This window comes from Drosophila virilis, chromosome 3 (assembly GCF_030788295.1).
Source record: "Drosophila virilis strain 15010-1051.87 chromosome 3, Dvir_AGI_RSII-ME, whole genome shotgun sequence".
In the NCBI taxonomy this organism is placed as follows: domain Eukaryota; kingdom Metazoa; phylum Arthropoda; class Insecta; order Diptera; family Drosophilidae; genus Drosophila; species Drosophila virilis.
The window spans coordinates 17891371-18020478 of NC_091545.1; the positions used below are offsets into that span (position 1 = coordinate 17891371).

The window sequence follows — 129108 nt, forward strand, 5'->3', positions numbered from 1 at the left end:
ATAGAAATGGCAATCATTTCGTTTAGAACTGACATCGAATAGCTAATAGCGGAAATGAAACTTCGAATACATAGAAATCCGATTTAATTGCGTGTAATTGACATTCGCTTAAAAACATCAAACGAATAAACCGCACAACGGATGCTATTATTTTTTCATCTATGTTCTGTTTCGCTTAACAGCTTTAGTGCTAAACCTAAGGAATAGAAAATTGTTTTCAGGCAACCTCTTTTCGCATCAATCTATTAAGTTGCTTACAGATAAATACTTAATGACTTGGTTGAGTTAATTTGTCTCTGAAACCGGAACTACACATTCGGAGAAATATTAAGTTGAATGCAATTTTAATTTTTGAATAGAATAGATACATAATAAATTGGCCTAGACTGCCACATAATCAAGGCAGGGTTTGCTTAATCTAAATTGTTGAATGTTGGCTTAACTGCATCTGTAACAACATTTTGTTGTCTTTCTAAAACATCTTAGCCGTTCTCATCAATTGGTCGGCCTCTGTTTGTCAAGCAAACAAATTAGCTGGCAAATTTCAATACTATTAAGGCCTGTACGCTCTAAAAACATACACCACAACAACAACAACAAATATCTGGTATCAAATTGTTACCGCTGGCAGACAAAGTCAATTTACCTGAACTTTTCACTAATATCCTGTTGGCACATTGGCAAAACTATTTCGACGTTATATCGAAAATGTTGTGATTTTTAATTGCTTTTGCTGGGGGCGCTTGAGTCTTAATTATAATTTGAATTGCTTTTACGAGTGCCGCAAAACTACGGCAATTATTTTGATTGGATTGCTCTGGGCCTTAACATTTCTCTACGTTGCCGGCGATGTTAAGGCTTTATGTTAATGTATTTTTTGGGGGCTGTTAAAAACTACGAAATCGTATACGTAATAAATTTTCGAAAATTACTTTTTATGCTCATTAATTAGAAATACAATTTCCGGAGGCGAACAACAGCAGCAGCAGCGGCGATAGCAGCAGGATATGAACAATGCTCTGGGGCTCCGACTGACACCTGAACAACAAGACTCAGTTACATCCGGTCAGAAGGACGACCAGCTGGGCTAACTGATGAGATTAATTAAGGCAAGGCAAACAAAAGGATTTTAGTTTCATGAATACACACTAGGCATTTTTGTTGTTATTGCCATTATAGTTGTAGCTGCTGTTGCTGCTGTTGTTGCTGCTGTTGCTGCTGTTGCTGTTGTAACCTGTCAGGCAGCAATACGTATGCCTGCTGGCATTTTTATTGACAAGGACACATTAATTACTCAATGACATTGTAATCAAATGTAAGCATTGCCTGCAAGCGCTTCATGATTGTTGTTGTTATTATCCAGTTTGTTCTTGTATCTGCTGTTGCTGTGCGTGTCCGCAAGTTAAAGTTCAACTTTGGTCTGTAAATCTTTGTCGCTGTCAATGTTGCGTATACACCACCATCACTCAAGTAATGTGAGGCGCTTGCTTACCTACACACACACACACACACACAGCTTTTACAACGAACATTCTATGTTCACCCGTTGCTAGTGTATGTCTGTGTGCGTAGCGTGTTTTATTAATTACGTAATTATGTAGCAAATTAAATGTGCGTTGTGTAAGCTAAGTATCTCTTGTGCTATATGGAGCAGAATGTATAGAGCTGAAAGGGTTTTGAGCTACTACGAGTGCTTGCCCCGTTCGTGTTTAAATGGGTTAGCTTGTTTAAAAGTGGAATATGAAGTGACACAGCTGATAAAGGAATTGTGTGAGGGCTTTACATGCCCTGCTGGACACTCAAGAACTGGTCTTTGACATGAAAGTAATGTTATGAATAGAGCAAAATAAATGAAAAAAAGACGTTTAATAGAAAGGAGATATAGAGTAAGCGGGTCATAAAGCACAATAATCTTGAGGAAGTAAACCAATTTTATTGTAATTTTATTAAAATTTTAATACAAAAATGTAGATATAATGTCTTGCCTGACAAGTTTCGTTTCCCTAGCTTCGGCATTGTGGCTTAGAGATTATAGTTTCCAACTTTAATATCGTCCACAAAAAAGTGAATGCATACATATAGACAGGCAGATGAATGGGCGTGCACATAACCCACATATCATGTTTAAACAAGGCTTAAAGTCTTAGCAATCAGCCAGTCGTTCCTATAATCAATTAGACATGGGTCGACAAAATAAGTAACAAATTGGACGCCAACACGAGGAGAAATCTGAGCTATCGCAGTTGCGACACCAGCTCTCAAACTTTGTTAACTCTCCAGTCAGTCACACCTGAAGTTGAGACGACAAACCGCAGAATTCAGAACTCCGACCTAGGACGAGACTCGCCTGCCGCAGGCATACGACCATAAAAGTTTCTCTTGGCGTTTCCGCTGCGCCGTGTGCCATATTTGTCTAGTGTTCCGCTGCCGTCATGCCACAGCTGTGGCAAGAACCAGAGCTGCTTCACCTGGAGCTTGTGCGTCAAGGGTCGCTCGCTTGGTCTCGTATTACGCTGTGGCACGCATTTAAAATCCAAATTAAATATTTCCGCATGAAACTCAAATCTTACAACTGATTTAATAAACCACCGTCGGATGGGTGATGCAGGTTCTGGTAAATGACTGCGGGGAAAGTCAAAAAGGCAGCTCACGTAAATTGCGAAAATAGGTGTGCGAGTGTGTGTGTGGGTATCTGTGTAATTGTTATGCCAGGAGACACACGTTTTGCGGCGTTGGCTGACGCTGTGTCTACAACATCACATTCGCAAAGCGTTGAAAATTTTAACATTAAACAAAAAACCCAGCTACATCGCTGGGGTAATTGTGTTGTTATTTGCTTGCATCCAGAAGAGTCCCTCGCTTCATCCGAAACTTGCTCCTAGACAAAAAACTCATTTGGCCGTCCGGAGCGGGTGCCAACAGTTACCAGCCGTGTGTATGCTGCCTGGGTTTTCCTGTTTTATGAATGAATTCAGCTGCTCGCATTCAAATTTAAATTCTCATTCGCATTGGCTTTTGCAACTTCACCTGCCTGCCTGCCTGACTGACTGAGTGAGTGCTCAAAATGGGAAATGACAATGAGGCGAATGCCGCAGAAACGAAGATGAAAACTTTGTCCTTTAGTTTAGCTTGGTGCCAGTCGCTCACTCCAACATTCGCTTATCCCTTGCCTCATTGCCTATAGTTACAACTTGTTCATGCAACGACAAGTTGCACGTCCCGGGCAGGGCAAAGTGAAAATCATTTGCACGGTAAAACGTTTTTCGGTAAACTTGACTTGACTTAGATTGTGGAATATAAAATAAAATTACCAACAAATTGAAAATTGCATCCTGCGTGAACTGGCATGGGTTCGTCCCAACTAACCTCTACCCACTTCTCACTCTCCGTTGGTTCACGAAAAACTTTTCTATTTTATATTCAAGGATTATGCTATGAATATAAAATCTTGCAAAATTACACACATACACATGTAGAAAGTAACTATTAGTTGTGGTCGTGATGTTCAAGCGGACATGGCAGGGGTTATGAATCTATCTGTTTGTATCTGTGCGTTTGTGGCTGTGTAAGATTGCGACTTCTGTGCACTGCAAGAAATGACAGCTTAAATTACATGCTTTCACCTAGAAGTGTTACGAAGATGGATCCTATCCTAACAATTTCTTGCGAGAACTTCATACTGATGTCCTAATCATATTAATCATATCAATTCTGTACACTTAGTATATGGCCCTAAGGACTGAATGGATTCACAAAATAAGTTATATCCATTAAAAAACTACCATTTTATTTATATTTTTGCATATATTATCTTAAAGCGAGAGGCAACCATTTAAAAGTAAGACGATTATTACAAGTAAGATTCAATATTACAATAGAACGAGATAAATTTATATTTGAAAAGTGAATTCATGTAACTTCACGCACGAAATACCATCTTCAATTTTATTTAAAAATAACTTGCAAGTGTGTAAACACGCTGAGTACTCGAAAACGTCAAAAATGTTTATAAAAACGACGGAACTTGTTAGCTTTATGTCGTACTTTAAAGTATCCTGCAAACTGAACCCGTTCTAAACGCTCACATAAATACTCAGTGCCCTAGAGCTAGGTAAGCTCAGTGTAGCATCTCAAATTCGCTGCAATTTAAGCAACTTACTTGCAGTTTTTGTCGCTGCATCCGTTGGCGAAGCGAGGTGGAAGAACTTGAAGCAACAGCAGAGGCAGCAGCAGCAGCTGGTGATGCTGCCGCAAGCGCAATCATAAGCCAACACCTAAGCACGTCAACAACACTGGCAGTCCCCAGGTGGCCGTGCCATCCGCTCTGCTCTCGGTTGCCCTCATCAACGGCGTCTGCTGTTGCTGCTCCTAACGCTATTTAGTGTGAGAGCAAGCGAAACTTTTTGCAGCTACTACAAGTAAAACTAAAATTTGCCAGATCATTGCTTCCGCTACGTGTAAGGATTCACTAAGACTGGAGCCGAGGCTAAGGCTGCAGTTGCTTGGCACAGATTCACAGATTTCATAGCCATAGCTGCTGTGCTGCATACATAAGCAATTTCTGTTTTTGGCCAACTGCAATGCAATGTTATAGTGCATATTGTACGGCAACAGCATCCCATGTTGTGATTGTCACCAGTAAAAAACTTCTGCACAACTTTCTAGCCAAGCTTGTGTTTTGTTTAGCTGATGTTGGCCCTGGGCCTTTAAGCCATACGTTAAGGCACAACTTTAGCCAAATTAAATGTTAATTAAATTTTTAACAGGGCATGCCTAGGCAGCTTGCCTTTTTGCTGAAAAACTGTTAGTAGACGCTTATTATACCATGTACCCGTACATACATGTTAATGATGGAAGCTCCAAACATTGTCTGTGTCGCTATGTCTGCGTACCCTGCCTCTGGCTGGCTACTGTAAATATATTTTGGATATATTTATAAAAATTTTGAAACATTTTTGGAATGCCACAAATACTTTGAAGAATGGCCGTGTTAGAGCTTTTTAATGTTGAATACAGGGTATCTTACAGTCACCATTGCCGACGCAGCACTTTAATTTGTTTTATACTGCTGCTACTCGCTTTGAAAATAAAGTTAAATATAATTTCTGCACGGATTGCCACTTTACAGCTGGCAAATGCGAAATCAGAGAATGCAGCTTATAGCTTCGGCTCGAATACAGACTGCTTGCTACTTGAGCGTAAATTGCATAGCTTCAGCACAAGAGTTGGAGTCAGACTCAGAGTTGGAGTCCGAGTGCGGAACACACAAAGCCGCGCAGTCAGGCGACTTAAGTGTGGGCTGAGGGTAGCAGCAAAAGCCAAGCCAGTCAGGCAAGTAAGCAGCAGCAGCGGAACCTAGTGGCCAGCTACAGCTGCAGCACAGATACAGCTTCAGTATCAGGTCCAGTTTCAGCTATTGAGGCACTATAAAACAGCAATGAATGGTTAATCAAGCACCCGGCTTGAACAGCTTTCGGCTTCATTTTGCTGTTGCACTCATTCGTGTGTAAAGGGGGCAGTTACTCCCTTTTAACTGCTTCAAAATTTGTATATATACGCATATTAACAAAACGCATATTACAAATTAGCCGAGTGCAGAAAGGTGCGGCTTGGTAATGGACAGGCTTAGCTTTAAAGGAGCTTATAATTAGTACACGAGTTCATATTGGGATTATTGAAGCAGGAAATGGAGAGCATATAACTAGCTGTGTGCGTGTTTAATGAATGGTTACACTTGGCCCGATAAGTTCGATAAATTTGCTGTATCACATTGCATTGTGAATAGTGCGAGCCAAATTAGCAATATAATTGTAATTGTAATTAATTGTAATTTGAAGTTTCCTCAAGAGCTTTTATATAACTCTCTTCATATTATATATTAAGCTCTGTTTCCCAATAATTATATATTGTTTGCCTGCCTGGTGTTCACGACCGGAAATTAACTAAATTGTTTGTCCATTACAAAATTTGTTTTACAGATGTGTTTGTTTTCTATGTGAAAAAGTAGAGTTCTTTTTGTATTTATAATTAGCTTGGGATTATTTTAAAAACGTATTGCATAAATTAATGCACAAACAATTATTTAATAATATATTGCTGAAAGCTACTTACTTTCATATATGCATGCAAAAAAAACCTGCATAATGAGAATCCTTACAATTCTTTTTAACAGCCGTCCAGCTGGTGCCCGTAATCTCGACAGTTTAACTATCTGTAAAAAAAAAGATAATATTAAAAGCAAACTAAAAATATATCTCAGTTTTTATTGGCTGCCAAGCTTAAAAACGTGGAATTTCTATTAAATATCTGGCGCTCACACCGTATACGTAATATCAGATTACGGCGCCGGCTTAAAGGCAAACAAACAAAAGTAAAACAAAAACAAAAAAAAAATAAAACAAAATAACAAAACAACAAAGGTAAATAGCAAAAAAAAGAAAGAGTGCAGCACACAAAAACGCGCGCATAAAATAAAATGGAAATTACACGGAGAGAAAGCGAGAAAGAGAGAGAGAGAGGGGCCGACAGAGACGGAGAGAGGAAGGGAGTTGGCATAAGGAGCGGGCTTGGTGAATCGGCGTAGCCGGCTGGGTATGTAGGTGCTTACGCTTTTTTAATTACCTCGTTTAAGCCAACGGGGCCTTGAGCTTCTATGTGCGACCATTGTATGTTTGTATTCGTGAGCTTTACCGTATTTGTATTTACGTGCGCAAGTATGTGTGTGTGTGTGTGTGTGCGCGTTTGTGTTTGTGCGCGCTTTTATCAACTCGTTTCGCCGTGTTTTACTCACTCGCAGACGTTGCCATAAGTTTTAATTAAAATTACTTTGCTCGCTGCTGGCTGACGGCTGCTGTTGGCTGCTCCTCCCGTTGTAGCTCCTCTTGTTGTTGCTGTTGTTGTTGTTGCTGTTCGTATGGATGCTGGTTGAGTGTTTTGCCGTGTGCTTTTTGTTATTTGCTGTTTGGCCGCTCACACTCGCCAGCTGCCCCTGTGCACATATGTATGTGTGATTGTGAGTGTTTTTTGCGGTTTTTGCTGCTGCTGTTGGTGTTGGTGTGCCGGCAGTTTGGTTGCGGACCGCGTCTCTGACATTGCCCCAGCAAATGACAATGGCGGTCGCGGCCGCATTCGCGTCGCAGTCAATGGCCGTTGGCTTTGCACTGTGGCTGCTGTTGTTATTGCTGTTGCATGCTTTTAGGCCGACCGGATATTAAAAGCTCGGAAAGTTGCAAAATATTTACCAGTTATAAAACAAAAACGCACTGAAAATGTCTAAATAGAAAAAATGTTCATAAAACAACAATACTTTTAAAATCATTTAAGTCATAGCTTTAACCTTAAATAAAAAATGTTTGCGGGTCGGTTGACTGTTCAAATCAATGGGACTTGAATCGTCAACCTACTTTTCAGATTTATGAGCTACGGTTGAGGTTTGTACTAAGACTTTCACATTCTTTCCAATTTAAATAGGAAGCATAACTATTTTTATTCCTGACAAATTTTCCCTAATAATATTGAGTAGCAGATATCTTACAATGCTTTAAATTAAATAATGATTTGATATATATAACATGTTTAAAGGAAATTTATTTTAAATACATAAATTGCACATATTGAGGCTGTAACGCTGCAACCCAGTGTTAAACTGGGCGTGACAATTCAATGCCAGTTAGCATCAAAGCGCAGCTTTATGGGCTTTACCCGCTGCTGACGTCGTCATCATTCAAAGAATCAGCGAACTGTAAAGCGGCGCGCCCAAACGAGCGGCTCTAAACGCGCATTTCAACGCATGGCTTGGCTTGGCTCGGCTTGGCGCGACGCGATGCGATGTGGTTCCTCAACGCAGTCGATGCTGGGGAGGACCTTTGGTGCTGGCACAGGCGGTGGTCCTGGAGTATATTTGCCACATGCTGATAAGCAGACATAATAATAAAAAATGTATGAGCTGCCTCGCAAGCGGCAGTCATAATAAAATGTGCAAAATAAAATGAAATGGCGAATAACCACAGAGTAGGGGCAGCAGCACGAACAGGACCAGGATGGCGGCAGCGGATGTGCGCCAAAAGCAGCAGCGGAAACGTTGCACAATTTTGCGGCGACACAGCAACGCGGGAAGGGATAGAGAAAACGAGAAATAGCGATGACAAAGGGTGCTGGATGCGAGGGAACGCGACATAATGAAGTCAAAAGTTGGCCAAAGAGTTCTGAACGTTTTGCTAATGAGAGCTTTGAAAGGCGACAGTGATTATCAGGGCCGGGCTTAAAGTTGAGTCGCCCAAAACAAAATCACAGTTTTAAATCCACTTTCAACGTAATTTCGTACATTTTCGACTACGCATGTGCTTGGCTAAACCCACTCAAAAAACCCTAATAATAATGTTTGGCGTGCCACCAAAACTGAGCGAAAAATATTAATTTTGAAGTTGGTGCTGCTGATATTTTTCGACCCAGGCGACACATTTATGATCCTACATAAATTTCTGAGAGTGTGCTAGAACAGCAAGTGGCGAGGTCTGCGTTTGATTGATACTTGTTGGGGGCAGCGACGTCGGCAGCGCCGCCGAAATGTGCAGAGCAGGCGTTGAGGATGACATTGACGACGACGACGCTTTTGTTTGTTTACGCTGTCAGTGTTATCGTTCTTGTTGCGGTTGTTGTTGCTGTTGTCATAAGCAACACAATTTAATAATAGATTCATTACCCACACATACATAATATTAGCAACTCCCCTCGCGCACACGCACACTCATGTGCGTGCACCCCACTGATACTCAGCCACATATGCTCCTAGGGCATAGCCTGCCACTATGGCTAGCAAAATATCTCTGAATTTCCCATACGAGATTGAAGGGAAGCCACAGCTTTATGTGTATCATTATGCGAACAGAAAATAAGTGTCTCTATAAAGAATATAATAAATTGAATATATTTTCATCAGCAATAACAGCAAACAAACTCATCAACAGCAGCAACAACAACAACAATATCAATGAAAACATCATGTTAACAAAATGGCTGAGAATGCCGCCAGAAAATGGTGGCAATAAAACTAATAGAGATTGGCGAAGGGTCCCACAATGGGGCGACAAGTGATATGTTGTTGTTAACAAAAAGATAGGGAGACTTGTAGAAATGAATTCCAATAAGCGAGAGTAAGAAAAAACAGCTTTTCAATAGATACAGTTAAGGCGAAACTAAACGTCTATCTATAGATACACATGGGGATATGCACTGAATGTTGATAATGATACATTATATATATATATATTGATATAAAATATTCGTTGCGGTTCTGAAATTGTACAACATTTTAAACATTTATTTGGTTAAGATTTGACGGCAAAGTTCTTTACTTTGCTCTGGCTTATCCTCTACAATTTTTATATTGTACAGATGCTGTTTCCGGTTAAAAATCTGAGATGGACGGATATGGGTTTTACTGTGGTTTTGTGGGTCCTTCGATATGCGTAGCATTTTGAGATAATTGTCAGAATTCCTCGCTTTCTAGTTGCCTTCCAGCGCAAACGAAATGCCCCGAAGGGGTAAGCTGTTTTCTTTTTTTGAATCTTACTTAGTTTCTCGGCTTATTGAGGGCTGGCACTCAAATCTTGCTCATATAATATAACTATTGCAGATTTCAATCAAAATTTATTATTCGTAAGGAAATACTACATATATTTATGCGTACTTACTTATGTATAATAAGCCCCAATTTCCTTTGCGTCTAAGCCAAATGTCGCACTGCTAACTATCATGTCCTATCATATATTTCTCATATCTGAAACTATCAGCAACTGAGCGCAAACGAAACGAGGCGATGAAGCGCCGACATTTTGGAAGTTTATTTGGCAGCCGGATGAAGAGTAGATGTGAAAACCGCCAAGATGTGCCAGCATTTTAACGCCATCAGGCGGCTGCTCCGGCTGCTCTTGTTTATCTGTTGTTACTGAAGCTTATTATCTTGCACAGCCAGGCAGACCCAACACCATGAAACCCTATCTAGAGCAGAAGCCTTTTCCATAAGCAGACGCGTCTCTTGCGACTGCCCAGAAGTTTCAATAAAGTTCGCCCTTTTCTTGGCATAAAAATTTCATCTGAACTTGCTTTGATAATTTATTTATTTTTATTTTCCCATAGTTTTTGTGTGTGCTTTTTGTTTTTTTTTTTTTTTTCTGTTGTTGTATTCTTGCTTTCTTTTGGAATGGTTCTAATCAATTCCAAGTCATTAAGCACACGCATGAGAGCTGTCAGTGTGTAAGTGCGTTTGTGTAAGTGTGCGGCAATTTTGTTTGAGTTAAAGCTATGGGGCTTTAAGCGCGTTGCTGGCCATAAATCAGAGGCGTGACGGCGCACAAAGGGCAGCTGACAAAGCTCAAAAGCTGTGCGGGTAATTATGACTAATTAACGTGCCGAATAACCGCCTCCTCAACCAATAGCACCTCTCTCCTGTAGCCTTGAGTGCCCATCGATACGAGAAGCTGCGCGTTTGCGAGTTGCCTTAATAAAATCATAAAATTTGCCTCGAGCCAACATTAAAGGCTTTTGGCCAGCCATAAAAACGTCGTCGTTCGCAATCCCAATGCCATTTTGATATGCCCCACACGCGCCGCAGCTGATAAACTGAACAGCATCGGGCATTTATGGTCTCACATGGTCGCTGGGACTCGATACGTAATGTAAGTGGCGTAAATTGTGGTCAAGAGGATGCCAGCCATACGTGGCACAGAAACAATGCTACATAGCGCCAACCGAAATTTTTTCAAATATGTGTATGTGTGGCTGATCAATGTCCTACAGTTGCAAGCAATTTTACGATTTTTTATGAGCGCGTGTGTGAGCGTGCCTGCGAGTGTAAAATATGACAGTTCACGTCTGCGTATTATATAAAATGTAATTTCAGTTAACAGAAAAATTATAAACTGCGCCAGGACACTTTTGCACTTTCCACTTTTTCGCTTGTAATGCTGGTGCTTTATATTTGGACTGCTGCCTTAAACTTATTTTCAGACTTGAAGTATATGTACTACTACGTTCCTTAACATTATTTACTATCTAGGTGGCCGGAATACGCAATTCTGCACGCTCCTTTTGTTCACCGCAAATGTTCATAAATAAGTTGATTAGTTTTTTATGTGGTTAGCGCTGAGAGACATTTTGAGTGGCAGCCCAGGGGCTGGACGCCACGGCAGGATGCAGCATCAGGACAGTAATTGAAAATGGTACTTAATGCGTGATTATTATATTCTCTGAAGCCTGCAAATAACATGACATGGCGAAAAGCAACACTTCATTCTTTATTATCTATCCGCACTTATTGTCCGTGTATATATGCTGTGTGTGTGCGAATAAAAAGTGCGTGTTAAGCGGCTTTTGTACTGATCAAAATGCTTGGACGCAAATATGGCCAGCTCAGATTACTTGGCAAAACATATAAATCTCTGAAATGATTTTTAAAATACTCTGCTTGACATACAAATTTTTAAGCGTTTCGTATACAAAGCCTGAAAGCTTTAAGTGTTACAAGAAAAAACATAAATATGCTAGAGTTTTTTTGAAGATTTTTTACAGAAGAGATCTTGCTCCCAAACTTAAATCGAACAAAACCAGTGACTGAAAAGTAAGGAATGCTTGGTTTAAAACACTTTTAGGCTTTCGTTGACGATTTATTTGTACAACCCGACTGCAAACTAATCTTTTTTTTACGCATTACTCTATTCTTATTAAGGTTTTAAAAATGGTTATTGAGCTCTATATACCGGAAAACATTGCTACTGTTAGCATGTTAGCAAGCAAAGAATTGATTTGACATGGAAATATAACATAAATTAAGTTGTTCGTTTCCCAGAAAAACCATTTACCATAGTTTTGGAAGTTTGAATGACACCCAAGAGAGAGCCAGAGAGTATCTCCTTGCCGACAATTCTCTATTTAATCACATTTTTGGCAACTTTAATTATATGATACTGACATTTATGGTTTCCACTAGTGAGGCATCGTTTTAAAAAATTTTCAATCATTTAATGTGGAATTTTACCCAGCTACAAATGCTTTTCACATAATTTGTTGAGTGCGCTGAGGCGTGCAGCGGCATCAACACAGCCTCACACACATCCAGCTGCGATGCCTCACCTAGGCTATTTGTATGCTGTCATGTTTGCAGCGCATCGTACCTAACAGCTCTGGGGTTGTGCGGGGTTGCACTTGTCTGCATGTTGTGCCAAACAGCAACCCTACCACGCACTTGCACTCTCACTTTAATTTCTGTGCCAGTCAGCGCGACCCATGTGCCCCCCAAACAATGTCACTTGCCTTTGTGAACTCACGTGTTACATGCAAATGCGCTTCCTGCCCAGAACAGAAGATTTACAACTCACAACTCGACGTTGTTGCTGCTGCTGCTGCTGCTGGGTTTCTTTGTCTTTGGGTCCTAGCACATGTGGGGGAGGTTAAGGGTGAGCGCAAATAAATATTGTAATGATGTATATGATTTCTTTTATGGCAGGCTACACAAAAGAAGTTGCTGCCTATCAGTTTATTGAAATCTCTTTAGCGAAACGACAACTCGGCTCAAGTGCCGACCCACTTGAGCGCAATTTGAAAAAATATGCAACATTTTTAAGGCATACAATTTTAATGAAGTAACAACCTGGCAAAAAGTCATTAAAAACATGCAAAATACATGTGGCATGCGAAAATCAATAAACAATCAACAATGTATAAAAAAAATGTAAATTGTTGGGCTGAGCGGCAGCCTCAAGGCTGCAATTATATGAATGCAGCTCTCAATGTTGTCAAAGGAGTTGCCTAGGTTTAAAAACGTATAAATAAGAACGCTCTAGTCGGGAGTTCCTGACTAGAATTTACCCTGTGACATAGCTAGATCGACTCAGTTCGTCATCTCAATGAAAAATGTAAATACTTTATAGGGTCGAAGATACTTTCTTTTGATTATTGCATACAATTGCTCGAAATCAGTATACCCCTCTTATACAATTTTAATGGGTTCATGTGAAATGCGTTGACGATTGCATTTTTGAAGTGCACAACCACATGAAGGGCCCATGGTGGTTGTGGTATTCGCGTGCAATTTTAAAGAGTCTGCGATATGCGCGAACAATCTCGTATACGCTTACAGGGACACACATACACACATACCTGGCGTTGACGTGCGAAGAAGCATGTATACCAATTAAATGCAACGGACAACGCCCAAAAAAGTATGCTACAAAAAATGGTAACTGCTGTCAATGACAGCGCAAATAAATGCAACAAAGCGACCGAAAAGCACGCAAAAATGAAAATCGATAGTGCTGCGTATGCGACACACACACACTTACACAGACACACGCATATATACATGTATGCATATTACACATGTACTATGTATACAGAGTTGTACATAGTGTTCCATATAGGCGTTCTGGTCAGCTGCTGCTCGCCATGCAGTGTGGGCATTTGTCATAACAGCAGCAATAATCAGAACGACAAGCCTACAACAGCAACAACAACAGCAACGGCAACGCTAGTAAAAGAGGTGCAGCAACAACAACAACAATAACAACAAAAACAACAGCACGGCATAAGCACGGGAAACGGAAACGGACTGTGCAGGCCCATCCATGTTGACGTCAGTCACACAGCGTGCAAATGTTGACCTACATACAAAACGCCGAGCAAACAGGCGCATAAATGCTACGCCAAACGACAACAGCAACAAACACAACAACAGCAATAAAAACAACAGCACTAATACTAACAGCAACAGCAACAGCTACGCAGAGTGTAGATAAGTCCTCTTTTTGTCCAGATGCCAACGCATTGTTAGAAATATGACGGACATAGTCATAGCTATACCTATAGCTATCGTCCCTGCCGTTATTGTTTTTAATACTAACCAGCATCATAATAGTTATGTAGATTTATAGAATTGGGTTGGCAGTTTTCAAGCTTCAGGCTGCAGACAGCAGCCTTGGTGTCCACTAGCCAGCGGTAGATGTGCCATTAAAGCAGGGCAGGGAAAAAACGTTTTTAAATATAGATTTTATAAAGGTATATCGTTAATAATTATCTTTTCATATTGCATATTAATATTGAGTAGTATTCTTAAAATGCTAAATAATTAAGTTCATGAATTAATATTCAATTCCCGACTAATCGTTTCCAAATCCATTTGCTTGTTTAATTGAAGAAAATAATTTCTCCTCGTATACATTTACTATCACATATTTATATATATTTCAACAGAGAGTGTAATCAAGATCCCTATGAAATTGATATAATGCTTGTGTATCTGTACATTTCAATCATAAATTATTTAATTTTACTTCATACAAAGTCTAGCATAATACAATATTATTATGTGGCTTTGCGATTACTTTACATTTACTACGTTGTACCTCCAAATAACTTCCATTACGTAGGGTCCTGGACTCTGTGACATGTGAATGCGAACATTTGTTTGGTAACGGCCAATGGGATGAAATGTTGGAATTATTTTCGGATCAGCCATATTCTTAAGGAAGTAAACCTTTGGCTGGATGGGGCAGCCATTGATGGTATTATTCACAATAATTGCGTTAAAGACCTGAGCAAACACTTTATTCATTATTGGATTACTGATAAACTGACAGCCGTCTAAGTTTTTAAGCCTGTACATAATTCGATGAGACGCCACAGCACGCAAAACTATGCTAATAGAAAAAGAAGGCGCCGGCTTTACCACCCGAAAAGTGTAGAGGGTTTCTACGTCGGGCGATTTGTGGAAGTACTCTACAATATCGTGATCACAGTTGGTTTGCAGTGATTCGAACAACACCTTCACTTTGCCACGCCCGAAGCTCTATTAAAAAATGTTACATATGGGTAAGCAGATATTTGGCTATGGTACTAAGTAGGCAAAACAGAAGCGAGAATCCTTTTTTAAATGCTTACGTACCTCATCTTTGGATTCAACTAAAAGTATAGGTAAGGTGCTGAGTAGGTATAGCCAAATCAGGAACATTCTTATAAATGCTTACTACCAACTGTCGATTGTTGGATGGGAATGAATATAATTTCTTATGATTATTTTGAGTACACTACATTTGTATCCGAAAATGGATCGAAATAAATTATATTATAAAGTCATTTAGATATAATTTCTATGTGTTGTTAATCGCTTTTTTGCAATGGCTCATTAACCACGAATAAATTGGCAAAGAAGAAAACATATAAAACTCGCATATTCATATTGAGTAACCAAGTATTCTTAAAACGCCAATTAATTTTCAAATAAATCCTTTTTTCAATATTATTTTATTATATAACATTTTCCAAATTATTACTTAAAAAATACTATTTTATACTTCCAGAGAATCTCCATAACAAAAGGTGCTGAACTTTGTGACATCTGAACTCGCATGCTAAGTTGATAATAGCCAGCGGGATGAATGCTCGGCACTATCATGGCTTCTGTCAAATTTTTTAGAAAGTAAACCTTTGGCTCGATCGGGCACTTGAAGAAGGTGTTGTTTACAAGTAAAGCGCGGTAAGTCCGAGAAAGCACTTTGTTCATTAGCTGGTTTTTCAAAAACTCACAGCCATCCAAGTTTTTGATCTTGTACATTATTCTCTGGGACTTCACATTGCGCATGATAATGGTGATTGTGAATGATGGAGCTGTTTTAACAACTCGAAAAGTATATAGTATATCTTGATTGGGCACTTGTCGGAAATATTCCACAAAATCATGATCACAGGAAGTCTGCACAGATACCAAAATTAATTTCCGCTTGCCTTGCACAGCTACCTATTCAATAATGATAGGTTAAAGAACAACGAAACTCTGCACTTAAGGCGTCCTTACTCTTTCCTTCGACTCAACTGCGAGTGCCAGTAACATCCACAAAAAATAAGCCAAAAGTGGACACATGCTAAACTGTAAACTGCTTTTCTTTAAGTAGCTGACAATACTACAGTACAATATACAAAATACAAAATATTGTGCCCAACCATCCAACCAAATGAATGTTACAAATATTTATAAAGTCATAAAGAGATAAGCAGTTGTAGGACCATTAGTTGCTAATGCTTTGAATAAAGCTTTTTAATTAGCTTGCATAAATAATATAATAATATTTTGAATCTAAGAGCAATTTCAAAACTATTCAGCAATTAACGTTATTTAACATCAATTACCAAGCTTCGAGCCGAGCAACAACAACTTACACGATCAATTAAAAAGTTATTAATATTAAATGCGAATGATCTATCCATATATAGTAAGACAGAATGAGTTCAAACCAATATTTATACTCATTTTGTCGCTGGCCGTTTGGCCATCGAGTCAAGCTTTCGTCTTAGTTTGCCAGCTCGTTGGGTCTCCCTGTTTTTGGCACGGGCGAATGTCCCAAAGTGCCAACGCAATGTAGTGCCACCTGACAATGTCTAATGATGATGGAGTAAGTGCAGCAGCCACTACATAATCATGACCATAACGTTACAGCAGACGCAGTGCCTATTGATGCTGTTGTTGTCGTTGTTGTTGTTGGTGCTGGTTTTAGTGCTGTTGATGTTGGCTACGTGCAGACACGCAGCCATCCGACCAACCAGACAACCAACCACCTAGCAAACAAACAAGCTAACGCTGCCGAAGCCAACGAGTGTTGCAGTGGTAAGTGAGCTGTTGTGGGGGCGCGGGGGCGTGGCATTGGCGGTTGTTATCGCACACAGGGAAACTCAATGAGTCAATGACTTTCTGGTGTCGTTCGTTGATGCGCGACGCGGCTTCGTTGTCATTAGTAACAACACCGACACGCACTCACTGACAGGCACACATACAAGCAACCAGATAGATACACACACGCTCTCACACATGTATATACACGTTCATTTGTTGGCCGGGCTGCTGTTGTATGTTGGTTGCTGTGGGAAATGTGAGCGGGTCCGACAATAAATTTGGCAAACAAACACGTTTTGGCTTATGTTTTATTGTTGTTGTTGCCGTTGCGGCTGATGTTTTGTTGCTTGTCCTTGGCGTACCCAATGTGTGTCAACGGCAGGCAATGCTGTTGTTGCGGCTTTCCTTTTTTTTTCTCATTCTGATTGTGATGCGAACTCTTATTCTGAAGCTTTTTACGCATTCACGCGCCCAAATTGGCCAGCAGAATATAAAGAATACAAAAACAAAATTATATGCCGCATGCTTTTAGGCTAAGTAATTATCTTTTTTTTTTTTTGGCACCCAGCAACATTTGGCAACCATTTGCTATGGTTTTTCCTACACACTACACATAATTTCCCTTGATGCTCATTAGCCGCGTCCCGTACCAAAGCAGGCAATATTTATGCGCGACCGCAGTGCTTAAAGTGTGAAATTGTTTGCCTAATGTCAAGTAAATTATGCAAATAAATTATGAGATCATAAATATGTCCGCACAGGTTTCAAATTAAGCACAGATTTATTTAATATTCTAGGCTTTTGGGCCGACCCTGCAAATTATTATGCTTCTTAGAGCTCCATAAATTCAAGTTAATTCTGTGTCTCAGCCCAAACAGTATGAATGTTGAGAATTGGCTTAACTCAGAACTTTTGGAATTTTTCGTAAACACGAAGGGTTATGTGCAAATATGTGGCATCAAACAGCAGCACAACAATTAAATCATTTCAAACGCTCACCCATGGAAGACGGCATTTGCCCAATGCCCCTAGCGGCCTGGTTGACCACCTAGTGTAAACATACACCCAGTGAGCACAGCTGTTTGGCCACCCCCACCTCAAACTGGACCTCTGTTCCGCTTCGTATTCGTGCCTAACCACAGACAACATTGTGCGGGGCGCATGCGCCGAGCTTGCAGTGCTGCCAACTGCACTGCAAAGCGGAAACACCAAAGCGGTGGCAAACGCCGAGCGGTCTTCAAGTCAGTTGCTTTTCGAGGCTCGTAGGATACGCACGGCTCTGGCTCTGGCTCTGGCGGTTGATAAAATGCGGCAGCTGAGTGTGTAGTGAATACTGTAAGTGAGTGCTGTGCTGTGCTTTGAGTGCGAGCGGTTCGAGTGCGAGTTCAAGTGGCGGTGGCTTTACAAGTGTGGTGAATAGGCGCCACCAAAGAGCACACTAAAGAGAGTACAGAACCAGAGAATCGCAGAGTAGAGCTTGACAGGCTCGTTTGCGGAACAGGCATCGCAGTCAATTCGAATCCTTGCACGCGTGCAGTTGCCTGGACAGAAGTGTTGAGTGAGGTTGTGTGAGCGCGCGCCTTTGTGCTCGGAGTGTGCCGGCTGTCGCTAACTTAAACAAATTAACAAATGATCAGCATTTAATAGTGTTAGAAATTCCTTTTAAAATGGTGCCAAGCAACAACAATTAAAAGCAAGTTTCTATAATGTAAATTCGCTAGAAGAGTGCTACACAATTCGAATCAAAATTGCTCAACAAATTGTTGTGTGAACCAAGAAGCAATTTTCGCCAAGCCAAAAATATCAAAACAAAACACACGAAAAACAAACAAACAAAAAGTAAAGTCAAAATCAAAACAGGAAACCGGAAAGCATGTGGATTAGTAGCCGCCTTTTTGTGATTTGTTTGCTGCTCAGGTTCGGTAGGTGCAACTCCATCTCTCTCTCACTTTTCTCTCTTACTCTTAACAAACTCTTAAGCCTTGCTACCATCCCTACTTAGCCGAATCGCTAGGCACGCGCCGCAAAGTATGCTTAGATTTTAACTTGGCATTCTTGTGTGTGCTTGAACGTGTGCAAGAATGTATTTTGGTATGCCCATCAACAGCTGACGGCATGTTTTCCTTTTTATGCTCTCGAAAACTTATTATTCTAAAAGGCGCTTAGGCTCAAAGGGATTTTTGAAGATTTAACGCGAATTACGAATTATAGGAAAGCAAACTCTTCGATTAAATTGGTGTACCCTAATTTATTTATTTCAGCTAAATATGTACAAATTATGTGTGGCCAAAATATATTCTATACTCTGTTTATAATATATATAATTTTTGGTCCGGTTAAGCCTTAAGGTTAAGCTTTAATTTTTGGTCCGCATAGCTTCATAGTTTCAAGCACACGAATTACAACAATTTTTGCAACATGAGGCAAAGATGTAAGACAAGCACGCACATAAATCTTAATAGCATATATGAATACAAGCGATTTCAGAGAGGTGTTAGCATAATTTATGGCTGAGTATTTTGCACTACGCACTGAGTGCAAATGATTTAGCCACGTTATGATATAGGCAAGCCCATAAAATGACGGTCGTAACAACAAGAACTAAACCAGCAAACGCGCAAAATGCGTATACATAATAAGAAATTGCCTTATGATAAAAATCCAGGCGTCAATTTATACCACAACATTTTGGTGTGTGGCGGGCTGTGTGTGCATAGCGGACTAATGAAATGTGTCAGAAACAGAGTCAGAGCACTCGATCGAACCACAGCAGACCCATCAAACTGTTAACACAAGCACATACACTTTATGGCAAGAGGCTTTTGGAAATTTGATATTTTCCAATTTTCATTGCCTAGCTGGGTGTTTTCATTTTATGATGGCTACGGCAATAACAACTGACGCACATATTTATTCCAGGAAAAATTACTAAAATGCCATACAGATATTTTATATTCCATGAATACATATACATAGTAGGATTTCGCACTCTAGCTGAGGTTGAACCAAATGAAAAATATGCAAATGAAATTGTTGTTCAATGTCTAAGGGGCGCTCACATTTTTTACGTTGTTATTTCATTTTCATGCGGATAAAAATAAACATAAAATATAATGCGCTGCATAAAATCAGCACCAAGAACAACAAAAATTCGATTAAGCCCAACACAATCCAACCCAATTTAACCCAAAAAGTGCTTCACCCTTAACGTGGAAACAACGAAATTATGAATTATTTGTGTTGGGCTCAAAATGGGCTGTTGCACACTTAGATTGATTGTACTTTAAATCTTTTGTGACAAAAGCTTTAAATTGGTAGGATTAATGATGCTCCTAGGCAGGGGCCAGTAAGCTGGCTATAAAATTGAAAAGAAAAATGATCCTAAAATAATTGTATATAAACTGTTTTCGGCTTATATAGGCTAGCAAGTGCCCTTTCTATGAAAGTAAATCACAATCAAAATTAACACATCTTTATTTATTGAATAAACAAATATCTAAAGATCGTATTTACTACGTTTTCTCTCCAATTGGTATTTTGGTTAAAGATATTATGATAAAATAGGTTTGGTGCTTTTGGCATATTTCTGGCATATTTCATAAATTTAATAGATCAGCTTCTGTTTTTGGTAAATCAAAAATATCTTTTTGTGAACGCATAGTAGCTTCGTCAATATTTGTATTTGGCAATATTTGTACTTTTATTGTTACTTATTATTCCACGAGAAACAATTTGCGCAATATTTTCACATTTCGTTGCCGTTTAGGCTTTGCTTCACCGAGGTTGGCTTGTGTGCACTCTGGCTTTAAATGGGCTTAGGGCCATGTTTAAGCTTTCGAGTTGCTCCAATATAAAAAATGAATTTACAATTATTACTGTTGCCGTTGTTATTATTGTTGTTGCTCAGTGCGCGTTGGTCTGTAAACGTTTTAAGTTCTTTCAACCTTTTGCGGCAACAATATTTACTTGGAAATACACATTTCTACAATTGTGTGGGCGCGAGCTTGTATGTTGTTGACGTTTCGTTTGCTTGTTTTAGAGCATAAAAATTGAATTTCCTGTCTTTTAGGTTGATTGCGCAAAAGGCAAGGCCCATTATTTCCGGTGCGTAGCCATTACCAAGTGGCAGCATCTGATCTAAGTATTTCCGATGCCTTGAAAGTCACTTAAAGTATTTGTAGTTCAGCTTTAATGCGATTTGGAAACTAAAAGTGTGTACGTTTTCTTGTTGTCAGCTCATGCGAAAACCTCAGAAGGCAGCACTATTTCAACCGGCTCTTACGGTTATATACATTATGCCTGCAGCATTATAAATACAGAGCTGCGAGCTTGCGAGGGCAGACAGTCCGACGAACAGACTCACTCATTCGCACTCGCTCAAAGGAAAAAAATAATTTCAAAAAGTGCCAAAAGGGCATAATCCACAAAAAAAAAAAAAATGGTCTGAGACGCCTCGCAAAACAACCCCTCAAGTCGCAACGTTATCGCCAAGTTGATGAGAAATACACATTCCAAATGAAAGCCAGTGGAAATGTGCGATGAAAAAAACGAGCGGAAATGCGAAGAAAAGCGCTGTGGAATTGAGGTGGAGAAGCCAACAGCCGTGCTGTGCTGTTGCAGCTGTGGGAGTGCAACGAACTGGCATCCAGTTTTACATTTTGCTAAATGGCAACAGCTTTAAAATTTGTTAATATAAAACCCATTTTTGATCTAGGTGCTTGCAAATTAGTAGTCAACATTGGATACCAGCCTACGTAAACACTTTTTTTATAAATTTAATGAAGAGGTCTTTGCAAAGTTTTCTTCTCTAATAATATAAAATGGATGGAGCTATCCTGTAGCGGGAATTCTGAACGTAAGCTGATTCTTTATGTGCCATACACAAGCCCAAAAGTCTAAAAATCTTTCATGGCTTAGGCATGAAATCCGCATAACCCCAAATGTAGCACAACTGACTGAAACTAATCGCGTGAGAGTTGAGTTCGTCGCATTAGCCGCAGGAATAAGGTGCGCAAATAGGAAGATGTTAATGTTGGAAAAGTCGAAGAAATAGAAGAAGAAGAAGACGTACTGGCTTCGGGATAAAACATATATACAACAGGAACAACAGAACACACGCACAGCAGCGCTCGCAGCGCAGACTCTTTGTTTTTACAGGAAAGAATAAAAAAACCTACAAGTGGATGTATACACACATACACACTCCCGCTCACATGTGAGTGTGCTTTGCGGCACATGCTCGTAAAACATACCCTTTCTATCCGAAAAAAAATATACCGAGTGCCAAGCGTACTCAAGACATACTTGCAATAATTTTATGGCCTGACAGAGGCCTCGTCCCGCTCGGCCCAAGCAGCGGGAGCCATGAAATCAGCGGGGAAAGCGAAATGAAACGAACACGGCCAGAGACCGGAGACCATAGACGAGCAGAAAAATGAATCCAGAAAGAAGTTACATAAAAATCCATGATGCCAAGCATAAAACAAAAAGCGCCTGGACAGGCACAACAACAACAACAGGAGCAACAAGAACAAAAATATACAAAAGCAAAAAGAACAAAAACAACTCTAATTGCAGACACAATGACTTGGCGGTACGGCGCAGCCGAGCGAGCAGAGAAGGCAGGGCGGAGTAAGAGGCTCCTAGTACCAGGCTTGAACGAGTTGCAAGGATTTGCACAGCGCCGCAGGGAGAGCTGCTTGGATGGCACTGACAGCCGAGGCGTATTCATGTGGAATTTGAAGCGAAATGTCAATTTTAGATATACATAGCAACATATATATGTCTATATACAAAAATATACGAGTATGCATGTATATTAAAAAAAAAGTACACTCAAGCCATAGACAAAAATGTTATTCTAATTTAAGATAAGGCAAAATCTGTTTGCAAAGCGGGACGAAAGTAAGAAAGCCTATTGAAATGGACTTAAATGAAAAGCTTGGGAGATGAAATACACAAAAATTTAAGTACCCATTAAAGGAGTACAGTTCAATGCAGTTAAATGGAGCTTTGAGTAACCAAATAAAAATATGCATATTTAAATGGAATTCCATATTTGCTTATGCCAACAATTTAATTACCCTTTAAGATATTTGTGTTTAATTTCCCTTGTTGAATGCATTTTTGAGATTTATTTCGATTATTAAAGTGTGCTTCGTTTGAGCAAGCTCAGCCATGCAAATAAATGGCTCTATTTATTACACTAAGATAATAATTTATATGTATTGAAAACAATTTAATATATGCAGCTTATATATTTGTTTTCTTATTGACTTTCCAGATGCAACGATTAGCGAACCCTTTGAAACACATCTGCGTGGTCCCGGCTTTGTCATGGAACCTCCGGGTCGCGTTGAGTTCTCCAATTCATCCGGCGGCTGGCTGGATTGCTCCGCCTCGGGCAGTCCACAGCCAACGATCGATTGGGTGCATGCGGATGGCACGGCGGTTACGGAGATTCATGGCGTGCGTCGTGTCCTCCGTAATGGCACACTCGTGCTGATGCCCTTCGCCGCGGCTGCCTATCATCAGGATATACATAATACGATATATCGCTGCATTGCCAGCAATTCCGTAGGCCGCATTGTGTCGCGTGATGTGCAAGTGCGGGCGGGTAAGTTTTTGGGGCCAGCCAAATAGTCAGCCGAAATGCACAATATATATTTGTATATTTTTGTATTTTTACATTTCTTGTATTTTTTTTTCTTTTTGTGGCAGTCGTGGCACAGGCCTACAAAGTGGATGTGGAGGTATTATCCGCTTCGCGCGGCTGCACTGCCATTTTGCGTTGTGTGGTGCCCACGTTTGTCAAGGAATTGGTACGAGTGGTCTCGTGGGTTCATGAACCCGCTATCTACATCTACCCCTCGCTGCAAGGCGGTAAGTAATGGTGGCAAAAGGGCATGGGGTGTGCATACTTGCAACGTCTATCTGGCTCACTGTCTACATGTCTGCTGCTGACGTGGCAGCGGCAGGAGCTTCAGCTGAAGTTGCAGCCTCGGCCCTCGTCTGCATCCTTGTCCCTGTAGCGGCTTACCAAGCCAACAAAGTGCATTGTTTGTTTTCAGTATTTGCCTCACATATTTGCCTGCTTAACTGTCGTTGCTTTGGCCATATATTAGTACGTGTGTGTGTGTGTGTGTGTGTGTGCGTGCACATGTGTGTGAGTGTGTATGTAAGTATGCGTGTGTGTTTTGCCCTGTGCTTTGATGCATAATTAACATTGTCCTTTGGCAATTTGAGAAGAGCTTTTAACTTTCCTTAACCCTGCCCCAACGAAGGTGCAACTTTGAGCAATGATAAGCAGTTAAGCCTTTGGCAGGCGCTTAGGGATGCATCTTTTCAAAGTGAATTGTATCTTACAGTTTCTTTTATATACATAAAATACATAAACTTTATGATAGGCATATTAATTCTAGACTGCTTTTTAAAAGCTTTTTATTTTCCACATTTTAAAGTTTCTTTAAATTATTAATCAAATTGCATTTTTCTTTTCTTAGGGTATATTTCCTTATTATTCCAAATAAAGACTTAGTTTGTACAGACTTGTAATTTTCTTGATAGATGATATGTGACCGAAATTTCGTAACGCAAATACGATAAATGTAGGAAACTGTTTACGTTGTTTGGGGCAACACTGTCTTAATGAAGAGTATTTACTTTCTTCTTTTTCAGATGGTAAATTCCATTTACTGCCCACTGGCGAGCTGCTCATTCACAATCTGCAAGAGAGCGATGAGTCTCAATCCTTCCGTTGTCGCAGCATGCATCGGCTAACCCGTCAGGTTGTTGTCAGCTCGCCCACACGATTGCGTATTAATTGTGAGTGAACCAAGCACAGTAACAGATTTCTTAGACAGAGACACAAGTACACATGCATACATGCACACAGATACACAACGACAGAGAACTAACTCAAAGACTAACCAATGTCAATCTCTACTCATACAGCGCATCGCGGCATTATATCGCCGAGCGTTGTGGAGCACACATCTCATGTGCAGGTATCGCAGGATGAGGGCGCGGTGCTGTTATGCGTGGCACAGGGTTGCCCTTCGCCTGAATATAGGTAGGTACCATGCAGGGCATAAAATCGATGGCACTGCCAGCCAGCTAGACACATTACTGGCGAAACTTTTGACGTTGACAGCATTGCTTTTGTGTGATGCCGTGGTGTGAGTTAATTGGAACGTATATAGATTCACACCTACAGAAAGACACACACTCAAGCACACACACAAACACATGCATTAAATATGTAAGCGTTTAGCGCTGTCAACCACATAAATAGAGCCGGCGTTGGAACATGGCCAGTGATTGTGTAAAATGTGTCGAGAGAGTTGCCAACTACAGAACGTTAATTAAAATATGAAGTTAGTGCGTTGCCTACCTTAAAGTTAAACTATCAACTCGACGCTCTGCGGTAGCTAACGGTGAGCTTGCGTAATTTGTGTGCGTGTGTTGAATTAAAGACAATGGGACAGATATAGATGTACGTAGTTGTTCAGGAGCCAGGGAGGCTGTCTGGCGGTAGGTGTAGCACACATGTGCACACATAATTACGCTTTGATAAGCAGACAAGTAATAAAAAACTTTTGCAGCTCGGCAGCGGTGAGCCGAGAGCGGAAGCGGGGGCAAATTTCCGAGATACAATGCCAGACTGTAAACGCGAAACAAAAGAATCTATGTGGGAAGCCAAACCACAGGCGGATAGATGGATAGATTGCTGAGTAGCAAATAAAACACAAAAAAAAGAGATAGAAAATAAAACTGTAGCCATTTCATAATTAATAAAGCCGGGAGACTGGCGGGTAGACAGCGACGGAGACATTGGCAAATGAGCCAACCATTGGGATTAATGCAACATTAAACAAAGCGAGAGTAGATAAAACAATCCAGAATAGGGAGCGGGGTAGGTGTGTACAACCGGCATTGTTCAGAAATGAAATACGAAGGACCTGAACTTGTATTTGTTGTGAATAAAATGCATTTAAAACATTTAAATGGTGGGCAGTATCCAATATGTTTTGCTTGAAATATTGAATTTTTGAATGAATAAGTACTAATAGAAAAGTGAGAATATCTTAAAGTGCACACTCTTTAAGTGTTTAGTTGTTAACGATAAAAATGCAAATACTTATGAAAAATATGTATCTGTGCTATTTTGTGTACTCTTTGCAGCTGGTATACTCAAAATGGTGCCGGCCCGCTGCCCGTTCTAAGCGGTCCACGGGTGCGACTCCTGGGCCCCATACTGGCCATTGAGGCCGTGACAGGCGAAGATTCGGGCGTTTACAAGTGTACAGCCAGCAATGTGGGTGGCGAGGCCAGTGCCGAATTGCGGCTCACGGTGGCCACGCCCATTCAAGTGGAAATCTCGCCGAATGTGCTCAGTGTGCATATGGGGGGCACGGCCGAGTTTCGCTGCCTGGTGACCAGCAATGGCAGCCCCGTTGGCATGCAGAATATACTCTGGTACAAGGACGGACGGCAGCTACCTTCATCCGGTCGCATCGAGGATACGCTGGTGGTGCCCCGCGTGAGTCGTGAGAATCGCGGCATGTACCAGTGTGTGGTGCGACGGCCCGAGGGCGATACATTTCAGGCCACTGCTGAGCTCCAGCTGGGCGGTAAGTAGCAGTGACCAAAAAAACGAGGAGCTGCCAAGTAATTGCAGCTAAAATATTTATATGAATATCCGCAACCACATTGGTCTTACAGATGCTCCACCAGTGCTGCTCTATAGCTTCATTGAGCAGACGCTGCAGCCGGGACCAGCTGTAAGTCTCAAATGCTCTGCAGCCGGCAATCCAACGCCGCAAATTTCATGGACATTGGACGGATTTCCGCTGCCATCAAACGGAAGGTAATTGAACTTGTTGAAAACGGGCTCTGCAAGCGCACTGGGCGGCGGGGCCGCTGCGGAGTATGCTCGGCTATTGCCAACTCTGCGGGTGGCTTTGCAAAAAAATAAAAATGCGACGGAAGCTGCATTTATTGCGCTCGTTGTGTATATTTTTTCTCTTTACATCTTTTTTTTTTAGCATTTGGCTTTTAAAACATCGCACGTATAGAAAGTGGCTGCCGACTGCCGACTGCCATGCCTACCGAGTGGGCGGCTCGGCGCCGGCTTCAGCGTTCATTCACTCTGTGGAGGGGCGCAGCCACAGGCACAGTCTAAAGACTTGGTGTAGCCCACTCTTGTGTCTGGCCAAGGTTTTGACTTTGCCTTTCTATTTGTTAATTAAGGCTTGGCAAGTGTGTTGTTTGCCTAACGCATTTAATTACATTTTTAGTTTGGCCAAGAGCCAAATGCGGCAACTGCCATCTGGCGACTGCTTATTAAATTCTCAGTGGCTCTTTAATGACATTGACATTTGCATTTAACAGTCAAGCTGTGCAATAGTTCGCTTGTTTGGCACAAACAAATAAAATGCAACAGCACATCAATTGATTGGGGGCCTCTGCTACAACCTCTAACCCCTAACCTGCCACTCCCGTTCGAACCACGCAGTCGCAATCCTGTTGGTGAGGGGTCTGGCTTTGATGATGCTGCTTTGACATTGTCGTTGGCATTTCATTTGAGTTCTACTACTGATTTTTCAACTTCTTGCAGTCTGCACTTCATTTGCAGTTTGTTGGCAGCTGCCACTAATTGTTTGAGTTACGTCTGTAATGATTTGCAAGTCAAAGTTGGTCTGTTGACCGTCGACTGTTGACTTCTGTTGTTGATTAAAAAAAAGATCTACTTCTTTTTATTAGCATTGACTTTGGCTGTCATTTGGCTTGCTCTTTTTGCAGACCAATAAAAAATCATAGCAGCGTTTTAGCTACCAACTGCACTTTATTGTTGCCCAGTGTTGCAGCTGCTGTATTTTAATTAAAACTTATGGCACATGCTGACCTGAGGGCCACCATGAAATGACTCATTTCAAAATTGCAATTTATGAAAGACTTACAAGATATAATATAGTCGTTTTATGTCGTAAATCATGTCTCGGAGAATTTCTGTACATGTGCATAACTTGTTTTAGACGTAACATCAAATGACTTTTAATTAAGGCGCGTTTTCATTGTTGTTTTATGAATTAGAAACTTATCAATATTTGATAAAAATGTTTGAATAAAAATGCGTATTTAACGTTGCTGTCTCCTTTACTTGAACCGTACATTTTGTCAGCAGCATATGCCACACTTTGGCTTACTATGCATAAAGTGCAGATAAAATAAATTGAAAAAAAAATTATATATGTAAAACGCTTGAGACTGTCAACGGAAAGTTTATCACGACTTTGTCATGAATTTGCTTTATTAAAGTGTTCAGCTCTTTTTTCCTTGTCCCTCATTTGAATACGTCCAGCTTGTGTAGAGTTTGGCTGACCACAAGGCACAAATTGATTACAAGTATTTTCGAGTGGCCAGTGCAGAAATTTGTTCAAAAACTTGCAGATACTTGGTCCTGTTGCCCGTGGCTTTAATTTAAAAGTTATTTAAGCAACACAATTTTGTCAAATAATGCCATTAGGCATTATACTGCAGTGAAGCGGAGTGTTTGAGGGGCTGGCAACCTAATTTGTAAGTGCTCGGCAGTACTGCATACATTCCGTTGCTAACATTGCTTGTTGTAATTGCCGAGTTTTAAGTGGTTTACAGTATTCGGTTTAAAGGTATATCAACTTGGTAACTGTATTTATTTAATACACACGCAGACAGCCACACAGACAGCCAGGCAAACAGACTGACAGACAGAGAGATTGGCACGAGTAGAGCAGACAGGCAGGCAGGCAGGCAGGCAGGCAGGCAGCCAGGCAGTCAATGACGGGGCTCAGCGAGGAGCCGGAGCTGAAGTAGACGCCTTGGGGCGGAAATTAAATGATTGCGCGCACGAGGTAACGTAACACTCAAACGCTCATTTTACGCCATTTGGAAAAGTTTGTCTGCGGCATGTGGCATGTGGCAACATCGAAGGCGGTGCCGCTTGCTCAGGGTGCCTGCTTGTGGCATGTGTGCGCATGATGCGCTTGTCTACAGCTGCAGGCATTCTTGAAGAAGTGTGTGTAATTTTGGCTTGAATAATTCAGCGTTAAGTGCGGCCCAAATAGAAAGTTGTACGAATTAATTTAATAAGCAAAGGATTTGTCTGCCACTTGCAAGGGTCACTAAAGTTAGTGCAGTTGTTTTGTGTTGCACAATATTAAAAGCATTAACTATTCCCTGTCACAACGTGCTATTAACCAAAAATAGATGAAGGATTTCCTGATTACATTATCGTGAATCTAATTGCCTTAAATATTTAATTGGCTTTATTTGTGATCTACAAAAGTATATAAAAAGTCAGTCTTATTAGCTGTAATCCATTATACTCTTAGCACGTTACGCCAAGTGGAAGCTCTGTTTATACAAATTGAAATTCATAATTTTGTAAGTTTGCAGACAAAGTTTTTCTGTTCGCACTGAATTTTAAGTTGCAGCTGCAACAATTTTTTTCCGTCCAAATCAAGCCACCTACCTACACAAGAAAAAACACACACTCAGACTTACACAGCAATCAACTAAAACAGCATACAAAAGCCGCGCCAAACTATTAGGTTTATTTTGTTGCAAGCAAAGCGCTTTATGCCACAGCCTGTCCTGCCCCTTGGCCCGACATATAGAATCCCCTATACCTTACACAAACAAGCACACACACGCTTTCGCTTAAAGTTTTGTAATGGCGCTTAAGCTGCCACTCTATGGTGGGATGATGCCGGGTAGCGCTCGTCCTGCCATGTGCGGATATGTGCAACTTTGTTGCAATTTTGTCGTGGCATTGTTTCAATGCGCTCAAGTGTTGCAGTTAGCAGCCATGTCCATGGCTGAGCATATAAGTGTATGTGTAAATATGAATGTGTGTGCGTCTGAGTTTTGAGCAGCTTCATTTTCGTTTAACTACAGTTGTTGGTTTTAACAAGCGTCGCGCGACTTGTGGGCCACTTCATAAAGTGCCAACCGCCAGCCGCCAAGTTTTTTGGTTGACTTTGCCACTTTCTGGGGAAATCAGCGTCCAGGAAAGTGCATTTACGAGCAGTGGGCCAATGTGAATGCACAAGCCCTGCCAAGGCAGCTGCAAAAGTTAATTAAAATTGTAATTACTTTTCCTGCTGTAACTCTAATGCCAATTGAAATGTAGCTAGCGCCTCGCCCACAAACTAATGAGCCGCTTGCCGAGATGCTCCGTTTAACAATGAGACGCCACAAAGCCGCTTGTGTGCTGTAAGGATGGGTATCACATGTATGTGCATGTGGCAGCTCTGCCTGTCTGTGTGCCACATGGCGTATTCGTAACACGGTTTGCTGTAATTAATGTCTTTGCCAATAAGACGCTAAGCAGACGGCATGCAAACAAACAGACTTAATGCCAGCTTGAGTGCTCATAAAATCCTTTTTTCATTATTTGCAATAGCAGCGTAACGGCCGCATTAAGTTGAGCTCGTATCTGATGGCATTTTCGCTGTTGTTGCTGCTCCTACTGCTACTTATGGGCGTGGCACATGACATTGAAAACGGGGTTGAAACTATGCTAAGCTTGGCAGCTTGACAGAACGACAATCTGACATGTGGACAGCCTTCATTACAGCTAAATAATACAATGTTACGTATACGCCGTGTTGTGTCGAAAACAAATGAAGCCCACAGCCAAAGGATTTGGGTCAGCCTGCCTGCATATGAGATGCGCCTTGTTGAGTGTGTACAAATATGTGTTCGTGTACATGCTCTCGTACACTTACTAACATGCATGTAGTTGCTCGTTAATGCCCCTGGCCTGAGCGCTTAAAAATGCAAAAAATAAAAACAAATCTAAAATGCATATCGCATTGCGCATACCACGCGCGGGCCACGCAAATGCTTTTGGTATTAATGTATGTGTTTTATGGTATTTTTCTGTCTTCTTTTCCACAGATTTATGATCGGACAATACATCACCGTGCATGGAGATGTAATTAGTCATGTTAACATAAGCCATGTCATGGTCGAGGATGGCGGTGAATATTCCTGCATAGCTGAGAATCGTGCGGGTCGTGTGGAGCATGCGGCTCGCTTGAATATTTATGGTATGTGCTACATTCACAAAACACAAACGGCCCCACCATATGCATGTGTTTGTCTGTGTATGTAAACAGCTACTTTACACATGCACTTAAATGTTTTTCAGTTCTGTGAGCTTTTGTTTTGTTGTTTTTTTTTTTTTTTTGTAAGTCTCTGTTTTTGGTGATTTTCTGTTGCCTACTTTTGCTCGATTTCGTTTCACAACACTTTCGCCATGTTTCTACCTCTTCGTTCCGTTCTCCTACCTTGTCTATCTTTGTCTCTGACTGCAGTTTACTTTGCAGCTCTAAAGTGTTGTTCAAGGCACATACACTTACACAAGCACACACATACTCGAGTGCGGTGCTCGCTGAGGGCCTCGTCTACCTTGTTTTTGTAAAAAATCAAATATTTTTGTGTCGCCGAGCAAACAAAATGGCGTTGCCAAGCAGAGGGAAACACAAGCAAAATAAAAGCCGTAGCAAAAAAAGTGCGGCATATATGTTTGCGCTTAAAGTTAAACAAAAAAGAATAAGTTTTTTTCGCCATGCCGAACACTAGATACCCTTGCAAGCACTTTGCAAATTTTCGATATGCCGGTGCTTAAATAAGATTTAATTTCGAACAATTTTTTCCAATAGAACTTATACAGAAAAGGAAAGGTACGGGTAAAATTAAGCTTACGAAATTGCTAAGCTCGCAGATAAAAATAAAAAATCTGCTATCATTTTGGAACCTATATGGTTTTTGTATAACTAACTATATTAAATAATTATTTTTTCATTTGCCAAATATTATATATAAGCATAATACTTTTTTGCACAATTAGCAAAACAGTATTACACATAAATACCGAGATTTCATTAATGAACATTCAATTATCCTATGCAAACACAATCTTAATCTGCATGGTTACGAAAATGAGACAAGCCAGAAACGCTGTTAAAGCTTAAGCAATGCAAATATCTCACAGCAACGTTTATCTTGTTGGAACCCACGCTTTGTCGCTGATTGCGCGACTTGGTAATGGTGGTGATTACAAAAATCTCGCCCTTACCAGACACAGACAGCGACACCAAAGCGCACTCGTATGACATGCTCGAAAATTATGCATACTCCGCAGAAATCTACAAGCACAACCCGCAGCCACAGCACAACAACTACAACAACAACGGTGGCTGTATAAGTTGTTGTTGCTGGCAGGCGGCATTTGCTGCATTGTTTCCTTCCGCATTTTGGAGGGGCACAACGAAAAGTGTTTCGGCGGCATCGCACAGAGTCTGTCCCTGGCTGCCAGGATATGCATATTACATTGTACGCTGCTTCCTGCCTTTCCTTTTCGCTTCCTGCTTCAACCTTTTTGTTTGTTGTTATATTTGCTGTTTGCCTTACATTTTAGCTGCATTATTAAATGAGCAACGTGTGCACAAATCTGTTAAGCACTTAAATTTGTCAACCGTTTTCTCCCTAGGTTTGCCCTACATACGCCTCATACCGAAGGTGACCGCTGTCTCGGGTGAGACATTGAATCTGAAATGTCCGGTGGCCGGTTATCCCATCGAGGAGATACACTGGGAGCGCGGCGGACGCGAGCTGCCCGATGATATACGCCAGCGTGTGCAGCCAGATGGCTCGCTGACCATCAGTCCGGTGCAGAAGCACACAGACTCGGGTGTCTACACGTGCTGGGCCCGTAACAAACAGGGTCACAGCGCCCGTCGCAGTGGCGAGGTGACGGTCATAGGTTAGTATATATTTATGAACTACCAATTGTCGGCCATTTGGCCTGTTTTCTTCACAGCGACAGCAACGATGGCAAGGGACACAACAAAATAAAAAAAAAAGGACGCCAAGTGAAAATTAAATTTTAATTATTTACAGCAAACTAAGTACATAGGATGATGGCTTAGGTTTTGATTTTGCCTTTATACTTATTTTTCGAGTTCCCTGCCTTTGCTTATACCCTAATTAAATATGCGCAATAATCCAAGCTTAAAAGTTTTAAATTTAAACAAACGAGCCAAAGTGTGAAGGAGTACGAGTCAGCGACCAATCCAGCGACCCTTTCTTTGCTTTTTGTTGTTATTTTTTTTGTTTTAATTAACGAGTTCGCGTGCTAATGAAGCGCGACGTTAATTAAATGTTCATAATTTGTAACCCTTTTTGAATTTTTGCCCTTGCGATGCAGAGAAGTGGGCCAAACTTTTTGTAATTTCACCGATTGCTGGCTCAGCGCAGGGTGCTTTTCCCACTTTTTACTTACGTTTGCCTTGACAAAACCACTTTCAGTGCCACCGCGTCTAAGTCCCTTTCAAACATCCATACTGCAACTAAATATGGGCGACCGCGCCTCGCTGACCTGCTCCGTGGTCAAGGGCGACTTGCCGTTGACCATCAATTGGCGCAAAGACGGCCGCCCCATCGATCCCACACAGCATATGTCCGTCAAGCAGGTGGATCAGTATAATAGCATTCTGGTCATTGACAATCTGGGCAGCGATCACACGGGTAACTATTCGTGTGTGGTGCGCAACTCGGCGGCGGAGGTGGAAAACTCACAGGCGCTTTTGGTCAATGGTAAAGAAACGAGTTTCCGAATACACGTTTACACAAACATATACAATATACTTATTTAAATAATGATCTTTAGTTAAAAGTAGAATGCGTTTTTTCGTATGCACTTTGTTTAATGTTATCAACAACATCACAAAAAATCGACAAAAGAAATTTCACTTGTCCTGCAATAATCTTTATTCACCTGTAAATTATGTTAACAAAACGGCATTTAGTTATTCAATATTGTTATTTAACATATCGTTTATCTTTTTAAACCACTTTCACTTCAACTTTTGGAATGTTTGTACAACTAAGTAAAGTACTATTTCGTAGAGTTTAACAATCCTTTAACAAAACTGCGAAGGTTTAGTTGTACATATGTATATGTATATGTATGTATGTATGTATGTATATAATAAGTGAGATCTAGATTAATTCAATTAGGAAACCGCAAACAGCAGCTCAGCGTGGGATCGACATCGTGAACTTCGACGAAAACAACGACATCAGTCAAAGGGTGTGTGGGTGTTTGCAGTGACATTTCTTAACGTTTCTGGTTGCTCTTTCCTTCTTGCAGTACCGCCGATCATAGAACCGTTCGCCTTTCAGGATGGCCTGGCCGAGGGTATGCGCACTCGCACTGTTTGTGGTGTCTCCCGCGGTGATGCGCCATTGAAGCTGATCTGGCTTAAAGATGGCGAGCCGCTGCCCGAGCTGCTGGGTGCCAATGTCACCATGCTAGATCAGTATAGCTCGCTGCTGAGCATTCCCTCGCTGTCGGCCACGCATTCCGGCGAATATACGTGCGTGGCTAAGAATCCGGCAGCTGAGATCAAGTATACCGCTCTGTTGCAGGTCAAAGGTAGCGTACTAGGTTACAACCCATAACACAAACAACACCAAACTATACACATATACCAACACACTTGCCGCATTTAACACACATAACAGGAACTTAATTAACTCAAATTTTCACGATTGCCCCTAAATAATAATAATTTTTGCTTTCTCGCTGATGTATTCAAGAAAAGCGCTTCTTAATGGTTTTGAGTTTTTCATTTTATTCATTTTATTTCTAAGAAATAAACTTTTTGATGCTTGTAATGTGTCCTACAAGCTAAAACGTAACTGAACGTTGCCTAACTCTTGCTTTTAGCAAATGGTGCTTTGTTTTTGACGCTTTCACTCTACCAAAACAAAAAAAAATTAATATAAAAACAAAACCCCCTACTAAAACGAATGTCAGGAATTGCCCTGCTTTAAACACCCATGAAATTATTTATACGAATCCTTATACCCTTAAGACGCTTTGGCACGCTGTGGGTTTTTTTGACAACAGTTTCACCAGGTAACCTCATAAACTGCACTGCTTCTTATTCGCTTCGTAAACAAAACTGCAAAATTATCATATAAATTTAAGTATTTACACACATAATAACAAGAAAATTAACTACGAAATTATATTTTGATAAGTTGCTTATATAATTTCTGCCGCTTTTTATGAATAACTATAGAGTTTATATACAACGGCCTGTCGTTGTTGAAATGCGCTTTTCAAAAGAAGAATGTTGCTCTTTTAAGAAATCATTTATTTAAATGCTGTTTAATTTCTTTGAGAAAAGAGGTTTATCCTTATCATTTGCACAAGAGCTCGTATTATACACATACATTGGAAAAGCGCACATAATTCACAATAAGCGATAATTTTTATTTATAAGAAATGCTCAAACATGATTAAGAAAACAAAGCTGGCTTAAGATTAATTTGCTTATTCGCTTACCTTTTTTTTTTACCATCTCTATCGTTGTGTATAGAATACAATGCATAAATATTTTTGTTCCCATTTTTGTTATATCCTTTTTTTTTGACATGCAGCTTCAAAACTTAGCGCACAACGGCTGCTGTTTGCCGATCCCCACAAGAAACTTAATATCTCGTAAAAAACTTGAATGGCTAAGCCTTAGCTATAAATGTGCTGTGCTTAATTAACAAAAATCTAAACTAACTGAAAAATGCAGAGACAGCTATAAATCCACAGAAGATGCGCTGCTTATGCTTCAAATTGGTTTTGGGCTCTGTTTAACTGCTTACACGCTGCTATGCTCGGTGTGTGTGTGTGTGTGTTTGTGTGTGACGGGCATTTTCTCTACCCATGCTTGTGTGTGTGTGTGTGTGTGTGCGAGGACCTTTTTTATGCTGCTAACAAAATGCAAAAGCATATTTTTTGCAGAACCAAAATGTACAATGAAACCAAATTACAAACAATATATAAATTTAAAGCTTCGCAGTATTTGCTAATGTAGTTGAGAATGAATGTTCCATAGGAATGACATGTTGTGGCAGCAGCAGAGTATTTTGCACGTTCCATTTATTTGCTTTTGTTTTTTGCATGTTAGCGTACATAAATTGCCTCCTTTTTTTATGCCAGCTGCCATCTGCCAACTGCATGCGCATAGTGCTAGTAAAATGTATTTTAAGTTTGTTTATTTATGATTTGCTTGCTCTCTGATCTGTTCTTAAGCGCAGCTGGTTTCTGAAACTGTTTTCACCCCGATTTCGCCAAGCTTAAATAAACATTTAAGCACCTATAATCTATCCGGAAAGGAAACATTCTCTTGTCGCGCATGGCGAAAAGTAGGTGAAAACTAATTCAGGAACACGCGTGTGCATTGATTTGATTTATTTTTAATGTCCAATCACCCAGGCTGCTGTTGTGTGCAAAGATTTTTCCAACTAGTCGCTATTAACCAACGCGCTGCCGTATTTCCAAAACCCGCTTTATGTGCAACACAAGAGTACCAATCCATACAAAACCACAAAATGCTTTTTAATTAATGCTGTTAATTTTCTTTATTGTGAACATTTAATTTGTTTTTTTTTTTTTTTTAATTTCACAATTATGGCCTGACAAGCAAAAGGCTGGCTATTAAATGCGATTCAAATAAGCAATTATTGGCCTTATACATAATTGAAATGAAATTGTGCGCAGCGATGCTTTTTTGCTTGGGGCGTGGCACATGCTTTTGAAACCTAATTATTGAAAGCCTATTTGGTTTTTGTTTTGTGCAATATACATTTTTTTATTTCCATCTGCGTGCTTTATTATTCAACACATATAATCGTGCATATAAAAGATTTCTGTATTTTATGTTGCAATATAATTTTAATGCAAATATTTTCCAATACGTTTTTGGCATGCCTTTGTCATATAATTTACGCGCCAACGAGAGGCAATTTTTTTGTAATTTTGTTGTACAACAAACAGCGAAACAGCGAGCCGCAGAGCGTGGGCAAAAATCAAATAACAAAGAGAACAACTATAATAATAAAAACTAATTTAAATATGACTAAAAAATCCTTGCACAACAACCAACCTCATAAATGAGTTTTACTCACGGATCTTATGAAAGTTTAAACATCCGTTATAAAAGCATCGACTTTTTAAATTAATTCCATTTTGATTAAGTTGCATAAAATCTTTTTGTTACATTTATAAGCAAAATATGAAAAGCCCAACTGTACATTAGTTGAAACGTTTTCTATACGCTACAAAAATCTTTCTTTTACTCTCAACCGATTTAAATAGTCACAAAAGTTTATTTTGCCGTTTTTACTTTGCCAAATATCTTCACTTTCCTCTCTGTCTGTCTCTATCTCTCTCTCTCTCTCTTTCTTTCTAAATGATATCCTTTCTGTATATCCTAGAGATTTTAATTTTAATCCTCTTTAATAGCTCTGCGCAAATTGACCATTTTTAATATCATTCATACGTCCTGTAGTGCCGCCACGTTGGATTGTCGAGCCCGCCGATGCAAATGTGGAACGCAATCGTCACATCATGTTGCATTGTCAGGCACAGGGCGTGCCGACGCCCAGCATTGTGTGGAAAAAGGCGACAGGTCAGAAATTAATATATAGCCTGATTTATGGTTAAAAGCGTATTTTAAATCAACAAATTATTTTCTCTTAATTTTTTAACAGGCAGCAAATCTGGCGAGTATGAAGAAGTTCGGGAACGTCCCTTCACCAAGCTGCTAGGGAATGGCTCGATGCTGCTGCAGCATGTTAAGGAGGATCGCGAGGGATTCTATTTGTGCCAGGCGAACAACGGCATTGGCACGGGTATTGGAAAGGTCATACAGCTGAAAGTTAATTGTGAGTACCACAAGGCGATGCGTCGTGTAATTGTTAACTACATTTTTTGTTATGTTTTGCAGCCTCACCTTACTTCTCCTCCACCTCACGCTCGGTTACCGTCAAAAAGGGCGACACGGCGCTGCTGCAGTGCGCTGTCAGCGGCGACAAGCCGATCAACATTGTGTGGATGCGGTCGGGCAAGAATACACTGAATCCATCTACCAATTACAAGTGAGTGCAGTGAGCCAATGCCAATGAATTGACTTGTCAATCTTTATCCCTCCAAACAGAATATCGGTCAAGCAGGAGGCCACTCCAGATGGCGTTTCAGCAGAGCTGCAGATACGCACTGTGGATGCCACAGATAGTGGTCCGTATTTTTGCCGTGCCAGCAACCTCTATGGGAATGATCAGCAGCTGGTCCAGTTGCAAGTGCAGGAGCCACCACAGCCACCTAGCGTTTTGGAGGCGGCCATGATAAGCAGCCGCTCTGTGAACCTCAAATGGCAGCCCAAGGCGGTCAGTTCGGGCGATGTGTCTAAGTACATAGTGGAGTACCGCGAGGCAGATCGTAAGTTTAATGACAACGGGTTGTAATGAATGCTTAATTGACCCAATTTATTTTTAGCTGTACTCTTCATCGACCAGTGGCAGCATGTGGAAGTCAAAGATCCGCCCAGCTTTAATGCATTAATTGAAAATCTGAAGCCAGCGACGCGGTATGCTTTCAGGGTCATAGCTGAGGGCAATGCAGGTCGCAGTGCACCAAGTCAGGAGCTGATTGTACGCACAGAGCCACAACGTCCCGCTGGGCCGCCTTTGAATCTCTCTGCACGTCCGCTCTCCTCCACGGAGCTGTTGATTAGCTGGGTAGCTCCACTGCCGGAGCTACGGCATGGCGATATACAAGGCTATAATGTGGGTTATAAGCTGGCCAGCTCGGGCAATACTGCCTACAACTTTACCTCCGTTTCGGGTGATGGTGAAGGCGGAAACGGGGAGTTGCTGCTCAGTGGACTTTCCAAATTTGCGCGTTATAATATTGTGGTGCAGGCCTTCAATCAGGTTGGCCCAGGTCCGCTATCAGAGCCAACTGCAGCGCAGACCATGGAAGACGGTAAGTCAACAGAATTCTGATCTCTTGAGCTCCGTTTAATCAATTTTGTTTCTACAGTTCCTAGCCGTGCGCCAGAGGATGTTCGCTGTGCCGCCTTGACGTCCCAATCGCTTCAAGTTTCTTGGCAGCCGCCACCAATTTATCATACGAATGGACTGCTGCAGGGTTACAAGCTTATCTTTGAGCCCATCATTGATGACATAGTGCCCAACAAGGATGAGGTTGAGTCGCGAAAGACCACTGCATTGACAACTGTGCTTACTGGACTGCGCAAGTATACTAATTACAGCATTCAGGTATTGGCACACACACGCATGGGTGATGGCGCCCTCTCCAAGCCACTATTTTGCCACACCGAGGAGGATGTGCCTGAGGCACCGTCTGATATTAAAGTGGTTGTCAGTTCACCGCAGTCGCTTTATGTGTCATGGCTGCCTCCGAACGAGCCGAACGGTGTCATTACTAAGTACAGCCTCTACACCCGCGTTGTCAATGGCCGCGAGGAGCTCAACAACGAGAAACGCAGTCTGCCCTCACAGCAGGCCTACTACGAGGCGAAGAATCTGCATCCCCACATGGAGTATCAGTTCTGGGTGACAGCATCAACACGCGTGGGTGAGGGTAAGAGCTCACGCGTTGCCTCACAGATTACAACCAATCGGGTGCCGGCCAGAATTATATCTTTCGGAGGTTCTATGGTGCGTCCCTGGCGCTCTACAGTAACCCTGCCCTGTACTGCTGTGGGCAAGCCCAAGCGTGAGTGGTTCAAATCGGACGTGGCACTGCGTCAAGGCGGCCTGCACAACTCACAGCTGCTGGACACTGGCGACCTGATCATCTCGAGCCTGCAGCTAGCCGACAGTGGCAACTACAGCTGCCAGGTGGACAATGGCATAGGCACGGATCGTCTTACGCACATGCTGCTCGTGCAGGTGCCACCCTCAGCCCCTGTGCTTTATGTAACCAGTGCCACCTCGAGCAGCATTCTAATGCACTGGAAGTGCGGCTTCACTGGCAACGCCCCGATCACAGGATACACTTTATTCTATCGGCGTGCCACAGGCAACACGGATGAGATGCAGCTCTCGCGACACGCCTCCAGTCATGAGCTGAAGGGTCTGGTTTGCGGCAGCACCTATCAGATACATCTGACTGCCCACAACAAGGTCGGCAGCTCCCCAGCAAGTATCATGCTGCACGTGCGCACTCAAGGCCAGGCGCCCGGCATGCCGGCGACGACAAGTTTACTGGCTCCTAACTCCACATCCGTGCTAATACGCCTGCACACCTGGCCGGACAATGGCTGCCCTCTAATGTACTTTGTGCTCCAGTATCGTGCGGTGACAGATGATCCCGACAAAGAGTGGATTTTAGGTGAGCTAGAATTCACATTTTAAAAGTTTAATAGGATAATATTGATGACATTTCATTGGCTATCTCAGTTTCCAATGCTCTGAAGCCCCAACGGCGTGTGGTCATCTCCAATTTGCAACCATCAACGCTCTATCAGCTGCGCATGGAGGCGCACAATGTGGCGGGCGTGTCGCAGGCCGAGTTCAGCTTCGTTACGCTCACCAAGAATGGCGACCCGCCACCTCCAGAGATTGTGCAGCGCGGTCAACGGGGTCCGAGTGTCTTCTATGGCAATGTGAATCTGCTTGTTCCCAGCATTGCTGCTGTCTCCGGCATGATATGTACCATAGCCTTGGTTATCATTTGCTATCGGCACAGTAAGTACTCCTTAGTGTAGTTTGCATCTAAATGCTTATGAGTTCCTTGCCTGCTGCAGAACAAAGCAATCATATACAAAAGGAATCGCTCGAGAATCGCGCCAACTCTGAGGCAGCGCAGCGTGAACGCTACTATGCTACCATACACAAGGTTTCCATGCAGAACAATGATAAAATTCCGGGTAAGCGACTGTTCAATCGGTTGTTTGGACAAGGGTCTAAGCCTGGGGCTATTTCACAGAAACCTCTGAGGACATTTCGCCGTATGCCACCTTCCAATTGTCGGAGGCGGGCAACATGTCACAGCCGCATCATGGCGGGCCAGCCAATACTCTGCTGCACTCGTTCATGTACCATGAGAGGGCTCTGGCTGAGGGCTGCTCGTCGCCACCACCAGCTGCGGTATTAAAACCAACCACCACCCATCACCACCACCACCACAACCAACGTCCACAAAAGACAATTCATAATTATTATCAGACCTCACCGTTTCATAATATCGTGCGTTTGTTTATTCATTTCTTTGATTTTAGCTCTCTCTCTCTCTCTCTCTCTTTTTCTATGACCCCCTCTTGGTAGGGGGCATTAGACCTACAATTAGTGTGTACTTTTCAATAGACTACTACGTGCTTTTTATGTTGTTTCTCTGCTCGTGTCTTACTTTTATATAAGTTCTCTTAAGTGCAATGCCGTATGTCATGCATATCATGGGCATTGAGCGAAGCGCTCTGCCTCGTGTCACTTGTCAATTTTGGGTTACTTCTTTGTTTTATTTGAAAGCGTTTACCATCCCCAGGCGCTTTTGTAGTCGCTAGTCGCACTTGGCGCACAAGTACCATCCCATCTAATGTCACTCTTTGTTCTATGCGCAGTCCAAGAATCGACGTCGTCACTCTCGCAAAACGGAGCCCGAGAGTGAGGAATCCGAATCTGATCAGGATCAACTGACTTCCAGTCGCACCGAGTCTTCCAATCAGCATGAGGGCAAGATCAAGCACAGTAAGTCATAATCTATTGCTCTCTGTTTCAGCATCTGGAAGATAACGCTTAAGAAGGTCAATTATTTTATATTTTTGCATCCGTTACCTATTTAAATTCAGTAAGCAGGGCTATGAAGCAGTAGCCTAAAGGGCCCTGTAACATAAGTTTATTCTCGATCAACATGCATAGCCGAGGCGATCTACTCGTAGCTATCCTCTGCCTATTGTTATACTCTGGTAGAGGCTATCTGAATTTAAATACATATTTTCATGATCAGTATCGGATGCCTAGGTGATGCAAATACGTCGCTCATTCTTAAGGCTGTAGCCACGAAGTGTTGCATTTGCTTTTTTTCATATTAGCTTTTTCAAATGGACATGAGTTCTTTTGAAAGTTGCAAACAAATTATCCTTCTTAACGTGACGCTTCCAGGTGCTTATTAATATATTTTGCTGCAATGGTTTTTAGCTCTTAGTGGTCTTGGGCTATTAAATGGAGTAATCTACTGGCTCTCTCTCTCTTTTTGCGTTATTTTATTTTGCAGACCCAGACTCTAGACTAATACAACATTTTCCAAATCACAACATATCGATAACATATCTGTAGTAGATGAACGAGAAATGCACAACTTTTGCCACACAATGCACTTAACTTTTATATACATATAAATTTGAGCAGTAAGAAGACCAGTTAACTGAAGACTAAGAAACTAAAGTTTAGTATTGTTAAGTGCGTTAGTTAGCTTTAAATTATTATTAAGTTTGTGTGTACCCCATCCACATACCAAATCTCTATTTGCCCGTATTTTCTTTCTTTCTTTCTTTCCAAACTCTAAATGCTCTATGCGATGCAGGCATCATCTACCATGGAGCACAATCAAGCACATCCTCCGATCTGTCACCAATGTCCGAACAAAAATCATTACCACGACGCGGTCGCTCCAGGTATCATCATCAGCAATATCAGTTTTCCACCAATACAACACCGCGTCATCACAATAGCAACAAAATCAACAATAACATTACAAACAATGCCACAAACACAAATACAGCCACATCGGCAAACAATTCGAACAAAATTCTATCGCCGCGCAACGGCGGCGGCAATTTGAAATCAATATCGAGCACATTCAAATCACAAGACTCCATACAATGCCACATACCCACGTTGGTAAAATCGCCATCGATAAGCACACAGCATCAGAAACAGTTCCACAAACAACAGTCGAATAGTAAACCCAGTCAGAATCAAAATCAGAACCAGAACCAAAACCAAAACCCCAATCACAGCCAGACCCAGTGCAGTAGTAGTAGTAGTTTGAAGCAACAGCAACCACTGTTGATCCAGCCCAAGCTCCATCAGCTTGAACCAACGCCAACGCATGCTAATGGCCAGGAGCTGTTGGGCTTGGATGGAGGCGTTAGTACCCTAGCATCTGTTGTGCCCGTAACTTGCATGCCACCCTCCTCACAGTTTCGACCCATACCACACAAGTCCATAATGCCCGCGCATGAGTCACACCAAAACCATCATCAGCAACTGCATCAGGGCGGTGTCTCTGGCACCGCCTTGCTGAATCCCTCGACGGCTCTGCTGTCCTCAAAGTTCTTTACGGCACCAACGTTGCCGTTGCCCAAATAGGATACGGCCAATGGGGGGAGTGAGTACACTGGCGGTGGCGGGGCCGATAGCAGCAGCTTTGGCTATAATGGCGGCGAAATATCGTGCACCTATATGGATCCCATAGATCACACATGAGACTTGGCATACGGTGAGGTGTGCGGACCTGAGGGCGCCCATTAATCAGCAGCCAGCACATCACACCACCAACAACCAACAACCAACCACCAACACAACAACTTGAACACAACTAAGTCTCTCTCTATCTAACTCTGAATGCTTGAGCGTGGTTGCTAGCCAAACAAAATAGTATCAAACAACTCTGGATACTCTTCTTCCCCTTACAAACCATGCAGAGCTGGCATCCTGCGCACGCTGCATCCGCTGCAGCTGCAGGCTGAGTGCAGCGCTGGTGCCTTCCATCATGGCGAACGCGATGCTGGCGAGCACATCGAGCTGGCCGAGGTTGAATGTGATGTGGATACAATCAAGAAGCTAAAACTGGGCCAGCGCTCCTCGCTGTGGTCGCGTCCAGCTTCCACCACATCTCAGTTGCAGCAGGAGCATCAACAGCAGCAGCAACAGCAGCAGCAACAACAGCAACAGCAACAGCGTCAGCAACAGCAGCAACCACCACACAAACGAGCACATTCAAAGTCGCCGCAGCCGCAACAACAGCAGCCCCTGCAACAACAACGCCCACAGCAGCATTCACCCGCTCCAGGCCAAAAATTGCTAAGCGAAAAATCGGATTATTCGATATCTGTGTGAGACATTGGTAAGATCTGATCAAAGCATGATCAGCAGCTAGGATGAGATTTGGCCAATGGTCCAGCAGATGGCATTCAAATAAAATGAGATTGGGCAACACTCGCGAGTTCGAGACTCCCGAGTGAATTTTTGGTATAACAACAGCTGAGCCGTTTTAGTACCTACATTTTTGTAATGCCCCGAACACAGAATTACTCCTGTTATATCCGCTCCACCTTAAGTCCGCACCGCCCTCGCCTTGACCCGCAACCAGCTTGACAACCTACCCCCAACAAATCAAAAGACACTAAATGAAAAACTTTCGGACAATCAATATCTAAATTATTTGCACAACCATCCAAAACAAAAATAAGGTAACTCAAAACACTTCCCATTCGTTACTCTCCATTCCCCCCAGTATCTATATAAAGCTCATATAACCGTATATACTTATATACACACACATATATATATAAATATAATAATAACAATTAGGTTATTACGATTTGTGCATGTTGTAAGGCATGCGCACCCAGAACCCAGGTCAGTTATCGAACTTCCAATATGTTGTATATACATTCATATATTTGTATGCTTATACTTATACGTTAAAGCTACTAATCTAGTATTAAGTACTTAACTGACTTATGTAACTCGAACTACTAACTATTGAATACTAACTGCGCATCGTATTGTAACGCGTATTACTCGAACTACTTACTACTTATATCGAACTGTTTTTGTATGTAGAGAGGTTGTAAGTATTTTGCGGTTTGGTCAAAACTTTTTCTATGTATAGTACTGATACCTTGAGTTATAGCTAATGTTAAGTATTCAAAAATATTTTTGTAAGTTCTTGTCGAATTGATTCCGTTTCAAAAACTGCATTCTCCATATTTGTAAAACGAGGAATTTAAATATGAAATTTAAACAAATAATCAACTCAAGACATATGCTGTGTACAAATCTATATTTATGTCTAAATACTAATCGTATTTATTATTGTCTTATGTACATATACGTACACACACACACAGACACACACCCAAACACAGACACACATGCATACAAACACATACAGACACAGATTAATCTCTAGTTGTTAGCGCTACTATTGAAATGAAATTTTGTAAATAGCCACACGTGAAAATTGACTGAAACCAAAAACAGAACGAAAAGAAAATACTTCATACTTATATAGAAGAGATATACAATGAAGAATGTTAACTAAATGTATTTGATATATTCGATGTATACACGAGTACGAAACGCCAGCTGAATCAGTATTCATATATGATATGACACGATATCGCAGTATCTACACAATTAGTGTTTCCATTACAATAAATTGTCGTTCGTCAACGTGTAGATAAATGTTTTTAACACCAAAGTATAGAAATCAAATAGAAAGTCGTAATCAAAGTTTGACACTTGAAACAAACACACATACAAACACACTCGAACATAATAAGCCAAGTTAGGAGCAGAGAAACAAACTACAAATTACCATTAGTTTATATGAATAATCCACATATTAATTAGCTGTATTTTAAACTAGCCAACAAAACTTATAAGAAATTTAGCAATTTAACAGATCAGATAGATTGAAGCAGGAAAGGGACTCTCAAAAACCGTTTAGGAAACCATGTGCCAAAATTTTGTTCAAGAGCAAAGTCAACAAAAACAAAAAACGTATTAACAAAAAATATACAATAAATAAGGCCCTCAAATGGATTTATTAGCGACAGACAGACAGATAATACAACAGAAACAATATAAGAATTAAACAAATAAATATTAATAAGTACACAATAACTGCAAAGGCAAGCGTCTGGCTAGTCGGAAAAGTCAAGAGCCGAGCGCATTTATAAGAACCTTGGGCAGCCGAAAAAGTCTGCATAACATATTCGAGTTTCATTTGCTGCAGCGTCAGTTTCATGAGAAAAACGAAAGATATATAGAAACAGAAAACTAGTAATTTAATGAAATTTATATGCAGCACTTTTTAAACAAATATTATTTACGCATGTTCGAGCAAACGGCGGCATTGCGGCATTTTAAATCCGTTTTTTTTATATGCATTTATTTATATAATGTGTAATGAATGGTTTATTAAATTTAACATCGAATTTTACGAATTTAACACAAAGTTGCAAAATGAAAATCACATAGAAAGAAAGTCTACAAATCAAAAGGTGGCATTTTACTCAAAACCAAAAAATACAATCAAAATGGCAAAACAACCAAACAATATACTTATATCTATGTATGGGTAAAGTAAACAAACAACATTTTTATGTTTAACAATATAATTAGCACAAAAACTACAAATTAAAAACTATTAACGTAAAAACAAGGCAAAGCAAAACAAACGAAAACGAAACCAATAAAAATCATACAAAAAAAAAAAAATCATAATTATGCCAAAGTCTTGCTCAGAACATTTTGAGCACTTTTGTACTTTTTGAAGTCTTAAGCTAAAACGTTTATTTCCTAAACGCACTTAGTCAACGCCCGCGGCTGCTCTGCGCTGGAAATGTTTGCCCAGTAAACACAAGATTAAATGCGGCAAGGGGTGGGAGGGACTGGGAACGACACTGTGCAAACGTTTATGCGTTGGCTATTTAAGCCACGGCGCTGCGACGCCCACGCCATCAGTATGTGCTGGGTATCAAGTGGAGCAGCAGCACGAGCAGAAGCAGAGGCAGACGCAGCGACAGCGTAAGTTCAATTCTTATCAGTGACGTGTGTAAACGTGTAAAAGCCAGTGCTAAAATGTCGCATGCCGATAACACGCCGCGTGGGCCGGCGCAGTCGAGGGGGCCGCCCGACGCTTGTAGGGGCTGCAGTGGCTTACAGCCACGCCCAGCGCTGGTGGATGTGGAGGATATGGGCAAATCGGGCGTGGAGAAACTCATAAGCAAGACGAAGATTGCTCAGCGAATGTTGACGGAAATAATGGAGGAGCTAACAAAGCTGCAGGCGAGTCAGAGGTGTTTCTAGGGAGGGCAAACAGAAGTCAAAGTTCTTGAGAGGATCAAGTTACGGGCGAGGTCGTTACAGGAGCAACAGCTTTAGCTTCTTTGGCCAATCAAGTAATGTCCTTGGCTAACAAATTGCTACTAAAAAGGTTATTTGACTCTGGAATGAATGAATGGACAATGATGAAGGTACTTTTCTTTAAATTGTATTAAATAAATAATTAAGTATAAATTTGTTAATTATTCAAATGGTATTTTTAACAGAGCTGTTAACTTTAACAGACAGCTGCACTCAAAGTTGCTCCACATCTTGTAGTTAACAGTTTTAAAAGGTTCTGATCTTAGGGACATTTAATTTGAATAACCTGGCAGCCTGTCAAGTGGTGTGAGTCTTAGCAGCTTTTAAATTAACGAAAGTTGTGACTTGGCCTGCCTTAGCAATGTCACTCGCAATGTTTCTCGCACTACATACCGAACGTAAATTATAACAGTGTTCTAAAAGTAAGCGAAATGACTCCGTACTTATCTAAAACGCGTACAGTTCGTTGAATCTACTCCACACTGTAAGAAGAATAACGAAAGAACTCATAGCAGAGTTTCTTACCACCCAGCGGATGTGCTCCACAGGAAATGCGTATGCTCCTCTTTGACTGTTATACTCAGCGAATAGGCATAAGAAGTACCTTGTCCATAGGATGTTCCCTTTAAGCGCTGGTACTTTAAACCAGCGTTAGAATAATATAATTCCCTTGTCAACTCGAGATTAGCCGTCGCCTTGTCCTTGCCCCTACCCCAGAGACCATCAATCAATGGAGACCAACCGTCAGCCGTGTGGTAAGCGGCATATAGAATACTACCACAGCTCGTCATTGCTTGTCGTAGAAGGCGACTAAAATGACACGGCAATGTAATTGCTCAGAGAGGTGCCTCTAGTAGGTGCAGAGACTCCGACTGCCAATAACCTGGCAATGGCCAGATCGATTCTGTTTCCGAGCAATTACAGTAGGCCGAATAGCTACAGCATATGGCACATCATCCGAAGATCGAAGAGAGCAGAATCAATGTCAGGCGGAGAGATGGAACAATGGCAGATGGACAAACAATGTAATTGCCAATCTTGAGCACAGAACTCGGTGACGGAGAGGGGAAATGGCTTCAGAGAGTAAAGAGATGTTGTTGGATTTGTGTTTCCCGCTGAGAGTCTGGTGAAATATATGTTGGGAGGACAGGATAACAGGATAGATCTCAGCCAGCCAGAACCGAAAGTAAGACTGCATAAGAAAAGCAAGGTGAAGTATTACTCTGCGGTGATCCCGCGTGGAATGTGGTGTGTGTGTGTGTTGGAGGGGTAGGGTGGGTCTGTGTTAACGTTTACACGTAGGCGTTGAAGTTGTCCGCGAATTGTGGCCCAGGCCTTCAGTGCCTTTCGAATATTTGCAGCATGACAGACAAGTTTTTGTGCTTCAAAGAAGAAAAGAGTAAAACGTGGACTAAGCTAAGATATGGCCAATAAAAAATTGGCTAGTTCTGCAAACTTTCAGCTAATTAACATGCAAAGCAGCTACGGACTGTGTGCCATGGCTGCAAGCCTTGTCAGATATGCTCTTAACCACAATTCAAATTTGGCGCCATAACAGTTGGGTTAAATAATCATTTTTTTTGGATAGAAAAAATATGAATGAATTGGGGCGTGGCAGAGAAAAAGATATATATATATATGTATATATGATATCAATATAAAATAGATAAATGAATGTCGGGTCGGCGGCCTGGGAAGTTTTTGGGCCTTGTCATTTTGCGAGCAATTTTTGTACGCCCAAACGATTTCGTGTCTGGTCAGCTGTGAACTACTTATATACAAATATATATATGACTATATATTACACACACACACACACACACACACACGCATAGCACGCACGTGACCATAAATACGTCTGTTTGGCAGCGTCTCCTTTTGGCATTTTGTGTATTTCAGTCATGTAATGGTAAAAATTGTTTGCATATTGTTTTGCGCTGGCATTGTGATTTCCTCAGCGCCTCAACTATTGTGAAACGTGTGCCAGATTCAATAAGGCAAATGAAGCAGTCGTAATGACGATGAACATGCGACAAGGCGACTGCGAGCTGAAAAAGTAAAAATAAAAATAAGCACAACTTTTGCTTTCGTTTGGGTTATTGTCAAGCAAATTAAAATAAAATATGTACCGCTTGCCTATGTGTGCGAGTGAGTGTGTGTCAGCGTGTAGGCTCTGCAGCTTGCCAGGTGTGAGAGGCAGAGGAGCTGGCCGCATTCATTGGTCACGCACGTGCGCCTGTGGCTATGCAACGTTTCTTGCAAACCAGCCACACACACACACACACACACGCACACGCACATTGACACAAAGAAACACAGACGCACCCAGCTGCACACCTGAATGTCTACAGACTCAAATTAATGGCTCCCTCTACCATAAGTTATGCAGCTGCATATTAAAAGCAAGGATGTGTGCATGTGTGTGTGCGTGTGTGTGCGAGCGAGAGAGCATGCTTGAGCCTATTTCTGTCGCTTTGGCATGGCCAACGCTTTGCGGCATTTACACCAATTATCAGACTTACACACACGCACACACGCACACACGCACACATGCGCAGCCAACAAGTTATATCATACTGAGATTGAGAATATATTGCATTGCTAATGGTCAATTTTCACACGCCTGCTTAAGCAAATGTTGGTCAATCCAGTTGGGAAAGCAGCCGCTTTTCCTTTCCGCTTTCCTCCCCCAACCCAGCCTCGACACACTTGGCCACCTCTTCTTATCTGCGTTGTCCTATGTGCGCTGCATAAACAAACAAGCTGCTTGGCTAGACGAATGGACAGGCTCCACTGGGCGTCCTGGTTACATATTTACACATTAAGTGCGTTCATAAATCAGCTATTCAATTCACTCGGGACCATTCCGAGTGCTAATTTTGCTAAGCAGTCAACTAAATGACACGAGCTGAAAGTGCAATTTAAAGGAATAAGCATCTTTGCTTGGATGGTTGCAAATATGCTTGCATTGAATCTCTGAAGCTCTGTTTGCTGCCCTCGCTCCAATCGGGCTCTGTGCTGCTCGCAGGATTAATCGCAACGTATTCAAGCAACATCTTTGACACTTAAGCAGATATTAGCTTTAAGCAAAAGTCATGGCCACTATTAGCTGCATGGCTAGCCTGCTCAGTGCAGGCAGGATTTTAAATTTGATTGCATGCGGGAAAGTGGGGCGCTGGCGACAAGTGTGAAGGACAGTGTCTCCTTGATGGCACGTTGAGTTGCTGCCAAACAACGCGTAAAGTTGAAGAGCATCCAGGAAGGCGCACACAAACACAAACACAGACACCCACACACACACACACACACAGCTGGCAGACAGGCAGACACACACACATACTTTATGTTCTGTCAGCAGCTACACTCAACGCAAGTCGCCCACAACCACCCACTCTCCCTCCCTCTCTCTCTCTCTCTCTCACTCTCCCACTCTCTCCCTCTGTCTCTCTGCAGCCGCCAGCTTGCCGTTTGCTCTTGATGGCATTTGGTGATGATGCGTTTAAGTGTGTTGATTGCACAAAAATTGAATCTTAAGAACATATTTGCATTTGATTATTTGTTGCTTGTAATTTATATGCAAAATTAGAGCAGAAAATGTGCTCCTTACACTTGTTACGCCTGCACAGAAAATAATATTTATAAATGGGCGCTCTGTGTGCTTGTGACATATTTTATTTGATTACATATCAAGGCGAGACGTGTCTGAATTGCCAGCTGGCAAATGACACCAAGACGAAAAAGTAATCGAGGTAAGCTCACGGGCTACAACACAATACAAAATGGTCTATAAAATAATGATTTTTTTTTTAAAAATAACATCGAAAACATACAGCGTTTGGCCTGGAGGCCGTGAAACAAATCAGAAACCTTCATACATTAAGACCCACAGTCCTCACTTTTGTATCTAGCTACAAACTCATGTGTAATGGGGAAGGAGGGGCGGGACGTCTTTGTTTGTACAATTCTGTTTGCTTGAAGCCGACTCAGTCCTGTGGGCTGTGGATCTGTTTATTCTGTGTCGCTCTGCGCTGAGATGCAGCCGCAGATATGTAAATGCTTTAATTTCACAGCTGAAACATAAAAAATCATTCGGTCGGGCATCGATTTCAGTTGCCCAGTTTCAGGCATGTTCGATGCGCGGCCCCATCTTGAATTTTCCACATCCGTGCAACTCGATAGACTTGCTGCCGTCTCTTGCGTTTTTGCGGTCGCCCAAAAGCGAGTTGCCTGTCCTCAGGTTGAATGTGTTGAAAACAAGCCAAGAGATGCGGATGAGGATGGGAAAAACACGTAAAGCAAAGTTGCACTTGCGTAAAAGTTTCGGTTTCTCCACATTTTGTTGCAAATAAATTAAGTGCAGGCGACGTTGAGGCTTATTGGCACAGCTTTCGCCTATTTTGTAAACAAGCGTGCAGTGTCGCGCGGCGGGACCTGGGAAATCGCAGAGCACACAGAATACAAGGAACACACGGAACAACACTGAACTCGTCGCGACCTGTTTCCGCTGTCAGTTAATTCAAATAACGGTGAGAATACACGAAGCTGTTGCAGTTGTCAATACCCCCGCAGACATTATCAGTGTTGTTCTTGGCCGCCGGCGCCCCAAACCCCCCCTCCCCCCTTTCGCTTGCTGCGGAAATAGTAGCTGCGGATGTGAAATTTTCCCGTTTCTTCATTTCTTCGCGTGTCAAAGACAAAACATTGCCACAAAGCAAATTTCTTTCCAATCGGCCTTTTGGTTCTCACCGTCTGCTGTTGCATTGACCGACAGCCAACAAAAAGTCAGCAGAGAAAACAACAAGTAACAAGTTATTCAGCCGATCCCGGCCGGCATATACCCTGTACATACCATAACATACATTCGTAGCCCCTCTTCGAAACATACTTCATCTATTCTGTTTTATTTAATATTTTTATTATACTAAGATCAAATTGTTTCCCAAATAGCCATGTTTTTACTCAACGACAATCTGATCGGTTAGATATTTTCTATTTGGTTCCGGAATACTGGCCCTTGCCGCTTACATTTCTTTGTGCGTGTTCATTAGGCTCTGAGCCCATGGAAAACTTGGTAAAAAGAGTATATTGGTTTTGTACAAATGTAGAAGCAAGGATCTTCGACTCCATAAGGTATATATATTCTTGGTCAATGTAGTTGAGTCAATCTTGCCATATCCGCTTATCTCTCCGTCTTTCTGTCCGCCTGTCTGTCCGTTCGTCTGTCGGTATGTATGAGCGCATGGACATACTTTTGTTTAATCAATTTTAATGGGAGCAGAGTGAAAAACGAGAACAATGAGAAAAATGCTGTAGCTGCAGTTAATTAGTATGCAGTGATTTTTAATGGCGTTAATTTCATGCCATAAATGATAGTCCACGGCAGAGCCATCAGCTCAATTTTGTGTTAATCAAAATATTTAATTAACAACAGTTGGACGCGCAAAAAAAAAAATAAAATAAATAATCAGGCGACAGTTTAAAATGCAATCAATATACATTGGAAAAAAGTATAAAGACGAAAGGATTTGCCAGGATTTGGTTTGTTTTTAAAATACAGAGCAAATAAGTTTTTATTTTGCCCGTGGGCGGAGTTTGTTTTTAATACTTTGTTTTATCTGCTTATTATTATTTGAAGCGGGCTTTCAGCTCGTTATCTTCTACTCGGAGTTGACTTAAGCGATTTTCAGTTTCTCTTCATATTTTTTAGAGTAGTTAACAGTTAAGTAAATTGTTGAAACGCATGCAGCTATCATAACTCGAAGTGGCTCTTAGGCGACAGCCCGATTTGCTGCCTAGCAGGACAAAGTTTGTCGACAGGAAGTGACAGTTGATTTAACACGAACACACACACAGGCACACATACCGCTTGCAAACACAGACACGTGCACCTGTCGTCAAAACTTGCATAAGTCATGAAAATGCATGCACTCAGCTCGACAGGCCCCGTCCAGACTTTTGTAAAATGGCGCAGACTTCTTCCTCTTCCCCTTCCCCTTCCCCTTCCTCTTCCTCTTCCTCATACTGTTCCTCTTCCATTAAAAATGTCAACTCGAATGATTTTCGTGCTTGCTTTACTGTTCGCTTTGATGCAAATGCCAGACCACAGCCTCAGTGCCAGGCCCACCTGAAAAACCAACACCAGCTCAAGATTCAAATTCAGCTCCAGATTCCGATTTCGTGTAAGAAATTTTTGTCAGCTAATTAAATTTAATGCGCTTTGCAAAGGAATAGAGTAGATGGGAGGTAGGCTCGGAATCTGGCAGCCAGGAATGCCAGACTGCAGTCTAAGCAGCTGTGGCAGCTGGCCGTTGTCTTCAATTTTTGAACACTTCGGCACTTGCAGTAAGTCGTAACTAACAAGAAAGAACATTCCAAATTGAGTAAATTAGGATTTAGGCAAAGTAAACTTAAAGGCAATACACTTAAGTTGGGCCATGATAGCCAACAGAGACAAGAATTTGGACAGGAACAAAAATACAAATGTGTCAGTTTTTATGATACAAAAGGCATTTCGACTCAAAAGGAAATAAGTGACAGTTTTTTGATATTTGAGACTTATTTGTCTCATTTTTTTTATTCTGCTGAATGGAGGCTATTTTTAATATTTCATTACTGAAAAGCTTTTTGTGTAAGATATTTATTTATTATTAGTATTTTTTTTTCAATTTTCTCGCTTTTATATTGAAGTATACAGGCAGCCAAAGATGCGTATACGTATTAATAGTAAATTATGTACCCAGACTTTGACTTTATTTGAGCAAAAGCCGTTCTTTGGCAATCTATTTCTATATTAAAGTCGCCTTGGCCCACTGCTTTAAGCTGCTTATGAACTGCAGTCCTGAAAATGTGTGCGTTTTTGGCAAATTTATGAGCCGATCGCCAGTGAGTAACCCTTTTATTTTTTTACTTGCTGGCTGGCTGCTTTCCATTGTTTATGTGCTTATTTATTATTTGACTTTTATATGGGCAGCGTTTCGCTGTTTGTGGCTTGCCAACGATTTGGGTTTCCTTCTTGAGGCTTCATTTTTATGGCAATTTGACGCCATTTTATTGTCACACCGCAGCGTTGGCCACTTTAGAGTTGTCTCCAGCTCCCATAAATTCCGCCACGTTGGCCATTTTGTGGCTTGCTGAGACATTAATTCGGTGCCAATGTCCATGTTGCTGTTGTGGCTGCTGCTGCTGCTGCTGCTTACAGGTTTTACGTTTCCGCTAGGCGAGGGAACATAATTTATTTGCACTCGTTTTGCTGCTATAGAAACTTCATATTTTGTCGGTATTGGTAGCTGATTGGAAATCTACAACACACCCACACACATACACGAGTGTGCAAGGGTTTTTCAATTTCGTGCGAGAACAACAACAACAACAACAACAACAACAAACAACAAGTGCAGTTAAAGTTATGGTGGGAAAATCAACACCTCAAGAGCTGCGTTAACCAGCGGCAAAGAAGCAACCTCTGAGAGGTGTGTGTGGGTGCTTGTGTGTGTTTGTGTGTGGGTGCTTGGGTGTGCTTGTGAAGGACGCAGTAAGCAGTAAAATGCCAAACGCAAATGTCGCCAATATCCCAATGGCAATCGATGAAAATTTATAGAAAATTGCGCACAAATAAAATTTTACGTTTGTTTGCTTTTTTCATTTACGACAGCACGGCAGCACGCACGCTCTCCTGTTTCCACTCACTCTCTACAACACCTCTCTCTCTCTCTCTCTTTCTCTCCCTCTCGACTTCTCTCCTTCTCTCTTTTTCTGGCTCGCGTCCATTGAGCATCTGTCGCGCTTTGTTGCTTAGTCCATTTTCTTGGCTTATTGAAATGCATTTTCTTGACGCTTGCTCGTCATCGATGCTTTCTGGTTTTTGTTTTTGGCTGCCACAAAACGATTTGCTCTGCTGCAGCTCTCTTGTTGTTTGTCGGTTTTCCGGATGCTGCGGCCACGCCTCCCCGCCACATGTGGGCACAGCATGGGCCACGCAGCTCAAAGCTGTTAATGTTTACGATTGTCGCTTACCATTTCAGTTAATTGAAACATACAAAGGGGTTGCCCCTATAGCCAGAGCTAGACAAGATTTTCTGCAGCGTTTGCCAGGTCCTGTCGCCTGCCAAGTGCCAAAAGTACAAATTTTTCTATATTTTTCTATGCTTTTTATTGCCACTGTTTTCAAATGTTTAGCTCAAAGTAAAGTTTGGACGCTGCTGGCATTGCTTTCACTTTGAGCTCTGCTAGTGCAGAAAAAAATAGGTGAGAAAGTTGAGCTCGGTTGCAGACGACTGCCTGATACTCTTATCGCAGTTTTTTAACAGCTTGAATAAGTTGATAAGAGCTTTCTCGATTATTTAGCAGGTGATGCATTTAAGACTGTCATCCAATAATCAGCTCCAATTTGTGAAGTTAGAGAAACAAATCGTCTCATTTGGAGAAAATTGTGTTACACATCATTTGTTGATTTTCTTTCGTATAAAAATATACTTCAGCATTCAAAGGGATACAGCTAGACTTTTAAACATTGCACAAAAATCAATATACTCTTACTCGTTTTGTGTACAAGGCTTACAAATTAATACAGCTTTGGTTCATGCTTTTTGCGTCAAAGAGTATGCTTTGGTTTTTGAAATGCAGTGCAAAGTGTAACTCTTTGTTAAACTAGGTGAAACTTCAACCGTTGAAATAAAATTAAGCAGTTCTGCTAAGCGAAAATTGCACCTATACATTTTCAGAGAACATTTTCATAAGCCGAAATAATTAAACGACGGACGGTGTGCGTCTTGAGGATAACTAAATTCATTATTTTTAAATTTAATAAAAACAGTTATAGTAATTTCGATAGTAATACTTAGCAGCAATAATAATAGGTATTACCCTGCTTTAATCAAAATTAAAAATTGAAGTATTAGATAGTTGACAATATTTATATTCCTTATGTTAATCCTTATTATTTATCTATCATTATAATATTGACTTAGCTTAACTTTATCTTTAGTTTAACAACATTTCCTACTTGTGTATGTGGGTGTGTGTGTGCGTATGAGCATTAAGCAATTATGCAACTTGTGCCGTCTAGTTAATTTCAGGCCTTATCGTATATATTTTTTTGTGTAGCAACTTTTGTGGGCCAGGTTCCGTAATAAGCTTTCAACTTGTAAGTTTTCGGTAAGGCCGCCGGGAAACGTGTACTCAACAACAACAACTGCATAAACAAACAAATTTTGCAGAAGTTTGTATATTTTTTGGCGCACGCTAATTAATACAATTAAAAATTAAATAACTTTAAACTCAATTCCCGACGCTTCATTTACCCGAGCAGCGTCTCTAGGGTCCATTTAGTCTCAGCTCCTGTTGTTGTTGCTTTCACTGTAGTTGTTGTAATTGTTGTAGTTGCTGTTGTTGCGTCCACTGGCGGAGTGTTATTGGCCTTTGAGTATCGGCCCACACCGCAATTGCTAATTGTGGGCATATTTGCTTGGGTCCAGGCTCAAAGCAACCAAGACAACCGCAGGGCAGAAGGCACCAGGCGATCCTTAAGTCCAGAAGCCAACTTAAGAAACCAGCGATACGTTATGCACAAACGAGACCCCAAGGTGCTCAGAGTCTGCCCCCAGATGAAGATGAGTGCAGCAAAAACACAAATATTGCATATCAATAAGTCGCCATTCAAATCTATATATGTGTGTAAAAGTGTGAGTGTGTGGCTGTGTGCGTGTATGTCTTCATTTTTGGGTGGGCGAACAAATTTTCCGCATCATTAGATGGCAAAGCACTCGAGTGAGCTATCCGGGGAGTTGTTTTACTTGTTTCCTTGGCTTTTCCTAGCTTTCGTTGGCTTTAAGCAAACGCGTTTCCCACCAACTGTTTTGGGTACTGCTGCGAGTGGCATTCAAACTCATCTCACGCCATATTCATCAACTTGATTTCTGTTTTTGCCATGTGTCTTGCTCTCTTTCTCCTTCTCTCCCTCTCCCCCTCTCACTCTAGTGCTGTGCCAAGCTGCTGCCTCTTAGACTCGCAAAAGCACCAAGTGGCGTATTAGAGGGCAATGGCAATCCGAATAAGTTGTACGTACCGTTGAATGGGCAAAATCTGAACAGAAGCCGGCTGAGCGAAAAAAATGTGTTTACAATGTTTACAATGCAAATAACGGTATATTCGGGGATAGCTTTCCAGTAAAAGCTGTGGAAATCGTATACTGGTAACAGTTTTTGCAGTGCTATAAAAAAGCTTACACAAAAGCTGCGCCAACTCCAAAGCTTTTAGCATGGTAAGCAACATTTAACCCTTGGCTTACAAAAACTTTAAAAAGCTCGAGTGTTAATGGGTGGGAAAATGTTTTGACTGGAGACTTTTTCGTCAGCCTCAATATTTGAGGCAATAATACGGATCAGTACACATAGAACGATAATTTTATTACTAGCAGAGATAAATGTATACGACTAATGGTACATACGGAGAGATAGTTTTTTTTTATGAATACCCGATTGCTAATCGAGTTAAGGTCTAAGGAACTTTCTTAAACTTAAGCAGGCATTCGTACAGCGTCAGCTGTCGCGTCTCAGGCATTAGCATGAAGACCAGCAGTCCAAAGGCAAAGCTCATGGCCCCAAAGGTAAAAAAGAACACCGAATCCCTCAGACTGTGCTCAAAGGCGGCCACCATGAGACCTAGCTGCAGAGCCTGCTCACAGATGAGGACGCCCGCCAAGCATTTCGCTTTGTGCGCCACGCTGAAGGCCTCCCCAGAGTAGACCAGGGCGGGCACAGCCACGCCCGCAGCTACAATTACCTCAAAAAGCAGCATGAGGAGTGCAATTGCCTGCAGATTGATGTCGTAGTAGGTCTTCTTAACCGACTCCAGATGCTCAAAGACGCCGCCAACCATGACAATGACAATGCCCGCTACAAAAAGCGAAAGCGAGCAGGGTTTGCGCCGACCCTGCCAATCCACTAGTAGGGCTCCGCCCAAGCTGCCAAGCAGGCCGCAGAATGCCAGCCAGTACAGACAATTCATGTCACACTCGAGGCCGTGCCAGCTGACCACCAGAAAGGCGCGATTATAGGGCAAGGAGAGCGCCAGTGCTGCAAAACAGCGCAGGAGGAGAACCTTCAGCAGCGGCAGCAGACGACGTGACCAGCGCTGCCAACAAGGATCCAGGGAGCCATCTGCGAACTGTTCCCATTCGCGCGTATTATGCAGCTGGCGGCAATCTTCGCGCAGACGCAGTAGCTCTGTGCCAGACTGCGAATGGCCATTTAACTGCTTCAGCGTGTCGCCAACTGCCATATCCCGATCCTGGCGCAGCAGCAATAGAGGCGACTCCAGGCGATATGAAAGGGACAAGATGACCGCAGCCACGCCCAGGGCGGCCAACAGGATGCCATGCAACTGATCAATGTGCATGGTGTGTCCCCTTTCCACTGGCTCCAAGGTATACCAGACGCGCGTATAGAATACCTGTATGCAGACGCCCAGCCAGAGAAAGATGCGCTCACAGCTCAGCAGCATGCCGCGTATGGACTTGTGTGCCATCTCCGAGCCCGTCACCAACGCCTGCACCTGGGTCAGACCGTATGCGGCGCCCACGCTGACGCTGCTGTAGCAGGCGGAGATGAAGTGACGCGGCAACGCCAAGTTCAGTATGCCAGCCACAAGCAACAGAAATCCGCTGGAGGTCTGCAAGTAAAGAGCCCAGTGATAAGATTTGTAGGAAGTCCTAAACTCAAAAGCCTTTCAGGTAACCTGCTTAACATTAATACATATTTGAAAGGAAATAGTCCTCAAGATGTTCTATATATGGCTTTATATAAAACGCAGTCTATTTCTAAAAAAATTGAAATCAATATTTTGATAAGTGGTCTTTCTGATGAGGAACTGATCTCAGCTGGGGATACTAACTCTTTGCAAATTTGTAACACCATTGAACGGAACCTGAGTCAAGAACGTAATAAGAATGGATTCGCAAGCTGGGCTATGTTTTCTGTGGTATATCCCCGATTTCATTGCAGGCAACAAGCGCTCAGAAAGATTATCAGAGTTGATGGCTAATGGCAAATGCGATTCAACATTTATCAGTTTATGGAAGTGAGATAAGCAGCTAATGGCTGCAGGAGCACTTACATAGGCCACGTTTTTGGTAACGCGCTGAACAAACAGAGCTGCCAGCAGAGCACCGACAGCAGCGCCAATAAACCAACTCATCATCAGATTGTGTGTATTGTAGTCGTTCAGGAACTTGCCCGCGGGCGTGTCAAATATGGACCAACCCAAACGCATGCCGCTGCCCACAAACACAAGCGCAGCTGAAGTATAGATAGATATGGAAAGTGGGGGATCAGGATATGTTGCGTTGCCCACACTGGACTGAATGCGTTTTTACCCGCGGTCAGGGACTGAAACTGCAAGCGATAGCGCCACATCAGACGCAGCCAAGACAGTTTGCCCTCTTCCTCAATGGTCGGCAGTAGCGGCATTCTGGAATTCCTTTCGCCAATATTGGTAATATTTGATTGCAATTAATTTTAGTCAATTGATTTATTTGCTTGCTTCGCACTGTCACTGGCAAATGTTTTATATATTGTTTTATGCTTTAGAAGTTATAGAACTTATCACTTGTTGTGACTGTAGCCGTCATTTTCACATACTGAGTGTCATATTATTTGCGGCTTGATTTCGCGCTGTTCTATACACTTGCCCTCTGAGAGCTGGGCAGTTGCTGTTCGCCTGACCGACCGGTTGCCTGTGCAGTTGATAAACGGAAAGCACACACAACAGTTGTCTGAAGTGCTTGAGGTGAGAACGTCGAAGCTCTGATAAGATAAATAAAATACAAACACGCAAACACACAAAAGTTTTTGCGCGCTCTCTTATCAATATGATTACTGGATATAAATAAATTAATTAAATTTGAATAGTAGGCGTCAAAAGTGGGTAGAGTGGACACAAACGCCAAATAACTACCAGGCGAATTTATCGATATCAAGGTGAGCTTCGCATGTGCTACACTGAACAAAATACTCTTAAATGTTTTAAGGATAACAGAATAAATATGCAAATATTTTAAAGGTCTTTAAAATGCAGATCAATTCAGCATCTTTTTAATGTAAGGAGTCCTTCGAATTTAATTGTTTAGTTCGGCCTTCAGTAAGCTGTTATCAAATTTGACACCCTATGATATGATTCAGCAAATATTATTTCCAAACTTTGATATGGGCAACTGTTGTCTCCTGTTGATCAGCTGTTATCAGCAATTGGAATTTCACTTATATATATATTCAGATTAATCTTCTTAATTACAGTGGTCGCTCGCAAGAAGTGGAAAGTTAGGAACTAGGGATGATAAAAGTTTTATTTTCCACAGATTTTCAATCAATGAAGGTAGTTTTAAAAACAGGACATAATAATCCCGATGTGTTGCAAAAATAACTTATTTATAAATAGTTACCTTCTAAGCGATTCTCATACAATCAAAGAAAGTCTTACTGGTTTTCATGTATCCACTCACGATCTCTCATTTTGAATTCCTTTTAAGTTTTGGGTTCTTATAACCTGAACTTTAATTATGGGTGTATGTGTTGCTAGTGCAACTGGATGTGAATTTTAGGTAATAAAATTTAGGCATTAGTTTGCTTGTATGTTAAATAGTTAACTTTATTGAAAGCAATCTGTGTATTCTAAACAAAGACTTTCTGATGTTTGGAGCGACTACTGTATTGCCTTCTAATAGCAACTATTAGAGACGTGGACTAGCGGCTAATTGGGCGCTGATTAGACACTTAATGCAAGAGTATTGAAAGCTTGCTGATATTATTGGTTATCAGTCGTTTAATATATAAATGTATGTACAAAAAATATTGTTTATATAGCTAAGGTATTTGCCTAAATTTAGCTAGCATTAAGTGATATAAAGTCTTGGTGCGCCTACTTCTGGGCTGGTCACGAGAAGTCGCGAAACTTTTGTTGTGCCTGACGTAACGTCAAGAACTTTGTCTCTGGCAGATACCAATGGCTAAATAAGAAACCCAGCAGCATGAAGACTCCAAGACCGCAGAAATAGACGCCATCAATGTGCACGCTTGGATCCACGTTGCAGATAGACAAATGTACAGTCAACTCCAAAATATAAGCGAATGAGATGCACATACGCTTTACAGAGAGCGGGAAGGCCTCCGATAGGTAGACAGAACTGGGTGCAAAGCCAAGTCCAGCAAAGAATTGGAACATTAGCAAAAGCCACAAAGCCGTCTTCAAGTCTGGAAGCCGTACAAACTCCACATCCGTAAACCTGCTGGCTAGGCCAATGGACGCTCCGCCACAGATCATGAAACCAATCAGCTGGGTTATCTTGCGACCAAGCGTATCCTGAACAAATGCGCCGCTGCAGCTGCCGGCCAAACGTAGCAGTCCAAAGAGCACATAGGGCCCGCTGCTGAGGCCATAGACGCTGCTGCTGGTTAATGTAAGCGTAAAGACGACTAGCATGCTTGTGCTCATGGCATAGAGGGCCCGAAGCAGGCAGAGGCGCAAGAGGGCAGGCAGCGCCTGACACCAGGCCTGGCTAGCGTCCAGTGTCCTGTTATGAGTGATATAAGAAGTGTGCTCAGTCAGCTGATCGTTGGTCTCTGCCGTGACAGCTCTGGGATACTGCAGGCGGATTATAGCATCGATGGCCAGCTCCTGTTCCCCCTGAGTCAGCAGGCGGACTGGTGACTCTACAGTGAATATGCTGGCCAGGCACAATGCAGCAGCACCATAAATGGTACATAGCACGCCCTGCAGCCTGTCCACGGACAGATCAGAGTCCGGGCTCCAGCTGACGCTGAAAACGATCTGCATGAATATGCCCAAAGTGCAGGACATTTGCTCCGTGACAGAGGCCAGGGTCCCCCGTTTATAACACACTGCCAACTCACCGGCTATGGCCAGCGTGGACGGTAACGCGAGCCCATTTGCTAGCCCATTAAGGTAACGTGCAGCCAGCATAGCCTCAACTTGCAGCTGTGTCGCAGTGAACAGAATACCGCCAATGATTGTGAGCAGGCAGCAGAGTTGCTGGAAAAAACGAATAGTATGTTTATCAGTATATTTATCTTTATATGAAAGCATCCACTAACCATGAGTAATTTGTAGGTGAGGTGCCTGGCAACAACAATGCCAAGTAGAGACCCGATGATGGCTCCGATGAACCAAGAGATCCGCAGATGCGTACTGATTACGAATTCGTCTGCCAGGCTGTCAAAGCCAATGCTCCAGGCTATGTTCATGCCGCCCGACAGGAAAATCAAAGCAGCTATAATAGAAGGAGCATAATTATTGTTTATTGAATTAGCAATATCCAGAGCTGATTGATAGCTATTCACTAGAGTAGGTTTGTTCAGAAAACTGGTTAAGTTTCCAATTCGTATTGCTTTATAAGCTCGTTAAGAACTATTTAGACAACTTGATATAACTCTTTACTAGGTATATCAAAGCTTTACTAGGCATAAGACCCATTGAGTGCTTCCAAAAATTTGCATTCATTCGATTGTCTTTTGTTTAAGGTTTATTGAGAGGTTAGGTACTTACCAGCACCCAAGGCATTTGCCTGTGGCTGATTGCGCATATCACGGATGCAGCAGTTGGCTGGTCGTTGATATGGTAGTTGCCGTTGTGGGAGTGTCTCCTGATTTGGCTCTGGCAGTGGTGAGTATCCCACTGTGGATTGTGACGCCGTTTGCTGATATTCGTGCCTTTGTTCCATGTCGGTTGTGTGTACGACCACCTTTGTCGAGGTACAAGAGACTACTACACGAAACAAAATATTTTGGAGTCTATGTCGAACAGGTTTCCGTTTGACTTATCCATTAGTAAACGTTTCTTATCGCATTGATTGATAAACGCTTAGAGTCCATAGGATCGCAGCTACTATCGTTATCAGTGGCAGTGGCCACGGCGCAACCTTTTAGCCAGTCACTTATCTATGAATGTTTATATTGGATTGCAGCTACGTTCGATAGACGCATTTGTTACCTTTTGTATGTTTATATTTTTTGTATTTCTGGTCAGAAAATAATTTACGTGTTAGTTATCTTATGTAAATTTCAAATCAGCGATTTGTGCGACTTTACACACACATATTCTCTTTTTTACATTCGGCGAGGTGTTCTCTCTTCGAGTCTATGACGCGCACTCTTTGACACTCTTAGGCTTTAATGTTTTCAGTATCGACTATGACTCAAAATTGGTTGTCAAAACTCACCAATTACTAAGACTTCTTATAGCTTCTATAGAAACGATAAAATTTGAGATATTGAATATAAAATTACACATTGAAATTTACAGAGCATCTGTCATATGTCTGTAAGGGCATTAAATCTGCATCAGTCGTCATTATTATGCTCGTGTTGGCATATAAGTAGACTAAGTCTTCAACCGTATAACGTAACTATATTCTTAATAAGTATCAACACATGCGTTGATATCCCTGTAAATCGATCATCACGAAATGCATCAGTATGCAAAATCTGTGCTTTTTTGTGCTGGCAGTAAATATGTCAGTTGGATCGAACAGTATTTATAGAAGTAAGCGGTCAGAAAAAAACTGCACAATTTCTTGTTTTTCTTTTTAATTTTCTGTTTATTTATTGTTCCTATTTATACATTTCCAATGGCTACATGATATAAGTGGAAGACACATTTATAGATGTGCATTAAATCAATACTTTAACAAAATTACAGTCCGTTCGCGATATAAACTTAAAATAGTACTACGCATATATATTTATTTTTATTGTATTTATATTATTGCATTTTTTGTGGCGTATATTAGCAGCAGCCTCTGAACTTCTTTTGTGACTCGCGTAGTGTAGTTCTTTGTGTCTCAGGCAGGCACCACATAGCCATTATAAAGACGGCCGTGTAGATGCCGCCGATAACGTAAAAGAACTCGTTAGTGATGTCACAAGTGGATATGATAATAAACACAAGCAGCTCGACAATGAAGGTAACACTAATAAAGTGCTGCTTAACAATTAATGGATACGCCTCGGCCAGGTATGCAGAGGAGGCCGCAAAAGCCACGCCAGCAAATAACTGAAATATATCTAGCATAATTGTAACACCATTGTAGATCGGGTGATGGAATTGACTGGCTATTCCAAATGCCAGGCCCCCGCATGCGACGAGCCCAAGAAGAGTTGACTTCTTGCGTCCGATCGAGTCCATCCAAAAGCAGGCTATGAAGCTACCCAACAGACGACAGGCGCCAAATGGGATAAAAGACCACATCGTTTCCCAATAGCTGTGAGAGCTACCTGCGCTACCTGCCAACTCCCCGGCAAGCGCCAGTGTTGGAGCCAATACCAATCCATTGGCAATGCCATTTAAATACAGAGCAGCCGTCAGAGCATCCATATTTTGATGGGTGCTGGCATTCAATATACCGCTTATAAGCACCAGCATCGAGCAAAATAGCTGCCAGATGTATGAAAATAGAGTTAAAGTGTGCAGTAGTGCAAGTGTGCGAATATGTTTACCGTGATCGCCCTCTTTGGGACCATCTTGGGAACAAATCCGCTTATTGCCGCTCCGATAATGGCACCAATGAACCAAGCTATGCGCAGATGCGTTGTTAGATACAAGTAAACAGTCCTGCGGAATCCAATGCTCCACGCAATGTTCATACCGCCCGAGATGAAGATGAGCGTAGCTGAAAAAATATCAAACTGGTAATTCACATGTAAGTGCAATAAACTCTTATAGAGTATAGAATTTTTGTGAAATGCGCAAAATAAGTTTTTTACTTTTCATAGGTTTGAATAGGACAGCCACAGAGCCTAATAGGCCCGAGTGAAGATATCAAAATAGCCAATGCTTTAATAATTTTTAGGTATTGTTATTAGTGATTTGGTGAAACTTACCTGCACTTAAGACATTCATTTGCGGCCTATTGGTTTTATCGCGGTTGAAACAGCCACTGGGTCGCACTTGAACTATGCTCTGCGCTGGTGGTTGTGGCGGCTTGGGCAGACCATAGGTGTGTGGAGGTAGCGGGCCAAAGCTTTGCAGCGGTGGTGGATGTGGGTGCTGGGTATATACCTGTTGGGGTTGCGTTCTCTGGGGGAATACGTTTTGGGTGGCTTGGGAGTAACCGTACCTATGATATTCCTGCTGAGAATAGCCAGGAGGTTGGCAGTCCTGTGGTGTCTCTGATGGTGCAGACGGGAACCCATATGCTGGTGCCTCTGGGGGTAAATATTTATCGCTCTTCATTTTGTTTTTGTATTGCATTCAGAGAATATTTTATTTGGAGTGCGTTTTGCTACTAAGTGCTTACAATTTTGACCACAGCGTTATTTATGCTTCATTGCTTTGCTGGAAAAACTGATAAGGCGGTACACCTACGCCCTCTTTACTGATAAGACCAAATATAAAATGATAAGAGCGCTTGGCATAACCATGCCCATAAAATTTGCTAATATCGTGTCAAACTAGGCTCTTCGCATAGGTTCTTCGATAAGGCGAACAAGTAATTTATAGCCATTTACACATTTAGGCGGTTTGTACTTCCCCTATTAAAAAAGGATCAATATGTTGAGGGAACAGCTGTGGTGAAATACCGGTTTGTTTTTATTCAAGTCGTATTTTTAGACGCTGATTTATAATTTATGACATACAGATATAAAGCGCAAAGGTCGCATATGGCATTTCTGTGCTATAAAGTGCGCAATATATACGATAATTCTGGTAGCTAAAGCAAAAATAGCTTATTTTGAAGCATTGATTGAATGATTTGATCGGAATAGTTCGTAATAATAAAAGCCATTTACTTCAGACTAGCGTCCAATCATGAATGATATTTTGTTGTTATGACAATACAAGTAATTAGATTTAGTTAATTAAAGCCCATGCTCATCATGCCCTTAAATTTGACTTGTGATTCACGTAAAGTGGTTCGTCGGGTCTCTGGCAGACAAAAGATCCCCAGAAGAAAACCAATCAGGTACAAAGCACCCATAAAGTAAAAGAAAATGGCATGACCTTGAATGCTGTACTTCGCAGATGAAATGATAATGAAGACCAGCATTTCGACTATGAAGGTTGATGCAATGAAGTGTTGCTTAACGCCCAGTGGATATGCCTCTGAGAGGTAGACAGAGGTGGCCGTAGAGGCAATGCCTGCAAAGAGCTGGAACACGCATAACAGGGCAAGGATTGCATCTCCATCTACATAGTGAATATCATAGACGTCACTGATTAATTTGCCAATTCCAAACGCCAAGCCACCGCTGACCACGAGCCCAAGAAGCGTTGGGCCCTTGCGTCCTGCTGACTCCATGCAAAAGCTGCTGATGAATGTGCCCAGCCAGCGAGCAGCGCCGAACGCAATAAACCGCCAAGTAAGACTACTTAGATAATAACTGGACGTAAAGGAGACTATCAGTGCGTAAAACACAAAGGTGGAAAAACTCATGGCATTTAGGGCTCGCAGATAGCATAGTCTTACAAAAGCTGGCAAGGCCTGGACAATGCTCTGGCTTGTCGACAAATCCTTGTTTTGCGCCAAATAACGTTTGTGCTCCTCCAGCTGCGCGTAAGTCTCAGTGGTGATCGTGTACGGCCGCTGCAGACGTCGTAGTAAATCGAGAGCCTTCTGCTCCTCGCCATTGGCCAGCGGTATCACTGGCGACTCAATACAGAGTATACCAGCAATTACTAGCCCAATCAGTCCATAGATGCCAGCTAGTACACCATGCATTTGCTCTGCATTAAAGCTGTTATAGTTGTAGGTTGTGGACCAGGATGACACATATATAATCTGAATAAAAAATCCTAGCGTGTAGCACATTTGCTCAATGGACGTGGTAATTGCGCCCCGCATATAAGATACTGAAACCTCGCCGGCCAGTGCCATAGTGGGAGCAAATGCCAATCCATTGGCAATGCCATCTAGATAGAGACTCGCCTCTATGGCTTTGATGTTGTACCGAGTGCTTGCAATCACAATTCCGCCAATCATAACCAGAAGTGAGCAGAAACACTACAGAATTGATGCAGTATATTAGAAAATAGTAGCTGCGGTGTGGAAATGATTCCGTATGCTTACCAAAACAACTTTCTTTGGCAATTTGTTTGCCAGAAAGCAACTGAGTACTCCTCCAATGATGGCGCCAATAAACCAAGCCACGCGCGTGTGTAAAGAAAGGTATTGAACATAAGTGTGGAAACCAACGCTCCACGCTATATTCATGCCGCCCGATAGAAAGATGAGTGCAGCTAATTTAATAGAATTATAAATTAAATTAATGCAGGAACATTTTTGAGCAATCAGTTGATCACTGACAAGCGCGGGCAAAACCTGCACGTCAGCGAACTACAAAGCTGATTGACAGGGACTATCTTATCGACAGCAGGTCTTTTTACGGCTAGCTGACTAATTCTCAGTGGTTGAACATACCCGCGCCCGCTGCATTTGATTGTGGTTTGTTCTTTTGGTTTCGGTTATACCAGCCAGTGGGCTGCACCACAATTGGGGAGGACGGCAGTGGCTGTGTCGGTGGTGGTCCATAGTTCTGTGGGGGTGGTGGGCCGAAGTTCTGTGGAGGTGGTGATCCATAGTGCTGCGGAGGTGGTGCCCCAAAGTTTTGTGGCGGTGGTACATAATTCTGGGGAGGATACCCTGGCTGTGGATAAGATGTCTGTGGTGGATATCCTTGTGGTGGATAACCATGCTGCGGATAACCTTGTGGTGGATAGTTTTGTGAACCTCCCGGTGGTGCCGATGTGAAGCCATATGACGGTGGATCAGGTGGCAAATATTTATCGTTCATTTTCGTTTTGGTGATCCACTCCCTCAACAGTTTCTAACTGCAACCTGTTGGTAACTGAAAGCTAAAACTCACGGTCAAGTCATTTTTGTAACTTTTCGTTGGTAAAACTGTTTGGTAAATTGATAGGGGGGGCTAGATAAACGCCTATCGCTGCTGCGATAAGCGAAGCATGGACAAAACCACACGCGCGTTCTTAAATGTGAATTGGTGATAACGTAGCTTATCGGGCTGTTCATAAACTTTGATTAAGACAGGAAAGGCATGAAGACCAAACTAATGCTTGAAATATGGCTAATTTATTAGATGTCTGCTGATGTGCTTTCCCTGATTCAAAGCGATTAATAATTTTGCTATTTTGTTTGTGATTATTTAGCAGTCAATTCTAGGTAACTGAGTCATGACAGGTTATGGCAGGTTAGTATATCCGAGGAACACTTGTATCAAATTTATTTGGGCATTTATTGCGGTGTTCGACTTCTCAAGTATTTACTAAACGTGAGCTCAAGCGGTTGAGGGTTCCATTAAATATTTAACTATAATTAGCAAGCTTTTGGGTTATTTAGTATTACGATTTTTAATTGAATCGCTTCTTATGTGGTGTTGTGATTGAGTGCTTATATGCTTTTACATCAGAAATCATCATTGAACCACTTTCGAATCTTAAAATGACTTTTTGCAAGCGTGGTTAGCCTCGTCTCCGGCAAACAAAAGATGCCCAGCAAGAAGAAGGTTAAGGATATACCACCCGATATATAAAAATATAGAGATATGTCTGGGTGCGTTGGCGTATAGCTGCAAAAGCCCAGCCTGATCATCAACTCAAGGGCATATACGAGCGCAATAAAATACGGTTTGACTGCCAGTGGAAAAGCCTCGGTCAGGTACACAGCGGAAGCTGCATACGCCACGCCCGCAAAAAACTGAAAACAAAATAACAGGGACAAAGCAGCGATCATGCGAGGTAAACGCTGGAATAATGTGCCAAAGGCAATGGCAAAGACACCGCCAGCAAAGGTGCCAAACAGCGACGGTTTTTTTCGGCCACCGGAGTCCATTAGAAAGACAACAGAGATGCAGCCACTCAAGCGCAAAGTGCCAAATACCACATAGGGCCATGTGTGAAACTCAGGTGTTAGTTCCACTGCTGTTTCGAACAGAGCGCTCCATATGATGGGAGTCATGCTCAATGCATACTGTGAACGATGTGCGGCGACCTTCAGCAACGGCACCAGACCGCGTTGTATGCTCTGACTCCAATTCAGGTCCCGATTGGCAGCTACGTAACGTTTGTGCTCATCTAACAGCAGGAATGTCTCGCTGGTCACCACCGATGGACGTTGCAGATGACGAAGTGCATCCACTGCAGCCTGCTCGTTGCGACGAAGCAGTAGATACACAGGCGACTCGATGCAGCAGGTCAGGGCCAAGGCGAGTGCCACAACACCATATATGATGCTGAGTAGGCCATGCACCTGATCGGCCACAATAGTCACGTTCCAGCCGCTTTGCCAGATGGCCGTGTAAAACAAGAGGATGAAGATACCGAAATTGTAGCTCAGCTGCTCCACGGCAGCGGCTAGCACGCCGCGCATCTTACAGACAGAAAGCTCGCCCACAGTAGTCATAGTGGGAACAAAGACCAAGCCATTGGCAAATCCATCCAAGTAGCGTGCTGCAATAATGGCATTTGGTCGCTCAGGCAGCGTAAGGAAAAGTACGCCACAGATCAGCACCAGGCATGAGCTGAACACCTATTGATAACATTGTGTCAATAGGATTAGTTTCCTCAGCTGCACCAATCATCTCCACCAATCATCAATCCATCGATACTCACATAAACGGGTCGCAGTGGTGTGCGGTGTGTCAATATGACGCTTAGTGCGGCTCCAAGGAGCGCTGCTCCATACCAACAGATTTGCATGTGCAGCGTTAGTGTGAGCAGTTCCATATGCATGGATTGTGCCGCAAAGCCAGCGCCCCAGGCTAGGCTCATGCCGCCCGAAACAAAGATGAGCGAGCCAGCACCCAATGCATTCCATTGTGGCTTATTCTTGCGACAGCGACTGAGCCAGCTGTGGTGCTCCGGGCTTTGCTTTCGCTTCTGTTCTTGCTCCTGCTCCTGCTCCTGCTGGAAGGAGCCACGCGGGGTTCCTGTCTTATCGCCTGTCATTGGCGTACTACCAGGAACCCATTGATCCTATTTATATTTATAAGTCACGCACGGACCGCTGCGCTGTTCGTTTACTATCTGCTTATCGCGGGCAATTACCATAAAGCGAAGCCCGCTGCCGTTAAGCTCATCAATCTAAACACAAAAAATCAATATTATACCATATTAAGACTTTTAATTAATAGCTACTATTTCGGCCATAAACGCCATAAACGTGCATTACTATGCGATAAGCTCTCCGAATTACGCCCTTCTCATGAGCACTGTAAGAGCAACTGTACGAGTTCGCTGCGGAATTGTCATTGAATAATCACAGTTCACAACAATTATGCTCATTTGGATAATTGACTGCTTGGGCTCTCAGCTAAGACTGCTAATAAATAATTACAATTATGTTACCTGCATGTGCTTGGTCTTATTACCTTTTGCTGGTTTATTGGTAAACTAAAATGCAATAATGATATATGCAAATATTGTGTTTTTCTAACAATAAACTGTTATTTCGCAGTACAGAAGATAATGCTCGCAGATTCTTAGTTCGGTTCGTATTATAAGTATATTTTTAGGAACGACGTATAACATTTTTGAATATAATTCGCAAAGAAGTTTTTAAAATTTATTTAACACATCTGTAAAGCTACAGTCACTTCGTTGTGCATCAAGATGGTAGAAAAGAACTCTTATCTAATCAAAATAAGTATTAAGATTTATGTGCTCAATATAATAAGTATTATCAAGCCGCTATATAATTTGGGAATTGGTCGGAAGATGACATTTATATAAAAATGCGTAATTTTTCAATCTTACCACCGAATTTCAAGCATATGCCTCCTGCAGACAAGTTTTCTTTCTATTTTGAAGTATTCTCGTTCTACAAATTGGTGGGAGATACAGTTCTTCAAGCCTAAACTTAATTCGAAATGATGGTCTTTAAATCGTTGTCATTTGTGTCTGCAATGCGTTGTCATATTGTCTGGTGAGCGTTGATTAAAATAGCTGTGCTCGCTTGGTGTTATTGCAGACGTGAATTCCATTTGCCATTGCATTGCATTTGTCAGCTTGTTTATGGGTTGCATTAGCCAACTTCGTTGCTAAGAGCCTGTGGCCAGTAGGAAAGTGTCGGACTCATGCGTTTGCTGACCCAACCCAACGAAATAGTGTCAGGCAGAGGGAGTTGCACACACGGAATGTGATATAAGGCAAGTGGAAAATGGCGCAGAAACTTTTATCGCAGGTGCTTTTCCTGCCTGTGTTGTGAAATCCTTCGCATCTTTTACGGCAAATTTAAGCGATTTCCGCCCACAACTGCTGCAGAGGAAGGATAGACAAACGTAGCCGGGCATTGGCATCTAAGTTTTGAACGAGCAACTAAGTTCGCGATAATGTTTGACTATGTGAGCACATGATACGCCCACAAGCACTGGGAATGGCTATGTCCGGGGCGATGTGCGACTTTTGTGGGCTTGTGCGGCGTTAAAATAAATTTAATTTTATCGCTACATAAATACATGCTCAGCAACAGACCGACTCGCAGTTTGGCGCTTCTGCCATGACTTGCAGCCAATCGACTCTCCAAGTGACACTTCCGTGGAAGTTTCTTTGGCATTTTTATTTCAGTGTTTTAGCTGCTGGTGGCTTGCCACATTTTTACTTTTATTTACCGAGTTGCAAGCCGTAAATCCTATAGAAAACACTTAAAGTTAAAGTTTTGTTTATCTTGTAGAAGATTTGCAGATGCCTACATAGATATTAATTAGGCATGATGAGTCTCCAGTTAGCATATAAATTTCGTTGCATTTTCATGACCACTCAAGCTAATATATAAATAAATGTTTTATTTATCGGCTACAAGCCTGATATTGGAGAACTTTTATGCCAACACAAAATGGGTAATTTGTCGGTTTTGACAGATTTACGAGCTTTGGCCTCAATGTGTATCATAAACATTGCGAAATCGAAATGCAATTTATAAAGAAAAAAAAAACAAGAAATATACATTTTATCTGGGCAGCCGGGCAGCAATGTGTACTATATTTTTTTACTTAGCTGTCTCTTTTTTTTTACCGATCTTGATATAATGTTAGGAATATAGTTATTGCTGAGCTTGATAAGAAAAGGTCGGTGAACCAAAAGTGCTTCATATAAAACCTTATTTCGCCTTCTGAAGACTCACTAATTAAAAAGTGGTTCAACTAGAAAGTCTGTAGAACCGAACTACTTGGGATTATGGGAAGTTTATTTGCCTGTGACCATTGACTGAGGACAAATGGTGCCTATGTGTGCTAACATTCCGCTAGCTCCTGCCATAAACAATAAATCCAAGCTTAATGTACTGAAATAATAATGTTTTGTAGTTTTCTTGTGTGGGCGTGTTTTTATCTTGCTTATCGAGTGCAGAGTTTAATGTTACTTGCCCCAAGCCCGTTTCATTTGACAGGCTATAGAATTTTTATGTTTTCTGCTGAGATTTACATGCAATCCACGGCAAATGTTATTTATGCAAATTTCAATGGAGTTGCCCAAAGTCAGATCACAAATTAATTTATCTCAAAAAGGCAACACAAATCCTGATTAACTTCAAGGCATGGAATATGCGACAGCGCATAATAAAAAAGGGCAAGAAGCTTCCCCGCCAGGAAAACAAAACAATTGTGAAAGCCATACGAGAAGAAATACATGGATGTTCACATATCCTTGTCCTTGTATGCTTCGTGTGCGTGTGTGTGGATGTGTGTTGGTTAATGCGTGCTAATAAATTTCAGCAACATTTGTACCTTTTTTCTGGGGCGTGCTCTTATTGTTAACACAAGGCGGTGCGATGCCTACCAAATTCCTTTGCGTTCGCCTTTGTCCTTGCTGCCATTTTTTCGTTGTCTTTATTGCCAGCTATGCGAATCGCAGCGACTTCGCCATGCGCCAACGATGCCTGAAAAATGGGAATAATTCATTTGCAATGCCCCACAGCAGTCGCACTGGAAATCTCGTCAAAGCAACAGCTACGTCTAGAGCTGCAGCTCCTTCGTGAGGCTCAGTTTTCATGTAGCTTATGTACGCATAGTTGTTAGTTTGCCAGCCGGAGAAGTAGTCGTTCGACCAAGTGATTTGTTTTGCTTCGTTTGGCAACAAATCAGAAGATAAACGACATCGATTGTGGCAAACGACATGGTCGGCCCAATCTTAAATCCGCCCCAAAGGGTTGTCCTGGCCTCTTAAAGGCCAACGGCTTCTCTTTAGCGCCGATAAATGTCACGGCTTTTAGCTTAGATGCCGCGAAAATTATTAATAGCATTTAGGAATGGCAAGCAACATTCAATGTAATGTGTACGGACATTCATTTAAAATCGCATTATGCGAGTGGAAACAACTGATGTTATTTTAGTTTCCACACAACTGGCCAATGCTGCACGTAAACATTTTTATAATCCCTTCGCTCCGGCTGACGTTGCTGTGGCCGTTGTTATTGTTGCTACTCTTATTTAATTATGCATAACGAGCGACTTGGGCGCCAGGACACCCACAGAGCGCACAGCAGGGCAGCCGAACAGGTTTAGAAATAATTGAAAACAATCGGATTAAAATGTGCACAGCGGTTGGCAAAAATTGAACTAGCCAAAAGAACCGGAAATAAAAGAAATAATCAACATTTATATACAAATTAAACGGGTCAGAGTGCGTGTGTGAATATGTGTGCTAGGATATTATACTAATTAAGACCAATAACCTCTGGGATTAGTGAGTAAATATTTGTAAAGTAATCCAGAAGCGATTATGAGAATTGATGACCAGCAGTTGCTGCATTACATGAACCCTCGACCCCAGAGAGAAAGACGAAGCTAATTTCACAATTTATACTTACACTTACACTTACAAAGTAGCATCAAAGTGTTGAGTAATTTATGCAATTTATGTTTGGTTGTTTAATTTACTGTGCCAACAAGTTCTACTTCACATGTCTTCAGCATGTGCTTCCTATTTACATAGGCAATAATAAAGTTAAGACAATAAAGGCTTATTAGCTAACACCTTTCTAAAACACCTGCCCTTAGCTTTGGAGCATTCGTAGCAGGAGCTACGCGCTGCAAAACGTAAATTTGTTTTGGCGTAACATTTGATTTAAAGCAGCGACGGCGTCGAGCGCGGTGTTTGAGCAACCTAATTAAATGTTATGCTTATGTTAAAAGTTAAATATATAACACACACTCACACTTTTAATGTCGGTTCGTGCATAGTTGGGGCTACCATGAGGTTTTCCATTGGCCTGACATTTAACGAGGTACTCAAAGTTTTATGCAGCGTCTTGAGGCCTAGTAAAAGTCATAATTTTTATGAGCACATTGTCTTAAAATGATGGTTGTGTTTAATGTATGGCTGGCATTATGGACAACTTTAATCTTAAGCCACCTGACATAAAGTTCAACTTAGTTGCTCTGTTGCCATGGCTTAAACTAATGGCCAGGACGATGGCACGCGCATAACCCTGCACATAAATCAATCATAATTGTCCTTGTTAACTACAATCATGAATATTACGGCGTGCATAAAGCAAATGACAGTCATGCCATATATATAACCGCACACTCTCCCGCCCCTGCCCATCTCTGCCATAACCATCTCAAATGCCTTACCCATTGTACAATTAATGTGTATGTGTGCTTGTGCAGTTTGGGTCAATTTTGGGCGGTTGCTCTGCCCTAATGCTTGACGTTTACAGGCTCTAATTCTTGTCCTGTGGGCTGGCAGTGAGCAAAACTCCAAAGTATGTATGTATTACCAAAATACTTGTCAGCCCCAAAGATGCGGCTTAATGGGTTTTAATTAATTTTAAGCCCACAAAAGCACAGGCTCACATGTTGCAAATGGAGCTCGACCAGGGTCTGGTTTTTGGTCTCATTGTTGCTGGTTACACCGCGTGTTTACCTTAGTTAATTGATTTTCTGCCAATGCGCTGATTTGCATAACAATTCGTCGACCGCACCAAACCCAAACTAGCCAAATCGAGCCCAACCAAATCCAAATAAAAAGTGAAAGCAAAAGCTAAAGCACCAAAGCAACATTTTGCTTGTCAGCTTTGTTTGAACTAGTGAGTGTTTTTGTGTGCGTGTGCATGAATGAGTGTATAGCTGTGTGTTTTTGACTACATGGCCTAAACGGAAGAGAATAATTGAAACAAAATCCTGCCAAATGACCGTTAGCAAAATTTAATTCAGAAAATCAATTTATTCGATTGTCTTTTTATCTACATATTCTTTTTGTGCTGTGCATTGAATATTAAAAATATCACTTTTAATTGTATAAATAAACATGGTGGTTGTATGGCATGGATAATGAGCAAACGTATAAATAAATAAACTGGCTTTTACGTATTATTTGCTTTAATAAGAATATGTTTCATTGCTCTATTTGGCCGTGCCTGTCTATGGGTTACGTTCCAAAACCTCCGCTTTGATAGCGGCCCCCTTAGCGGCGTTTTTATTATTGGAGAAGACGGTAGCTTAAGAGGAGGCGGCGTCGATTTAATCTAAGTATGAGACAGCGGCTTGAACATTGGAGGAGGCTGAGGCCATTGAAAAAATCTGGTATGTTAACAAAAATATGTCTTTTTATAATTCAAATTAATGTAAAAATTATTCCACTTGTTCATATGTGTATGTATTCGACTACTCGATTCACATTAATTCAAGTAGTGTTTGCAAGCAAGGTGCGTTTAAAACTAATACACATTATATCTGCTTTTCTATACGATGCACGCTTACTGATGGATGCTGATGATAGATGTGTATTTACAGGTGAGTACGTATTTGATCATTAATTTTATGGGCTTAAAACTTATTTTTCCCAACTACATGCTAGTGAATACCAAGTCTTTACATATTTATTTATTATTGAAGATTGGCTTGGGTTATCTCTTATGTTCAGGTAATTTAGATGTTTAGACTCTCTGTAGCGTCTGATGACTTTCTGATATTAAAGGGCTTTACCACGTACGCAAGGTGGCACGATTTGCAGCTCATTAGCAACCACGGACAGGACACATGTCCGAACTACTAAACTGCGCTCTAAATCGCTGGACACGACACTACTTGACTCGAATTGACTGCGACTGGGACTGCGACTGAGACTGTCAGGCTATGAATTGGCTGCTCCGAGCAATGCTTTGCTCATTGCCCACTGGCCGTAGCCCGCTTCAATTAGTCAACAATTACCAACGACAATACAAACTGTTCTGGTCACTGTTGGTCTGCTAGGAATCACAACAACAAGCATAAGGTAGTCGGAGCGAGTTGTCAGCTCAGGTTTTTCTGTGCATGGCCGGCTAATGGCTTATGAGTAGTCACGTTCCATCAACGTTTTCGCTGCGGAATCATTGTGCGTGTGTGTTTGTGTGTATGAGTGGCTATGCCTGGTAATGAAGCACGCGAGATCGCGACAGCAGCAAAAACACCAACAGCAACAGCAAGGAATAGCAGAAGCCTGACAAGTTTTCGGCTTAAATTTGAATAATTACACAAAATTAAAATTGTTGTCGAGAGCAAGAGTTGCCTAGTTGGCCAGATGAATGCCGGCAACAGAAAGTGGGCCTCTGACTCTTAACTGCAATCTGGCACAAACTGCTAGGCTCTGCTCTGTCAGGCGCCTGATTTAAACTTTCACCAGGCGCGCCCGAGTCCTTAATAAAGTCAAATGAATGCGCTTAATCAACACGTGTGGGCGTTAGCAAGGGCTGCCTGCTGCCTGCCGCCTGTCTGCCAACAGCGCAACAAGGATGCTTGTCCTGCTTCTTGCAATTTCACCTACATAATTTGTTTACATGCTTTTTAAATTTTCCCTAACCCATCCGTTGATGGTGAAAAATTAATTACATTTTTTACACTCTTGCCACCCAGTTTCGCTAATAAACTTCAGGGTGAAGAAGTTTTTTATGCATTCCAAAAATAAATTATATATTTGAACCATTTTTATCTGCTCTCACCCGACAATGGTAATAAAGAAAAAAAATGAAAAAAAGAAAAGTTGCACTTGCGAAAAGCTAAACATACGGTGAAGAGCATAAAAGCCAAGCTCATTGCCATTAAAATCTCATTATCCGCTGTGCTTCTTTTATTACTTTTTATTTGAAGAGCATTGCGATTAATAGAGTGCGTGGGTGTTTCTGTATATTGAAGAGTTTTCCGGTTGCGTGTTTATGTGCTGTTGAGCTGTTAATGAAACACAATCCGATTATGCATAGAAAGCCAAAAATGATTGCATATGGCAAGCGCAAGAAATGTTTGCTTAATAATGAATATTGCTGTAAAACCGGAAGTGACAATATTAAGACACGTTTGCCAAGACAAAAAAAAAAAATCAATTGTCTTTTGCTGAAAGACCGGCCTAAGATGGAAAATATTTGATGGGACTTTCTGTGTTGCCAATTTGGGTTCCCTTTTGCGCTTGGCTGCCAAAGGATTACATTGGATTTTTATTTGATTGTTAAAATAAAAGCAAAAATACAGCAAAAAGAATGGCCCACCAGCAAATGCCCTTGGGAATATGAGAAAGCGAGGAGTAATGATTTACAATGATGCCAAAATAGAATGTAATCCAAATTCGAGCTATCTGAATCTCTTATCCTAATGGAAATCACACTCTGGTGGATTATTAAAGCTCTGTTAAAAATACAGAGTACAGCTCCCAGCGGAGTTTAACAAAACCAAAGACAATTTTTTTTTTGGAATTTGCAAAACTACAGATGACAGATCTCAGATACTACTAAGTTAATAAAAATAATGTTTAGATTCTTAAAAAGATGCTTGTTAAATGCTCATGATTAAATTGTGCACTGAGATGTGCTTTCTAGATTTTTTAGATATAAATATCTTAAATAACTTTTTGAAAGTTAATTACCTAAATGATTTTAATCAGATTCCAAACTTTCTTTTCTCATAGGAATTTGTGCCAGACAACTTTGAGTATTTTAAGTATGAAGTGTAAGATGAAAGCAGCTGTACTTTACCTATAACCCCTGTGTTGAATAGCTTTTATTTAGAGCAATTGAGACAAGGCACTTAAATGTCTTATTGTCTCAAATGGCAGACATTGTTCCCATTGAACCCCGCCTGACAGTTGGCACGTGCACCAAATTAAAAACGGCATAACTAATGGGGCAATATCTAAGGTAGAAAATGAATGGAAAAAATGAGAAAGAAACTGAATTAATCGGCGACGCATATGAATTTATAATAAAAGCACAAGCGAGAACATTTTGTGCAGCTGACTTCGAAATAAATTTCAACAAAAGACCAAAAAGTTGAGCTCCTCAGTGGGTGTATTCGTGTATATGTGTGGGCCAAGATGCCATTCATAATTCACCAGCATAAAATGTGTATAGTGGTAGGTGCGGGGGTCAGAAGACCTGTGCGAGCACTGCCTTGTTTTTGGCAGCCGTGTGTAAAGGTGCCACGTAAATTTTGGCTAACGATGCACTTTGCACTGGCAATTCGCTTGAGTTTGGTTGCTTGATACTGCTGCCTGCTGCCTGGCGACTGGTGCCTGCCACAATCAAGTGCGATTCATTTTGTGCTACGTCAGCGCACACATGTGACAAAGCGGCCTTAAAGCCCGACAACAGTTGTTCGCAACGAATAAAAACAATAGACGCCAACTATATTTCGTGGGCCTGCAATTGGCCAAGCTGCTGTCGCCCGTTGCAAGGGCTTTCAATTTTTCAACTTTAAATGTTGAGATTCATTTTTCTTTGCTTTGTTTTCTCACGCTAGGGCCGTGCTAAGTAAATAATTTATTTTATAAATTCTAAAGTAGGATTAACACTGAAATATGCAGATTTCCACAGGCGCAGTCAAGTGTAGTCCGAAAGGGTTAAAGGCATCAGCAAAGGCAAAACAATGAAAGTATCGTACAAATCCCAAAAAGGTCAGTTTGCCTTTTTCCTAAGCACAACCTGTTCCTCAAGCAGATTAGCAACCAAAAAGTGTTAAGCCTATTTATATAGTTAAAATGCTGCAAAATTCTCTGCTCTGGATGATTTCGTATCCCTGTGACTGTCAACTTATCAGCAAATTAAATTGAGTTTGTTTTCTTATAAATGTAAAAACATTTTCCGACACTTTGCTGAAACATCACATACAGACGCGCACATATAAAAATTTGTCGTCTTAATGTTTTTATTAAGCTGATGACAAATTTTGGGCTCTCATACAAATTTACAAAGCAACAAGAGTAGTTTAGTTTATTGAGAAATTTCAATACTTATGTTGCAATGCGCGAAAATCTAAACCTCACACAGACGACAGACGGCTAGCCTGACCAACAAAAATAATATATTGATAAATTAAATAAAACAATTATAATAGAGAAGGTTATTATTAGAATACCTTTAAAACTTGTTGAGGAGTAATTGTTTTTTGTTATTTGCCAAAACAGGTTTTTGTTTTAATATATCTGAGGCGGAAGTAGGTGATATAAACAAATATCCAAACAGGTAGCTTCAATAGCGTGGAAAAAGGCGTTCATACGAACAAACTCATAGGTGGGCAGAAAGACGGACACAACACAAGACCAAAGTGAGACTCACTATAAGAACTAAATGTGTATCAGTTAATGCAACGACTTTTGCTGCAATAGATAAGGAAATGTTACACATATCCAGTAACATGTGCTTTTGAGCGTCAGCTTACAAGTTTCGATTTCAGCCTGGTCTGACACATTGACAAGAAGTACGAAAAGCAAATGTTGGCAATTTTCCGATAGCGTTAAATTAGACATCAACTTGGCAGGGAACATACAAGTCACACGCTCACACACACACACACACTCGCATACAGAGACACTGTCGGAGAGCATTGATATCTGTGGAGCTTGACGCTTATCAGCGAATGCAACAACAGCAACAACCTCAACAACGACAACTACTACATAGACGGCTACAACAACAGCCGCCATGTCGTTCAGCGCCTTGCAAAAACACAAAATGCAGCGTGCACAACATTTAGTAGGCGTGGTCGCCTACTGCACATGCTAAAGGCGCGCCAGACGTCACGTCTGCGCCATAACCACGCCCACCGCTCGTTTCGCCACACGCCTCGTTTGCATATCCAAGTGGCTTGCATTCATATGCCATTATCAGAGCCAAGGCATCGCCAACGCTTAAAACAAACAATGGGGCCCATTACTCAGCTCAAATGTATGACCAGAAGTCGTGTGTCTATGTTTACGACTCTGAATGTGTGTGTGTGTGTGTGTTTGTGTGAGTGTGTGTGTGTACTTGGTCATACAAATATATTATACTAGCTATATTATGCTCCTAGCCTATCTATCGCAGTGCGGCACAGATCTCGTTCAAGATGTTTAGCTTGAGGCAAATGGCTGCACGCACATCAAACGCGCGACCCACGCATATATTTATCTCGAACTTTTGTAAACTCCTCGCATTTAAAATATAGCCGACGAGATAAGTTGACTTTTTTGTAGTTTTCACTACTCTAATTTTAAATAACGTTGTAACAATATAATAACTGTTCATATTCTCTTAATATGGCTTATAATATAAAACAAAATTCAATTTAATTATTATGATCCTATAAAGAACTTTACAGATAGATTAACTTTAAATTTGGCTGTGCATTTTCTTTATAACATGTCTTTTAACATTCTTAAATATTTTATTAGATTGAAAAACTCAAAATGTATGATTTCCTTTACTTTTAACAGTGTATTTGTCTAAGTGTAATTATTTTTATACTGGCATATATGTATTCCTCCCAATCTCACACCAAATGTGTATAACCCTCTATAAGTATGTATATGTAGCTTTGGCACGCGTCACCGTCAAGGTCTGCGAATTGCTCGCTGGAAGCTCAAATTAAATTTTGATCCAACTCGAAGATGGGCGAGGAGCTAAAAAGGGACGAACAGCATCGGCAGGAATAAAACTTTTGCTGTTTTTATAAATGTTTATTTAGCAAAAGCAAAAAAACGGGAGAATATGAAACATAAAAAAGGGCGAAAGCCCAAAAGGTGAGCACAACAAGAACAATAAGCTGTTTGTTTTTTTTCCTTCGTCCTAATGCCAAGGCCAACGGTTTTGGCCACTGCTTTTGGGATGCTTTTTGCCAGTTTGTTTCGCCTGTTTCGCTTCGTTTCGTCGATTTCGCTCTTTCAACAATAATTTTGCTACTTAAATGGATTTTTGTATTTGTGTATCAACGTTTTTTTTGCTGACAGGTGTAAAATTGTTTTTGCAGACATTTCAAATGTCTGCCTCCGTGCAATCTTTCCACAATGCTTTTGGCGCCGCCATTTGGCCTGGATAATTGCCAAGCAGAAAGCAACAAAAGCGATTAGTTTAATAGTTGCCATTAATGTTCCTGCCTTGGCTATCGAAACAGTTCGCTAGCATGTGTATCTATAGCCACATTACGCATACGCCATATTGGTTATTGCTTGCATCAATCAAAGACAGACTTGCGCAACATTCGTATGGACACATCAATTTTCTATATACAGACAATAAATAATGTTTGGCTCTGTTTTCCGCGTGGCACAATTTCAGATATGCTGAATATTTTACACATTGCTGCAAGTCGAGTGCGTTGCCAGCTTTGGCGGCAACATCAGCAAGTCATCTCCTTGGCCTAGCACTTTCTTGGCATATGTGCAGTGCTGGCAGTTTTTTCGTATTTGCTTTTGGCATGCACGTGCGATATTTTTCCATTTCCTATCAGAAATGTTTTGATAAATATGCACAACTTGAGTTTTGGAATGGCGAGTATGAGAGAGTTTGGCGTATGTTGCTCAAATTGTATATATTCCTGGGCGCTGTTTGCGCAATTTGATTGCACAAAGTTGGTTTCTCCCTATGCAATTTCAGTGCAGACAGTCAGAAAAATTGTGCGAGATATTTGTTTGCCCAAGGCCCATAATGAACATATCAACAAGAAGAAGTGCACAATTTTGATTTGTTATTTCTTCGTTGACGTTCATCTATTTAGCATAAGTGCAGAGAATCCTTCAAAATGTCATTTGATGCATAAACCACATTCATGTCCTGTTTGCTCCATGACACAATTTTGTGGGTTTCCTTATTTATTTATAGACAATAATAACGAGTTATACAATATATTAGTGTCGCTTAACGTTAATATGCATAGCCGCATTGTTTGCTTAAAATTACATTAAATTTATGCATTAAGCAATTTGTATACTAATGAAAATGGGATAGATCAGCTCACAACAATCTTTAAAAAAACCAAAGCAATACATAATTTTGACTGAAACAATAAAATTAAATTAAATTCATTACTGATGGCCGCCGCGCGTCGCAAAAAACAGCCAAAGAGTCAGCGCGAAAGCAGAGTGAAAGCAGTTGGGCCGAGTGTTTATTTAAAAAAAAATAAATTACATTTTAAAAGCATCATAATTCAACGAAAACATTGCCAAGGCAAAGAAGTGGAAGGCATCCAGCCAGGCGGATAGGCAGACTGGCAGCCAGGCAGTACAGCCAGCCAAGCCGGCGGGACGAAAAGTCGGAGGGGCAGGACTTCTGCACCAGTGGAAATTCATTAAGCATGTTATAAATGCTGGAAATTTATAAGTAATTGTAAAGGTTTATGCGGTTTGCTTTAGCTGGAACGTGTCTATCTTCACAAGGCGAAGCCAAGCCCAAAGGCATGCCACATAATTTATTTAAGGACCAAATAAAGCGTCCTCAGTCGCACTCAAACTGACTTTGGCCCTAAGCACAAAACGTTTAACGCAAATAATTGTGAACAAATGTTTACAGAGTAGCTTACCAAAAACAAAACTCAGTCTGCGGTTAACACACAGCATTTGAAATAGTTTCGTAAGTTATACTTATTCTACTTCTTCTTCTTCTTCTGAGGTTTCATAGACTTTCATTTATGTATAGATTCATACGAGTATATAGTGTATTCATGTCCTTTGCTACACAAACCTCAAAGCAAAAGAATTCACTTTCATGCATTGCGTTTACCAAACGGGCTAAGTCAGCATAACGGAAATGCGAATCAAATGCTTAGGCCTATACGTTGCCACAAATATAAATTAAATAGCTTATACTTATATGCCGTATGCCAATGAGTGGAGCACTGGTTTGCTCAATTTCAAACCAAATATCAATATTTACCCGCCAGACTCTGTTGCGGGAGAGCCACATTTCGGCTTAAGTGTTGTTACAGTTGAACTGTTATCAAACTATTTGCTTATTTATTGGTGTACATAAGCTTTGAGCAGGTGCGTGTGTGTGAGTGACTAATTTGTGTGGAAGTGTGTTGTGGGTATGTGGGAGAGGTCATCGATTGATGAGTGTTCTGTTACGAGCTGCGGTTTTCATTAGGCAAGTGCAGAGCACTAAATCTCTCAAGTAGTTATTAGAAATCTGTAACCCCAATAACACTCTTCGTAAAGATTTTCTAAGCGTTTCTAGGCTCTGAATTTGAATTTCTGCAACTAAGAATGAGCCAGGCAGGTGAACGAATTTAAAATAGCCGGTCATTTCTTGGGAAATAACAGACATGTCAGTCAATGCCGGCAAATAATTCACAAAGCATTTGGCACAAATTAATGGCTTTACTTTTGAAACCTTTTATACACGCCAGCAAGCCAAAAAAAAAAAAAAACAAAAGAAAAAAATTAAATAAAAAAATGCGCAGCCAAAGCAAAGCTCGTAAATTTGTTGGCCATAAAAATCAATATGTTAATGGGCAAAAGTTTGCTACAGTTGCTTGTGTGTATGTGCCTATGTGTGCGTGTTTGTGTGTCTGCATGTGGGTGTGTATAGATCTCTGTATGTGTGTGAAGAGTGACACTGCTGAAACATAAATCCTACTGTCAACAATGGCCAGCAGCATTGACATGCGACTATGGCGGCCACATAGTCGAAGGGCGATCAGGATGCAGAGGAAAGGGCATTGCTAGCGGCTGGATTGACCGAACCGCAGTGTTACATAAATACAATAAATACACATGGCGACATGTGAATATATACATATACCCGCAGATGTGAGCACTGCAAAACCTCATTAAACTGTTAAATCTTTTGACAGGCCCGGACGCTGCTGATGCTGATGGACAGATGACGAAAGGATTTCGAACAACCAATTGCAGAGAACCGGAGCGCCAGAGAACCGTGGGGAGTGTGCATTTAAAATATGCAAACGAACAAAAAATATATAAAATTAAAATTGCAATTAAGCGTGGGAAATATGCGCAAAGTGTTGAAATGCGAACTGACGGCTTCGAATTGAAACTATTGACCAAGCAAATACTCAGCGGTCCCTTTCTCATGCCACAATCGCCACCGTGAGCAAATATGCCAAGGATTTCTGTTAAATTTATGTAAAGATATGCGAAAACACGCCCCCTCAAAAGCCGCCCCTTCAACCTGACGCTCGTCGCTTTCAATTTGTGGAAGACACTCGTTGCGCTCACAGCTCTCGACTCGACTCGACTCAACTCAACTCGAATCAACTAAAATTGATTTATGGATATTTTTAGAGAAGAAACGGGCCCTGACTGGGTAAAAGTTTAAAGCGTGTTGCGTGTCAAGAGCAAATATCAAAAATCGACATTCGACATTTGGGGCGTGGTCGTAAAACCGCTCGAAAATTATAGCTTTCAGCTTTCGCGCGAATTGTAATAAATTTAGAAAACTTATATACACATCGCGAACCACTTGGCCATTTTTATAAAGTTTGCTCGCAATTGCAGCTTAACGCCCCATCCCACCAGTTGGTTGTCCCGCCCCCACAGTTGGGCAGCAAACGGGTTTCAACTAGCAAAGGTCGTTAACAGCTGGAAAGGCTTAGCCCGCCCGACGGAAAAAAGTTCGTAGGTGCCAACAAGCGTGGAATAGAGCGGCTAGAAAAAGAAAAATCGGCAAGGATGTGGCAGAAAGTGCTTGACCTCGACCATGGTACACACTGCAACATAACAAAAAAAAAAGGTGGGCGTGGTTCGTTATGGTAATGGAAAAAAGCTGGGTTTTCTAAGCCAAGCTCATATAAAATTTTTAGATGCAGAACGCAGAGCATGTGTAAATTACGAGATTATGATAGGTTTTATGAATGCTAAGATAGGATGGGTGAGCGCATTATGAACAGATTTTTCAATTTATAGTGATAGATATTTTATCAATTTATTCCACACTAGCCATTTATAGATATGACTAACATTCATTTAAAGTTTAATTTTAGTTGTCGGGGTTTCGGGCTCGCCCATTTCGCCTTGTTGCATAGCCGCAGAAAAAATAATAATACCCTAATAATCTTCAACATACTGTAGGGCATCAACAACAACTTGCCTAAGTAGTAAGAAAGAACTTTCAGACGACTTAACACGCAATCCAAAAGGGGCTTAAAGGTTAAGCATTATAATTTGGAGTACTTTTTTGCCCCTCCCGGCACTTGTTTTGGTTGCTATTATTATTTTCGGGCATATAATGCACATTTGTTTACAATTGAAAAAGTTAAAAATAGTTTTTAAACTTGGCCGGCGGCTGCTGCCTTATCCAATTGAATTTTTGGTCTTTACCAATTAAAGCGTGCGAATGCAAAAATGTGTCTAATTTTTGTTAGCCACCCACTCAACATGGAATGGGAACTAATTTATGGGCTTCCACCAAATATGTACATCTATTTTGCGATTGTATTGCTGGGTTATTTATTGTAAAATACCCGCGCACTCCAAGAACTGTTAGATCGATATGGCGCAATCAATGGGCAATGGTTGGGGCTGCGCGGTCGGATGGGTTGGGGAACTGATTGCGAACTGGTCGTATTTAATAATAATTTCTACATTTATTTATGCTGTTTGGCATCGTTGTAATTGTTGCCAGGGCGGGATCGGGGCCAGCAGAAAAGCTCAAGCTGTCGCTTTGGATTTGTAAATTCCTGGGCTGCTAAATTGGTTAGCTGGTTGGGTTGTATTGGGGCATTGGCGTGCCAAACAAAAATATTTAACACTTGTGCCATAAACTATTGTCAGATGGTCTAGATGGTCTAAGGGAGCTCTCGGCTAGCCAGCCAGCCAACTCAGCTTAATGTAGGTTGTGTGGTTATATGCTACAGCCGCCTCAACGTTTTACGCGCATAAAATAAACCAATTTTATTTACAGTTGCCTGAATTTACGCCTGAATTGTTTGCTTATAGCAATAAAAATTGTCATTATTTGCGCAGAACAAATATAAAAAATGCTTATTATCGCATCTCGCAACAGCGAATACTGTTTGTCATTTTATTAATTTTTAATTTAATAAGTATTCTGAAAAACACACAACGCTTCCAATGAAATAAATATAGTTATTTAACCAAGTACAATTTTAATGTCGTGGCACATATATTTCAGTTTTGAGATAAATTTCTATCATAAGCCACAAAATGGGGTTTTTGTTTGTATAAACTGATTTTTTGATTAGATTAGAATTGTTTTAATTAAAACTTGTTTATTAAACGGATATATATGCTACATATGTTGAATTGGGCTCAAGGCTTTGGATTTAATTGAAATATTGTTCTCAAATATTTTGGTTACCACGTTGTAGCAAATGGTGTTTTATTAGATCGGGACATTTTAACTAACAGTCATGCGGCAAATAAGCAGACTATAATGATTCTGTCGACTTTACTGCTGAATCTGATTTGAATTATATTCACGCGTACGTAAAATCTTTCTGTTGCCTATTACATATACTCAACCGCCGTCTACCATACCTTACACATTTTTAATAAGTATACAAATTCTTTTTAGAAATGTCTGTGTCTATGGAAACCTTAGACTCTTTGCGCATTTGGCTGCGCAAAAAGCAAAGCAAGTTTTTTAATGACCGCGATAAGCAAACAGAGGATAAAACAAATATGCAGCTGTCAACAAGGCATAACCGACTGCGTAGTACAGTTGACACAGTGTAACCAAAAAATAATTGAATTGGTAAGTGGAATCACTTTATTATATAAAACCTTTAGTTCACTTATTTAAGCATCATCTAGACTATAAAATAATATAAGTTAAAGTATAAAAAGTCTTGTTTAGTAGAGCGTTCTTAAAAGTGTCAAGTCTAACTTAATTGAAAGTTGTTTAATGGAGTCCAAATGTGCAGCTTGACGATTATTACTGTACTGTTTGCTGTAATGAACGCAGCAAAATTATATACAAAGCGGTCAAGACAAAGCGGCGCACAATAGATTGACAAGAAACAACAGCATGAGCTTGCCGAAGAATAATTAAGCCGCACCTTAGCATAAAAAGGTGTCGTTAGACGAGAAAAGCTGCAAAAGATGGGCACCATAAGTGAGAAGGCCTAAAGCAACGGCTCAATACGCAATAAATTTTAAGTTTTAAGATTTGCCCCTGAAAAATACAGAAAATAATTAAAACCACAAACAGAGAGATAACCTGAACAGCTGGCGCATACATTGCGCCGTAAGCAGGATGCAAACGGGGAACTTCCCTCATCTCTCTTTCGTTTTTTAGGCTGTGCTCTCTGCGCAAATGTATCTCAGCCTCGCGGTGCTCGCGAAAAGAATAGGCTAAAAATTATGCGAAGTCAACTTTTGGCTTTAATGGCACTATACGCGGCTTTTAATTAGCAGAGAGTGTGAAAAAATGAAAAGAAATCTAGAAGAGCAACAAGATAAAACCAAGAGCATGCCGCAAATGCAACACTTTATATGCAGTTTTCTTTTAATTTTCATTTTTTATGCGGAGGCTGCGACGATGACGTTGCTTAGCCTGCAAATGTAGGTTGGCATTTCTTGTGCCACACTCTCCCTCTCTTCCATTCCCTATCTTCCGCTTGCCGCGGCACTGTCATTGCCACATTCCCTTGCACGGAAGTGGATGTTGGCAAGGATGTGCCCCACTGAATTTGCCAGGCTTTCGCTATTGTGTTAGTGTAAGTGCAAGCGCATATAACTTGTAATTAGAGTGGAAAAAACACGCAATTACCATTATGCACGCCGAATTTCTCTTTACGATTGGGGCGCACACTAAAAGCCATGTAACAGTAGCAACAACAATGACATTCAAAACAACAACTGCGAAATAAACTGCAGCGATTATACTGGCTTTGTCTCTCAGTTGACCTCAATTTATTTTAAATCCAAGGCGTTTAGCTAAAAACACGCGCACCAGACTGTCAGGATATTGTATTATTTGCAAGAGCTTTTCTCCTTTCTCTTTCTAATGCAGTGGCCCGCCTGGTCTGCCGTGCCCTTGTCCTGGGCAGTCCTTACAGAGACATCAGCTCTTTGTAAGTAGGCATATTGTATTTGTATTCATTACAATTGTAGAATGTGAACTAGTGTATTTGATTTGTGTAATGTCAAACCTGCTTTCGTCTGCCCCCACAAGTCAAATTGTATCCAATTACGCCTCTAACATATTTAAAGATCTTTATTTTTATTTATTTCAAAAATATATTGCTAATTGCTTGGCTGCCAGTCAGTCAATATTCTTCATAGATAGTTTATTGACTCGGCTCCATATTTATATCCATCAGTTTGTGCTTTATTTGATATATGTATTCAACTGAATAATGGTCAAGTCATAGCCCGTAACTAGCAAAAACGAATCATTCAAGGTGAAGATGCTACTGACATTTATATGGATTTAGTTGCTGATGATTGCTGGTCAAGCCCAAAAGTGCTGCAATGAACTCCAGCAAGCCGAAGGTCATGTTGTGACTGACATTTATAGGGCTAGAATACGCCGGAAAATGGTGACATTTCGCATTCTTCATTCCACATACTTAACAATTCAGCACATGGCTTCGCTTATGCTGATACGTAATATTACAGGGCGAGCCTCAAGTGGCACCGAGAAGCTGTGCATAAAAATGTCTCAGTGTGGTCCAGAAATCGCACACAAAATCCACCGCAACTATTTTTTGGTCACATGCTGAGCAATAAAAGTGTCCCGGCTGGCCGGAGACACTTTTACTGTCCATGTCTATCCTATAAAAAGGGGCACATACGCTAAATCTATGCCACATACATACACATGGACCCACACATGAATGTTGAGGTTGAGGACACAGCTGCATGTCTGGCCAGGCTTACGTACTTAGGCAGAAAGGAGTAGCGGTAACAACTGGATGTGTGTGTGTATTTCCCACTAGCTAGACTGACAATTTGGGTTACAAGAAATGTTGGCCAGCACAGTAGTTGCAACAAAACATTTGAGTGTCAACGGAGAGTTGGAAGGACCTGAGTCCTGCCGCCTGCTAAGCTGTTTTTGTGGGTTTTGCAACCGCATGGATAATACGTAAGCTAAAGTTTTTAGCCGCTTCCAGGGCAATAAAATTGCTTAAAAGACTTTGTGGCAACAAGCGAGTATTGAGTGGCATTGAAAGCCAAAATAAGAGTGTATAATTAAGTTAAATAGCTAGCAGAAAGGATGGAAAGAGAGTTTCCAGTATGAAACGTTAGCCTTGGAATCTGTTATAATCATAAATAAAGAAATACCAAACCATTCGGCACAGGTAAAATTAAAAACCCTTTGCTACTAATTGTTTCAATAGCAGCCACAAGACATACTGAACATTTTGTTAGTCTTAAATTGAAATATATGCAGTCAAACTATTTTTTGCAAGCAAAAAGTAATTTATAAAATAGCCAGCAATTGCAGGTGCTTCCATTTTACACGCAACATCATGTTTCTGCCTCTGTTAGGACAAAGTCTAGAGCGGCAACATATTTCACCTGTTTCAAGTCGTAAATGTGGGAGCTTTAGTGTCCCCGTTTTATTTGCATATAAAACCCAGTATTAGCAGTCTTATTGCCATTGGCAAAACTCAACTTTATGGCACAATAATTATGCTAATTTCGAACAAAGTTGTGAGCGGCGTGGCCCGTGCCCGCTGCTCTGTGCTCGCTGCCTGTTGCCCTGTGGGCTGTTGTGTTAGCATTGCAAAATTATGAGTATAAAATCGAAAAAGTTTTCAATCATCCATGTGCAGGTTGCACAGTTGTGCAGTTTGCGGCTTGGGTGAGTTACGCTCGCAAAGTTGCCAGTTGGCAGCTTTGAAGTTGCAACTTCAACGCCCAACATCGCTCAAAGTTGGGCTCATTTCTGTGAAGCAATAAAACGCTTGAAATGTTTTTTAATATGCAATAACTTAACCCAAATCGTGCCCAGCCGAATGGCACTTGACCCAAACTTTTAAGCAGATAGAACCACGAGCCAGGCAACTTTGAGCGACAGGGGCTACAATCTCTGACTGATTGATTGATTAGAAGTGCTTAATTTTAGTTTCTGTGCTGTGTTCGAGCTGCATCTTAATCGCATTTCCGTGGAAACAAGAGTGTGGCACAATTTCTTAATTTCATGCAACCCAGTGCCACTCGAAGCGCCAAAGTTGCCACTTTATTATCCAACCAACACAGGCGTAGCCATCCATTATAATTGAGTGCAAAATTATGCATTGAATTTGCCAAGCCATTGCCATGCGCTGCACTCGGCCCACTTCATCCAGCTGATAGTATCGTGTGCCCATAAAACAACTAATAGCTGGGCTACCCAGCTACCACTAGGCGGCAACAGTGGCCTGACCATGTTATAAGCACCACTGGCAGGCTGACGATAACACCGACGACATCAAAAACAATAACAACAACAGTTCCACAACAATGATGGTTAATAACTGCCAACAATGTGATAAGGCTTATGCGGAGCGTGTGTGTGGTTGCGCATGTGCTTGATGTTAATCACAAGATTTCCTGAACATAATTTCAGTTTGATTTGAACTTTGTTAAAATTTAGAATGCATTAGAGATTAAATTGTATTATATAAACATATCTACAATGTTCTTGATTTGAAACTCCTTGCTAAAGTACTTAAATCCAAGTCTTAAAAGTGCAACAGGTAGAAGAAGACACCTCTATATGCTATATGTCGCTTGGATCAAGCATGAATGTTATAACCCAGCCAAATGTGTCCATACTAAGATTTTGCGTTTTGCTAATTTATGTTGCATACCTTCAGGCGAAAGACGGTCTTAAAGTTTTAAGGCTGCGCTGCGTCCTGGATGATAATCACAATGCAATTCATTTTGTAATGCTCCTCGGGGCATAATTTTTGGTAAATGCTAAAGATTAAGCAGCATTTGTGTCAAAAGCAAAGCAAAAAAGCAATAAAAAGTGGCCGCACACAAAGCCACAATAGAAGCGGGAAAAAGGACTTAAGCATACACATTGTGAAAAGCGAAAAGTCAGATAGCACCGCGATGGGGCAGGGCAGGGACACGTTTACTAAGCCAACATTTACAAGCTCATTGCGCAATGCTTGTCGTAATAAAATTGCAATTATATTTATTTTACTGCTGGTCGCTGGTAACGATATTCAAGAATTCAAAGTTAAACAGAGCTTATTTAACCAATTAGCTGACTGGAGACGCACAAATTTGCATGGCCAAGGAGCTGCAACTCAAAACTTCTGTCAGGTGAGTAAACGGTTAAGACATCTTGCCAGCTGCTTGGCCGTTATTACAGCCGTAAAGTGCGCTACAATTTATTCAGCTTGCGAGCCGTCTTTGGCATTGTTGGTACCTTAGCGTTATATTTATATTGTTTGCTTTGCACTTTTGAGCTTTACCAAAGATTTGCATTTTCAATTCGTGTTGTTCAGCTCTTGATGTTTACTTTTTACGCTGATTGTACAGCTAAGGGCTTAGCGAGGTGGCTTGTGAAATACACTGCAGGCAAGGTAAGCTAAGGTTAAGGTGGTTGAATCTGTGATGTAATTTCATAAGCTCTGACTTGTATTCGGCTTCAGTGTTGTGTATGTTCGTCTTCTGTACCATGCCCACTTTTCACCACCTGCCACTTGACATTTCCATTCAAATGTGAAAACCAAATGCCTTGTTAAAAAGTGAGCATCTATAGAAAATCTTGAGCTGGCCATGCCAATTGCTTGGATCTTATCGGCATTTAGAATTGGTAGCCCTTTTTTGCCTTTCAACTACTGCTGTTGCTGCTGATATGTTCTGCTCTTGGGCCTAATGGCATTGTAATCGCGTCTAAGCTGGTACATTTTGTTTACTATTTTCATATGACATGGGCTTTCAAGAGGCCGCTCCCAATCATTTCCAATTCCATCGTTTGGTATTAGGCATACAAATTGACATGTTATGCTAAAAATGAATTGCGTAATTTGATGGGATTGATTGGGGGAAACATACAATATATAATACATCACAAACGGCAATCCAGATCCGATAAAAGCACAACATTAAATGTTCTTTTTGCCAGTTTTGGTAGAATCTTGTTGTTGTTGTTGTTAACCTGATGCCTATGTCGGCATGTGTGTCTATGTTTGCTTGCTTGTGTGTGTTGCCACTTTGCTGCACTAAATTGCATTTAATTTTCAGATTTTTGTTGTGTTTGCGAGCTGCTGCATTTTTTCGCCTCTGTTTTCTTGTTGCTGCTTTTTTGAATGTGCATGGCCTTCACCCAAATAAACCAGTAGCTGCTTATGTGTATTTAGATGTTTAAGTGTGTGTGAGTTCACAAGTGTTGATGTGCGCTTGCTTAAAATATATGTGGAAGAACAATACACTCGCATACAAATATACTTTTCCCACGCTGAATTCGACAAATAACACAAAAATTTGAATATTTCGCGTGGCTTTAAAGCTCATGCCAAAAATGAAAGAAAAATACCAAAAAAGAATTCAAAATTCGTACATAATGTGATATGCTTGCAATTTCAGATAAAATGCCATAGTAAAATGTTGGCATAATTAACCTAAGCTTAACATATTTAATTGCTGAAAAGACACGAATGTAGGGTACTTTCTGTCGTATAAAGTTTAGATAAATTTAATAAAGCCAGAGTCCACTCTAAATATAAGTACTATTTGTATACCCTATTTATACTTATTTAATATGTGTGTATGTTGAAGTTGTTTAAATGTATTTAATTCCAGAAGAAGCCCTCAGCGAAACATAAGGTGGTGGGCAGCATCAATACAAAATCAACATAGTTAACAAGTAAGAGATTCTAATCGGGAGCTCCCGACTAGGGGATACCCTGAAACCTCTTCTTCCAACATCAAATGCATATATATATTCTATTTTATAAGCTATATGTCAAGTTTGGGGACTCGATTTATATCGATTGCTTGGAAACGAAGTTATTTATCGATTATCGGAAACAAACTCGATCTGCGCAGGCACTAGGAGCACCTACATCTAAAATTTCAAGTCTATAGCTCTTATATGTTCTGAGATCCTTGCGTTCATACATACGGACGGACGGACGGACGGACAGACATACGGACATGGCTAGATCGACTCGGCTATTAATGCTGATCAAGAATAAATATACTTTATGGTGTCGGATATGCTTCCTTATGCCTGTTACATACATTTGGATTTTGCACAAATGCAATATACCCTTATACCCATTTTTAATGGGTTCAGGGTATAACAATAATCGAAAGGTCCTTCTTTTTTTGAAAACAACAAAGAACATTTCTTACCCCTTGCTCACTCACACACTCCTTAGGGTGGTTCATATAAAAATACATACCATATTTTCTTTCCGGGTTGCCTTTATTATTTATTTATTTGATGCGTCCATTACGCGTCATTTTACAAATTTTCTGTTGGTGAAGGGTACAAAAATAGCCACAGCATTTCTAACGATTTCATTTCAATTAAACTAATTAATCTAAGTTACGCTGCAGGTTCCCAACTCTGCCCACGAGTTTAAGGAAATGAGTGAAAAGTTGTAACGATAGTGCACTAGATTTTTAAGTTTACGACTGTGGAGTACTTTAAGGGCGCGACTAGGGCAAACTCTATTTGATTTGAGTTGAGGTTGAGGTTGGAAGTATCTTAGCGCAGTTGACACATTTTTGTCATGCAGGACACGAACAAGTTTTCCACGGCGCCGCTTAAAAACTTTCCGAACGACTTGCAGAGAGGATTGCGCGTACTAAGCTCATCGCAAGGGCCGGTGCGGTGGCAGTGCGTGTTGTGGGTGTCTGGGATGTGGGACTTAGGCGGCGGTTACTTTGACGAGATTTGCATAAAATTAAGGCTTATTGTAACAGGATTCAGTGAATTGAGAGAAATATTAAACTTTATGTGCATATTGATGGGCCGGCGACAGCCTTTGCTCAAAGTCAAACTAAAGGCCAATCCTTTGACAAGGGTATCCTAAAATCCGCAATGTGTTTGCTTCAATTTTATTAGAGCAAATATTAGCGCAAGCCGATATAATTTATGGCGACCTGTCTAAACAATAAATCAGGTTAGACAAAGACCTTAACAACAATGCCATTCGGTTTGATTATTCAATTGCAAAATTCAGACAGCGGCAATTTCCAGGAAATGCTTAGATGCATTGCCCAGATATCAGAGGGCAATCATGTCTGAGCGCATTGCAGCTCCAGCTGCATCCTTTTACTGGATAATGGCATTATAATTGCACAGTGTTTACATAACTGAACGCCCGATAACAATAGCCGCACTTTGAGGTGGCATTCGGTGTTCCAAAATTTATGTGCCTAGCAGAAATACGCTAACAGAGATGCAAAAGCTGCAAAGTTCCAAAGAAACCACGTTCGTTTCTCTATTAAAAATGAATTATACACAAAGTATGAAAAAATTGTATTGGGGTTACGTATTAAGCCATAAATTTTCCAACAAAACTGACTTTATGGCGCAAGCACCGAAATGGGAGATGGGGCTGGGTTCCAAACAGGCCAAACAGGCAACAGGTGCAGCGCGTGCCTCGAGCGTCGGCTTCGGATACTGCTGATTCCAGCTATGGTTCTGGCTTCCGGGAGGCATTCACTGTCCAGAGGCTGGCCCTTGTCTGTTGTTTAATGTATGCCCCTTCACATGACTCGCCCCAAACAATAAATCACACAAAAATGTTGTGCCCTTCGTTTATCTTTTTTTGCATTAAAATTTACAACCTACTAAACAAGCCAACGCAACCAAGACTTGACGGGTGCACGCGCAAGTTTCCCTACATGAATAATTATGAATAATTTTAGCATATATCTTTTAGCTGTGCAACTTTAAATCAATAATGGGCTCGCCGGAAATAGCGATAGGGTCTTCCACGAGCAGCCATGTCTAATTAAGCCAACTTGGGTAAAACCAACTAGACAAATCAGCTGAGCAGCAGTTGCTGTTGCTGAACAATTACTATAGTCGTAAACAAGGCGACAGGGAGTTAGACGCCTTGCTCCAAGGACCCTTCCCTAAATTAATTGTGCAATATTGAGTTATTGGCACACGAGACTATCAGGAAAAATTAGTAGGCTTGCCTTTGCATTCATGATGTGCCATTCAATGTTGCTCACTGCTATTGCTCACCCTATTGGCAGTCGCTTCACCCTCGAAATTCAAATAGAATTGCAAACGGAACCGTCCATGTCGTCAATTCAGGCAGTCAAGCGTTAGCAACGACAACAACAAAAAACAACAAGAGCAACAACGACGGTTGTAACGGCACTTCGATGGTAATATGGGATCAAAATTATTCGTGAAAGACGATTTTGTTTCTCTAAGTGTTTTGTGGTTAATTTGTGGCCGAATTAAGAATATGCCAAATGCTTGAATGAAAAGACTGAGATCTGAAAAAAGCTCAAATAATGGGAAATGTCTTTGAATTTTGAAGTACGAATTTATTTCATAGGTTTTCGCGTGTATTTGTAACCCAGTAAAAATTTATTCGATTTTATCTGCAATGCATTAATTTGTTAAATGAAGTATTTTACTTCCCAAACGGGTTGAAAGTTGTACCCCCAAAATTATAATATTTTCCTTAAAACTGGCTCGCTTAACTTTTAATGAAATCTTATTATAGACGTGTTTCAACCTTTTTCAAATTTGAAGCCGACGCCAAGAAAAGGTGGTCCACTCTTGTATAATCGACATCTTAGCTTTCACCCAACCAGTTGCCAACTTCATTTAAAAGGTGGCCATCAAAAATTAATCAATACGTAATTTTATCAAAGCATTCCGTTCTTGCTAAGTATATACGTCCCAAACAGGGTAACTTTATGACCAGCTCTCTCGACCAGAGGTGTCTTTGATGTTTCAACTGTCGTTTAAACTCAATTAACGATTGTTATATTAAGAATGACTACCAATAACTGACGGACTTGCTTATTCATCTATTTAAAACAGATGTTTGAAACTGTAAATGTAAACCAATTGACAACTGCTTTGAAATTGCAAGCCCAAAGCACATCGACTGATTCAGCTGTGTCCCAGTGGCTGCCTTCTTCTATAAAACGGCCTGGTATGGAGCTTTTGTGTTACTGTTGCATCGAGTTAGTGTATCAACATGAATGTTTTGGTTTTGTTCTCACCAATATTGTGCTTGCTGCTTGCAGTTGCACAGGAGCTGCCAACTACAGGCCCCAAGAATCCTTTTTGCGTGCAGCATCTGTGTCCTAGGGGCAAGCGTCATGTGGCCTGCGAGAAGCCACCAGTCGTAAGTATTGCACCTTATGTACTGGTCAACAGTTTTATATTCGCGTCAATTCCAGGACATCAACAAATCCTGTAATATTCAGCAAAGCCAGATAGTGAACTTGACGGACTACTCGAATAATATTCTTAAGGCGCACAACGAGCACCGCCAGCGCTTGGGCAACGGCAAAAATATGACTCTGCCACGAGCTGCGCGCTTGGTTGTGATGCAGTGGAGTGAGGAGCTGGCATTGATGGCTAGCTACAATGTACGCCTCTGTCGCGCTAAGCACGACGACTGCCACAATACGGCCAATTACAAGAACTCTGGTCAAAATATTATTGTAAGTAGGGACGATATCTCAAAGTGTTCTTAATCAGTAATTGCCAATTTCTGTAGGTGTTCAACATGACGCGTTTGGTGGAAGATGAGCTGATGGAAAAGATGTATCCGCAGTTAATCGTCATCGGCGCTCGCACTTGGTGGTCCGAGCACAACAACAGCAGCAAGATGATGACCGCAGCAGATGTGGAACACAATCCATGCTCCGTCAAGAAGCCCAACCAGCACCAGTAAGTAGCCAGTTGTTATTTGTCTGGGAATAATTATCTGCTACAAAAATCCGTTTTGGAATCGATACTCCGCTTACTCCGACAGACCCTTTCGTCACTTTGCGGTGATGGCCGTGGAGAACAACACTCATGTTGGCTGCGCTGGGCTGCGATATGTATCCAAAGAAAAAACCTACTTCAAGCTGACCTGCAACTATGCTGAGAACTATATGTGCGGCAGGCCGATCTATCATTTCCGTGCCGTGGGCTGTCTGACTGGATCCAATACACAATATAAAGGACTCTGTTCCAAAAAGGAAGTATTTGCTTAAATACGGAACTATTTAAATAGCCATATTTCACACTATGTATAACCCCTAAATACCACAGTCAAGCCACAAATAAAATCCAATGATCATCCGCTTGGTATGTAGAATTGTAAAATTAACGCCATGCATAGTTATCTCATTTGAATTGGCGATTTCTATGGCGCGTGCCGTGCCTTTCATTCGCAATAGATAAATTCCGCATAACAAACGCCACTGCGACGGTCTTTCTGCAAAATGAAATCATTACGCATGCAAAATTCAAATGGCGCAGCATCAAAATGGAATTTCTGCAAATTTCCTGCCCATTGCAATAAACTTTGCACGCAGCACAGCTGGTGGGTATACCCTGAAATGAGGAGTAGTGAAACAGGGGGTCTGGATATGAGTATGAGCATTGGAATGTCTAGCAGGAAACGGGGAATTGGCGCTGTTGTGTGCTGAAGCAATTACCTGGACAAAAGCGTTCAGCCAGTCAATATGATGTGCATTGGAAGAGGAAATTTATGATCGCATAATTGTGTGAAATTCCAAAGGATTTGAAATAGAGACAGTTAGAGGCAGAGACATTATAATTTTGAAAATAATATGCATAGTAAAAAATTAATAGCATATGCAGATAATGTCAGTGGGTCATAGGGGCAGCTGCAGGTGGTGCTTACACAAGTTTAAAACTGAAATTGAATATAATCTTATTTAGCTATTGTACAATTTTTATTATATTATTATCTATTTTCAATACTAACCCAATTAGAACAGCTGCATTATTATTTGCTACATTATTTTTACGCCAGCGATATTATATATTATTGAAGTTTAAACTAAAGTCAAACGTAACGCGTTTTATATATAACATCAAAAATTAAAGCAAGTGGATCATTTGATAAAACGCGCGATTATCTATGGTCCAATTAACTACTCAAATACTTACCCACAGATGTATTTACTGTGCAGCCTCTTTTTAATTTTTTTTTAGAATCTCTGAATTGATTAATTAAGCCGTTAAGAGCAATCCGATTAGCGCTTGAATAGCATTTTCATTTCATTATGTTATGCGACTTCATTTGATTGAAATGCATGTGAAATGCGCTTCAGTTAAGTGCGAGATTAACTGAGAGCGAATCAAAAACAAAAAGCGAACATGATGCGAGCTCTGACTTTTAAATCGCCTTTTGCTGAGCCAGTGAAAAGCGCATTTGGATTGCATTTGACTTACCCTCTAGAGAGGTTTGTTGAACTATCTCTCTCGCTTTCCCTCAACAGCTCACCTTATTGCTTTGCCGTATACTGTCAGCACCTGGAAAAACTAAAAGTCGCCACTTCCGCAGCACATAAATTCGAAGCGTTGCTCGTTTAAAAGGTTTCCTACAGTCCAAATAAAAAAATACAGCACTCCGTATTCGACTAAAAAATGCTCTTTGCTTAGGTTCTCTGCAACCTTTTTATATTATTAATTTGTCAGGCTAAGCTTAAATCGTATTGAAAACCTGTTATCAACTTAATGGGCACTATTTAGAATAAATAATAATAATAATAATTTAAAGCGTGAATGTTATTTAACTGGTGTAACAGTCTGGGACTCTCTCTAGGTAGACAGAGTAACAAAATGGCTTGTGTAAATCTCCAGTTGCTTTAACTATTAAAATACTGACAACCTTATATAGTAACATGCTGATGTGTCGGATAAAATGAAAAATTCCTAACAGTCTTCGGGCGTCCACACCAATAGTTAGTTTACCAACATTATATGTATGCCAAGGTGCTATTGTTTTGTTTAGGCCACCATTTGTTTGGCTTTGGTATGGATTACATTTGTTGCACTTGTAATGTTAAAGCGCCTCAAGAAAGGGCTTTTAGTTTGTTTGGCCGCTAATAGTTCAACAGTTTATCATAATTTATGATCAACTACAAATGCTGCTTATTTGAAGATCTCCCCCCAACTTTCACTTGTACATACGCACACCCAAACACACATAAATATCTATTAAAGTTTTGCAGTCAGATGTAAGTGAAGATTTACGAGTCTTGTAGGGCAGCTTTTGATAATGGTGCATTAGTGTGCAACGCTTTAGAATGCACTTTTGTCTACTCACAACTGGGCATGCAGCGGGGTGAAGTTGGGGGACTGTTAGCATTAGAGAACGTCTGTCAACCATAAGTCTCAACTCTGCTCATCTCCCGCTGGTCTTTTTCGCAAGGCCATTAAGACATTCAACCAACATCATTATCATTGTAGAGCAACACATCACGTTTATAAGCCTGCTTGCATGTCTGCTGAGCGCTCTCGGTGGTTTCCTTTTGCATTTGGGCTCTGACCCACACAACTCACTTTACGTATACGTAATGCGTAAAACGTAAAGTTGGCGCTGAGGCGAGCTTTTTGCGGCCACTTGGCCCCATTTGCTTTTTATCGCCTGTATCCAGCGGGTATTGAAGAGTGTATAAAATTTAATGGAGCAAACTCATTCGAGCCCATGGAACATTTACACTGCTGATTAGCGTTGAAACCCTGCTTCAGGACCATTCAAAATAAAGTCCATTTTGGTTTCTATTAATACTTACTAAATAATATCAAATAAAGCAGAGAGGCACCTTACTGGGAAAATAATCAAAACGATTTTCGATTCATGACAGGTTTATAATACTTCTTTTTGCTTTATAAAGTATTCATATGTTTTGCATTTTCAGGTTCATTTGAAGAGCATTTGAAGGTCTGGCCGAAAGCCGCCTTTTTTTTATGAGCAACTTCATGATGGCGGAAGGTTTACGTTTATTAACATACTTCTAGGCGCAAGGTGCGTTTATTAGCACCCACGGACATCTAGTTGTTGACGTCTTTTTATGACTTCATTAGGTAGGCATTTACGAGATTGTGTGCCTCTCTTTTTTTGCATCTTTCTGTCTTTCTCTTCACTTCTTTCTCTATGCAACCATTGAAAGCCAATTGATTTCACATAAAATTCTGTACGGGAAAACAATGGAGCAGCTAAGAGAGCCCACAGCTAAAATCTAATGAAATTTATGCAGGCGCTGCAATGCGGCTGCACATGAATGGCAACTACAGGACATGTAGACCTTACACATACATATACATACATGAACTACATGGCGGTAACTTTTACCTGCCGTTGTCCGCAATTTACAATGCGGCGCCATTTGACTTGTGTGTGTGAGATTTTGTGTGTTTGCTGCTGACCTACTTCAGGGGCACAGGACGCGGCGCGCTTTCACTTTGGCTATGGAACTGGGCTTCGTCTATGGCTTCAAACATTTTATGAACACTTTGGGGCCGCCTTTGTCTTGGCTCTCAGTTAAAACTGCATTGATGGCCAACTGGAGTCCGTCCGCAGCCGCATGCACGACCCTCCAACTCCGGCTTCGTCCTTGCTGAGTGCGCGCGCATGTGGAAGTAACAGTTTAACGCTTAAACATGCCCAAGCTTCGCTCAACTCAGTGTACAATAATACACGTACACAAGCACATACAGCACATGCAGTGCATGTGAGTGTGTGTTTGGATTTTACTTTTGCACACTAAATTTTCGCATATTTCGCAAGGTTCTTCTGAATTTTTTGGGATAACAAATACAATTTGTTCTGCACCCAAATAGTTAAGGAAAAAAACAGAAACATTGAAAAAGAGGCAGCTGTTAAAACTGGTGTTTAAAATGAGAGAAAGAGATAGTAAACTGCTAAAGCTGAAGATAGAAAAGGCTGCGGTGCTGGTCTTAGGTGTCAGTCGCTTGCCAACAGGAAGGAAGCTTTTCAAATGCCAAATGATAAATGCATTTTTAATGGAGCGCCGGTAAAGAGAGGCGAGCGGAGCCAAAGGCAGACAGTGTCTGAGTTTAACAAACAACTTCCTTGGCGTTGCTGCTGAAAGCCTGGCTAAACGGCAGGATGCGCAAACGAGCGCTTCTAAGCGTCTCCTAATGGGTAGCCCAAAGCCGCGTGTTGGACAGCTGGGAGCCGTGAGTGGTGAGTCCACAATCTGCCCAGCAAAAATGATTCAGTCAATGTTTCATTCTTTCGTCATTTAACTTTAAACTCAGCACATTTGCGCCTAATTATATACGCAGATACGAAAAAAAGGCCACACTCTTCGCTAAACAAATAACAGACACGTGTTTAATAGATTCCTTGAAAGTTCGACCCCACAATTGGCGCATTTGTTTGAGCTTTCATATGAATAATCAACATTTAATGCAAGCTTACAATTGTTTGCCATTTCAATTTTCCCTTTTGCTGCTCTTTGTTTCGAGACAGCGTTTCAGTTTAATCAATATTCCAAACACAAACGCTGCTCACAAACATTTCATACGGCAAACCCTCCCCGAGTTCGGCTCCAAAATTGTGGCTAAACAAAACTAAATACCGCACACATACAATCACGAATTCGCATTTATATACACACACTCCCATATAAATACGCTTATAAAAACGTTATATAGATTGATAGAAAAGGAAAGAAATCCTCAAACAAAGGTATTGAACGTGCGCGCCTAAAAGCATGCCACGCAAATTGAAAATACTCGTAAATGCTAGTGGAACAAAAGCGCCCAAAAAAACCATATTAATTTAATAAGATCTGAAAATGTGTGAATATACATATATATGTGTAGAGATATACACATGCACATTGTATAAAATAAGACAAATAGTTACAACATAAAAACACTAAAGCGTCTTTCCTGTAAATTTGAGAAACTTCAATGAAAATTGCAGGTCTGAAGTAACAGTTCACTGTATTCATGTGTATATGCGTGCGTTTTAAAGCCAGTTTCTCCATTAAGAATGATAGGAGTATGTGAGATAGTTATTGATATTATGGGGCCATACTGTTGACCTGCCGGCCACAGTAATCAATTCAAATTGAAGGCAAGTTTTCCGCTGTGGTACAAAATTTATGAGCAGCTGGTAACCACGTTTAATAGAAAGACGTACAAAGCCTCAACAGAGGATCGACATTGCCTCGCAGCGCTTTACGGAAAATGAGCATGTATTATGAAGTATAGGAGGGTGTGAACTCCCACTGAACCAAACTAAATAAACGCTAAATTGGGCTACTCGTGTGCCATAAAAAAAGATAGCTGTGTAGATTAAATAGACTTTTGAAATTTATATAAAATTATTCGTGGTAAAATTGTTACGCAAAGCATATAGATCAGACTTTAATTACAACTTCATCTGAAAATAATCTGTATTATATTAATTTTTCTAGTCTTTTGTTGCTCATTTCCCCTTAAGCTTATCGTTTATTTAAAATGTTTTATTGCTCATTTACGGAAATATATACAAAACAGAAACATCCGCTATTTCCCTTTTCTTCTGATTGTTTGATTAGCGATAACAACAAAATGTTTTTAATATCAATGGAAGCAAACAGAAAATGGTTAATTACAAATTCAGTTTTTATACTCTGAACTTAATTAAAATGCGTTGAAAAAGTATCGTGGTTTTGTGTCGAGAGCGGAATCACTTTTTTTTAAAAATTAAATTCGGTTTGAAAATCGAGATTTTCTTGATCATTTTTTTTTTAATATCTCGGGTAAATGTCTGATTTTTAAATGTTATACCTTTTTGAATTCGTCAATTGACTGTCAATTGACATTCAAGCAAGTTGTTGACCAAAAAACGGTTCGTTTGTAAAGGCAACCTTTTTCGATGATTTTTTTGGCATATCTCGGCCAAATTTTGTCTGATTATGGAAATTTCTACCATTTTTGACTCGTAAGAATCAGTACTATCAATTGGCATCAACAAAAATGAAAATCTAAATTTTGACCCAAATCGACCAAAAAGCAAGGGGTTACATCACGTTTTTTTCTGAAAATCGAGATCGGTTCGAAAATCTAAACTTTTTTGATGACTTTTTTTAAATATCTCGGGTAAATATCGTCTGATTTTTAAATGTTATACCTTTTTAAATTTGTATGTAACCCTACTATCAATTGTCATTCAAATAAATTTAAAATCGATGGGTTATACAAAGTTGTAGACCAAAAACGGTTCGTTTGTAAACTCAACGTTTTTTGATAATTTTTTCGGCATATCTCGGCCAAATTTAGTCCGAATATGGAAATTTCCACCATTTTTGACTCGCTAGAATCAGTACCATCAATTGGCATCAAAAAAATGAAAATCTAAATTTTGACCCAAATCGACCAAAATGCAAGGGGTTACATCACGTTTTTTGTCAAAATCGAGATCGGTTCGAAAATCTAAACTTTTTTGATGACTTTTTTTAAATATCTCGGGTAAATATCGTCTGATTTTTAAATGTTATACCCTTTTAAATTTGTATGTAACCCTACTATCAATTGTCATTCAAATAAATTTAAAATCGATGGGTTATACAAAGTTGTAGACCAAAAACGGTTCGTTTGTAAAGGCAACCTTTTTCGATGATTTTTTTGGCATATCTCGGCCAAATTTTGTCCGAATATGGAAATTTCCACCATTTTTGACTCGCTAGAATCAGTACCATCAATTGGCATCAAAAAAAATGAAAATCTAAATTCTGACCCAAATCGACCCAAAGTTGTTGACCAAAAAAAACGGTTCGTTTGTAAAGTCAACCTTTTTCGATGATTTTTTTGGCATATCTCGGCCAAACTTTATCTGATTATGGAAATTTCTACCATTTTTGACTCGTAAGAATCAGTACTATCAATTGGCATCGAGAAAAGCAAGGGGTTACATCACTTTTTTTCTGAAAATCGAGATCGGTTCGAAAATCTAAACTTTTTTGATGACTTTTTTTAAATGTCTCGGGTAAATATCGTCTGATTTTTAAATGTTACACTTTTTAAATTCGTATGTAACCCTACTATCAATTGTCATTCAAATAAATTTAAAATCGATGGGTTATACAAAATTGTAGACCAAAAACGGTTCGTTTGTAAACTCAACGTTTTTTGATGATTTTTTCGGCATATCTCGGCCAAATTTTATCCGATTATGGAAATTTCTACCATTTTTGACTCGTAAGAATCAGTACTATCAATTGGCATCGAAAAAATGAAAATCTAAATTTTGACCAAAATCGACAAAAAAGCAAGGGGTTACATCACGTTTTTTTCTGAAAATCGAGATCGGTTCGAAAATCTAAACTTTTTTGATGACTTTTTTTAAATATCTCGGGTAAATATCGTCTGATTTTTAAATGTTATACCTTTTTAAATTTGTATGTAACCCTACTATCATTGTCATTCAAATAAATTTAAAATCGATGGGTTATACAAAGTTGTAGACCAAAAACGGTTCGTTTGTAAAGGCAACCTTTTTCGATGATTTTTTTGGCATATCTCGGCCAAATTTTGTCCGATTATGGAAATTTCTACCATTTTTGACTCGTAAGAATCAGTAATATCAATTGGCATCAACAAAAATAAAATCTAAATTTTGACCCAAATCGGCCAAAAAGCAAGGGGTTACATCACGTTTTTTGTCAAAATCGAAATCGGTTCGAAAATCAAATCTTTTTTGATGTCTTTTTTTGAATATATCGGGTAAATATCGTCTGATTTTTAAATGTTATACCTTTTTTAATTCGTACGTAACCCTACTATCAATTGTCATTTAAATAAATTTAAAATCGATGGGTTATACAAAGTTGTAGACCAAAAACGGTTCGTTTGTAAAGGCAACCTTTTTCGATGATTTTTTTGGCATATCTCGGCCAAATTTTGTCCGATTTTTGACTCGTAAAAAACAGTACTATCAATTGGCATCAACAAAAATAAAATCTAAATTTTGACTCAAATCGGCCAAAAAGCAAGGGGTTACATCACGTTTTTTGTCAAAATCGAAATCGGTTCGAAAATCAAAACTTTTTTGATGTCTTTTTTTGAATATATCGGGTAAATATCGTCTAATTTTTAAATGTTATACCTTTTTTAATTCGTACGTAACCCTACTATCAATTGTCATTCAAATAAATTTAAAATCGATGGGTTATACAAAGTTGTAGACCAAAAACGGTTCGTTTGTAAAGGCAACCTTTTTCGATGATTTTTTTGGCATATCTCGGCCAAATTTTGTCCGATTATGGAAATTTCTACCATTTTTGACTCGTAAGAATCAGTACTATCAATTGGCATCGAAAAAATGAAAATCTAAATTTTGACCAAAATCGACAAAAAAGCAAGGGGTTACATCACGTTTTTTTTCTGAAAATCGAGATCGGTTCGAAAATCTAAACTTTTTTGATGACTTTTTTTAAATATCTCGGGTAAATATCGTCTGATTTTTAAATGTTATACCTTTTTAAATTTGTATGTAACCCTACTATCAATTGTCATTCAAATAAATTTAAAATCGATGGGTTATACAAAGTTGTAGACCAAAAACGGTTCGTTTGTAAACTCAACGTTTTTTGATGATTTTTTCGGCATATCTCGGCCAAATTTTATCCGATTATGGAAATTTCTACCATTTTTGACTCGTAAGAATCAGTACTATCAAATGGCATCGAAAAAATGAAAATCTAAATTTTGACCAAAATCGACAAAAAAGCAAGGGGTTACATCACGTTTTTTTATGAATATCGAGATCGGTTCGAAAATCAAAACTTTTTTGATGTCTTTTTTTGAATATATCGGGTAAATATCGTCTGATTTTTAAATGTTATACCTTTTTTAATTCGTACGTAACCCTACTATCAATTGTCATTCAAATAAATTTAAAATCGATGGGTTATACAAAGTTGTAGACTAAAAACGGTTCGTTTGTAAGGGCAACCTTTTTCGATGATTTTTTTGGCATATCTCGGCCAAATTTTGTCCGATTATGGAAATTTCTACCATTTTTGACTCATAAGAATCAGTACTATCAATTGGCATCAACAAAAATAAAATCTAAATTTTGACCCAAATCGGCCAAAAAGCAAGGGGTTACATCACGTTTTTAGTCAAAATCGAAATCGGTTCGAAAATCAAAACTTTTTGATGTTTTTTTTTGAATATATCGGGTAAATATCGTCTAATTTTTAAATGTTATACCTTTTTTAATTCGTACGTAACCCTACTATCAATTGTCATTCAAATAAATTTAAAATCGATGGGTTATACAAAGTTGTAGACCAAAAACGGTTCGTTTGTAAAGGCAACGTTTTTTGATGATTTTTTCGGCATATCTCGGCCAAATTTTATCCGATTATGGAAATTTCTACCATTTTTGACTCGTAAGAATCAGTACTATCAATTGGCATCGAAAAAATGAAAATCTAAATTTTGACCAAAATCGACAAAAAAGCAAGGGGTTACATCACGTTTTTTTCTGAAAATCGAGATCGGTTCGAAAATCTAAACTTTTTTGATGACTTTTTTAAATATCTCGGGTAAATATCGTCTGATTTTTAAATGTTATACCTTTTTAAATTTGTACGTAACCCTACTATCAATTGTCATTCAAATAAATTTAAAATCGATGGGTTATACAAAGTTGTAGACCAAAAACGGTTCGTTTGTAAAGGCAACCTTTTTCGATGATTTTTTTGGCATATCTCGGCCAAATTTTGTCCGATTATGGAAATTTCTACCATTTTTGACTCGCAAGAATCAGTACCATCAATTGGCATCAACAAAAATAAAATCTAAATTTTGACCCAAATCGGCCAAAAAGCAAGGGGTTACATCACGTTTTTTTCTGAAAATCGAGATCGGTTCGAAAATCTAAACTTTTCTGATGACTTTTTTTAAATATCTCGGGTAAATATCGTCTGATTTTTAAATGTTATACCTTTTTAAATTTGTACGTAACCCTACTATCAATTGTCATTCAAATAAATTTAAAATCGATGGGTTATACAAAGTTGTAGACCAAAAACGGTTCGTTTGTAAAGGCAACCTTTTTCGATGATTTTTTTGGCATATCTCGGCCAAATTTTGTCCGATTATGGAAATTTCTACCATTTTTGACTCATAAGAATCAGTACTATCAATTGGCATCAACAAAAATAAAATCTAAATTTTGACCCAAATCGGCCAAAAAGCAAGGGGTTACATCACGTTTTTTGTCAAAATCGAAATCGGTTCGAAAATCAAAATTTTTTGATGTCTTTTTTTGAATATATCGGGTAAATATCGTCTGATTTTTAAATGTTATAGCTTTTTTAATTCGTACGTAACCCTACTATCAATTGTCATTCAAAAAAATTTAAAATCAATGGGTTATACAAAGTTGTAGACCAAAAACGGTTCGTTTGTAAAGGCAACCATTTTCGATGATTTTTTTGGCATATCTCGGCCAAATTTTATCCGATTATGGAAATTTCTACCATTTTTGACTCGTAAGAATCAGTACTATCAATTGGCATCGAAAAAATGAAAATCTAAATTTTGACCAAAATCGACAAAAAAGCAAGGGGTTACATCACGTTTTTTTCTGAAAATCGAGATCGGTTCGAAAATCTAAACTTTTTTGATGACTTTTTTTAAATATCTCGGGTAAATATCGTCTGATTTTTAAATGTTATACCTTTTTAAATTTGTATGTAACCCTACTATCAATTGTCATTCAAATAAATTTAAAATCGATGGGTTATACAAAGTTGTAGACCAAAAACGGTTCGTTTGTAAACTCATCGTTTTTTGATGATTTTTTCGGCATATCTCGGCCAAATTTTGTCCGATTATGGAAATTTCTACCATTTTTGACTCGTAAGAATCAGTACTATCAATTGGCATCAACAAAAATAAAATCTAAATTTTGACCAAAATCGACAAAAAGGCAAGGGGTTACATCACGTTTTTTTCTGAAAATCGAGATCGGTTCGAAAATCGAAACTTTTTTGATGACTTTTTGTAAATATCTCGGGTAAATATCGTCTGATTTTTAAATGTTATACCTTTTTAAATTTGTATGTAACCCTACTATCAATTGTCATTCAAATAAATTTAAAATCGATGGGTTATACAAAGTTGTAGACCAAAAACGGTTCGTTTGTAAAGGCAACCTTTTTCGATGATTTTTTTGGCATATCTCGGCCAAATTTTGTCCGATTATGGAAATTTCTACCATTTTTGACTCGTAAGAATCAGTACTATCAATTGGCATCGAAAAAATGAAAATCTAAATTTTGACCAAAATCGACAAAAAAGCAAGGGGTTACATCACGTTTTTTTCTGAAAATCGAGATCGGTTCGAAAATCTAAACTTTTTTGATGACTTTTTTTAAATATCTCGGGTAAATATCGTCTGATTTTTAAATGTTATACCTTTTTAAATTTGTATGTAACCCTACTATCAATTGTCATTCAAATAAATTTAAAATCGATGGGTTATACAAAGTTGTAGACCAAAAACGGTTCGTTTGTAAACTCATCGTTTTTTGATGATTTTTTCGGCATATCTCGGCCAAATTTTGTCCGATTATGGAAATTTCTACCATTTTTGACTCGTAAGAATCAGTACTATCAATTGGCATCAACAAAAATAAAATCTAAATTTTGACCAAAATCGACAAAAAGGCAAGGGGTTACATCACGTTTTTTTCTGAAAATCGAGATCGGTTCGAAAATCGAAACTTTTTTGATGACTTTTTGTAAATATCTCGGGTAAATATCGTCTGATTTTTAAATGTTATACCTTTTTAAATTTGTATGTAACCCTACTATCAATTGTCATTCAAATAAATTTAAAATCGATGGGTTATACAAAGTTGTAGACCAAAAACGGTTCGTTTGTAAAGGCAACCTTTTTCGATGATTTTTTTGGCATATCTCGGCCAAATTTTGTCCGATTATGGAAATTTCTACCATTTTTGACTCGTAAGAATCAGTACTATCAATTGGCATCAACAAAAATAAAATCTAAATTTTGACCAAAATCGACAAAAAAGCAAGGGGTTACATCACGTTTTTTTCTGAAAATCGAGATCGGTTCGAAAATCTAAACTTTTTTGATGACTTTTTTTAAATATCTCGGGTAAATATCGTCTGATTTTTAAATGTTATACCTTTTTAAATTTGTATGTAACCCTACTATCAATTGTCATTCAAATAAATTTAAAATCGATGGGTTATACAAAGTTGTAGACCAAAAACGGTTCGTTTGTAAACTCATCGTTTTTTGATGATTTTTTCGGCATATCTCGGCCAAATTTTGTCCGATTATGGAAATTTCTACCATTTTTGACTCGTAAGAATCAGTACTATCAATTGGCATCAACAAAAATAAAATCTAAATTTTGACCAAAATCGACAAAAAAGCAAGGGGTTACATCACGTTTTTTTCTGAAAATCGAGATCGGTTCGAAAATCTAAACTTTTTTGATGACTTGTTTTAAATATCTCGGGTAAATATCGTCTGATTTTTAAATGTTATACCTTTTTAAATTTGTATGTAACCCTACTATCAATTGTCATTCAAATAAATTTAAAATCGATGGGTTATACAAAGTTGTAGACCAAAAACGGTTCGTTTGTAAAGGCAACCTTTTTCGATGATTTTTTAGGCATATCTCGGCCAAATTTTGTCCGATTATGGAAATTTCTACCATTTTTGACTCGTAAGAATCAGTACTATCAATTGGCATCAACAAAAATAAAATCTAAATTTTGACTCAAATCGGCCAAAAAGCAAGGGGTTACATCACGTTTTTTGTCAAAATCGAAATCGGTTCGAAAATCAAAACTTTTTTGATGTCTTTTTTTGAATATATCGGGTAAATATCGTCTGATTTTAAAATGTTATACCTTTTTTAATTCCTACGTAACCCTACTATCAATTGTCATTCAAATAAATTTAAAATCGATGGGTTATACAAAGTTGTAGACCAAAAACGGTTCGTTTGTAAACTCATCGTTTTTTGATGATTTTTTCGGCATATCTCGGCCAAATTTTGTCCGATTATGGAAATTTCTACCATTTTTGACTCGTAAGAATCAGTACTATCAATTGGCATCAACAAAAATAAAATCTAAATTTTGACCAAAATCGACAAAAAGGCAAGGGGTTACATCACGTTTTTTTCTGAAAATCGAGATCGGTTCGAAAATCTAAACTTTTTTGATGACTTTTTGTAAATATCTCGGGTAAATATCGTCTGATTTTTAAATGTTATACCTTTTTAAATTTGTATGTAACCCTACTATCAATTGTCATTCAAATAAATTTAAAATCGATGGGTTATACAAAGTTGTAGACCAAAAACGGTTCGTTTGTAAAGGCAACCTTTTTCGATGATTTTTTTGGCATATCTCGGCCAAATTTTGTCCGATTATGGAAATTTCTACCATTTTTGACTCATAAGAATCAGTACTATCAATTGGCATCAACAAAAATAAAATCTAAATTTTGACCCAAATCGGCCAAAAAGCAAGGGGTTACATCACGTTTTTTGTCAAAATCGAAATCGGTTCGAAAATCAAAACTTTTTTGATGTCTTTTTTTGAATATATCGGGTAAATATCGTCTGATTTTTAAATGTTATAGCTTTTTTAATTCGTACGTAACCCTACTATCAATTGTCATTCAAATAAATTTAAAATCGATGGGTTATACAAAGTTGTAGACCAAAAACGGTTCGTTTGTAAAGGCAACCTTTTTCGATGATTTTTTTGGCATATCTCGGCCAAATTTTGTCCGATTATGGAAATTTCTACCGTTTGTGACTCGTAAGAATCAGTACTATCAATTGGCATCGAAAAAATGAAAATCTAAATTTTGACCAAAATCGACAAAAAAGCAAGGGGTTACATCACGTTTTTTTCTGAAAATCGAGATCGGTTCGAAAATCTAAACTTTTTTGATGACTTTTTTTAAATATCTCGGGTAAATATCGTCTGATTTTTAAATGTTATACCTTTTTAAATTTGTATGTAACCCTACTATCAATTGTCATTCAAATAAATTTAAAATCGATGGGTTATACAAAGTTGTAGACCAAAAACGGTTCGTTTGTAAAGGCAACCTTTTTCGATGATTTTTTTGGCATATCTCGGCCAAATTTTGTCCGATTATGGAAATTTCTACCATTTTTGACTCGTAAGAATCAGTACTATCAATTGGCATCAACAAAAATAAAATCTAAATTTTGACTCAATTCGGCCAAAAAGCAAGGGGTTACATCACGTTTTTTGTCAAAATCGAAATCGGTTCGAAAATCAAAACTTTTTTGATGTCTTTTTTTGAATATATCGGGTAAATATCGTCTGATTTTTAAATGTTATACCTTTTTTAATTCGTACGTAACCCTACTATCAATTGTCATTCAAATAAATTTAAAATCGATGGGTTATACAAAGTTGTAGACCAAAAACGGTTCGTTTGTAAAGGCAACGTTTTTTGATGATTTTTTCGGCATATCTCGGCCAAATTTTATCCGATTATGGAAATTTCTACCATTTTTGACTCGTAAGAATCAGTACTATCAATTGGCATCGAAAAAATGAAAATCTAAATTTTGACCAAAATCGACAAAAAAGCAAGGGGTTACATCACGTTTTTTTCAGAAAATCGAGATCGGTTCGAAAATCTAAACTTTTTTGATGACTTTTTTTAAATATCTCGGGTAAATATCGTCTGATTTTTAAATGTTATACCTTTTTAAATTTGTACGTAACCCTACTATCAATTGTCATTCAAATAAATTTAAAATCGATGGGTTATACAAAGTTGTAGACCAAAAACGGTTCGTTTGTAAAGGCAACCTTTTTCGATGATTTTTTTGGCATATCTCGGCCAAATTTTGTCCGATTATGGAAATTTCTACCATTTTTGACTCATAAGAATCAGTACTATCAATTGGCATCAACAAAAATAAAATCTAAATTTTGACCCAAATCGGCCAAAAAGCAAGGGGTTACATCACGTTTTTTGTCAAAATCGAAATCGGTTCGAAAATCAAAACTTTTTTGATGTCTTTTTTTGAATATATTTGATAAATATCGTCTGATTTTAAAATGTTATACCTTTTTTAATTCGTACGTAACCGTACTATCAATTGTCATTCAAATAAATTTAAAATCGATGGGTTATACAAAGTTGTAGACCAAAAACGGTTCGTTTGTAAACTCATCGTTTTTTGATGATTTTTTCGGCATATCTCGGCCAAATTTTGTCCGAATATGGAAATTTCTACCATTTTTGACTCGTAAGAATCAGTACTATCAATTGGCATCAACAAAAATAAAATCTAAATTTTGACCCAAATCGGCCAAAAAGCAAGGGGTTACATCACGTTTTTTGTCAAAATCGAAATCGGTTCGAAAATCAAAACTTTTTTGATGTCTTTTTTTGAATATATCGGGTAAATATCGTCTGATTTTTAAATGTTATAGCTTTTTTAATTCGTACGTAACCCTACTATCAATTGTCATTCAAATAAATTTAAAATCGATGGGTTATTCAAAGTTGTAGACCAAAAACTGTTCGTTTGTAAAGGCAACCTTTTTCGATGATTTTTTTGGCATATCTCGGCCAAATTTTGTCCGATTATGGAAATTTCTACCATTTTTGACTCATAAGAATCAGTACTATCAATTGGCATCAACAAAAATAAAATCTTAATTTTGACCAAAATCGGCGCAAAAGCAAGGGGTTACATCACGTTTTTTGTCAAAATCGAAATCGGTTCGAAAATTAAAACTTTTTTGATGTCTTTTTTTGAATATATTTGATAAATATCGTCTGATTTTAAAATGTTATACCTTTTTTAATTCGTACGTAACCCTACTATCAATTGTCATTCAAATAAATTTAAAATCGATGGGTTATACAAAGTTGTAGACCAAAAACGGTTCGTTTGTAAACTCATCGTTTTTTTATAATTTTTTCGGCATATCTCGGCCAAATTTTGTCCGATTATGGAAATTTCTACCATTTTTGACTCGTAAGAATCAGTACTATCAATTGGCATCAACAAAAATAAAATCTAAATTTTGACCAAAATCGACAAAAAGGCAAGGGGTTACATCACGTTTTTTTCTGAAAATCGAGATCGGTTCGAAAATCTAAACTTTTTTGATGACTTTTTGTAAATATCTCGGGTAAATATCGTCTGATTTTTAAATGTTATACCTTTTTAAATTTGTATGTAACCCTACTATCAATTGTCATTCAAATAAATTTAAAATCGATGGGTTATACAAAGTTGTAGACCAAAAACGGTTCGTTTGTAAAGGCAACCTTTTTCGATGATTTTTTTGGCATATCTCGGCCAAATTTTGTCCGATTATGGAAATTTCTACCATTTTTGACTCGTAAGAATCAGTACTATCAATTGGCATCAACAAAAATAAAATCTAAATTTTGACTCAAATCGGCCAAAAAGCAAGGGGTTACATCACGTTTTTTGTCAAAATCGAAATCGGTTCGAAAATCAAAACTTTTTTGATGTCCTTTTTTGAATATATCGGGTAAATATCGTCTGATTTTTAAATGTTATACCTTTTTTAATTCGTACGTAACCCTACTATCAATTGTCATTCAAATAAATTTAAAATCGATGGGTTATACAAAGTTGTAGACCAAAAACGGTTCGTTTGTAAAGGTAACCTTTTTCGATGATTTTTTTGGCATATCTCGGCCAAATTTTGTCCGATTATGGAAATTTCTACCATTTTTGACTCATAAGAATCAGTACTATCAATTGGCATCAACAAAAATAAAATCTAAATTTTGACCCAAATCGGCCAAAAAGCAAGGGGTTACATCACGTTTTTTGTCAAAATCGAAATCGGTTCGAAAATCAAAACTTTTTTGATGTCTTTTTTTGAATATATCGGGTAAATATCGTCTGATTTTTAAATGTTATACCTTTTTTAATTCGTACGTAACCCTACTATCAATTGTCATTCAAATAAATTTAAAATCGATGGGTTATAAAAAGTTGTAGACCAAAAACGGTTCGTTTGTAAAAGCAACGTTTGTTGATGATTTTTTCGGCATATCTCGGCCAAATTTTATCCGATTATGGAAATTTCTACCATTTTTGACTCGTAAGAATCAGTACTATCAATTGGCATCGAAAAAATGAAAATCTAAATTTTGACCAAAATCGACAAAAAAGCAAGGGGTTACATCACGTTTTTTCTGAAAATCGAGATCGGTTCGAAAATCTAAACTTTTTTGATGACTTTTTTTAAATATCTCGGGTAAATATCGTCTGATTTTTAAATGTTATACCTTTTTAAATTTGTACGTAACCCTACTATCAATTGTCATTCAAATAAATTTAAAATCGATGGGTTATACAAAGTTGTAGACCAAAAACGGTTCGTTTGTAAAGGCAACCTTTTTCGATGATTTTTTTGGCATATCTCGGCCAAATTTTGTCCGATTATGGAAATTTCTACCATTTTTGACTCATAAGAATCAGTACTATCAATTGGCATCAACAAAAATAAAATCTAAATTTTGACCCAAATCGGCGAAAAAGCAAGGGGTTACATCACGTTTTTTGTCAAAATCGAAATCGGTTCGAAAATCAAAACTTTTTTGATGTCTTTTTTTTAATATATTTGATAAATATCGTCTGATTTTAAAATGTTATACCTTTTTTAATTCGTACGTAACCGTACTATCAATTGTCATTCAAATAAATTTAAAATCGATGGGTTATACAAAGTTGTAGACCAAAAACGGTTCGTTTGTAAACTCATCGTTTTTTGATGATTTTTTCGGCATATCTCGGCCAAATTTTGTCCGAATATGGAAATTTCTACCATTTTTGACTCGTAAGAATCAGTACTATCAATTGGCATCAACAAAAATAAAATCTAAATTTTGACCCAAATCGGCCAAAAAGCAAGGGGTTACATCACGTTTTTTGTCAAAATCGAAATCGGTTCGAAAATCAAAACTTTTTTGATGTCTTTTTTTGAATATATCGGGTAAATATCGTCTGATTTTTAAATGTTATAGCTTTTTTAATTCGTACGTAACCCTACTATCAATTGTCATTCAAATAAATTTAAAATCGATGGGTTATTCAAAGTTGTAGACCAAAAACTGTTCGTTTGTAAAGGCAACCTTTTTCGATGATTTTTTTGGCATATCTCGGCCAAATTTTGTCCGATTATGGAAATTTCTACCATTTTTGACTCGTAAGAATCAGTACTATCAATTGGCATCGAAAAAATGAAAATCTAAATTTTGACCAAAATCGACAAAAAAGCAAGGGGTTACATCACGTTTTTTTCTGAAAATCGAGATCGGTTCGAAAATCTAAACTTTTTTGATGACTTTTTTTAAATATCTCGGGTAAATATCGTCTGATTTTTAAATGTTATACCTTTTTAAATTTGTACGTAACCCTACTATCAATTGTCATTCAAATAAATTTAAAATCGATGGGTTATACAAACGGTTCGTTTGTAAAGGCAACCTTTTTCGATGATTTTTTTGGCATATCTCGGCCAAATTTTGTCCGATTATGGAAATTTCTACCATTTTTGACTCATAAGAATCAGTACTATCAATTGGCATCAACAAAAATAAAATCTAAATTTTGACCCAAATCGGCGAAAAAGCAAGGGGTTACATCACGTTTTTTGTCAAAATCGAAATCGGTTCGAAAATCAAAACTTTTTTGATGTCTTTTTTTGAATATATTTGATAAATATCGTCTGATTTTAAAATGTTATACCTTTTTTAATTCGTACGTAACCGTACTATCAATTGTCATTCAAATAAATTTAAAATCGATGGGTTATACAAAGTTGTAGACCAAAAACGGTTCGTTTGTAAACTCATCGTTTTTTGATGATTTTTTCGGCATATCTCGGCCAAATTTTGTCCAAATATGGAAATTTCTACCATTTTTGACTCGTAAGAATCAGTACTATCAATTGGCATCAACAAAAATAAAATCTAAATTTTGACCCAAATCGGCCAAAAAGCAAGGGGTTACATCACGTTTTTTGTCAAAATCGAAATCGGTTCGAAAATCAAAACTTTTTTGATGTCTTTTTTTGAATATATCGGGTAAATATCGTCTGATTTTTAAATGTTATACCTTTTTTAATTCGTACGTAACCCTACTATCAATTGTCATTCAAATAAATTTAAAATCGATGGGTTATTCAAAGTTGTAGACCAAAAACTGTTCGTTTGTAAAGGCAACCTTTTTCGATGATTTTTTTGGCATATCTCGGCCAAATTTTGTCCGATTATGGAAATTTCTACCATTTTTGACTCATAAGAATCAGTACTATCAATTGGCATCAACAAAAATAAAATCTAAATTTTGACCCAAATCGGCGAAAAAGCAAGGGGTTACATCACGTTTTTTGTCAAAATCGAAATCGGTTCGAAAATTAAAACTTTTTTGATGTCTTTTTTTGAATATATTTGATAAATATCGTCTGATTTTAAAATGTTATACCTTTTTTAATTCGTACGTAACCCTACTATCAATTGTCATTCAAATAAATTTAAAATCGATGGGTTATACAAAGTTGTAGACCAAAAACGGTTCGTTTGTAAACTCATCGTTTTTTTATAATTTTTTCGGCATATCTCGGCCAAATTTTGTCCGATTATGGAAATTTCTACCATTTTTGACTCGTAAGAATCAGTACTATCAATTGGCATCAACAAAAATAAAATCTAAATTTTGACCAAAATCGACAAAAAGGCAAGGGGTTACATCACGTTTTTTTCTGAAAATCGAGATCGGTTCGAAAATCTAAACTTTTTTGATGACTTTTTGTAAATATCTCGGGTATATATCGTCTGATTTTTAAATGTTATACCTTTTTAAATTTGTATGTAACCCTACTATCAATTGTCATTCAAATAAATTTAAAATCGATGGGTAATACAAAGTTGTAGACCAAAAACGGTTCGTTTGTAAAGGCAACCTTTTTCGATGATTTTTTTGGCATATCTCGGCCAAATTTTGTCCGATTATGGAAATTTCTACCATTTTTGACTCGTAAGAATCAGTACTATCAATTGGCATCAACAAAAATAAAATCTAAATTTTGACCCAAATCGGCCAAAAAGCAAGGGGTTACATCACGTTTTTTATCAAAATCGAAATCGGTTCGAAAATCAAAACTTTTTTGATGTCTTTTTTTGAATATATCGGGTAAATATCGTCTGATTTTTAAATGTTATAGCTTTTTTAATTCGTACGTAACCCTACTATCAATTGTCATTCAAATAAATTTAAAATCGATGGGTTATACAAAGTTGTAGACCAAAAACGGTTCGTTTGTAAAGGCAACCTTTTTCGATGATTTTTTTGGCATATCTCGGCCAAATTTTGTCCGATTATGGAAATTTCTACCATTTTTGACTCGAAAGAATCAGTACTATCAATTGGCATCGAAAAAATGAAAATCTAAATTTTGACCAAAATCGACAAAAAAGCAAGGGGTTACATCACGTTTTTTTCTGAAAATCGAGATCGGTTCGAAAATCTAAACTTTTTTGATGACTTTTTTTAAATATCTCGGGTAAATATCGTCTGATTTTTAAATTATACCTTTTTTAATTCGTACGTAACCCTACTATCAATTGTCATTCAAATAAATTTAAAATCGATGGGTTATACAAAGTTGTAGACCAAAAACGGTTCGTTTGTAAAGGCAACCTTTTTCGATGATTTTTTTGGCATATCTCGACCAAATTTTGTCCGAATATGGAAATTTCTACCATTTTTGACTCATAAGAATCAGTACTATCAATTGGCATCAACAAAAATAAAATCTAAATTTTGACCCAAATCGGCCAAAAAGCAAGGGGTTACATCACGTTTTTTGTCAACATCGAAATCGGTTCGAAAATCAAAACTTTTTTGATGTCTTTTTTTGAATATATCGGGTAAATATCGTCTGATTTTTAAATGTTATACCTTTTTTAATTCGTACGTAACCCTACTATCAATTGTCATTCAAATAAATTTAAAATCGATGGGTTATACAAAGTTGTAGACCAAAAACGGTTCGTTTGTAAAGGCAACGTTTTTTGATGATTTTTTCGGCATATCTCGGCCAAATTTTATCCGATTATGGAAATTTCTACCATTTTTGACTCGTAAGAATCAGTACTATCAATTGGCATCTAAAAAATGAAAATCTAAATTTTGACCAAAATCGACAAAAAAGCAAGGGGTTACATCACGTTTTTTTCTGAAAATCGAGATCGGTTCGAAAATCTAAACTTTTTTGATGACTTTTTTTAAATATCTCGGGTAAATATCGTCTGATTTTTAAATGTTATACCTTATTAAATTTGTACGTAACCCTACTATCAATTGTCATTCAAATAAATTTAAAATCGATGGGTTATACAAAGTTGTAGACCAAAAACGGTTCGTTTGTAAAGGCAACCTTTTTCGATGATTTTTTTGGCATATATCGGCCAAATTTTGTCCGATTATGGAAATTTCTACCATTTTTGACTCATAAGAATCAGTACGATCAATTGGCATCAACAAAAATAAAATCTAAATTTTGACCAAAATCGACAAAAAGGCAAGGGGTTACATCACGTTTTTTTCTGAAAATCGAGATCGGTTCGAAAATCTAAACTTTTTTGATGACTTTTTGTAAATATCTCGGGTAAATATCGTCTGATTTTTAAATGTTATACCTTTTTAAATTTGTATGTAACCCTACTATCAATTGTCATTCAAATAAATTTAAAATCGATGGGTAATACAAAGTTGTAGACCAAAAACGGTTCGTTTGTAAAGGCAACCTTTTTCGATTATTTTTTTGGCATATCTCGGCCAAATTTTGTCCGATTATGGAAATTTCTACCATTTTTGACTCGTAAGAATCAGTACTATCAATTGGCATCAACAAAAATAAAATCTAAATTTTGACCAAAATCGACAAAAAAGCAAGGGGTTACATCACGTTTTTTTCTGAAAATCGAGATCGGTTCGAAAATCTAAACTTTTTTGATGACTTTTTTTAAATATCTCGGGTAAATATCGTCTGATTTTTAAATGTTATACCTTTTTAAATTTGTATGTAACCCTACTATCAATTGTCATTCAAATAAATTTAAAATCGATGGGTTATACAAAGTTGTAGACCAAAAACGGTTCGTTTGTAAAGGCAACCTTTTTCGATGATTTTTTTGGCATATCTCGGCCAAATTTTGTCCGAATATGGAAATTTCTACCATTTTTGACTCATAAGAATCAGTACTATCAATTGGCATCAACAAAAATAAAATCTAAATTTTGACCCAAATCGGCCAAAAAGCAAGGGGTTACATCACGTTTTTTGTCAAAGTCGAAATCGGTTCGAAAATCAAAACTTTTTTGATGTCTTTTTTTGAATATATCGGGTAAATATCGTCTGATTTTTAAATGTTATACCTTTTTTAATTCGTACGTAACCCTACTATCAATTGTCATTCAAATAAATTTAAAATCGATGGGTTATACAAAGTTGTAGACCAAAAACGGTTCGTTTGTAAAGGCAACGTTTTTTGATGATTTTTTCGGCATATCTCGGCCAAATTTTATCCGATTATGGAAATTTCTACCATTTTTGACTCGTAAGAATCAGTACTATCAATTGGCATCGAAAAAATGAAAATCTAAATTTTGACCAAAATCGACAAAAAAGCAAGGGGTTACATCACGTTTTTTGTCAAAATCGAAATCGGTTCGAAAATCAAAACTTTTTTGATGTCTTTTTTTGAATATATCGGGTAAATATCGTCTGATTTTTAAATGTTATAGCTTTTTTAATTCGTACGTAACCCTACTATCAATTGTCATTCAAATAAATTTAAAATCGATGGGTTATTCAAAGTTGTAGACCAAAAACTGTTCGTTTGTAAAGGCAACCTTTTTCGATGATTTTTTTGGCATATCTCGGCCAAATTTTGTCCGATTATGGAAATTTCTACCATTTTTGACTCATAAGAATCAGTACTATCAATTGGCATCAACAAAAATAAAATCTAAATTTTGACCCAAATCGGCGAAAAAGCAAGGGGTTACATCACGTTTTTTGTCAAAATCGAAATCGGTTCGAAAATTAAAACTTTTTTGATGTCTTTTTTTGAATATATTTGATAAATATCGTCTGATTTTAAAATGTTATACCTTTTTTAATTCGTACGTAACCCTACTATCAATTGTCATTCAAATAAATTTAAAATCGATGGGTTATACAAAGTTGTAGACCAAAAACGGTTCGTTTGTAAACTCATCGTTTTTTTATAATTTTTTCGGCATATCTCGGCCAAATTTTGTCCGATTATGGAAATTTCTACCATTTTTGACTCGTAAGAATCAGTACTATCAATTGGCATCAACAAAAATAAAATCTAAATTTTGACCCAAATCGGCGAAAAAGCAAGGGGTTACATCACGTTTTTTTCTGAAAATCGAGATCGGTTCGAAAATCTAAACTTTTTTGATGACTTTTTGTAAATATCTCGGGTATATATCGTCTGATTTTTAAATGTTATACCTTTTTAAATTTGTATGTAACCCTACTATCAATTGTCATTCAAATAAATTTAAAATCGATGGGTAATACAAAGTTGTAGACCAAAAACGGTTCGTTTGTAAAGGCAACCTTTTTCGATGATTTTTTTGGCATATCTCGGCCAAATTTTGTCCGATTATGGAAATTTCTACCATTTTTGACTCGTAAGAATCAGTACTATCAATTGGCATCAACAAAAATAAAATCTAAATTTTGACCCAAATCGGCCAAAAAGCAAGGGGTTACATCACGTTTTTTGTCAAAATCGAAATCGGTTCGAAAATCAAAACTTTTTTGATGTCTTTTTTTGAATATATCGGGTAAATATCGTCTGATTTTTAAATGTTATAGCTTTTTTAATTCGTACGTAACCCTACTATCAATTGTCATTCAAATAAATTTAAAATCGATGGGTTATACAAAGTTGTAGACCAAAAACGGTTCGTTTGTAAAGGCAACCTTTTTCGATGATTTTTTTGGCATATCTCGGCCAAATTTTGTCCGATTATGGAAATTTCTACCATTTTTGACTCGTAAGAATCAGTACTATCAATTGGCATCGAAAAAATGAAAATCTAAATTTTGACCAAAATCGACAAAAAAGCAAGGGGTTACATCACGTTTTTTTCTGAAAATCGAGATCGGTTCGAAAATCTAAACGTTTTTGATGACTTTTTTTAAATATCTCGGGTAAATATCGTCTGATTTTTAAATGTTATACCTTTTTAAATTTGTACGTAACCCTACTATCAATTGTCATTCAAATAAATTTAAAATCGATGGGTTATACAAAGTTGTAGACCAAAAACGGTTCGTTTGTAAAGGCAACCTTTTTCGATGATTTTTTTGGCATATCTCGGCCAAATTTTGTCCGATTATGGAAATTTCTACCATTTTTGACTCATAAGAATCAGTACTATCAATTGGCATCAACAAAAATAAAATCTAAATTTTGACCCAAATCGGCCAAAAAGCAAGGGGTTACATCACGTTTTTTGTCAAAATCGAAATCGGTTCGAAAATTAAAACTTTTTTGATGTCTTTTTTTGAATATATTTGATAAATATCGTCTGATTTTAAAATGTTATACCTTTTTTAATTCGTACGTAACCCTACTATCAATTGTCATTCAAATAAATTTAAAATCGATGGGTTATACAAAGTTGTAGACCAAAAACGGTTCGTTTGTAAACTCATCGTTTTTTTATAATTTTTTCGGCATATCTCGGCCAAATTTTGTCCGATTATGGAAATTTCTACCATTTTTGACTCGTAAGAATCAGTACTATCAATTGGCATCAACAAAAATAAAATCTAAATTTTGACCCAAATCGGCGAAAAAGCAAGGGGTTACATCACGTTTTTTTCTGAAAATCGAGATCGGTTCGAAAATCTAAACTTTTTTGATGACTTTTTGTAAATATCTCGGGTATATATCGTCTGATTTTTAAATGTTATACCTTTTTAAATTTGTATGTAACCCTACTATCAATTGTCATTCAAATAAATTTAAAATCGATGGGTAATACAAAGTTGTAGACCAAAAACGGTTCGTTTGTAAAGGCAACCTTTTTCGATGATTTTTTTGGCATATCTCGGCCAAATTTTGTCCGATTATGGAAATTTCTACCATTTTTGACTCGTAAGAATCAGTACTATCAATTGGCATCAACAAAAATAAAATCTAAATTTTGACCCAAATCGGCCAAAAAGCAAGGGGTTACATCACGTTTTTTGTCAAAATCGAAATCGGTTCGAAAATCAAAACTTTTTTGATGTCTTTTTTTGAATATATCGGGTAAATATCGTCTGATTTTTAAATGTTATAGCTTTTTTAATTCGTACGTAACCCTACTATCAATTGTCATTCAAATAAATTTAAAATCGATGGGTTATACAAAGTTGTAGACCAAAAACGGTTCGTTTGTAAAGGCAACCTTTTTCGATGATTTTTTTGGCATATCTCGGCCAAATTTTGTCCGATTATGGAAATTTCTACCATTTTTGACTCGTAAGAATCAGTACTATCAATTGGCATCGAAAAAATGAAAATCTAAATTTTGACCAAAATCGACAAAAAAGCAAGGGGTTACATCACGTTTTTTGTCAAAATCGAGATCGGTTCGAAAATCTAAACTTTTTTGATGACTTTTTTTAAATATCTCGGGTAAATATCGTCTGATTTTTAAATGTTATACCTTTTTAAATTTGTACGTAACCCTACTATCAATTGTCATTCAAATAAATTTAAAATCGATGGGTTATACAAAGTTGTAGACCAAAAACGGTTCGTTTGTAAAGGCAACCTTTTTCGATGATTTTTTTGGCATATCTCGGCCAAATTTTGTCCGATTATGGAAATTTCTACCATTTTTGACTCATAAGAATCAGTACTATCAATTGGCATCAACAAAAATAAAATCTAAATTTTGACCCAAATCGGCCAAAAAGCAAGGGGTTACATCACGTTTTTTGTCAAAATCGAAATCGGTTCGAAAATCAAAACTTTTTTGATGTCTTTTTTTGAATATATCGGGTAAATATCGTCTGATTTTTAAATGTTATACCTTTTTTAATTCGTACGTAACCCTACTATCAATTGTCATTCAAATAAATTTAAAATCGATGGGTTATACAAAGTTGTAGACCAAAAACGGTTCGTTTGTAAAGGCAACGTTTTTTGATGATTTTTTCGGCTAATCTCGGCCAAATTTTATCCGATTATGGAAATTTCTACCATTTTTGACTCGTAAGAATCAGTACTATCAATTGGCATCGAAAAAATGAAAATCTAAATTTTGACCAAAATCGACAAAAAAGCAAGGGGTTACATCACGTTTTTTTCTGAAAATCGAGATCGGTTCGAAAATCTAAACTTTTTTGATGACTTTTTTTAAATATCTCGGGTAAATATCGTCTGATTTTTAAATGTTATACCTTATTAAATTTGTACGTAACCCTACTATCAATTGTCATTCAAATAAATTTAAAATCGATGGGTTATACAAAGTTGTAGACCAAAAACGGTTCGTTTGTAAAGGCAACCTTTTTCGATGATTTTTTTGGCATATATCGGCCAAATTTTGTCCGATTATGGAAATTTCTACCATTTTTGACTCGTAAGAATCAGTACTATCAATTGGCATCGAAAAAATGAAAATCTAAATTTTGACCAAAATCGACAAAAAAGCAAGGGGTTACATCACGTTTTTTGTCAAAATCGAGATCGGTTCGAAAATCTAAACTTTTTTGATGACTTTTTTTAAATATCTCGGGTAAATATCGTCTGATTTTTAAATGTTATACCTTTTTAAATTTGTACGTAACCCTACTATCAATTGTCATTCAAATAAATTTAAAATCGATGGGTTATACAAAGTTGTAGACCAAAAACGGTTCGTTTGTAAAGGCAACCTTTTTCGATGATTTTTTTGGCATATCTCGGCCAAATTTTGTCCGATTATGGAAATTTCTACCATTTTTGACTCATAAGAATCAGTACTATCAATTGGCATCAACAAAAATAAAATCTAAATTTTGACCCAAATCGGCCAAAAAGCAAGGGGTTACATCACGTTTTTTGTCAAAATCGAAATCGGTTCGAAAATCAAAACTTTTTTGATGTCTTTTTTTGAATATATCGGGTAAATATCGTCTGATTTTTAAATGTTATACCTTTTTTAATTCGTACGTAACCCTACTATCAATTGTCATTCAAATAAATTTAAAATCGATGGGTTATACAAAGTTGTAGACCAAAAACGGTTCGTTTGTAAAGGCAACGTTTTTTGATGATTTTTTCGGCTAATCTCGGCCAAATTTTATCCGATTATGGAAATTTCTACCATTTTTGACTCGTAAGAATCAGTACTATCAATTGGCATCGAAAAAATGAAAATCTAAATTTTGACCAAAATCGACAAAAAAGCAAGGGGTTACATCACGTTTTTTTCTGAAAATCGAGATCGGTTCGAAAATCTAAACTTTTTTGATGACTTTTTTTAAATATCTCGGGTAAATATCGTCTGATTTTTAAATGTTATACCTTATTAAATTTGTACGTAACCCTACTATCAATTGTCATTCAAATAAATTTAAAATCGATGGGTTATACAAAGTTGTAGACCAAAAACGGTTCGTTTGTAAAGGCAACCTTTTTCGATGATTTTTTTGGCATATATCGGCCAAATTTTATCCGATTATGGAAATTTCTACCATTTTTGACTCATAAGAATCAGTACGATCAATTGGCATCAACAAAAATAAAATCTAAATTTTGACCAAAATCGACAAAAAGGCAAGGGGTTACATCACGTTTTTTTCTGAAAATCGAGATCGGTTCGAAAATCTAAACTTTTTTGATGACTTTTTGTAAATATCTCGGGTAAATATCGTCTGATTTTTAAATGTTATACCTTTTTAAATTTGTATGTAACCCTACTATCAATTGTCATTCAAATAAATTTAAAATCGATGGGTAATACAAAGTTGTAGACCAAAAACGGTTCGTTTGTAAAGGCAACCTTTTTCGATGATTTTTTTGGCATATCTCGGCCAAATTTTGTCCGATTATGGAAATTTCTACCATTTTTGACTCGTAAGAATCAGTACTATCAATTGGCATCAACAAAAATAAAATCTAAATTTTGACCAAAATCGACAAAAAAGCAAGGGGTTACATCACGTTTTTTTCTGAAAATCGAGATCGGTTCGAAAATCTAAACTTTTTTGATGACTTTTTTTAAATATCTCGGGTAAATATCGTCTGATTTTTAAATGTTATACCTTTTTAAATTTGTATGTAACCCTACTATCAATTGTCATTCAAATAAATTTAAAATCGATGGGTTATACAAAGTTGTAGACCAAAAACGGTTCGTTTGTAAAGGCAACCTTTTTCAATGATTTTTTTGGCATATATCGGCCAAATTTTGTCCGATTATGGAAATTTCTACCATTTTTGACTCATAAGAATCAGTACGATCAATTGGCATCAACAAAAATAAAATCTAAATTTTGACCCAAATCGGCCAAAAAGCAAGGGGTTACATCACGTTTTTTGTCAAAATCGAAATCGGTTCGAAAATCAAAACTTTTTTGATGTCTATTTTTGAATATATCGGGTAAATATCGTCTGATTTTTAAATGTTATACCTTTTTTAATTCGTACGTAACCCTACTATCAATTGTCATTCAAAAAAATTTAAAATCAATGGGTTATACAAAGTTGTAGACCAAAAACGGTTCGTTTGTAAAGGCAACCTTTTTCGATGATTTTTTTGGCATATCTCGGCCAAATTTTATCCGATTATGGAAATTTCTACCATTTTTGACTCGTAAGAATCAGTACTATCAATTGGCATCGAAAAAATGAAAATCTAAATTTTGACCAAAATCGACAAAAAAGCAAGGGGTTACATCACGTTTTTTTCTGAAAATCGAGATCGGTTCGAAAATCTAAACTTTTTTGATGACTTTTTTTAAATATCTCGGGTAAATATCGTCTGATTTTTAAATGTTATACCTTTTTAAATTTGTATGTAACCCAACTATCAATTGTCATTCAAATAAATTTAAAATCGATGGGTTATACAAAGTTGTAGACCAAAAACGGTTCGTTTGTAAACTCATCGTTTTTTGATGATTTTTTCGGCATATCTCGGCCAAATTTTTTCCGAATATGGAAATTTCTACCATTTTTGACTCGTAAGAATCAGTACTATCAATTGGCATCAAAAAAATGAAAATCTAAATTTTGACCAAAATCGACAAAAAGGCAAGGGGTTACATCACGTTTTTTTCTGAAAATCGAGATCGGTTCGAAAATCTAAACTTTTCTGATGACTTTTTGTAAATATCTCGGGTAAATATCGTCAGATTTTTAAATGTTATACCTTTTTAAATTTGTATGTAACCCTACTATCAATTGTCATTCAAATAAATTTAAAATCGATGGGTTATACAAAGTTGTAGACCAAAAACGGTTCGTTTGTAAAGGCAACGTTTTTTGATGATTTTTTCGGCATATCTCGGCCAAATTTTGTCCGAATATGGAAATGTCCATCATTTTTGACTCGCAAGAATCAGTACCATCAATTGGCATCAAAAAAAAGAAAATCTAAATTCTGACCCAAATCGACCCATTGTTGTAGACCAAAAACGGTTCGTTTGTAAAGGCAACCTTTTTTGATGATTTTTTTGGCATATCTCGGCCAAATTTTGTCCGATTATGGAAATTTCTACCATTTTTGACTCGTAAGAATAAGTACTATCAATTGGCATCAACAAAAATAAAATCTAAATTTTGACCCAAATCGGCCAAAAAGCAAGGGGTTACATCACGTTTTTTGTCAAAATCGAAATCGGTTCGAAAATCAAAACTTTTTTGATATAATTTTTTGAATATATCGGGTAAATATCGTCTGATTTTTAAATGTTATACCTTTTTTATTTCGTACGTAACCCTACTATCAATTGTCATTCAAATAAATTTAAAATCGATGGGTTATACAAAGTTGTAGACCAAAAACGGTTCGTTTGTAAACTCAACGTTTTTTGATGATTTTTTCGGCATATCTCGGCCAAATTTAGTCCGAATATAGAAATTTCCACCATTTTTGACTCGCTAGAATCAGTACCATCAATTGGCATCAAAAAAAGGAAAATCTAAATTTTGACCCAAATCGACCAAAATGCTAGGGGTTACATCACGTTTTTTGTCAAAATCGAAATCGGTTCGAAAATCAAAACATTCTTGATGTCTTTTTTTGAATATATCGGGTAAATATCGTCTGATTTTTAAATGTTATACCTTTTTTAATTCGTACGTAACCCTACTATCAATTGTCATTCAAATAAATTTAAAATCGATGGGTTATACAAAGTTGTAGACCAAAAACGGTTCGTTTGTAAAGGCAACCTGTTTCGATGATTTTTTTTGGCATATCTCGGCCAAATTTTGTCCGAATATGGAAATTTCCATCATTTTTGACTCGCAAGAATCAGTACCATCAATTGGCATCAAAAAAAAGAAAATCTAAATTCTGACCCAAATCGACCCAAAGTTGTTGACCAAAAAAACGGTTCGTTTGTAAAGGCAACCTTTTTCGATTATTTTTTTGGCATATCTTGACCAAATTTTGTCCGATTATGGAAATTTCTACTATTTTTGACTCGTAGAATCAGTACTATCAATTGGCATCAACAAAAATAAAATCTAAATTTTGACCCAAATCGGCCAAAAAGCAAGGGGTTACATCACGTTTTTTGTCAAAATCGAAATCGGTTCGAAAATCAAAACATTTTTGATGTCTTTTTTTGAATATATCGGGTAAATATCGTCTGATTTTTAAATGTTATACCTTTTTTAATTCCTACGTAACCCTACTATCAATTGTCATTCAAATAAATTTAAAATCGATGGGTTATACAAAGTTGTAGACCAAAAACGGTTCGTTTGTAAACTCAACGTTTTTTGATGTTTTTTTCGGCATATCTCGGCCAAATTTAGTCCGAATATGGAAATTTCCACCATTTTTGACTCGTAAGAATCAGTACTATCAATTGGCATCAACAAAAATAAAATCTAAATTTTGACTTAAATCGGCGAAAAAGCAAGGGGTTACATCACGTTTTTTGTCAAAATCGAAATCGGTTCGAAAATCAAAAATTTTTTGATGTCTTTTTTTGAATATATTTGATAAATATCGTCTGATTTTAAAATGTTATACCTTTTTTAATTCGTACGTAACCCTACTATCAATTGTCATTCAAATAAATTTAAAATCTATGGGTTATACAAAGTTGTAGACCAAAAACGGTTCGTTTGTAAACTCATCGTTTTTTGATGATTTTTTCGGCATATCTCGGCCAAATTTTGTCCGAATATGGAAATTTCTACCATTTTTGACTCGTAAGAATCAGTACTATCAATTGGCATCGAAAAAATGAAAATCTAAATTTTGACCCAAATCGACAAAAAGGCAAGGGGTTACATCACGTTTTTTTCTGAAAATCGAGATCGGTTCGAAAATCTAAACTTTTTTGATGACTTTTTGTAAATATCTCGGGTAAATATCGTCTGATTTTTAAATGTTATACCTTTTTAAATTTGTATGTAACCCTACTATCAATTGTCATTCAAATAAATTTAAAATCGATGGGTTATACAAAGTTGTAGACCAAAAACGGTTCGTTTGTAAAGGCAACGTTTTTTGATGATTTTTTCGGCATATCTCGGCCAAATTTTATCCGATTATGGAAATTTCTACCATTTTTGACTCGTAAGAATCAGTACTATCAATTGGCATCAACAAAAGTAAAATCTAAATTTTGACCCAAATCGGCCAAAAAGCAAGGGGTTACATCACGTTTTATGTCAAAATCGAAATCGGTTCGAAAATCAAAACTTTTTTGATGTCTTTTTTTGAATATATCGGGTAAATATCGTCTGATTTTAAAATGTTATAACTTTTTTAATTCGTACGTATCCCTACTATCAATTGTCATTCAAATAAATTTAAAATCGATGGGTTATACAAAGTTGTAGAACAAAAACGGTTCGTTTTTAAACTCATCGTTTTTTGATGATTTTTTCGGTAACCTCGGCCAAATTTTGTCCGAATATGGAAATTTCCATCATTTTTGACTCGCAAGAATCAGTACCATCAATTGGCATCAAAAAAAAGAAAATCTAAATTCTGACCCAAATCGACCCATTGTTGTAGAC

The 129108-nt window shown here is 38.9% G+C and overlaps 9 protein-coding genes across 15 annotated transcripts; 2 read left to right on the forward strand and 7 right to left on the reverse strand.

The window, feature by feature from the left end:
• Positions 1-14371: 14371 nt before the first annotated feature.
• On the reverse strand, positions 14372-15001 carry LOC26530682 (uncharacterized). Its single transcript, XM_015176149.1, has 3 exons — positions 14936-15001; positions 14720-14839; positions 14372-14584 (listed from the first exon to the last, which is right to left on the reverse strand). The coding sequence occupies exons 1-3, from the start codon at positions 14999-15001 to the stop codon at positions 14372-14374; spliced, it is 399 nt and encodes a 132-aa protein (XP_015031635.1).
• Positions 15002-15319: 318 nt separating this feature from the next.
• LOC6623767 (uncharacterized) lies at positions 15320-16578 on the reverse strand. The gene is made up of 2 exons (XM_070207878.1): positions 16471-16578; positions 15320-15787 (listed from the first exon to the last, which is right to left on the reverse strand). The coding sequence occupies exons 1-2, from the start codon at positions 16576-16578 to the stop codon at positions 15320-15322; spliced, it is 576 nt and encodes a 191-aa protein (XP_070063979.1).
• A 1328-nt stretch (positions 16579-17906) lies between these two features.
• Dscam2 (Down syndrome cell adhesion molecule 2) lies at positions 17907-46027 on the forward strand. Of its 7 annotated transcripts, XM_032434557.2 has the most exons (22): positions 17907-18579; positions 22941-23273; positions 23378-23539; positions 24335-24481; positions 24611-24728; positions 25841-26289; positions 26381-26525; positions 30599-30750; positions 32196-32468; positions 33014-33301; positions 37060-37179; positions 37262-37435; positions 37498-37648; positions 37708-37988; positions 38046-38534; positions 38592-39908; positions 39977-40264; positions 40324-40446; positions 40506-40666; positions 41137-41263; positions 42099-42189; positions 43222-46027. In XM_032434557.2, exons 1-22 carry the CDS (start codon positions 18531-18533, stop codon positions 43634-43636), a joined length of 5853 nt encoding a protein of 1950 aa, XP_032290448.1. In that variant the 5' UTR covers positions 17907-18530; the 3' UTR covers positions 43637-46027. The 7 variants fall into 7 exon arrangements, with proteins under 7 accessions (XP_032290448.1, XP_070064025.1, XP_070064024.1 ...); XM_070207924.1 differs by lacking the exon at positions 43222-46027 and having other exon boundaries at positions 40506-40765; positions 41790-42227; XM_070207923.1 differs by having other exon boundaries at positions 17908-18579; positions 40506-40765; positions 42099-43311.
• An 11030-nt stretch (positions 46028-57057) lies between these two features.
• Positions 57058-59408, reverse strand: LOC6623735 (uncharacterized). The gene is made up of 3 exons (XM_002047784.4): positions 59046-59408; positions 58787-58968; positions 57058-58342 (listed from the first exon to the last, which is right to left on the reverse strand). Exons 1-3 carry the CDS (start codon positions 59137-59139, stop codon positions 57170-57172), a joined length of 1449 nt encoding a protein of 482 aa, XP_002047820.1. The 5' UTR covers positions 59140-59408; the 3' UTR covers positions 57058-57169.
• A 1064-nt stretch (positions 59409-60472) lies between these two features.
• On the reverse strand, positions 60473-62973 carry LOC26531302 (uncharacterized). The gene is made up of 4 exons (XM_015176237.3): positions 62904-62973; positions 62231-62702; positions 61780-61955; positions 60473-61717 (listed from the first exon to the last, which is right to left on the reverse strand). The coding sequence occupies exons 2-4, from the start codon at positions 62403-62405 to the stop codon at positions 60602-60604; spliced, it is 1467 nt and encodes a 488-aa protein (XP_015031723.1). The 5' UTR covers positions 62406-62702; positions 62904-62973; the 3' UTR covers positions 60473-60601.
• A 294-nt stretch (positions 62974-63267) lies between these two features.
• Positions 63268-65355, reverse strand: LOC6623782 (uncharacterized). The gene is made up of 3 exons (XM_015175104.3): positions 64564-65355; positions 64180-64352; positions 63268-64117 (listed from the first exon to the last, which is right to left on the reverse strand). The coding sequence occupies exons 1-3, from the start codon at positions 64931-64933 to the stop codon at positions 63470-63472; spliced, it is 1191 nt and encodes a 396-aa protein (XP_015030590.1). The 5' UTR covers positions 64934-65355; the 3' UTR covers positions 63268-63469.
• Positions 65356-65448: 93 nt separating this feature from the next.
• On the reverse strand, positions 65449-67519 carry LOC6623725 (solute carrier family 2, facilitated glucose transporter member 4). The gene is made up of 3 exons (XM_002047786.4): positions 67101-67519; positions 66750-66919; positions 65449-66683 (listed from the first exon to the last, which is right to left on the reverse strand). The coding sequence occupies exons 1-3, from the start codon at positions 67471-67473 to the stop codon at positions 65538-65540; spliced, it is 1689 nt and encodes a 562-aa protein (XP_002047822.1). The 5' UTR covers positions 67474-67519; the 3' UTR covers positions 65449-65537.
• A 345-nt stretch (positions 67520-67864) lies between these two features.
• On the reverse strand, positions 67865-69643 carry LOC6623822 (probable metabolite transport protein CsbC). The gene is made up of 2 exons (XM_002047787.4): positions 69308-69643; positions 67865-69224 (listed from the first exon to the last, which is right to left on the reverse strand). The coding sequence occupies exons 1-2, from the start codon at positions 69641-69643 to the stop codon at positions 68103-68105; spliced, it is 1458 nt and encodes a 485-aa protein (XP_002047823.1). The 3' UTR covers positions 67865-68102.
• A 26296-nt stretch (positions 69644-95939) lies between these two features.
• LOC6623765 (venom allergen-1) lies at positions 95940-97073 on the forward strand. Its single transcript, XM_002047788.4, has 4 exons — positions 95940-96114; positions 96170-96436; positions 96493-96665; positions 96751-97073. Exons 1-4 carry the CDS (start codon positions 95965-95967, stop codon positions 96974-96976), a joined length of 816 nt encoding a protein of 271 aa, XP_002047824.1. The 5' UTR covers positions 95940-95964; the 3' UTR covers positions 96977-97073.
• Positions 97074-129108: the final 32035 nt, after the last annotated feature.

Coding starts and splice junctions, on each gene's coding strand:
- LOC26531302 (XM_015176237.3), bottom strand. CDS start 62,405: ATGGAACAAAGGCACGAATATCAGCAAACGGCGTCACAATCCACAGTG. Junction 61,956..62,230: donor GGCAAATGCCTTGGGTGCTG/GTAAGTACCTAA, acceptor CTTCTATTATAG/CTGCTTTGATTTTCCTGTCG. Junction 61,718..61,779: donor TCACCTACAAATTACTCATG/GTTAGTGGATGC, acceptor CGTTTTTTCCAG/CAACTCTGCTGCCTGCTCAC.
- LOC6623767 (XM_070207878.1), bottom strand. CDS start 16,578: ATGGCTGCGTGTCTGCACGTAGCCAACATCAACAGCACTAAAACCAGC. Junction 15,788..16,470: donor GCGTCTGCTGTAACGTTATG/GTCATGATTATG, acceptor ATTATTGAATAG/GTAGCTGTGCAAGGCAAGCG.
- Dscam2 (XM_070207923.1), top strand. CDS start 18,531: ATGTGGATTAGTAGCCGCCTTTTTGTGATTTGTTTGCTGCTCAGGTTC. Junction 26,526..30,598: donor CCGCTGCCATCAAACGGAAG/GTAATTGAACTT, acceptor TCTTTTCCACAG/ATTTATGATCGGACAATACA. Junction 40,447..40,505: donor GAACAATGATAAAATTCCGG/GTAAGCGACTGT, acceptor GCTATTTCACAG/AAACCTCTGAGGACATTTCG.
- LOC6623725 (XM_002047786.4), bottom strand. CDS start 67,473: ATGAACGATAAATATTTGCCACCTGATCCACCGTCATATGGCTTCACA. Junction 66,920..67,100: donor ATCAAATGCAGCGGGCGCGG/GTATGTTCAACC, acceptor CTATTAAATTAG/CTGCACTCATCTTTCTATCG. Junction 66,684..66,749: donor TGCCAAAGAAAGTTGTTTTG/GTAAGCATACGG, acceptor TCAATTCTGTAG/TGTTTCTGCTCACTTCTGGT.
- LOC6623822 (XM_002047787.4), bottom strand. CDS start 69,643: ATGACAGGCGATAAGACAGGAACCCCGCGTGGCTCCTTCCAGCAGGAG. Junction 69,225..69,307: donor CACCACTGCGACCCGTTTAT/GTGAGTATCGAT, acceptor TGTTATCAATAG/GTGTTCAGCTCATGCCTGGT.
- LOC6623765 (XM_002047788.4), top strand. CDS start 95,965: ATGAATGTTTTGGTTTTGTTCTCACCAATATTGTGCTTGCTGCTTGCA. Junction 96,437..96,492: donor ACTCTGGTCAAAATATTATT/GTAAGTAGGGAC, acceptor CAATTTCTGTAG/GTGTTCAACATGACGCGTTT. Junction 96,666..96,750: donor AAGAAGCCCAACCAGCACCA/GTAAGTAGCCAG, acceptor TTACTCCGACAG/ACCCTTTCGTCACTTTGCGG.
- LOC6623735 (XM_002047784.4), bottom strand. CDS start 59,139: ATGCCGCTACTGCCGACCATTGAGGAAGAGGGCAAACTGTCTTGGCTG. Junction 58,969..59,045: donor GTTTCAGTCCCTGACCGCGG/GTAAAAACGCAT, acceptor TCTATACTTCAG/CTGCGCTTGTGTTTGTGGGC. Junction 58,343..58,786: donor TTACCAAAAACGTGGCCTAT/GTAAGTGCTCCT, acceptor CTTTACTTGCAG/ACCTCCAGCGGATTTCTGTT.
- LOC6623782 (XM_015175104.3), bottom strand. CDS start 64,933: ATGCAATACAAAAACAAAATGAAGAGCGATAAATATTTACCCCCAGAG. Junction 64,353..64,563: donor AATGAATGTCTTAAGTGCAG/GTAAGTTTCACC, acceptor ATATTTTTTCAG/CTACGCTCATCTTCATCTCG. Junction 64,118..64,179: donor TCCCAAAGAGGGCGATCACG/GTAAACATATTC, acceptor TACATCTGGCAG/CTATTTTGCTCGATGCTGGT.
- LOC26530682 (XM_015176149.1), bottom strand. CDS start 15,001: ATGTTCCTGATTTGGCTATACCTACTCAGCACCTTACCTATACTTTTA. Junction 14,840..14,935: donor TAGTTGAATCCAAAGATGAG/GTACGTAAGCAT, acceptor ATTTTTTAATAG/AGCTTCGGGCGTGGCAAAGT. Junction 14,585..14,719: donor CCCTCTACACTTTTCGGGTG/GTAAAGCCGGCG, acceptor GTGTTTGCTCAG/GTCTTTAACGCAATTATTGT.